Below are 141,361 nucleotides of genomic sequence, written 5' to 3'. Positions count from 1 at the left end.
CATCTTCAGCTGGTTTCAACAGCTGCTCTTGGCTTGCAGGGAGCTTCACAGACCTGTCCCTGGTATGGCTCACCCCAGCTGGGCAATGTTGTGCAAGAGCTGTGTGAGGAGGAGGCAGGCTCCTGCTTTCAAGGGATCTGTCAAGACATGGGCACTGCACAGCACACAGAGATCACACGCCTGGGAGGCCAACAGCTGTCATGTGCCACCTGTCACAGTGCTCCTTGAAAGAAAGGTCCTATGAGGTGAAGCTGAGGCCAGCAGCAGCACTGTGCAGCTGCCTGTGCCCTGCTCTGTGGCCCTGGCACCCAGCAGAGCTGGGCAGCAAGGTGACAGGCAGTGGTGCTGCAAACAGGCAAGCCAAAAGCCCCAGGAGGGATGACTGCTAACACTAAAGCTGCCCTTTGGAACTCAGCTGGGAGTTGTCTCTCACAACACAGCCCAGCAGGAGAAGGATGGCACAGAGGCAATGTTCTTGCAGCATGAGTAGGTCCTGATCCCACAGATGAGCTGTGGTGCCATGCACTAGCAACAGCCATAGCTCTACAGGCACAGGAAAGGGACTCAGAAAAGGACTCAAACCCCTGTGGTTTCTGGAATCACCACAGGGCAGCTGAAGCATGGCAACAGCTGGACACACCTCAGAAGGGAGGTTGGGTGCCTTAGAGCTTTGATCATCAGAGGTCTGGCAGCCCTGGCACGTGAGGAAAGGCTGAGAGCTGGGTTTGTGCAGCCTGGAGAAGAGAAGGCTGAGGGGAGGCCTTATGGCCATGGACCAGTACATAAAGGGTGGCTGCCAGGAGGATGGAGACTCCCTTTTGACAAGGAATCCCATGGAAAAGACAGGGGGTGATGGGGACAAGTTACTGCTGGGGAGATTCCCATTGGAATCCAGAAGAAAATATTTCCCCATGAGAGCAGTTAGAGATTGAAATCATCTCCCATGGGCAGCAGTGGATCCTCCTACATTGGAGAGTTTTAGGATTCATCTCAAGAGGGTGCTGGGCCAGCTCATTGCAGCTCCACTCTCACCTAGAAAGGTTGGAGCAGATGATCCTTGGGGTCCCTTCCAACCTGGCACTCTGTGACTCTGTGATTTTCCTCCAGCTTTCCCATTTTGTGGTGCCAGATACAATTCCATCTGCCAGACTAGAAAGGAGGTTTGAGGCATTGTATTGCCACTGTGAAGGACACAGCCTGCTTCTGAAACTTTTGTGTTTAGCTCACCTGGTACTCAGCTTCCCAGGAACAAGTGACCCAGAACCAGGAAAGTGCAGGTTTTACTACACTTAACTGCTAAGTGCAGTTACAACCCAACCATCAGGAGTGTAATTACCAAACCCAGGCTTCAACCAAAACTGCAGATGGACTCTTTTGCTGCCAAATCTCCTTAATAAATGCATTTGGAACAGCAAAGACAACTCTATGATGCTGTAGAAAACGACACCAGGCAGGCTACTGAGAGGCTGTAGCCAATGATCAGAACTAATGGATCACTGTTTAATAATAATACTGAGCACTTGAATAGGTTTGAAGCTTCAAAGAGCCTTGCAAATGGTAGATAATTAATCCACACAAAATCCCAGCCAGGTATTACTGGATTCTTCCCTTCCTTACACAAGGCTCAAGAGATTGCAGCTACTAATTGTCCCTAAAAACCCCAGTGGGGGAGTGGAGAGATTGCTAAGATAGGAGGAAGCTGGGACATGCTGATGCACATCCCACAATGCACAAAATGAGGAGTTTGGGCCCCTGGGAACACTGCTTGAGCTAATGATTCATCCCCTTCCAGTGATTCACAGCTTCAGAGTTTGCATTGGGTTGGAAGGGACCCTCAGAGGTCATCTTGTCCAACCCCCCTGCAGGCAGCAGGGACACCTCCAACTAGAGCAGGCTGTCCAAGGCTGCAGCAAGTCTGATCTTGAATGACTCCAGGGCTGGGACCTCAACCACATCCCTGGGCAACCTGTTCCAGTATTTCACCACTCTCATTGTGCAGGACTTCCTTCTGATGTCCAGCCTAAACCTCACCTGCTCCAGTTTCAAACCATTGCTCCTTGTCCTAACATTTGAAGCCCTTCTAAACAGTCCCTCCCCAACCTTCCTGTAGGTCCCCTTCAGATACAGAAATGTAGTTCTAAGGCCTCCCTGAGAGCTGAAATGGTTTGCTCTCTGTGCTGCAATCCAGACTAGCTGATGTGTCCTGCAATCCAGAGGATTGCAGACAGAAATGAAAATGCTTCTGTTGCACAGAGAAAATTCAGCTCTTCTATTTCTCTGGCTGCTCTTCAGGACCAGCTCAGCCCATTTCCATCTTCAATCACAAAATATCAGGGTCTGAAAGCTCTGAGTCTTCATGGATATCTCCAGATCCCTCACTATAGATCACAAAAAAAAAAAAAAAAAAAAAAAAAAAAGCAGCTTGCTTTTGCCTTTTTGCATGCAGTTTGTGACCATCCAGTTGGAGGTCACACCACACCTAACTAATCTTCAGGCTTAGAAGGCACTTTGCCACCAGCAACTCAGCACAGGGGAGGGGAACAAAACTATTTCTTTGTCACCAGTCCTCACACAGAGTGACTGAATGGGATCAATGAGAATGTGCTGCTACACTTCCTTAATGCTGTCTTAGAGGCACCAGGGTCCTGCTAAACAGCATAATAAAATATCAATAAGTAGCTTGTTTGCTGTAAAGGCTTCTTCGGCTTCTGCAATTGCTCCGCCACCAGCAGCACTTCTGCAGCTTGCTCTGCTCAGCACAGCCAGAGGGTGCTCAGGGTGTGGGGAGAGCTGGGGATAGACAGATGGATGGATGGATGGATGGATGGAGGGAGGGAGGGAGGGAGGGAGGGAGGGAGGGAGGGAGGGATGGAAGGAGGGAGGGAGGGATGGAGGGAGGGATGGAAGGACTGTTGGATGGATGGATGGAGGGAGGGATGGATGGAGGGAGGGAGGGATGGATGGAGGGAGGGAGGAATGGATGGATGGAGGGAGGGATGGAGGGAGGGATGGAGGGAGGGAGGGATGGATGGAGGGAGGGAGGGATGGATGGAAGGACTGTTGGATGGATGGATGGAGGGAGGGATGGATGGAGGGAGGGAAGGATGGATGGAGGGAGGGAGGGATGGATGGATGGAGGGAGGGAGGGATGGATAGATGGAGGGAGGGATGGATGGAGGGAGGGATGGAGGGATGGACTATTGGATGGATGAATGGATGGATGGATGGATGTACAGGTGGATGTACAGATGGAGGTACAGATGGGTGGATGGATGGATGGACAGATGGATGGATGTACAGATGGATGGATGGACGGATGGATGGACAGATGGATGTACAGATGGATGGATGGATGGATGGACAGAAGGATGTACAGATGGATGGATGGATGGACAGACGGACTGGTAGCAGGCAGAGGGGTGCTGTTTTTCAGAGACCGGTAACATAACAGAAAGCAGCAAGCACATCACCAGAGAAACGTTGGTGCCAGGTAAAATTGTTCTGCTTTCAGGTTCCTGCAAACAACAAAACCCAGAAGTGTTCATAAAAAAAGCAAGACTGATTCCCCTCACTGAATAACAGTCCCAGGGAAAAAGAAACACAAAATCATATTATAATAGAAAAACTGAACCATAGGATCATAGAAATACAGAATCATACAAACACAGAATCACAGAATGGCTCAGGATGGAAGGGATCTCAGAGATCATCTCCTCCAACCCCCCTGCCATGGACAGGGACACCTCTCAACTAGACTTGGTTGCCCAAGGCTTCAAGCAATGTTTTTCTTCCAGTTTCTAACCCAACATTTTGGGGACTGTTTGTATGCAGGGACATTTGATCAGAAAGTAGCCATACAGAAGTAGAAGGGGAAATATTAAAAGGCCCACATGAATCATTGATTAAACCCAGACAAAAATGGATGTTGATGGCTGATGAGACCTGCCAGGATTTTCATTTTAAGGGGGAAAAAAGGCTTTGACCTTCCCCCAGAGCAGGAAATCCTGTCCCTATGCTGCTCCTCTAACCTCCTCCATTTTTGATCTAATCTTTTCTTTAGTACCTCTGCCTAGAATATCTCTGCAAAGCTCCTCTGCTGAGAGACAGCTGGGGCTGTGATGCAGCCTGGTATAACACAGACCTCCTTTTTTTATTAATAGCAAGCAGTCTACACAAGCCTTTGGGTTAGCCAGGGCTCTGTGCAGCCTTACTCTGAATCTCAGCCAGTCTGCGCCTGAAAAATCTCTGCTGACCAAGGTCTGTCCTAAAGCTTCCCCCTGGGGGCTTTGGCAAAGTACCTGATAAAGATGTCTTCAGCCTGTCTGACATCAAGCCATCATGCTGTGTACAAGAGATCTGCCACAGACAAGTGCCTGCTGTACAGAAGCTGTTTCCTTCCCAGGCAGAGAGCAGAGGACCTCCTAAATTAGCTCCTGAGGATGGAGGTATTCCAACAGACCCAGACACAAACCAAGCCATGCTTCAAGGTGCAAGGAACTGCATCCTGCATTATGAGCCTGCCTTATGATGTGTAAACTCCTTCATTTCTGACCACTTCTTTGGTTTACTGAGCTTGCATTTTAGCCAGAAGTTCAGCTGGAGAGAGGAGCAAAATTGGGAGGGGAGGGACAGGAGATAATGAGGCTGAAAAAATGTCTGCTGGAAAGCCTTAGGAATCACCCCAAAGTGCACACCATCATTTAGAGGACTGTTCATAGGACACAAAGCAGCCAAGAGCCCTGCCTGCTCCTGACTGCTCCCTCTCCTGATGAGAGGCAATGGCTTTAAGCTTGAGGAGGGCAGATTTAGACTGGAGATTGGGAAGAAATTCTTGACAGTGAGAGTGGGGAGACACTGGAACAGGTTGCCCAGGGAGGTTGTGGATGTCCCCTCCCTGGAGGTGTTCAAGGCCAGGCTGGATGAGACCTTGAGCAACCTGGGTTGGTAGGGGGTGTCCCTGCCCATGGCAGGGGGTTTGGAACTGGATGATCTTGAAGGTCCTTTCCAACCCAACCCATTCTGTGATTCTTTGTGCTGCAGCCACTCCTGCTCTCAGACCTGCATGCCAAACCCAGCCTACAAGAGTGGCTGTATTGTCAGCCTGCAGATCCATGGGCAGAGCCCAGGACCTTTGGATGTCCAGGCTGCTCTTGAAGCCTTTCTCTGATACCTTCATTCCTGTCTGCAGCCAGGGAAACAGGTATCTTCCATGGACTAGAGCCTTCCATGGCCTCTTTTCCCCCTCTGTCACTGTCCTGAGGAGCACAAGTGTGTCTATGGAAGGGATGCCACATGAAGTGGTGCAGGGTTGGTTGCTCTGATCATAAATTCAGCCTCCTGTAAATCCAATTCCGTGATGCTGCGCCTGTGACGTCAGTAAATCACAGCCATAAAGAAAGGGAAGGCAACAGCAGCATGCAAAGGGAATGTAAATGCAGCCAGCAAAGCAGGGCCACCACTCACCCCAGCTCTGCTGCTAAGTTTAGCCAGGAGGTGCAGGTCTGGGAGCTGCAGAGGTGGAGATGCCCTCGAGAGTGGCAGCTCCCTGCATTGCCATCAGCTGCTGGCTTCAGCCAGCGAAGGCAGCACTCTGCAGGGGGGGAGAAGCATCTCCTTGGAAGCTGACTCAGCTGAAGGGACATTTAGGTTCAGTGGAGGATACCTTGCATCTCCAGCAGGATTTTAACAGCCAGCTCTCATCAGCTCTGCCTCTCTCCATAAAAGCTGAGATTCTTCTTGGTTTAGTGACCAGATTTCCCCCAGAGGAGCAGCATGTGCAGCATGTTTGCCAACTGCTGGACAGAGCTGGGTGTGTAGCTGTATGAAGTATGGGGGGGGTTGCTCCTGCTCCTAACGTGTGAGCCTCTGCCTCCAGCAGCACCCTGGCACTCCCACTGAAGGAGCTGCTGATTCTATATTGCAACACACAGCATCCCTTCAGATCCCACTAAATGGGAAGGGACTGCAGATTTTCTCAGAGGTGGAGAATGAAGCATTTGTGGCCTGACATCTCTGCAAGATCCCCAAAGACTTTGGGAGACACTGAGAGCTCTGCCTGCCCCTGTGCACTGAAAACATCCTGAGGTGTTGCCATGGCTGAGTTCCCCCTGCACAGCTCTGCCCAAACTTCATTTGCTTCCTCACATCCAGGTGACCTTCTTCAGGGACACTTCCCCCTCACCACCCTGCTGCCTGCCCATCACATGTGTGGCTCCTGGCATCAACATGATGCTGACCTGAGCTTCCCTCCCTCGTGGGCTGGTGCTGCACAGCACAGAGGCCAATCCAGCAGCAGCCTCTGGGTAATCCTGGTGGGTAATCATGGTGAGCAGGGAGAGCCTGCCATGCCCTCATCTAGACAGCACTGTGGCCTGCTCCACACACTTCCCAGTACCTGAGTCTTCTGCTCAACCAGCACAACCTATTTGAGATGTGCCCCCCCTCTGCCCTGCTGTGCTGCACCCTTGCAGGTTGGCTTTGTGAGCCCCTGAGCTGTCACAGGACAACTGTTGGCTGCCTCCACCCCACTGGAAGTGAAGCTAATGCTGGGTGACATCTCACTCCCAGCACATCACACATCAAAGACAAAACCAGCTGAGGCTCCTCCCTGCTTCCTGTCCTGGAAACTTCCAGCACCAGACACTAAGTCTCCCTGCTAAGAGCTTTTTCAAGGTGGTGGAGAGGGTTTCCAATGCATCTGAAATCAGTCTGTGGCTGCCTCCTTTTGCCCCAGAGCAGGGTCATTAACTCAGCAGCAGCAGACTGGCTCACAGGCTGATTCCTGCTCCCATCCAACCAAACCAGGAGAGGCAATGTTAGGGGAGACTCAGGACTGCCAGGAGCAGTCTCCACAGCTTCTCTCTACTAGAGGTTGGCTGCATCCCCCTTGGCTGTGCATGGCAAAAACCATCAATAAGGTCTGCAAGCAAGGAAGCTGGGTAAAGGTTTCTGTCCTCTCCTCCTGCTTCTGTAGAGAGAAAAAAAAAAATCATCTCAGCCCTGCAGGCTTCTTTTAGCTGCCTCTTTTCCTTCTGTGTGGAGAGAGGCACAGAGAGGCAGGCATCCCAGTGCCTGTGCCTCACCTACTTGCTGATAAAATGCCCCACATGACAAAACCAAAAAGAGCAGCATCTAAATGAGTCTACTCACCCTCTACCTCCAAACCATGCTTCACTTCTGATTGACAGCTTAGGGACGTTCCTAATTATGGCCCCTGGACACTTTGGAGGCGACCCACCCCTGAGCAGGATTTGATGGCTCAGCGAATGGCTGGCCTGGTTTGCACTGATTTATCCTACAGAGCCAGAGCCAGCCTCACCAGCCTGGCCTGACCTAGTTTTTTTTCTCTTGCATAGGTCAATAAAAACACAGCAAATAGAGCTAATCAGGCACTGAGCATGCACAGTTCATTTGAGCTGGTCCAAACTCACAGCAGCACTGCTAACTCTGCTGGGGTGAGGAAGGAGAGAAGAAATCCTTCCCTAAAAAGTCAAAGGGAATTGTACAAGGAACTTGCCATTCCCAGGACAGATAATGCATGAGGCTTTTTTGTTGTTGTTGTTATCTCCTTGCTTCCCTTTTGGTCTGTCTGCACCTGGTGGATGTTGCATGATTCTCCTCCCCTGAAAGCAGAGAGGATTTGATCTCTTTTCTCTGTGCTGCTGGGGTTATAAGCAATCATGCTGCTGGGGCATGAAGTCAGACACAGGAAAAATAAAAGAACCCACAAACAAATAAACAAAGAGAAAAAGATGTGTGCAGCTGGCTCTAGAGTGTCCAAATCCATGCTGGGTAAATGCCAGGCTGCCTTTAGTCACCAGCTCTAGCAGGCAAGGATGACCTCCTTTAAACTGCCTATGCAGTGAGAGGAGCAGTAGCCACATCAGAGTGCTGGCTGCAGCTTGGCATTGTGCCATGGCTGTGGGCACAGGGCCTGTGGGACCTGAGGCAGGGTTGGGCCACAAGAGAGCAGACACACAGGACCAGACCCAGCAGAAAGTGCTTTACAGACCAAACATGGTAGGCACATGCAGCAGGGTGAGCTACCTGAATCATGGAATCATAGAGCCACAGAATGGGAAGGGTTGGAAAGGACCTCTAGAGATGATCCACTCCAACCCCCATGCCAGAGCAGGGGCACACAGGGCAGGGCAGACAGGAACACATCCAGATGGGTCTTGAGAGTCTCCAGAGGAGACTCCACAACCTCTCTGGGCAGCCTGCTTCACAGTAAAGAAGCTTCTCCTCATGTTGAGGTGGAACTCCCTGGGTTCCAGTTTGTGTCCATTGCCCCTTGTCCTACCACAGGACACCACTGAAAAGAGCCTGGCCCCTTCTTCTTGACCCCCAGATATTCATAAACATTAACAAGATCCCCTCTCAGTCCCCTGAGCCCCAGGTCTCTCAGCCTTTCAGTCTCTCTCTCAGCCCTTTGCCCTCCAAGGGCTGCATGCCAGCCTGTGCTCTTGCCTCTCCTTTCTCCTGCCTCCCGTGGAGATTTTCCTGTCTCAGGTGAATAAGCCCAGGCCTGAGTGACAGCCTAACAAAGGCACCTCACACCCATCTTTGGTGAGCCCCACACACATGGAAGGGGAGCAGAGCCCACCAGAGTTCAGGGCTGGCTTGGTCTGGGGCTGAGGTCAGGAAGATTCATTTCCCTAGGAAAATTACTGGCTCCTTTCTCCCAGAACAGACAAGGTGAAAGCCCTCCCTGCAAAGAGGGCAGGAGCTGGTGCCTTTCCCAGGCAATGCTCCCTCACAGGCAGCTGCAGGAGAGGCTGTTCCCTGTTTGTAGCCACTGCTGCCATCTCCACTCAGAGACTGCAGCTTCAGTGCTGCAGGCACTTGGAAGCAGCCTCATAAGGGCAGGCAAAGGGGCCAAGGTCACCCTTACTCAACGCTTGCACTCAAGTGAGAGCAGTCAGCACAGTGCTCCCATGAGAATAAAAGCTGGCACCACCATGCCAGTAGTGATGAGGTCTCCACTTCTGGACAGAGCTGCAAAGCTCCAAGTGGCCTCAAACCACCCTGGTAAAAAAACCCAACCAAACACAGCAATCCCTGCAGGCACTGAGCAGCTGCATCTCAAAAAAAGAAGTAGCAGAGCTGTCTGCATGGGGGGGAAAGCAGGGACAAAAGCAGGGCACAAAGCAGGGCTAGTGTGGAGTGGGCTGAAGCAGCCCACCTAGAACCACAGGGCATTGTGGCTGCCTCCTCTGTTGAGTCACAGAGGACCATAGGGCAGAGCAGAGAGGGCAGGAAGGGCTCCCAGCCCACTGCAGGGTGTGCAAAGCCCACCTGCCCCCTCCCCTGGGACTGGACGGGTCGGTACCAGGCTCCATTCACCACCGTGGGGAACCATGAGAATTGCACCAAATACATTCACTGGAGAGAGGAGGAGAAGCAGCAGGCTCCAGTTCTGTTTGCCCACGTGCTGAGTGCTCTCTCAAGAGATGCTTCCACGTTTGCAGTGAGGGAGAAACGGCAGCTGACAGGAACTATTCCGAGGCAATTAGCCCCAAGAGGCCAGGGAGGGCTGTGATTGCTGTGCTACCTTGCATCCATGTCTGACTGTGCTGTTGCCAGGGCAGGGGGAAGGAGCAGAAGCTGAATGCACAGAAATATGCCTGTGCAGGAGCTCCCACCCTCTCATGACAATGTGAGGTTGTTTCCACATAGAGATCCAGGCCTTCTCCTGCTGCACAGGGAAATGGCAGCCATAAGATCCGGCCCTTGGCTCCAGCTTTCCACTTCTTGGCCCACTCATTGCAGCAACTTGGACAAGCTAGGTGCTTTCAGGGACTCATTCTTCAGGGAGGGAGTTGTGCAATTCCAGATGCTTGCAGTGACACAGCCTGGCTTTCTCTAAAGGACTGTTTATTCAAGAGATGACATCATGCAAAGATCACAGTACTGGTGAGGGAAGGTCAATCAGCAAGGTTAAGCTCCTAGGCCAAAGTCTTTGCAGTGATGCAGAGAAAAACACAGAGCAGTGCTTAAGGACATTGGAGATGTCTGGATTTAGTTCCCTCTGTTTTACTGCCACACATCATAGAATCAGATTCATAAAATGGTTTGGGTTGGAAGGGACCTTCAGGATCATCCAGTTCCAACATGCCTGCCATGGGCAGGGACACCTCCCACCAGCCCAGGTTGCTCAGGGCCTCATCTAACCATGCCTTGAACACCTCCAGGGAAGGGGCATCCATAACCTTCCCTGGGAAACCTGCTCCAGTGCCTCTCCACCCTCACTCTGAAGAATTTCTTCCTCATCTCCAGTCTAAACCTGCCCTCCTCAAGCTTCAACCCATTCCCTCTCATCCTATCACGACATCCTAGCTCTCCCTTGGAAAGCAGAGCAGGGCCAGGCTCAGGAGTGCCAGAGCCAAGTGACACCCCTAGCTGATGCCAGCCCCCAAGAGAGGCTTGCCCTCCCCTCCTGCCTGCAGGAACACCCTGTTTCAGTGTGCCACGTTGCCAGGACTCCAGCAAAGCATCACTATTTGCAGAGCAAACTCATCCTCCTGCCTATCAGCCCTCGCCACCTCCCACCCCAGCGCTCGGTCCCTGTGTCTCTGGCTCAGGAGCATCAGTGTAATGTGCTGTGACACCTTCCTCCACACCGTGTTATAAATATCATGTTTCACTGTAACTCTGTCTGACACCCCCTTGGAGGCATTTTCTCATACTCCAAGCTAAGATGTGGGCACATGCAGTCCCCCCCTCCCCCCCAGCACGCACTGCCTCTGATGGCAGGGGGCTGCCCTCCATACCCTCTCTTTCCTCCACCAACAGCAGCAAAGATATCAGTGGCACTGGGACAGGGTTGTGTGGGGTGAGCCATCTGCAGTGATTCCTTTGCATTCAGTTTGACTCTCCCAAGAAATAACACTGCTGGATCACAGAGCTCTCCTTTTCTTCTCCCATAAGATGGATGCCACTGCAAGGAATGGGAGCTTCTATTTCCATGTAACCAGAGTCTGCTATTAATTTGTAAAAGAGAAGCATCTCCTTGCCACCACGTCCCACCACTTGCCCGGGCACCCCCTTCTTAGCCATCCGTGCCTGTAGTTAGTGTAAAATGCCACTAGATGTCTGTCAGGGTCCTGCACATTGTCTGCTAGGGACAGCCCTGGTAAACAAGGGAGACAAGGCTGGGGTGCAAGCTGTGCAGAAAGCTCTGTCTGTTTCTCACTTCATTATTCCACTTAGGAGCTGTGGTAAAATCTTGATTTTTCCAATTTATGTCCTTCTACGAAATGTAGGGGAGCTGAGGATTATCTCTGTGTGCCATAAACTCTTCTCCAGTTTCACTGCAGCTGGTTTTAGACATGTTTTGAAATGTTCCCCCTTCAGGACATGACCTCTAGGTAGGGAACCCTCATTGGCACTGCTTAGAAAAGCCTTCACAGGCATTGGAGGACCTGGCCAGGGAGGATAGGTTGGACATTAGGAAAAATTTCTTTGCTGCAACTGTGGTCAGGGATTGGCACAGGCTGCCCAGGGAGGTGGTGGAGTCACCATCCCTGGAGGCATTCAAGAAACCTGTGGCCATGGCACTTGGGTACAGGGTTTAATGGCCATGGTGGGGTTGGATTGATGGTTGGACTCAATGACCTTAGAGGTCTTTTTCAAGCCAGACAATGCTATGACTCTATACCTTACCATTTGGATAGGGACAACAAAAGGTGCTGTTGCAGTATCAGCCAAGAGCAAAATCAGCTGTGTGACCATGGAACACAATCTTCCTTGTATCAAACCCAGACGGATCCTACAAGGACAAGATATTTACACTACTGAAGTTCTTTGAAGAGCTGAGGGTGTCTTGCAAAGGCTCCATCACTTTTGGGAGACCCAACAGGCTCAGGGAGGTGACAATCTTTCTGGAAAGAGGAGACAGCCACTTCCATGCAAGCACACATCCTCTTTATTTCCCAGTCTGGTTCTCTTTCCTGGGTCAGCCTGGGAGCAGGAGCTGCAAGGTGCAGCAGACCTGGCTGGGTTGGAGCAGCGACTGCAGCTACCTCTGCTCCTGGAGTCACTTGTGGTGCTGGGATCAGAGGTCAAATCATGGCCCAAGAGCCATCAGTGAGGCTTCTGCCAGCAAAAGGGCAGCTGCAGCTTTATGGTTTCACCTCTTGGGTAAGTGCAGCAGATGCAGTGCAATTACCATCACTGATGTAAGCACAATTACTGCTCGAGCTGCTTGAGAAATACCAGTCCTTTTCAGAGGGAATCTGGGAAGGAAATCATCTCTTTTTGTGTTTTGAGGAATTTGAAATTTCCACTAGCTTCTTTTGCTCTCAAAAGAGAAGCCTGAGAAACAGGCTTTGCCTTAATAGTGTTGATGTAAAAACATCATATTAAGGAAACACACACCAAAAGAAAAAAAAAAAAAAAAGGAGGAATTTGTAAGAGGGAAACTATTTTTGAGTACAAAGGAGAACATGTTGCATATTTTATTGGGTTTTCTTCTTTAATTGGTAATGAAAAATCTTTTATTTTGCTATTCCAAGAGTATTTCTATTTCTATGTAATAAACATAGATGGAGAAAAATATTAACCAGCTTTATGGCCAGGTCTCTACATCTGTACCAGATCTATACCTGCAGAGATCAGGATAACACATGAGCCCCTGCATTCAGAGCTGTCCCTCCCCCTGGCTGCATGCTCAGCTCCAGGCCAAGGAGATTGTGACAGTCATGGAGAAGAAAAGCAAATTTCCTTCCCCTTTGCTTCACAGTTGACAGCCCAGTATGAAACCAAAGGGAGACCTTGTTAAAGCCACCCAGAAAGGCAGCTGTCTGACACTGACTGGGGGATGAAGGCAAAAGGCAGTTAAAAAATTAATGGAGAGGACAGAAGAGAGAGGCAGAGATAGGTACTTGGCTCCCAAGATGTGGGGAGGTAACGAGCACAAAGCATTTGGAAAGGCTCAGAAGTTGTGTCTGAAAAGCTCCCCTGGCTGATGTGTCAAGGAGCTTCCAATCGCCTTTCAGAAGCTTCCCTCCTCGGTGCGGCTGCTTGCTCCCTTTGTAATGGGTGGCTGTTTCTAATTATCTGTAAATGTTAAATGTTCCCTAATTCAATCAGAACAACTTGTTCACAGATGGCAAAGCCTTCATCTGCTCAGCTTTCAGCAGAGCCTCTGACTCAAGAGCCATTGATCCCTTCCTTCCCAGAGAGGATAGCTGGAGCCATGCAATGAGTGTGGAGACAAACGGAGACCGCAGCGTACAGGAACATTTCCAGGTCTTCCCATTCTCCCCTGATAGCTCTGGCTCCATCCTCTGCTCCTAACTCAGTGCTCTCTCCTGGGCAGGACGCTGCAATCATGCCAGTGGCAGATGCATAGCTTGGGTTCAGTCTTTCTTCCTCTCCCCGCTGAGCTATCAGCTGCTCCTTGTCTCACCTGAGCCAGCAGTCCTGCTCTGTGCCACCTCATCCCACCTTGCAAGAGGTATCCTGGATCCGCACGCAGTTGTGCCATGGGCCTGTGCTTTATCTCACCTCGCATCCCAGCTCCTGTCACCACTATACTGCCTCACGTCAAGCTCATGCCCAGCTGATGATCCTTGAGGTGCCTTCCAACCCTAACAATTCCATGATGCTGATGCCATTGGACTCTCTATGTCTTACCCTGCTGGCTGCTGGTGAATGGCACACACTGGCCCCGTGTCTTCTCATTCCCTGGCCCCAGCACATGCACTCACCCATATCTATCCCCTCCGGATGTAGCACTTCATCCCCTGCTGCTCTCCAGACCTGTTGATTAGGGCAGAAAATTGCTGGCCAGCGCCCAAGAGTCGCTGTGAGAGATCCTATAGGAAGCGTCCCCATTCATGCCACTAACATTCGCGATCTACATTACACAAGCCACGGAGGGCTGGGGACAAAGGAGGGGAGTGGTGAGGCTTTGTCGCTAACCTCGGGGGCAAATTCTCTTTCCTGAGGATTCCTAATGATTTATTGAAGCATCTAGTCTTCCCCTCAGACCTAGAAAAGGGTCTTGCCTTTGATCAACCAGTGACTCACCATCTGCAGCCGAGGTGATTTACGACAAATGCAAGCTATTTCTGCGCATGGAAGGGGAGAAAAATAGGTCTCATCACCACTGAGAGGGTGGGAAGGATGAAAAACAAGCCGCCCACAGGGTAATGCTGGCTGGGCTGCTCCTTACAGCTTTGCTGCTCCCCCAGCACCTCAGCAGAGTTCCTGGCTCCCTACGGCACAAACACTGCTGCAAAGGGTTGCGTGGGGGAGACTCTTACATCTCAAACAAACGGCTTCACGCCAGGATCGGAAAAGAACAGCTTGAATGATGCTCCTCACACTGCACCGGGGAGGGGCTGGGCACCGCCATGCCAACAGAGAGGGGCTGCGAGCGCTGCCCACGGGCCGGGAGCGTCGACAGCCACTGCTGAGCATGCTCTCTGCTCATGCTTCCAGGTCTGAACCTGCTGGTTTCAATACCCATCCTTCTCTTTCTCGTGGCATAGCCCAAATCTAAGCAATTCCACTTCACGGATCAATGTTTCCTAGGAAATTATTTTAGTTTTGGTTGTTGTTTGTTTTTTTTTTTTTTTTGGTGGGGGGGTTGAAGGTTTGGGAGTTCTTTTTTGTGTGAGTGTTTTTGGCTTCATTTTTTGGTGTTTGGTTTGGGTTTTGGTGTGAAAAATCCCCATCTAAATTCTGGCATGAGAATGAAATCCTTAGAGACCCCTAAACTCTTCCTGCAACATGCCTAAATCCTTGAAGTATCACCTCCACCTCTACCATCCCCTTACCCTTCACTTTCTGACAGCAAAAATGCCTTTAGCTGAACAAGGGCCAATGGATACAAACTGGAACCCAGGAAGTTGCACTTCACCAAGAGGAAAAACTTCTTTACTGTAAGGGTACTGGAGCAGGCTGCCCAGAGAGGTTGTAGAGTCTCCTCTGGAGACTTTCAAGGCCCATGTGGATGCATTCCTGGTGACCTGCCCTGGGTGACCCTGCTCTGGCAGGGGGGTTGGACTCGATGATCTTCAGAGGTCCCTTCCAACCTCTACCATTCTGTGATTCTATTAAAGGCTGACCCCAGTTTAGAGAAGGAAAATGTTTCACTGTTCAGGACATGAGCAGCTTCACAGCTAACATCCAGCCACCCATGAGAGACTCTCAGCACAGGGAGCTTTGCAGAACCACTGCTCTGTATCCTGCAACAACTAAGGAGAAGCAAAATCATTAAAGTGTGCATTATACTCACTGGAAAAATCCTTGGGCAGAAGCTTCATGCAGAGCCCCACTGGGCAAAGTGCTCCACTGCTCAGGAGCAGTGATTAGGGAGAGTTTGTTAATGAAGCAGATTTTAGTGACTAAAGGCAAGTGGAGAGAGAAGAGAGAGAGAGCAGACTCTCATCAAATGGTATAATGTGGTCTCTCTCCAGCTGATCTTTACTGGACATAAATCACTTCAGTTCTCCCAGCTTTTATCAGCTGAGGACCTGACCCATGGGAAGTGTGAATCATTGGAGGGCAGTAGTACCAATCACATCATAATCAAATTGCTCATCTTTGGAAGCTGGCTGCTGCAGATCTCAAAGCATTTTGCAGATGTCCAGAGCTGCTTCAGAGCCATAAAGGTTTTGTTCATGATTCCAAACTTGCTTTTCTCATACACTCCCTGAAGGTTCAGCTGCTTTAAATCAGGGTGATCCCCCCCTCAAAGCAGAGGAGGAGGGTGTAAAGGGACCCAGAGTTACAGCACAGTCAGCCCTGCTGTGCTGATCTTGCTGGGCCATCCACCTCTGTAAGGAAAATCAGCATCAGCCTGTGGATACCAGCAGAACATGACCAATTCACTCTGTCTGAGGTTCCCAGCCCTGTGGTACGTGGTTTGCCCTGTGTGAGAGATGAAAGGGTGGATCAGTGCTCTTAAAAGACCCAACATGGCTCTACCAGTGCACAGATGGTGTGTACAGGACTAGACACACAGCATCCCCAAATGTAGATAAATATGCTTCCTGTTCCCTTCCTCCCTCTTGCAATTTGTCATCCTGCTCTCCACTCCCATACCTTTCTCTTCAAGCAGGAGCAGAGGCTCTCTACAGCCAGACAGATCATTCCCATTTTCTGCAGTAGATTGCCAAGCAGCCAGGTGTGATCTTCTGCCCTTTACATCTTTCCCTCGATGATGTAACTCTACAAGAGCAAGTACCCTTGAAACTGTGAGTCCCTGCTCATACACAAGTTCAGTTGTGTCCCTGTTGCAGTACAGACAGGCCAACAGGAAAGGAATGAGCTGGAGGTGAAGGGGGTTAGCAAAGGGCAGAGAAACAAGTGACCCAAAGCCTCTGGAAACGGACTGTAAGGTAGCTGTAAGGTAAGATCAGGGCAAGTCCTTCCCCAAAATAACTCCTGTTAGATGCAGGAAAGATGTTCCAAACAACTCCAGAGCACTTCCCAGAGGATCCAGGCACCTGGTGCATGGCTTTCCCATGGATTTCTGGTACCTTCTGTTATTGTCCATAGTGTGAGCACTTCCAGGGGCTCTAGTCTCCTGCCCCATGCTGGATCATTTGTGACGGGAGGAAATTTGCTTTGATGGGAACAAATTCAGGAGAGAGATGGAGACTGGAAAGGGAGGGAAAGAAGCCTCCTCCCGTGGTGCTAGGTGGTGTACAAGCACAGAAAAGAGAGGCAGAGAGATTGCAATCAGATCCTACACAGGCTTTCCACACCTCCTTCAGGCACAAGTACTTCAGTTTGGCAAGCCCTTCTAAATCTCAGCATTTAGCAGTAAAAACGAAGCACGTTCCCAGCCATCATCTGATCCTCTTCATCAGTCACTGCTCTGCACTGCCCACCCACCCATCCCTACTCATCCTGAGGATAAAACCCACTTAGCCAAGCCCTTTCCCATGCAGCCCTTTATCACTGGGGATCGATTTCCTATATTGACTGAGCAGGTCCCAGCCATTAACGACTTCATTTTCCATCACTTAGATGCAGATGGATTCCCTGAGGAGCCCCAGGGTCACCAAAGTTTCATTAACAGACACTGTAAAAGTATTTAAATACGTTTTTAAAAATCACTTGACAAATGGAGTGAGCCCATAGCCCTACTCCTCTCAGGTTATCTTAAAAGATAAAAGCAACCTTTGCTGCCCACAGAAGGACAGAAAGCCCTTAACAGCTCGTCCCTGCTATTATCCATCTCACAATACATCACCTCTAAAGAGGTCCAGCTTCCCATAATGCTCCAGAAGGAAGCCATCTATTCATTTATCCCAGCTTTGACTGAGCATGTTCCAACCACTGAAGGGCTTTTGACCTCCAGCTTTCCTGTTAGCTGTGACACTTTGTCTGGTGGTAAACTGAGGCATGAAATGATGCCCTAAAGGAGGCTGGAGAAAGGAGAGGGGCAGCCTCTTTTCCCTGGTGGCAAGGAAATGGATACAAGCTGTGCCAGGAAAGGTTCAGGCTGGATATTAGGAAATATTTCTCCACTGAAAGGGTTCTCAAACACTGGAATGGTCTGCCCAGGGCAGTGGTGGAGTCACCACCCCTGGAGGTGTTTAAACAATGTGTGAAGCTGGTGCTTAGGGACATGGTTTAGTGGTGACCTTGCAGTGCTGGGTTGGACTGAGTGATCCTGAAGGTCTCTTCCAACCCAAGATATTCTGTGATGCTGTGAATGCTCAGCCCCAGCCATGCATGCTCAGATACACTCACAGAAGAAGTATCACAGACAGGCATTGGTAGCTCTGCTGCAAAGTGAATTCTTTGTCCCAATTGTTTATACCAGGGGGGGAAAAAATATACAACCAAGCCCTATCTGGCCTTGGACACCACACAGAAGATTACATGGGAAAACATGTCAGAAAGAAATGCTAAACTCAGAAGTTTCCTTCTGCTGCTAAAAGATTTCTGTCTTCTTGCCACAGATCTCTAGAAGACACACTGCATTTTATTATCACAGAACTCCAGGTAGATGCTGGCTCAGCTGTCAGGCCATGAGTGGGGGAGTTTGGAACCCAGAAACATCACCAGATCTCCACCACAAACATGGCCATGGAAAATTCAGCCCTGCAGACAGTTTCCACTGTGAGCTCATTTATGTGGAGAGCTCAAGCTACGCATCTGAGAAATTTGCAAACAAAAATGTAATGTGACATTTTTCTCCCTGCTTGGAAAGAGATGACTCATTAAGTCAGTCTACAGCTCTTATTGGCTGCCCCAAATGGCAGGGGCTCACAGCACTTTGAAGCATCATTATCCCCAAACATTAGGAGGTAGGACAAATAAACCTGGCTCCCCCCCAAGTCCCAGGCCTCCATGACTCCTTTCTCCTCATAGGAAGGCTCTAAAGTACCATAGATGTACTGATTTTTTTTTCTTTTTTCCATCACAACAATCCCAACCAAAGAGCTAGCAGAGCCTGGTTCTTTGGTTTGTTGGGTGAGAGTTTGGGTAGGCTTGCCATGAGGACAAATTCTTGCCCTCAGTGCCAGGCCAGCAGCTCTCCCAGGGAGATGGGCAAAGCCTCCCTATCTGGTGTCTTTGGAAAGATCTCAGGATCTCCTAGGAGTTCAACATCATGAAGGTGACCTCCTTCCTCCAGCATCTGCAGAAGAAAGCAGAAGCTCATGGTGGAGGAAAATGATTGCCCCCACGATCAGACAGGAGGAGGGAACTGGTCCATGAGAAGAGGTTTGTCCTCTGAGAAAAAATAGGAATGTCACTCCACTGGCCCCTCTGCAGTTACTCCAGGCTGACAGAAACATTTCCCTTGGAGTCCCTCCAAAATCACATCTCTGACTCCTCACACTGCAGCAAAACTCCTCAGAATAGAAATCAACCAGGCCCAGCTGGCATTTACATGGCAGGCTGCAAGGAGGATTACTCAGGGTTCACAAAGGCACTGCCTGCCCCGGGACAGCAGCAGAGCCTGCACAGGAGACCTCCACTGCCTGCACACAGCCTGGCAAGGGTCTGCCCTGCTCACCAAGGGGAGATTCATTAATGTTGGCAAGGCAAACTCAGCCTGTATCATCCATATCTGTATTTATCAAGTATTTACGCTGACAACCCAGAGGGTGATAAATCAGCATCACAGGGATGTGTTGATTCCCGTGGCCGACGCCGGTGCTGACAAGGCTGACACCTGCCTCGCCTGGTGCAGGGGGGCAGAGAAACAGCTCGTTTGTGACAGCTGGAAATTAACAGCCTGGCTGGAAGCAGGTGAGAGAAAGAGAGGACAGTCCTTGCTGGATGTGCCTCAGAAGTGTAGACTCATAGAATGGTTTGGGTTGGAAGAGACCTTGAAGATCATCCAGTTCCAGCCTCCCTGCCATGACTCATTAAGTCAGCCTGCAGCTCTTATTGGCTGCCCCAAATGGGCAGGGACACCTCCCACCAGCCCAGGCTGCTCAAGGCCTCATCCAGCCTGGCCTGGAATACCTTAGGGAGGGGGCATCCACAAATTCCCTGGGTAGCCTGTTCCAGCGTCTTCCCACCCTCAGTGCAAGGATTTTTTTCCTAATCTCCAGTCAAAATTTGCCCTCCTCCAGCTTCCTTCTCATCCTATCACAAGTGCATGTCAAACTCCCTTCCCAGCTCTCCTATAGCCCCCCTCAGGTACTGGAAGGCTGCTCTAAGGTCTCCCCAGAGCCCCCTCTTCTCCAGACTGAGCAGCCCCAGCTCTCTCAGCCTGTCCCCATAGCAGAGGTATTCCAGCCCTCTGATCATCTTCAAGGCCTCCTCTGGACCAGCTCCAGCAGTTTTATGTCCTTCTTATGCAGGGAGCACCAGAACTGGACCGTGTCTGGTCTGGATTTGCTGCAGATTCTCTGCAGTTAATACATTGGTGTTGCTCCAGAGGTACACCTCGACAGGAGGAAGCTGACCTAGTTCACTTCCTGGGACTGGAGTGGGGTGACAGTGAAGTTACCCTGCAGATGACAATGTGCCCATCCAGACTCATTGTGGTCACTGCAGGGGCATTGCTCCTCTTCCACAGCAGCACTTCTACTGCCTTAGCATCAAATTTACACTCTTGAGCTATTGACTTGACAGCCTGCAAACGAGACAGGCCTGCAAACCTCTTGACTTCTCACCCCACGATCCAGAGAGCAGGTCCCAGCAGAGCTTATGCAAGAAAAGAATCCTATTTTTCTAACTACTAAAAGCAAAGGGCTTATTTCCACTTGTGAATTTACAGCAAGTCCTGATCCTGATTCAAATCCAAAGCAGAGCGTGTCAGTGAATTTCCAGTTCAGAAGAAATCCTCTCTGTGGCTTTTCCCTCATGGATGACTGCACAGCTGCTTATAAACCCCTCAGTCAGAAGCCTATTCTGGGTATTGGTTTGGGACTCTGTGTCCTGCCTTCCCTGCCACGCATGGGCAGTGCCAAGGCGCTGAGGAAGGCAGGGTGACAGTGCTGCTCAATAATGCATGCTACAGGCTAATACAATAACCACTGAGGCTTGTGCATGCTCTGAATGAGCTGTGCCAGGGCTGGGGAGTGTTCACATCTTCATAGAGCCATAGAATGCTGGAGCTTAGAGCTAAGTGTTGAAGAGAAAGAGAGAATTACCCTTGCTGGACCTCATTAAGAGAGGGGCTGTTTGGAAGGGCTTAGATAGGACATGGAGCAATGGTTTGAAATCAGAGCAGGGGAGGTATCAGTTGGACATCAAGAGGAAGTTCTGCACAATGAGAGTGCTGAAATACTGGAACAGGTTGCCCAAGGATGTGGTTGAGGCCCCATCACTTGAGACATTCAAGATCAGCCTTGCTGTGGCCCTGGGCAGCCTGATTAATTTGGAGGTGACCCTGCTGCCTGCAGGGGGGTTGGACAAGATGCCCTTTGAGGGTCCCTTCCAACCCAATGCAATCAGTGAAGCTGTGAATTAGCAATGCCAGGAACACATGCCTTGTGAAATATTTCTGCTGGTTTCATTTTCTAGTTCTCTTCTCTATTTTCTTTCTTTTCCTATGGGCAGGGACACCTCCCACCAGCCCAGGTTGCTCAAGGCCTCATCCATCCTGGCCTTGAACACCTCCAGGGAGGGGTTATCCACGACCTCCCTGGGTAACCTGTCCCAGTGTCTCCCACCCCCCCCCCTCACTGTTTCATTGCTTCTTAGATGTCAGCTCTATCAAAAAATATGATAGCTCCTTCTGTCAAGCATCAGTCTCTTCTCCTTAGTAACAGATGACAGGACGAGAGGAAATGGCCTCAAGTTGCACCAGAGGAAGTTTAGGTTGGACATTAGAAGAAACCTCTTCACTGTAAGGGTTCTCAAACACTGCAACAGGCTCCTCAGGGAGGTGGTTGAATCCCTATCCATGGAGGTGTTAAAAAAAATGCAGAGAGGTGGTGCTGCGGGACTTAGTTTAGCACCAGAGTTGGTAGAGTTAGAGCTTGGTTGGACTCAGTGATCTTAAAAGCCTTTTCCAACCAAGCCAACTCAAGCAGCTGTGCTGCAGCAGACACGGAACAGGGTGACCCACTCCCGGACCCCACGGAGAAGCAGACACCCGAGGTACAGGGCCTGCCTGTGCCAGGAGAGGCTGCAGCGCTGGGTTGCTGCATGGGGCTGGATCCGCGGTGGCTGTGGGCAGATGGAGGGCAGCTGGACCCCTCCGTGCCCATTCCCCCGGCCTCGTATGCCCGGCGGGGCTGCTCCCCGGGGCAGGGCGGCGGACACTAGATGGTGCTCGGCGGTTGTGCTTGGTGCCTGGGGCCAGCTCCTGGGCTCTCGGGGGGCACCGACCGGCTTCGCCTGCCCTTTTCCTTGCCAGATGTCTGCTCCACCAGAAACGCATCTCCTGTTGTGCCATCTGCGCCGGTGCTCTAGCCCCGGGAAGGGTGGGATCGGCCGCACGCCCTCCTGCCCCACCACGGGAAAGGGGATCCCTGACCCCGCAGCTGGAAGCCAGGAGACATCTCAGGAGCACTCGGAGGGTTTGTTGCCCCTTTCCTAACCTATAAACTGCTGGACCCTCTATTCCTGTCTCTGCAAATTAAACGCCATTGTTGCTGAGTGGAGTGGAAGGTGTGTGTTGGCACAGAAAGCCAGGAAGAAGAGTGGACTAAAGAGCTGCACGGTGCAGTTGAGTTAGACAAGGATGCTGCTTGCAGCAGTCTTACCAATGCAAGAGCATTCCAGCCCAAATTCACCCCCAGAGTGTGACTGCTTGCCTTGAAAAGCACTCAGCCATGGTTGGGCATTTCCAAAATGTAGATCCTCCCAGGGCCACCGCCAGCCTGGTACTCCCTGCCTGAAAACCCCTAGCAGAACTCAGACTGCTTTCTTCAAGGCTGAGATTCCTAATCTCCCTGGGTTTCTTTTCTCCATCTATAATGAAGATTATGGTTTAATTCCTGCCTCACAAGGGGGTGCTGTGGGGATTGAGAGGGTTAAGGCACTCAGATAGCATTGCTGCAAGGCTATTACAAACCCTTCAACAAAGGAGGACAGAAAAACCTCACTGCTGTTTGCAGACTGCTTACAACTTGCATCAGCTTCCATCAACTGGGAGGCAATTTTCTCACCAGTTCAGATTTAATTTCTTCTCTGCCTGCCTGCCCTATACAGAGAGCAGCAGGGCAGGATTGACTATCAGCACTGAACTCCCTTTTTAAAGGATGGTGCTTTCAGATCTGGAGGAGTGCCTGCTGTCTGCACACTGAATACATGTATGCATGTGTGTCAATGTAAGCATGTAGGGAGCTGCATCAGGAGAGCTCAGAAGTGAAGCCAAGCAGAGAATCTGCTCAGGAAGCCCTTTCCACCTCTGATCCTTCATTGTTGACTGTGCTGCAGACACATTATGTGTGTTTACAGATGAAAAAGCAAAAATAAAACTGATGCTGGCTTTAAAATTCCCTTCAGCACAGCCTTCTGCACTGATTCAGAATGTTTATAAACATTGAAGTTAATGTAATCAGCACTGCAGCAAATACACACCAGGTACACAATGGAGACAGGAGTGTCAAATGCACTCCCAGCTCAGAATGACAGGTCTCTGCTGTGGGCTCTTCATCATACAAAAGCAGCTGAAAAAACCCCACTGAGGACTGTTTTAAAGAGCAATTCTTTCTCCCTCCTTTCTCCCTCCTTTCAACCCCCTCTGGTAACCATAATTGCTAAAAAAAAAAATTAAATAAATAAATAATATAAGCTGTCCATTCCCACTGAGCCTTTCAAGTGCAGGGGCTTGCCAGACCGCGGTGTGTGTGTGCAGGAAAACAGCCACTGCTCCGGAAGGGAAGGGGAGCACAGTCCCAGACATCAGCGTGGGGGAATTCCTGGGGAATTATTCCTGGGGAATTATTCCTGGGGAATTCCTTCTCGGTGGCAGGCAGCAGCCTAGAGGATGGAAAGGCAGTGGTCCCTGGAGGGCTATCCATCAGCTCAGCCCCATTGTCCCAGAGCAGATAGGAGCTGTGTTTACAAAGACTTGGATGAGCCACTTTGCCCATACTCAGCCCAGCAACCTTTCAGCCCCAGGGAAGGATGTGTGTCAGCTTGCCAGGAAAGCCCCCATCCGTGGGGTCATGGCAGAACCCTTACCAAACCCATCCTGTGACCACGATAGCAAGGGGAAGGATTTGGGGAGGTGCATGTGAAATGTCCTATCACAGCAGGTTGCTGCAGAGACGTTACCTCACATGTCAGGATCAGCAGAAAACTCTTGTGCTGGCTGAACAGCCAAAATGCTGGGAGGACAAAACAGTGCTTGACTACAATCAAGCCTTTTTTTTTGTTTTGTTTTGTTTTGTTTTTAGCCAGCCAAATGTTGTTTCATGCTTTAATTGCAATTTTCAAGAACTAGATTAGCATGACAACTTATGTAAGTGTCGGCCAACTTACTACACCACTTCGAGTTATCTGTGCCTAAAACAGATTTCACAGGGGTGTAGAGGAAGCGGTTTGTATAACTTTTGGCTCTCTCTTCTGGTGGCTAAAATGAGACTTCTACCAACCCTAAAAAACAAGAGGTAGTAAATATCACTGTTGTTCAGTTAAAGGGATGCCTTTCCTTGGAGAAGGGAAGATTCCTCACTGCCCAGACCTTCTGACTATCAGAAGCACCAGGTGGATTGTTGGGGTTTTCTTCTCTCTTTGTTTTTAGTGGAATATGTTTAAAGATTCATGAAAGGGATTTCTGAGCCTTAGAGTGGTTCAGATGTCCCCTACCAGGAGTGGAAAGGATGGGAGAAACCTTTGAAACCTCTGATCTATTACTGCAGGCACCATGGTATATAAAGTATTTAGGGGCTCTCCTCCATATCTTAGGCTGGGATGTGCTTTAGAACCCCACTGCTGTGAGGGTTAGAATGGAAGAAAGAGACAATTGGATAAACCAGCTGATACAGCAAAGCAGAAGGCAGACTCCAGTCCCATCAGTCCCTCAGGAGGATGCACAGTGACCTCCTTCCCCACCCCCTAGAAAAACCCAACATAAGTATGATGCAATTAAATATGTTACATATGATGACCTTCCTCCCCTGGAAACAACAAAAACTGCCAAACCAAAGTGTTCCACTCCTGCCTTTCCTGCTCATGCAGAAGTCCCTTTGGGCTTCACAGAAATTTTGGACTCACAAAAAGCTGCAGAACTGGGGCCCCATGGCACCGTGTAATAAATCTTAGAAGTTAACAGCCAGAACTGTGCCAAATGTGATGGGGCTTGCTTTGTGCAGGATCAGGAAAATAATACATTCTGGCTCAATAAATTAGGCCTGATACACCAGGGCTAATGGTCTGCTGCTGCTGCTGCTGCAGCTGCTAATGGATTTACATTTTTGTCTCACATGTTTGAGGCCTGTGATTTGGGAGGCTAAGGTCCAAGACTCCATCAAATCTCCCCATATTCTTGAAGAGAAATCTTAATTGTACCCCAGATGGAGCCCTGAAATGTCACTTTACTTAGCTCAAGCTATGACAAATCCCAAGTTTTTCATTCTGCGGTTAATTTCAGATTTGAATCTGCAACAAACTCGGGGGTTGGGGGATTTTTGTGTCTTTGCCATGTGTGTTCTGTGCCACCTGCAAGTTCTCAGGAGCAGCATTCCCCTTCCTAGCCCTCACAGTGAAGGACTTTGGCAATTTCAGTGTTTGCTAAACCATCACTGCTCCCCGTGGCCAAGCAGGTGCACCAAAGAGTTGCCAAGGGTGAGAACAGACCTGTCTGGTGTAATCCCAGCTTTGGTTATTCTCTTTCCCAGAGGAAAACCTTTAGCTGCTTCAGCTTTAACATGTGAAGCACCCCACGATGTCTTTGCCTGGGTCTGCAGAAAGTTTCAATCGGCAGAGCTGAGGTCTGGCCTGAGCCACACATCTCAGCAGCTCAGCAGAGGCAAGTTCAGGTGCCTGTGGCAGTGCATTAAAAGGGAGATGAGAGAGAAGAACTCTGGGTAAAAGATAAAAATAAAAAGTGGAAACATTGTGTAATGTGGGGGGGCTTGATGGCAACTTAAAGAGACCTGCCCTGGGGAGAAATGTCTCATCAGAAGTATTTCTTGAATGGAGTTGGGGGGGGTGGGGGTGTGGAAATTAATGAATTAATGTATTAATGGTGAAAGTAGCCAGATAAACACTGCAAGGACAGGAAACCCAGCCACTGAAACAACTGTTGCAAGGATGGTGGAGCTCTCTACACCTTGCTCATCCACAAGGACAGGGGGTTGTTCTCCTAAGCTGTGGACTGCAGCTTTTACAGAGGAGGCAGGAGGCTGAAATCATTGGGGCAGGTTCACCAGCCCCCAAGATGAGGAAGTCCAGAGGAATTCCAATGGCCTTACAGCTTGTGAATCTGTTCACTAAACCTCGTTACTATGTAATAACTTTTGTTATTTTGGAACAAACCTTGTCTCAGGCTAATCCGCTTTGTTACAGAGCTGCCCATCCTTCCCTCCAGCAGGAATTAAGTTCTAAAGGAATTAAAAGGAGGAGGAGATTGCTGAAGGGGTCCTTAAAGGTATCTTTTTATAGCTGCTGGTTGCTCCCCCCCTTTCTTTTCCACTATGTGCGGTATCCTTCCCCACTGATTCTGTCCTTTTCTGCTTGCCAGGCATTGATTTGTTCCTGTGTTGTTCTAATGGAGCTTGAAATCAACATGACTTTGTTGTTGGTTGTTGTCATTGTTGTTCACATCTTTGTTTGGGGTTCAGCATCCTTGTGGAGGCCAGGGCAGCTCAGGAGCTGGCGTTGAGTGGCTAAATACCTCCTTAGCAAAGGATCCACAAAGGCTGTGTCTGTGTCCAGCATAATAAAGGCTGCCACACAGCACAGCAAACCAGTGCCTCCCTCCTCCAGAGCAGCAGCCCTTGTGCTGGTTCTGAATCCCCCCCCACTTATTGCACACAGAACGTGGCCAGATAAAGCTCCTTCTTTCAGCAGGCCCCATAAAAACGCTGGGTATCACTCAGGATCCACACCCAAAACGTTCACGAGTGTCTGTCTCTATTCCACAGGAGATCTCTGCCCATTTCACAGGCAGTTTATCTGAGACATTTTTATCTGCCGTACCAACGGCCAGACAGGTAGGGACAGACTGGCAGGGGCAGCAGCCACGGCACGGGCGTTCCACCATCACGGGTCCCAAAGGGAGCCTCCAGCCTACACCACGCGGGTGCTGAAGCACCGCCGAAGGGCACCTCCGGAGCCCCACCGAGAGGCTCTCCGGGATCCGCGATCCCCCCCTGCACGCACACCGGACTCTCGCCGAACAAAAGCCAGCTGCCAACAGCAGCCCGCCGGGGGGAGGGAGAAAACGGCGAGGGGCGAGGTCGGGCCGCCCCGACCCCCACCCCTCCGCTTCCCGCAAGCGGACAGAGCCCGGGGCTAGGCGCAGCTCCGGCGGAGCGGCATTGCCCGCGGCGGCGGAGGGAGCCGTGCCGAGCCGTGCCGTGCCGGGCTTCGGGGCAGGCAAAGAGTTAACGCCGCTCCGCTCCTCCGCCCAGCGCTGACATCACGCAGGAGAGGCCGAGCGCCGCCGCCGCCGCCCCGCCCGGGACTGTCTGCGTGTGCGTGTGGAGCGGCCGTGCCTTGCAGCCCCCCGCCCCGCGGCCGGCCCGGCCCCGCGCCCCCCGCCCGGCCATGGACCGCCGCAGCCGGACCGCCGCCGCCCCCGCCGCCGCCTGAGCGCCGCCGGCGCCCCGCGCCCCGGGAAGCGGAGGGCACAAGGCAGCGGGCGGGGGCTGCCGGAGCCCCGCCGCCGGAGCCACGGGACCGCCGCGCTGTGAGCGGCCGCTGCAGCCCGCGGAGGGCTCTCCCTCGCTTCTCTTCATTTGTTTTGCCTCCTCCCTTCTATTATTTTTTTGGCCCTTTTTTCTCCCCTTGTTTTTGTGACTGTATTCCCCCCACACACTTCCCCTTCTCCCTCGCCCGGCTCCGCGGACGTGCCCGCTCCCGGAGGAAGGCACCGGCGCTGCCCCGTGCCCACGGAGTGGGGCCCCGCCAAGCCCCCGGGCCCCCGAGCGGAGCTCTCCTGCGGCCGCCCGTCCTCCCTGCTGGGAGCACCGCCTCTTTGTCCTCCCGCACCGACTTTTTTTATTCTTATTTTTTTCATTTTTAAGCAGACCTGAACATCACCGGGGGCGGGGAGGGTGGGGGGCCCAGCGAGACGCTGCCAGACCGACCCCTGCCCATCTCTCCTAAGGAACTCTCATGGCTTCACAGCTGCAGACAAGTTGCCGTGCATCTTGCTGGACTATCGGAGTTTGCATCCTGGCGGCCGCGCTCCTCCCAGGTGAGCCGGTGTCCCCCGGGGAGCTGCAGGGGTCGGGTGAGCCCCGGAGAAGGGCTGAGGGCTGCCGGTGGCGGGGAAAGGGGTGCGGGAAGCGCTGCGGAGCGGCTTTTTGGGGGTGCGCGCCCGGCTGTGGAAGCATCTGCGTGAGGGGTGGGAAAGAGTTGGGGCCGATTTCATCTCCAGCTTGGAGAGGAACAACACGATCGTTTGTTTTGGAAGCAGCTAAAGGCGGTGGGCACCGGAGTCCTGCGAGCTGAGGCGGTTTGTTTGCTTTTTGGATCGAGCAATGTCTAGCGAGGCATAGCAGCCAGGCTTCCCGGGAAAGGGAGCCACGAGGCTGGGTAATGAGCGCAGATGTTTGGGAAGGAGAGGTGGAAGGTTTCAGCTGTTCGGCATCCCCGAAAGCCCCACTCAACACCCACGCTTCCCCCGGGCTCTTTTGCCGAGGGACTGGACCGTTCCCAGGTTTCAGACCTTCCCTTCGCTGCTTTTGCTCTTGGGTGCCTGATGGCATCTGATCCGTCCCTGGAAAGGAGAAGATGGGCAAAGGTTTGGATTGAATTCTCCCCAGCTCGTTCGACCGCTGCTGGCGGTTGCAGAACAGCCAATGTGTCCACACCCCAGGGTTTGGTCCTGCCCCGGGCTCTAGCACAGGTCTTAGAAGCTAGAGAGTGACCCACTTTGTGAAGTGCCCTGGAGGGGACTGTTTTATTCTGCTCCAGTGCAGAGCGGGTTAATGCCATCCTGGAAGGCTTTCTGGAGTCGACAGTGTAGACATGGAAAGGGGACCAGCAGCTGGGTTTACATCACTTGCGAATGAACCGGGAAATACAAGTAGAACCGATGTTTGCCTTTTCGAGGCTAGGTTCCTGGCAGCTGGGTCTGGAGTGCGTGACAGTGGGCACATGTGCCACCCCCAGATTGATATCCAGCTTTCTGCAGGGGTAAGAGGCAGCCTGTGCCTGCAGAAGTGGGGGTTCTGCATCTGGAAGGGAGAACTTCCAGGGTAGAATTGCCTCCACTTCTCCTCTCGTTGGGCTGAGGCAGCATCCTAGGAGAGCAGCCAGGCTGGATGGGCTGTGACAGAGACCACTTAGCAAGGTTTGGGCCAAAAGGCTGGCCATGGAGCAGAGCCCAGCGTTCCACAGTGCCAGCAAAGACAGAAATGATAATATCCAGGGCATGGGAGATCAACAAGAGCCCAGTGACTTGGTGGTCCAGTTAAAATGTGTGAGGACAGAGATGAAATGGGAGGAGATGGTGGTCAAGAAACCAGGAGCCTGTGAGGAAAAAAAAGGTTAATGGAGTGATAAGAAACCAGGTCTGGGCATACCTGTGTATTCCCAGGACAAAGGGATCTGCTGTGCATTGCAAAAAGAGGTGATGGAAGGGACAGCCTCGGGCTCCCTGCACTCCTCTATGCTTCCAGGCAGGTGCCTGGCTGAGCTCTGGCTCCTCTCAGGGAGGCTCAGAACTTTCCATACCATTGTTTCCTCCGTCTCACCCATTCACCAAGTACCCCCATGCAGGAAACCCTCCTTGCAACCCCTGGGAAAAGCACTGGAAGTGGAGTAATGCTGTGGTGACTGTGCTGGGCACATCAAAGGGGTTTCTGCTTCTTTAGTCTCCCCAGATATTGCTTTCACCAAGGAGACACACAGTAACCCTGGGGAAGCCTAGCATCTCACCTTGTCCTGCCAAGAGGGACTTTTTTTCTCTTCGTTATCCTATTTTTGGCTGTTCTCAAGGCTTTGCTGCCAGCAGCCAGGCATTCTTGTCTCCTGCCACTCTGCAGCAGCCTGCTAGTTTGTCTTGCACTGTCCCGCTGTCAGCTCTGGCAGGATAAGTCAGTGGTGCATCTAGTGGTGCCTTGCCAAGGAAAGGGTACAGCCAGCTCTGCAATGCTCCAGGAGATTAATCCATCCTGACCCCTGTCCACGATCACTGAGTCCCCTGCAGCCTGTGTGGGTGAGACTCTCGGCTGGACCGGTTTGGTGGTGGATGCAGCACGTTTGCAGCAGTGACTGATCCTGCAGTACCTATTTATTCATTAATTCCTTTCATTCAGTTGTGCATTTCTGTCGTGGTTTGAGGGGAAAAAAAAAAAAAAAAAGAAAGAAAGAATAGCTCTATCCCAGCCAAAACCAAGACAGCTTATTTGTGCTGTGGATGCATCCCAGAGCTGCAGGGAAGGACCAGCACAATACTGTGCTAGGTGCTGCACAAAGCCAGAGCAGACTGACAGTCCTTATTAAAACACAGGTCTGAGGCAGGCAAGTTCCAGAAGTTCACAATGAATTGTGGCAAAATCAGCTGAGGGTACATCTAGAACAAGCCATATGGAAGCTTCCAATGCAGACAGCTTGCTTACCCAGGAGAAGGGGAGAGGGGAATTTAGGATCCTCTGTTGGAAAATGTGGTTTGGTGCCTACCCCCCAAGAAAGATGAGAGGGAGGCAGGTGACACTACCTGCTTTCTGGACAGCCTTTCCTGCTCATCTGATCAATGCCATTTCATTTTGTCCCCATCCACGTATACTACCTCCCCCTTCTGACAATGTTAGCTTTTCCTCTGATAAGGAAATAAAAGTTCCCTGCTGTAAAAGCTGTAAGGAGTCCCTTAAAGCTTGCTTTACAGATTGTCTTTAATGTGATCGGCTCAATCGTCCAGAACTGATTCAATTCAGGGTTCCTGCAGCCTTCCTTCCATGCAAATTTATCTGCCAGTCCATTTGGAACCAACAGCCAGGTATCAACTCAGCCTACAGTGTCAGGGCTTCAAGATGCTGATATGGATAGGGCTCATTGAAAAGCTGTGGAGCACTGGGGAGGAGAGATCCTCAGCACTGATCTTGAGAGGTTAGGAACACTTGCAAGTTAAATTTACGCTTTACAAGTCCTGACAATCTGTCTGTTTGTCCCCACCACGGAACTCGGTGCAGCTGGAGAGGCAGAGCAGAGGCATTCATCTTGAGCCTGGTCATGCATCTGCAGATCTGGGCTTCTATTTTCAAATGCTCCCCTCTGTCTGGGGACAGATTCTTGTCTGCTATCCCTGGGCTCCCTCAGGCTCTGAGGGGGGCTTGTGAGTCCTTCTTTGCAAAGGGCAAAGAGAGCTGGAGAGATGTCTGAAGCTTTGACCCAGGGTTTTTCCATCACCATGCTTGAAAGCGGCACTGACTGAGCTGTAGTAACCTGGAGGCCTTGGGTCAAATTTGGCTGCAGCTGAAGGAAGGGGGAGGTTCCTTTTTGGGGAGGTACAACAGTGCTGGGAACAGCCAAATCGTGTCACTGCAGGGTCTGGTCCATCTTGTACTCGGCAGAGCTGCTTTAGTATCCCAAAGCAGCTTCCAAAAGACAAAAAGCTACCAGAGTTTTAGTCAGCCTTTGATTTGAATTCTTAGTTGCTTTTTCCTCTCCCTTTCCTATCTCCTCCCACAACTCAGACACCAGGCTATTTCAGGCAGCCAAAGTGTGTCTTTTGCTGATATTTTCTCCTTGAGCCTGGCTTGTTGCGGTGGAACCAACTCCTCTAGTTCTAACCCAGCCCCGAACTGATGAGCTCATGTGTGTGTCAGTGTGGGTGAGGCGACAGGCTGCTCTGAGAGCCAGCTCAGCCCACAGGCAGGAGGGTGTCTGCCCCATGGCTGGGGCCAGGGGAGGACTGTGGAGACTCATAGAATTGTCAGGGTTGGAAGGGACCTCAAGGCTCATACAGTTCCAACCCCCCTGCCATGGGCAGGGACACCTCACACCACAGCAGGTTGCTCACAGCCACATCCAGCCTGGCTGCAAAAACCTCCAGGGATGAGGCTTCCACCACCTCCCTGGGCAACCTGTGCCAGTCTCTCACCACCCTCCTGGGGAAGAATTCCTTCCTAACATCCAATCTGAATCTATCCATCTCTCGTTTTGTTCCATTTCCCCCAGTCCTATCACGACCTGACACCCTAGAAAGTACCTCTCCAGCTTTCTTGTAGCTTCCTTCAGATACTGGAAGGCCACAATAAGGTCTCTGTGGAGCCTTCTCTTCTCCAGACTGTACAGCCCCAACTCTCCCAGTCTGTCCTCATAGGAGAGGAGCTCCAGCCCTCTGCTCATCCTCTGGGCACCTTCCAGCACCTCCAGATCCTTCCTGTAACAGAGGCTCCAGAACTGGACACAGTGCCTCCAGGTGGGGTCTCACCAGAGCAGAGTAGAGGGGGAGAATCACCTCCCTAGACCTGCTGGCTGTGCTTCTTTTGATGCAGCCCAGGATGGGATTGGCTTTCTGGGCTGCAAGTGCACACTTTGCTCTCTGGACCAGTAGTGTTAATCAAGCAGGAGCTCCCATGGATCTGCTTGCAAAGAGTCAGCTGGAGCAGGGGCATTGCCACATCCACAACACATCCAGCATGAGGCAAATGCTCCCAGCTAACTGGTGGCTGACAAGATGCTGATGCTGGCAGAGCCTGGCACATCTCTCCTCACATTGCTCCTCCCCTGGGCTGTAACTGTACCAGCCACCAAGCTAAGTTTACAGGGAGGCACCAGAAGGATCCTTTGGGCAGAGCTCACACCTCAGCTGAATCATGAAGGGAACCAGAAGAGCTGGTTGCTGTGACCTGCTTCCCAGGCCTGCATTTGCACTGGCACCCCTTGCCCTCTGCTAGTGCTGCTGAGGCTGGGGACAGCAGGGAGAGAAAAAAATAACTTAGAGTTCAAATCAAAGGCTGAATGAAACTCTGGCAACTTTTTGTCTTTTGGAAGCTGCTTTGGGATATTAAAGCAGCTCTATTGAGTACAAGATGGGCCAGCCCCTGCAGCAGCACATTCTGAGTATTCCCATTATAAGGCAGACAGAGAACAGTGAGTGGCCACCACTGGCCAGGAGAAGGACCTTTCCCACCTCCAGTGTCCTGAGTAGTGGCACAACACTGCCAGCAGGCAGGCAGATGGGGACGGTGGTAGGGCAGCACCAGGGGAAGAAGATTTTTTTGAAGATCAGAAGCCAGGCTGCCACTGAATGTGCAGGGGTGATATGGGTGTCCTCAGATGTATGACCAAAATCCTCAGGGCCTCTGAGAAAAGGTTTGCATCTTGCAATATCATTGCTGGAGGTTGTGCTGGCTCAACCTCTCTCTGAAGAGAGTTGAAACTATTCAGTCTGGAGAAGAGAAGGCTCCACGGAGACCTTCTTGTGGCCTTCCAGTATCTGAAGGAAGCTACAAGAAAGCTGGAGAGGTACTTTCTAGGGTGTCAGGTCGTGATAGGACTGGGGGAAATGGAACAAAACGAGAGATGGATAGATTCAGATTGGATGTTAGGAAGGAATTCTTCTCCAGGAGGGTGGTGAGAGACTGGCAGAGGTTGCCCAGGGAGGTGGTGGAAGCCTCATCCCTGGAGGTTTTTGCAGCCAGGCTGGATGTGGCTGTGAGCAACCTGCTGTGGTGTGAGGTGTCCCTGCCCATGGCAGGGGGGTTGGAACTGTATGATCCTTGAGGTCCCTTCCAACCCTAACAATTCTATGCTTCTTGCCATCCTGGCCTCCTTTTCTCAAGCCACCAAGGCATATTGATGCACCAAACAAACAAATAAAAAAAAAGTCAGAAACAAAGGAGAGAAAGAGAAAGGTACTCCAAACTGAGCAACCCCTGGAGATCTTCCTGCTTTTTCAAATGCCTCAGATGAAACCAGGGTGAGTTGGTGCTGCAGGGTGAGTTGGTGCTGCAGGGTGAGTTGGTGCTGCCAGCCACTGGAGCTGGGACCCACTTTGCATTGGAGACACCATTGTGTTAATTACCAGAGCCCAGCAGAGAGAATTCAGAGCTGTGCAGTGGAGGTTCCCTAACCTACATTATTGTTTCAGGTGAAAATTTGTTTAACTAAAGAATGAAACCTCTCATGATGTGTCCCCTTGCTTTCCTCCTGGCTGCTGCTGAGCCACAGACATGCTCCTGGCCTTACAGTTCCCTTGGCCTCTCCCAGGGGAGGTTGAGTCCAGGCTGGTCTGATGCATGTACCCTCCCAGCACACACACAGTTCCCCTCCCAGCTTCCAAGGGGAACCCCTCAGCTCCATGGCAGAAGAGAAACTCCTGCCCAAGCTGCTCAGATGTGGAAGTATCATCCGTGGGAGGAAGTACAGCTTCCCCTCAGCCTGCAAGGGAGAGCCTGTGGCAGCCAGAGAGGCACCTCCTTGTCCTTCCCCTGTGCCAGGTTTGAAGTCCTGTGTTCACATTCTTGTCTCTGTCACGCACAGAAATGGGAAGCAAAATTTGCAGGCTCAAGGGCTTACCCTCCCCAGCACTGTGTTAATGTATATAACCTGTGCTGCCATTTCTGTGTGGCCCTGCCTCCATGGGGACCCAGGGAAGCATGGGGAGTGTAATGCCTTGCTGTCCATCCCCTGTTTCTCCCTGTCTCTGGGGTTGGTGCAGCCCGTCATGCAGGCTGGCATCGTAAAAGCTGCAGCAGCTCTGGGCTCTGCAGCAGTGCCAAGGCAGATGAACAGCAGCTAGTGGGCATGAGAAGGGGAGAGGGAGCTTCAGTTCCTTGCTGTTTGCCTAGCCCAGGAGGACAAGGGGGCTCAGATTTGTGGGGGGGATCTTGCATGGCACAGGTCTGCATGGGTCGTTGCCAGGGGATGTCTGGCCAGCAGTCTCTTGTCTCTTTGGCATCTCTGTGGGGTGCTGGGGATGGATAGGAGGAACTGACCCAACCTGATGAACCATCTCTTCTCCATTCCTCCACGATAAAGCTGTCCCTGCAGGAGGTTTATAATCCTCCTTTGACATTATTTGGTGTGGTACAGGAGGAAAGCCTTTCTAAGCACTATCCACCCAACTCTGCCTCTCACCTTCACTCTGCTCCAGGCCTGTCTTCCCTGGCTCTGAGCCAGGCCACTTGGAGACTTTTGTACAGCTCTGCTTTCCATCTGCATTCAGCCTACAGGTGAGAGGCAGCATCGGTCTAAGACTCCTCCCTGAGTGAGAAAGCACAGGGATGGGGTTTTCTGTTCCCATCCCAGCCTATTTGCCTTTCAAACTGCAGGAAATAGCAAAGTGCTCCCATCTGCTCCCCACCATGGAGGGATGCTACAGGAGGACCTGCAAATCACAGCACTGCCTTGAAGCTGCGGCAGGTACCAGATGGACCACCTAGCTACATGACAGCAGGTGCTCCCAAGCCTGGTTAGGCAGGAGGACTCTGCCTACATCTCTCTTCTCAGCACTTCTCTTTCTACCTGGCAAAACCCTGAATCAGGCTGATTCTGAGTCTGTTTTTCCTTTCCCTCCCCTATGCTGGAGCATCCAGAGGCAAGACCAGGAGTGAGAGAGGGTCCCTGCAGCTCACAGCCAGGGGCTAACATCCAGATTTTCTGCTCTGGGTGTTCCCAGCACAAAGGTCTGTCTGTGCAGGAGGTGGCAGGGCTGGAGCTCAGTGTCATGTGGCCACCTGAAAGCAAAACCAGCCTTGCTCATGGTGTGAGGCTACAGACATGGGAGCAGAACAGAGCATGGCAGTGAAGGGGGACTCTGGATTTCAGCTGCTCTTAAAGACCAGTGTGAGAACCCCACACTTGGCAAAATCAAGTTCCAATTCTTACCCTCTGGCAAGATACTCTCTGGACTGAGAGGGGTACTGCTTGAGAAACTTTTCACTGACCACTTCTGCTGTCCCTAGGAGAGACAGCCCAAGGGGGCAGAGTTCTGGCTGTGGATTCAGAGTCTAATGCTAAGGGGTAGAAGAGGCTGCTGGGACTCAAGAGTTCAAGCAGAGGCTTGTAATTAGAGGCTGTTGTGCTGAGTGTCCTGGCAAAGCCAGGGGTTACAAACAGTCTGACAGGCAGAAGTCATAGACCTAGGGGAGAGTGTAGTGTGATGAACAGGGTTTACTCAGAGGCACATACAGAGAGCAGGAGAAAGGTCAGGGTTTCCATCACCTTCTCCAGGTGTCTGTGTAGAGTAGCTTGACACACCATGGTTATGCTGGCCTGTGCAAGGCACTGAGGAACTCAGGGCAGAGGAGAATAGCAAGGGAGAAAGGAACCCTGCCTTGTCCTTGAAGAGCCTAATCAAATGAGCTGAGCTCAGTGTTCAGGGCTGGGTGAGATACCAGCACCCTGCAGAGTCATAACTCACCCTGAACCCAAACACGTGGTCATGACAGAGGTTCTCCTTGCCTTGAAACATCTTGCCCTGCCTCTGAGCCAGGAGCAGAAATAGGGATTCTGACCTGGTGTCTCAGTGTGTCACAGTCCCAGCTTTGCTAACTACCTGCTGGAGCTGCAGCCACTGCACCAGACTGCTGCATGCTGTGTGCCCAGCACAGGGAGTGCTAGGGTGGGCAGGAGAAAGGATGCTGCCAGCGCATGAAACGTCCATGCAGGCTGCAGGACACTGGTTTCACTGGAGAATTGAGTTGGTCTGAGCTAGGGCTGCTTTTTTTCTTGGTGAGAGGCACCTCAGTGGGCTTTGCTCTTTGACTTTCATTGGGCTAGATAATCAGCCCTGAGACAGACCCCTTGTAGTCAAGCCTAGAGCTACATCCCCAGCAGAGCAGTTGTGCTGATGGCCTGAGAGTGCCAAAGGGAGAGGAAATGTTAAGGGCTAATAATCCAAGTCAATTCAGGGGCTGTAAGTGCACACACAAGGAAAAGATCACCTCTGGTTCAGAGGCTGCAGCTTACAGCATGTCCTTGCTGCTCTTACTGAGCAGCCAAGGCCTGTGCTGTTCGAGGGGCAATGTTGTTTTAAGGGCTGGAACAGAAAGCAGCAGCTACTGATTTGGTGGGGTGCAGCAGGGACAACTTGCACAAGCTGCCCATTGCTGGGCCTGTTTATGCTCTTCTCCTTGCCAGCTGCACCAGCACAGTGGCTAGGGACGGAGTGGCAGGAAGGGCATCATCTGGGGGCAGGGGAGAGCCAAGGCTGTGCCCATTTATGGTCGTTGAAGATCAGGGCTGTGTTGTATAGCAGCATCCTTGCCATGCTGTAATGTAGAGCAGCTGCCACAGTTTCCATTGGATACAGGACCCCTCCTGACTCAGTAGGCAGCACTGCTGGGTGCTGTCAGTCTGTGCATTGCACCCCACAGCTGGCCACGCTGGAGCTCTGTGTAGTATACACAGGGAGGATGAGTTCATTCTTGTGTACCATGGGGCTGAGACTTAGGTGGGAGATGCTGAAGGAAAGGGCACTCTCATACCAGCCCAGGATCCAGATCTGAAGACACCTATGGTCACAACTTCAGAGCCAAGTGCTGTGTGTCCTATCAGTAAAGCACAGGGTGCCTTAGGAAAGCCTTGACAAAAGGCTTCTTGCTTTTCTCTTCAGGGCCATGGTTATGAAGGCCCTTGCTGTGCAGCAGCACATGAATCACTCTGCATGCCCAGCAGTGCCACTGCTGTCCTGCTGTGTGCCCCTGTGCACACATGTCCACCTGCTGCCAGCACTCCCCTCTCCCCAGCTTGCAGTGGTTTTCTGCTGTCTCCCGTTGGGAAGCAGGGAGAGGGGAGGGGCAGAAGGGGAAGGGATCTGCTGTTATTGCTTGGGACATCTGTGGCAATCCCTTTTGCTGCCCAGCCTGGGTGGTGTGTCCCAGCTGCAGGCAGGGATGCAAGACCCAGACCTTCAGGGCAGCAGCAACGCCCTCCTTACAGCAGCCTGAACATCTGCATGGGAGCAGGGGGAGAGCAGGAGCTCTCTGTGTGCAAGTTTTATGAAGAGATCTTGCTGGTGATGAGGCTGAGCTTGCCAAATGTGTCTCATATGCTTGGGTTCAGCAAGAACCCAGAGAAAGTGGGAAGAGGGCTTATTGAGATCTCCTTGCAGAGGGAGTGATTACGGTGTGCTCTGATCTTCAGAGGCAGCTTGCTTGGGGATTTGTTTGATGCTCTGTTACCTAATGGGTGTGCTCTTGATAGAACCTTTGATAGAAGCTGAACAGGATCCTATGGGGAGGATGAGGGCAGTCATGGTAAGGGGTGGGAGGGATGGGGGAGAGAGAGGCTTGAGCAGCTTGTAAAAGGGGGAATGTTCTCAGTGCCTGAGGAGCTGGGAGGGAATTAGGAGCAGGACTGAGTCTGGCAGGAGGAAAGCTGTGGTGGTTGCAAAGACAGTGCTCTGGCAGCTTATCTTTGGGTCCTCTAGGACCCCCTTGAGAGCAAGGCTGAGAACTTTCACATCATTACACCTGTGGCAGACTGTTGCCATGCAGCATTGTCCAACCTGTGATCAGTCAAACCTGTGTGCAGTCAGCCTTTGACAAGAGTTCCTAGATGACCGTGATAGAAGGAGTCCACCTCACTCCCCACCCTCTGCAGGGAAGACAAAACTAACCAAGTGGAGTAGCAACAAAGCAGCCAACAGCAAAACTGACCTGGCAGTCCTGCACAAGCCAACAGCAAAACTGACCTGGTAGTCCTGCACAAACCAACAGCAAAACTGACCTGGCAGTCCTGCACAAACCAACAGCAAAACTGACCTGGTAGTCCTGCACAAACCAACAGCAAAACTGACCTGGCAGTCCTGCACAAACCAACAGCAAAACTGACCTGGTAGTCCTGCACAAACCAACAGCAAAACTGACCTGGCAGTGCTGCACAAACCAACAGCAAAACTGACCTGGTAGTCCTGCACAAGCCAACACATGGATTTCCCTGCCTCAGAGCTCAGGTGGCCTTGTCATGCAGAACACCTGGGACACACTGCTCCAGCAAGCATAGCACCACCTGAGGCTGTGTCCAGGCTCTTAACTCCAGGGACATGTCCTTTAGTTGACATCTGTGAGCAGGTCCTTCTGCCCTGGTGTCCCATCCCCTCTGCTTGGGCCCAGCCAACCAGGTTACTGTTCCCATGAGGGTGCCTCAGCTTTGTCATCTCATCTCCTGTGGGACATTATCCCAGACACCAAGAAAGCAGGGACAGTGCAGAATTCACCCCTCAGGAATCCAAGGAGCTGATTTTCATTTGCTACTGATTCAGCTGGGAACTGAACTAGCAATTTGCCACTGATAGAACCTTTACCCCCCACTCCCCCCATTCATTCCTTCTGGGAGTTTGATTTCTCAGCTTACTGCAGAGTGATGGTGGTAGGAATGAATTCTCTGGGGCTAATATTTCCAACTATCACACCGGAGAAGGACAATTCCTTCTTTCTTAGCATGGCAGGAGCAGACTTTCAAAAATGTACTCTGCTTTTTAAATACCCTTTTTGCCTGTGGTGTAAAGGCTAAAATGCCTTGGGTTTTTTTTGTCCCCTCTTCCCTCTCTCCCAGAGATTAAAAATATCACTAGCCTGGGGAGGTGCATCCTTCAGTGAGATTTATAATGGCTGCTCTCAAGTGATGTGGAAAATGAGCCTCCCTCTGCCCCATCCAGCCTGGCACCTTCCAAGAATTTATTTCCTTTATTTGCGTGAGCCTAAAAACACTTAGAGGCTGCATCTCCACCCAAGCACTCTAATTATTTAAGTTTTGTTTATGGCCAGTCTCTGGGGAGCTGAGTATGTCCAGGCTGCTGATCCTTCCCTCCTCTGGGTAATTCAGCCCTGCATTAGTGCTGCTTGATAATGATCAGCAAATCACAGCTGCTGTTATCTATTGCCCAATATCTATCACCCTGGCTCCATAAATTGGCCAAGCCTTCAGAGCTGGTGTGAGCAAGATGTGCTTGGCCTCTGCCTGCCAGGGCTGCTGCACAGAGCCAGGGAGCAGCCAGCAAGGTCTGGGCAGGGGGTTGTGAGTGGGGACCTTGCTGAGGCAGGGACTTTTGCATAGCACTTAGCACGGAAGGGATCCTGACCTAGCTGGAGCCTTTAGATGCTATCTCAGCTTTGCTTGTACCAGGGTTAAGCCTCCTCTGTGTGAGCACAAAGCTTTGACTCATTCCTGTGCAGCCACCCGAGTCACAGTCAGTGCCCTGTGCCAGGCCCATGCCAAGCTGCCACATTGTTTATAGCATCACAGAATTGTTTTGGTTAGAAAAGACCTCTGAGATCACTGAGTCCAAACCATTGACCTAACAGCACCATGGCCATTAAACCACGTCCCCAAGTGCCATGGTCACACATTTCTTGAACACCTCCAGGGATGGTGACTCCATCACCTCCCTGGGTAACCTATTCCTGGGATTCTCCTGCTCACTTCTGTCCCCGGCAGCTGCTGAGACTCCCTCACTGTGGGGGTGGCTGAGCACTGCTGGCAAGGCAGGAGCTGGGGATGGCAGGAGGCAGAGAGAAGGAGGCACCTTTCCCATGCTCCCCATGCTTGGTCAGCATAGGCTCCTTCCTTGGCATGGCCAAGGGCTCTGCTGCTGAGCAGTGCCCAGCTCCACAATCAGGCTGGGACTGCCTCTGGTCTTCGCAGTTCCTTCCCACAGCACCTGCTCCACCATCACCCCTCAGTCCCCATCTCTGCCTCCCTGCTGTGCCCCAGCTGGGCTGAGGCTGGCTGTCCCATTACCCTGCTTAGCCAAAGGCAGGCCAAGAGAGTTCTGGCAGTGAGGGACTCTTTTCCCACCCCTGTGGCCAAGCATCCCAGCCCCAGTGTGATCCAGAGGAATCTGCTCTCGGGAGGCCACGTGGTGAGCAGCGCCTGGGCTCCCGTCACGCTCCACGGGAAGGAGAGCAGAGGGATTTTGATTGCATTATGACAAACAGCAGAGAGATGGAGTGAAAGCTGCAGCCTGCCTGTTGTAATTCCAATTAGCAGGGGTAATGTGGGCAAAGCTTGACAGCTGTATTGATCCAAACTTTGTATGGGAAGGACCTATAATGGAGTTTTCAGAGGTCCCCCGGGGCCGAGCACAGGCACAGCTATGGGGCAGGAGGGGAGAAGAAAGGCAAAGGAATGGGCAACTGCATCTTGACATCTGAAATGCCAGAGCCAGCCTGGTAGCTAAGCTCCCTCTAGGGCTGGATTTGCCTCAAAATCTGTGCTGCAAAATCCACTTGAACCCCTTAGGACTTCTTTCTACCCACATGATGAAGCAGGTCTGCTCGGTGTGCATGTGGAATGAGTTCATCGAGGCTCTGCTTTTTCTCTAGACAGAATGGACCCAAGTAAAAGAAACCAGCAGCAATCTCCCTGCTGGGGAACAAAAGCCTAGGGCTGCATGGGAAGGGGGGAGGAGGGAGGAAGGGGGAGTTTCCCTCTTGTACTTCAAGGCAGCTCCTCAAGGTCAGATCTGAGGCAGGCTGGCAGAGATTGTGGGCAGGCTGTTCCTGCAGATGCTGCCTCAGCTGTACCCTTTCTGTGGCTGAGGGGAGGACTCCAATTTGCAGTTTTGCTGGTATTGATCTGAGACCTTTCAGTGGCTCTAAACTCACTTCAGAAGAGGCTAAACCCATTCTTTTTGGGTATATGTGGTTTTGGTTGTTTTATTACTCTTGACATCCCAATTGCTGCCATGCCTATGGAGTACCTTACAGAACCTCAGTGGAAATGGGAAGATCTGCTGCTTCACACTGACTTCTACCAGGCATGAATCAGCTTTTACTTAAAGGGAAAGAATGGCCTGGAGGTGATGGCAAAGGCAGGCTGAGCTCAGAAGGGCTGGCATCATTTCCTGGCTTTGCCACAAGCTCCCTGGAATACCCTTGGCTAGCTCACTTCACCTCTGTGTGCCTTTCCTTGTCAGAAGCTCCTAGTAGCAGCCCCTCTCTTCTTTGCCTGGTGTCTGCAGGGCCCCTTGCACAGCTGGCCTTGCCTTCATTACTCTGTAGAAGCAGGAGACCATTGGTGAAGCACAGGGAAAGGTGACTCCCCTTGATTTTGTCATTCTTCATAGCATCCAGGAGCTGACAGCTTCTTGCCTGTCGATTTTCAAAGACAAGAAATTGTTTTGCCTAGATCAATGTACAGATATTCTGTCAGGGCAAACACTGGACCCAGTTTCTTACTGCTGGGAGTGTGTGATGTGTGGGTTGAAACCATGGAAGTGGATGAGCATGGTCCATTGGCTGCCCTGCCTGCTGTCATTCCAAAGCCTCTTGATGTCTCACTCCACTAGTCTTGCATTTGGGTCACTTGTGGTTTCCAGTCACTTACCTGGGAGGGGTTGCAGGTAGGTGAGGTGTAGCCCTCCAGATCCCTGCTGCCCTGCCAGCCCAGGGCAGCTCCCACCCACACCATGGCTCTACTGGACAACACACTGGGCAGGACAGGTGATGGGGGTTCACATTCTGCCCCAGATGTGCTGAAGCAGGAAGGACAACTGCCTGCTGGGGACAGCAGTGTAACTCTTCAGGTACCTGCAACGTGCTTTGCTTTTGCCATTAATTTCCTAGGTGGCTGTGAGCAAGTTTCAGAACACCTGAGCTGTCCCACTGTAGGGTGCAAGTGACACAAGTTACCTACCTGTTGCATGAGCAAGCACTCCCAACAGCTCTGGTCCTTCCATGAGAGGGGGCAAGCAGCAATGGAAACCCAGGGCCTGTGAGCCATCCAGCTTTCACATGTGAGCCATCCAGCTTTCACATGTGAGCCATCTCCTGGTGCTGATTATAGTTGTCTGAGACAGCAGATGGATTTAAACAAGTGTCTTTGTGCCACAGAAGCTTTCTAGGCTGTATCCTGGGTAGATCAGGGCTTTAGCCACATGCAGGAGTCTGTGGTATCCCAAGGCTGAGGGAAACTTCCCTGGGAAGATGTGTACCACAACAAGCCATTGCTTTGTGTGGCCAAAGGAGCTGCAAGGTGCACTGAAGGATGGAAAGGAGGTGGCAACTTGGGAGCTGGAATACTGCAGCTCCACATAAAAGCAAGGAAGCAGCAGGGTCAGGAGCTGCCTCCTGCTTGCCCCAGAGTCTGTCTGCATGCACCTCCTTACCCCTCCTGCCTCAGTGTGCTCCAGAAAACCAGGCTGGGAGTGTTTCAGACTGGATGAATTATTACAGAACCCTGGTCAGGACAGAGAGAGAGAGAGATGGAGGGTTTAAAGTCTGATAATTGTTAATTATTGCCCAAGCTTCCCATGAGACTCCCTGGGAAAAAGACATGCTGCTCTTCTGCAAAGGTGTTTCGTGGAACATTAGTCTCTGTCCTGGCCACGCTCAGTCCTTTCCCTCTGCCTTCCTTCTGCCTCCAGTGGGATTAATAAAGACCTGCTGGAGAGCTTCTTATCTAGTAGCTGAATAATGTTTGTAATACAGGGAGGGGAGGCAGCTTTGATCTGGGAAAAAGAGCAGAGGAAGAAATAAAAAAAAAAAGAGAAGGACTTTTGGGGCAGGGGAAGAGTAGGGTGTGGGGAAGGGTAGGGTGTGGGCCAGGCTGGGCTGGGCTGTGCTGGTGCGTGGGAAGCAGGCATGGCTGCTCCTGCACCCAACCTGTTCTGCAGAGAACAGATGTGGGTTTCCAGGGCTTGTTGGGCTGGGGAAGAAAGGGCTGAACCCAGACACCACCACCAACCCCCCCCTAAACACCTGGGAACCCCCTCTGAAGGCAAGGAAGCACAGAAAAGAGGTGCTGTGGACAAAGCCCATCCGCACTAGGAGGTTTTTGCAGCCTCCCACGAGCTGCTGCCCTGGCACAGCTCTCCCTGGCAGGGTGTTGCTGCCCGGCAGCTCCTGCTCCCCTCTCTCAGCAGCCGAAGGTGTCGGCGTCCAAGCTGGCAGCGGCAGGAGCCTGGGGGCGAAAGGGCCACACCTGAGAGGCAGGCCAGGCTCTGGCTCTTCTCACGGGTGTGGGCTGGGAGCCGGTTGGGCCAGGCTGGGCCCCTGGGGCCAGCAGCTCTGTGAGCGTGCCAGGGCCACGGGAAAGGGAGCAGCGTGGTGCAGAACAGTTGGTGCAGGGCGAAGCGATTGCTGGAAGGCAGGAGGGGGGTTAGCTCCCTCCCTCCTGCAGTGCTCTACAGCCTCCCAGCACACTCCTCTCTCACCCTGGGACCACTTACTTTCTGTCCCCAGCCTCTTTCGGCCTTTGACCCCTGAAAAGCTGCTTCCCAGCTGGGACTCCATGGGCAGGAAAAGCAGCTGCCTGTCTCCCATGAATCTGGGGACAGGGCTGCAAAACTCAGCCAGGATCCACAGGGACCGAAGTTGTCTGGAGCTAAGGAAGTTGTGATGATGGTGGTAACAGCTCCAAAACTCTGGAGAGTGAGGGTTCCTTTGTGTTCTCCAGGAGGAAAATGGAGAGTGCTTGTGCTAGGAGCAAAGGTTCCTAAAGGAAAAACCACTTCTTTTGTTTCTTTCCTGCACCGACATTCCTTGGCCTCTTCAGCCTGTGTTTCCCCCTAGAGAGTTCTTCCCCTCTGCAGATCCTGACAGCTTTGCAGGCTTGAAAGTGCAGTTTCACACTTGCTGCTTTCCCCCCAAATGCAGCCAGTTTTGGGGCTGACCACATCAAGCTGTATCAGGTTTGCAGCTCACGCTGCAAATCCAGTGAGGAGAGAAGGGGTCTGTGCCCCTGAGAAAGACTCTGGCTGCTTTTCTCAAATACTCCAGAGGAGCTGTGGGTATCTCCAGCATGTCTTAGATGTTGTTTGCTCCAAAGCCCCACACCATGGCCCCACGTGGACAGGCTTGACAGTTAATCCACAGGGAGATTAGTGTCTGAGTTTTATCTTCACCCACCCCAGTTCTCATCCCCGGTCTGTCCAGATGAATCCATCTGGTAGGCTTGGCAGGGCTGTGCCAGCTGAGCCCTGTGCCCATTCATTTCACAGAGGAGAAGGTCTGGCCCCTGAGCTCACCTGCTGTGCAGTCCCCCACCTTGGGGGTGAGGTTTACTAAAGGCAGGCAGGGAGATGCTCGAGCAAATGGGGCTCTTCTCATAGCCAAGCAATGGGGTCCTGGGTCTCAGAGGGTTCATGCCCCCTGGGGGAGGAGCATGGATGTCCCTCCCTCCTGCAAGGCACTCCAAGGTGCCACCAAACCCATTTACGTCTTGCCATGGCCAGAGGACAAGGGAGAGGAGCGTGAGAGGGGTGACCCCCCTGTCCTCTCTGGTGTGTGGCTGGGGTCTGCTCCTGCCCTGCCCCACAACCCTGCATGCTCCCTCTCCAAGTGGGATTTGGCTCCCCAGGACCATCTGTTCCTCTCGGCCCGTTGCCATGGTGACAGGGTGGCTTGAGATCTGGTGGTTGCACCAGCGGCAGCCACGGTGCTGGGGAGGAGATCCAGGCTGTTCTGGGCAGACATGCAGGGGAGAGGCTGGCTGCAGCCCTTCCTTCTCCTCCAGGCTCACACACAGCTGTCCTGTCACCAGGCTCCTCCTGCTCCCCACCCTTCCTGTCCTGTCTGCCCCTTTCCCTCCAGTCTGAGCCTCCAGAGCCATGTTGGCAGCAGCAGTGAGTGCTTGGAGGTGTACTGCCTGGGCATGGCAGCTGGCACTGAGCCCACAGGATGCTGCCAGGAGTGGCCATGATTCCTGCTTCTCCCCCAGCCCTGGTGCTGCTCTCCCCATTGCCCATGTGCTGCTGGAGCTTGCTTCCTGACCAGGGGAGAAGCTGCTGTGGTCCCCACGAGCTGTGTCTCACGACTTGCCCACTGCCTGTCTGGGCTGGTGGCTGTCAGTCCATCGTAGCTCAGGCTGGGGGCACCTGTGCAGTGCTGAGCACAAGGACATTCAGGATGTCTGCTGAGCTCTGTGGCTTGGTTTGTGCTCGTGCTCAGCCCTAACAGTGGGAGCAAGACTTTGGGTTCCTGCTTGCTGGGCTGTGGCTGGGCCTCTCCTCTCCCCATGCAAAGGTTGTGGTTGCATGGGCACATGTTGGCTGGTGGGCAGGTTTGGACTGGCAAATGGGCTGAGATCTGCTGCTGGCAGTGCAGACACGACCTGCCCTCCTGCTCTGCCTCTGCACCAGCTGAGCCCAGGCCATGCAAGGAAGCTGGGCAGATGCCCTCCCCCTGCCAGGCTGTGCCAGTTGGGCTGTTAGTGTGAATGCAGAGAGCCACTCGCCAGACCAAGCTACTCCCAGTCCTCCTCACTCTGAATAAGCCTGGAAGAGAGAGTAAGCCTCTGATGCAAATGATGCCCTACTGTTTGTATACCTATGCCTGTTTCTCTCTGTGTGTTGGTAAATGGAAGTAGAAATGGCTTAAAAAAAAATACAAAACCAAAAGAACAAACAATAAATATCTGCTTGTAGACAGCAGGATCTAGGCTGGCGTGTGATGTGTGGCAATGAAATGAATGCAGAATGACAGAGTGGCAGAAACAGACAGGGGGGTTATGCTAGTTTTAGCATCCTGATAGAAGATAATTCAGGTTGCAAAGGACCTCAGGAGGTCATCTGCCTACCTGCTGAAGCGGATGGGTGTGCTAAGTGCTCTCTGCCAAGAGCTCCATGCCCCTTCACCTCGCTGCAGACTCACTAGAGGGCTGCTCCTGGTGGCAGGGCTTTGCAGGGCCATGGCAGCAGGAGCTGCAAGGCTGAGGCTGGGGTGGTTCCTGAGTGCTGATTGCAAAGTGATGGTAGTGGGGCTATGAGCAGCCAGGGGCAGTGTCAGCAGGCAGCAAGTAATGCAGTAGCAAGCTGGGGGAAGCCTAAGCAGAGATTCCCTTTTGGGTCCCATACTTGCTGGAAAGGCAGCCTGGGGTTTTCGATGATGAAGCTTTCTGTTTGTTTCCACTAAATCCAGGGGAAGAGGATCGATGAGGCCAGTTGTCATTGCATACCTTTGTGCTGGAGTCCTGCTGTGCTGTCTGCAGGCCCTGCTGGGAGATTTTCCAGTCCCTGGCTTTACCCCTGCACAGACCCTGTCTGTGTTCCCAGGGCAGGAAGGCAATAGAGGGCATTTGGGCTCAGTGCTGAGTCTGCTGCTAAGTCTTGGGTTTCCCAGGGCGAGCTGTGGGGAATGGAGTATCAGACCTGAGGCTTTGCTGACCTGCTCTGGGAGATGAGAGGAGGAACCAGGGCCTCATGTGGCCCTTTGAGTGCAGAGCTGACTTAAAGTCACCTTTCCCTTCCCTTTGTATCCCTGATCTGAGTGCAGCAGGACTGAATGTCACCTGTTCCCTCGTGACTAGCGATTTACAAGCACTCATCCTGCTTCTTGTTTGCAGAGCAAATGCCCTTTTCCTGTTGGCTCTGCCCTCCCTGCAGCAGGGACTCAGCATATTCTGGTCTTGAAGCTTCTCCCAGATTTATGAGCTTGCTCTTCACCTTGAGACTAAGGCTCCCTTGCCCTGGGAAAGCTTTGAAACCCCAAACATTAACTGCTGACTTAAGCAAACATCATTGATCTTCCAGCAAGGAAAATTTCTTTCGTTTTTCCTTTTTAGGATGTGGGTTTGTTGATATTTTGTTGTTGTCCTCTCTGTATTTCTCTGGAGACATGGAACCCAAATGGTTCTGAACAAAATGTGGCTTGAAAAGGAACTCATTGGTGATGCTTAGGGGGGAGTGGGGGGTGGGGGGCATGTTGCCTCCTTGCCAGAGACCAACAACCTCCCCCTATACACAAAACAAGTCCCTCAGTTTCCTCTCCACTTGAGAAGCAAGGCTCTTTAATTGGCTTTTCATCTGGGGAAGATGAGAGCTGTTTGCATTGAATTGGTAATAGGGGATAATATCTTACCCTGAGTGCTGGGTTATTTGATCTCTGTGCATCAGAAACCTAAGCATATGTCTGTGAATTAGGGGCAGGGGGGGAGGAAGAGAACACCAGGGCTGGCTCAGGGCCCAAAGAGGAGCACAGCTGCTTTTTTATTGTTATTATTATTATATTTCCAATAATAATAATAAATAAGAAGAGGAACAATCACATTTTGTCCTGTTCTTCCAGAGTGTCAAATGGTACCAGGAAGCTTGGGGCAAAGCCTTCAGAGTCATGCATGGGGCATACAAGGGCTGTGGCACTACCTAGCTACTGAGTGGGTCAAAGCTGAGCCAGTGCTGCCAGCTGCCCCACATCAGCCTGGCTTTAGCAAGACATCAGCTTCAAGCTGATGGAATCAGCCTTGCTGGGTTCAAAGCCAGGATTAAAGCCATTTCCCTGCTGGGGAAGGGCAAATGGGTGGACAGGAGTTTGCTGCAGTTGCATTGGTGTCATCCATAAAGGTTCAAAGATGGCATCAGGTTGGAAGGGACCCTCAAAGGGCATCTTGTCCAATCCCCCTGCAGTCAGCAGGGACACCCCCCAAACTAGGTCAGGCTGCCCAGGGCCACATAAAGGCTGATCTTGAGTGTCTGAAGGGATGGGGGCCCTCAACCACATCCTTGGGCAACCTGTTCCATTGTTTCACCACTCTCATTGTAAAGATCTTCCTCCCAATGTCCAACCTAAACCTGCCCTGCTCTAGTTTAAAGCCTAGCACTTGCTCAGCTCCTTCTCTTTCTCTAAATGTCACTGTCAGGTCTCTGCTCTGAAAAGGGACCAAAGCAGGGGGGGATCAGTCAGGCAGTCAGCACTTTACCCCTCCCAAAGCTCTGTTAGCTCTGCAGGCATCACAGAGGTTTTGCAGCAAGCTCCAAAGCAGAGCTCATTGACGTCAGTAGCCTATGGATTGGGCCTGCAGAGGGTTCACTCATGCAGTGCAGGGAGCAGCAGTAGGTGCTGGGAGGCATGTGGGGCTCAGACAGCAGTGCCCTGACAGTCCCTGAGCACTGAGCCCAGTGAAACGTACTCTGAAATGCCTCCTGGCTCCAAGCTGACTCAAGCACACAAGGGAAACTTGTTGATGTGGATGACACCGTTCATTCCTGGCTGGTTTTTGTTTGTTTTGTTTTGTTTCTTGATGAAGCTGCCTTTGGAGCAATAAATAGCTGTGGCTCTCGCTTGTGGTCTGTGCAGAGTGGTTAATATTTAATCAGAGGTCTGAAGCTGGATTTCTTTGGTTGGCAAAAGATAAAAATGGCCTTTTTTTTTCTTCCTTTTTTTTTTTTCTTTTTTTTTTGCTGTTTATAGAACAAGGCAGAGACAACCAGACTTTGGAAAAAAAAAAAAAAAAAGAGAGAGAGAAAGCTCAGGGTCAGCTTTTAATTAATGAATTATTTTAAGATTGGTCAGTGACTGATTTCCAAACAGCTCAGCTCCCAGCAAACCACCCTGGTAAATGCCAAAGCATCTGAAATGGCTGGCACCCAGCATAGCCCTGGTGTGAAAAAATATTTATAGAAAAAAAGTCCTGCTGACACATGCTAGCAAAGTGTTATCTGCATCCACTCCCCCTTCTCCTCTTCCTTCTTGGGGTTTTCCTCTAGGTCTGTTCACATAATTGGATTCTGCTCCCCAGGCTTACAGGTAGGAGGCAAGAGGGTTATCCTTCCTGCAACAGGATCAAGCTTTCTTAGGAGGTCTTCCCTCTAGCTTTGTTGGTATTAGTGATCCAGGCCCTTTACAACTGTTGGTGTGGAAACCCTGCTGCAGCCTCCTAAGGGAGAAAGGTTGAGCTTTGCTTCCCCCATTAGCAATTCTTGCTGGCTACAGAAATATTTCCAGCAGGTATCTACAGCTTGAGTCCATGGCCAGGCTGTCTGGAACACTGCTCCACTTCTCTTCTTCTGACACCTTCAGGCCAAGATCAGAGAACAGAAGAGACACACAGTGGCTTGGAGGGGGTCATTGCCAAGCTGAAAGGTGGCAGATGGAATATTTAGAGAGAAGCATCCATGAATGCTCCATGTCCCAAGCCCTGGACTGCTGGAGTACCAGAGGCAGGATATCACCAGCTGCTCTGCAGCATCCAGCCTCTCCTGGTCCCTGGGGAGTTCTTATTGCCCCTTTTGTCCTCTCTTTGGGGAAAGACAGTGGCACATCAGCCTCAGAAATGTAGTGTTCTCCTTCTTCACAGCAGAATCCACAATCTCTTTCCAGGGAGATCTGAGTGAACCCTGCCCATACCTGGGGACAGAGCTAACCTGTGTTAGCAGAGAGTTCAGTCACTGCTGGATGGATCCTGTCCCTCTGCAGAGCACAGCTCCTGAGCTGCATCACAACTGTTCAGTTTCCAACATTTCCACCTTGACTCTGGCTTGCTGCAGGAATTTGGCAGTCCATGGGGTTCTCCAGTCCATTCTGCAGTGACAGTTCTCTGGATCATTATCCCTTGAGACTAAGCAGTGGGCTGGCTAAGAGTAGCCAGCTGGTGTTTTCGTTGTGTAGGAGGGCAGGGTTCACTTGCCAGGACCAACCACCAGCGTGTCTGCACTGCTGCCTGGAGGTCAGAACATCATGTTTGAATGCTAAAACCCAGCCATTGTATCAGATCATGGAGTCCAGCAGTCCACCTCTGGGGCCAGTGCCTTGTCCAGCCTTGTTTTTGAGGGGGCAGGTTGTGTGTGCTGGCCTGGCACTGGACACCTATGCCAGGTAGAACCTTGGGAGTTTCATCTAAAGGAATTTCTTTACTTTGAGCGTGACAGAGCACTGAGGCTGCCCAGAGAGGTGGTGGAATCTCCATCTCTGGAGACTTTCAAGGCCCACTTGGGATGTGTTCCTGGTTTAGGTGACGCTGCTCTGGCAGGGAGGTGGACTCCATGCTCTTCAGAGGTCCCTTCCAACCCTTACCACTCTGTGAAAGGACAGAGTCCTTGGTTCTGACCCTGCTGATCCAAACACTCCAGGCTGGGCCAGCAGCACAGGACTGCCTGAAGCTGTAGCCACATTTGTGAGCTGCCTGTGGGACAGCTCTTTTCCAGCCCCACCTTGCACTGTCATGTTTGTCATGGGAGAGGTGATGCTCAGTACAGGACCCAGCCTGCAGCCCTCTCTGTAGCCAAGCACAAGGGGCTGCAGGGTGGGGTTAATGCTCTGCCAAGACATCTTTTGTTCTGGGCAGGCTGCTGAGGTTTGGAAATGGAGAGCTAAGAAGTGAGCACCAGAAAATCTCTACGCCTGCACTTTATGATGCTGATTTTCAGTTTCAGCAGCTGTGCCATTTGGAACGGGGGAACACGGACTCTGCCTTAGTAGGAGTCAATTAAAAATAAACCGAGGGAGAGGGATCGGGGTTGGACGTGAAAGTTGCATCCTTCCAAGCCTGGATTTTCACTCCAATTTGCCACAGGCAGCAGGAGCTAACTCGGAGCTCTCATTAGCATAGAAATGCACTTTGCTAGCTCTGAATTCCTGGCCCCATCGCTTTGTTCCTGCTCATGGCAGGAGCGGTGCTGATGAAGCCTCCTCCCCGCCGCTCCCGTCCCCTTCCCCCCAGAGCTCTTTGTGTGGGGGGCCGGATGCAGGGGCAGAGGATCAGATCGCGTCGCCTCCCGCGGGGTCACACTGCTGGCCGGGTGACACTGCTGGCCAGGACAGGGAGGAGGCTTTGGAGCCTGGCTACGCGGGAGGATTAGCCAGCAGACAGCAGACATCTGCAGGGAGGGGGCAGGGAAGGGCTGCTGTCTCTTATTGTTGCTTTTGTGGCCAGAACGTGGCCGTGGGTTGCGACCATCCTTCAGGTTTTTTTCCCTTCTGCTTGCCCAAGGTGATGAGGAAAGATTGGCTTAGCCTTACACCTGTGCTGGTGAACATCCTGCTGGCTTGGGTGCACTGGAGAGGAATGCTGTAGGCAGGAGAGTTTGATCATAGCATTGTTTTGGTTGGAAAAGACCTCTAAGATCATCCATTCCAACCAGCAACCCAACACCACCATGGCCACTAAACCCTGTCCCCAGGTGCCATGGCCACAGGTTCCTTGAACACCTCCAGGGATGGGGACTCTACCACCTCCCTGGGCAGCCTATTACAATCCCTGACCAGACAGAATTCCTGAAATATCCCTGCTCTTATTCCTGGCCCAACCATGTATTTTTTTGGCAACCCTTCCATCCTTCTGGCTGTGTTTTTGCCAGCAATGAATTGCAAGCAAGGTGGGGAAGTACAGGGTGGGATGCTGTGTGTGCATCCTGCTGGAAGAGACCTGCTGGCCCCCTATAGGATCTTGTTTCCTCCTTTTCCTACTGCTGATGAATTGGTGCTCACCTTCAGCACCTCATTCTGCTGAGATGGGAAACATCAACAAGTCCTTCAAGCATCAGACTGTCAGTGCCTCCTGCCCTGCAGCAAATACATCTGGGTTAGCACTGCCTGTGTCTGTGCAGGAGGGCAGGAGGGGGTGGGACAGAGGAAAAAGGCCAAACATCCTTGGGCCAAAATCAGCATCTTTAAGTGATGAGTGTGAAATCTGATCCACAGGCAGTGTCAATTTTCTTCTGCTTAGAAATTTGGTCAAGAACCAGTACTGCCAAGGAGGCTCTGGAGGAGGAGACAGGTTCAGGTGATGTTTGCCTTGTGGCTTGTGATTTGGGCTGCCTGGGTTAAGGCCTGTTAAGGAAGCCAGCACTTCTAAAGTAATTCCTGAAAGATCTCATGGTGTGGGGTTTCCACCTAGGCAGCCCCTTTAGAAAGCACAGGCCAAGGTCTCCTGAAGAAGTGTTTTGAGCAGTTGTTAAGTTGGCAGTGAGCAGAGCCTTCTCTCCAGGTCAGTGAGAAATTCTTGATTTCACAGGGGATAGGTTCCTGCAAGACTCTACTGTGCCATCACATGGAAATATGGAGCTAATCATCCAGGGCTCCTTCATGTCCAAGGAGATAAATAAGCAGTGCCCTGGGTGAATGATGCAGTAGAAATTCCTCTTCATTGGCTCCATGGTCAGTGCAGACAGGCAGCTAAGATGGAGATGTCTGCACTCTGCAGCATGAGGCTGCTGCTTCCACCATGGGGCTGCTGCTTGTGCAGGCAGAGTTTCAGCTCCTCTTACCTTTCTGCCACTGCAACATTAGGAGCCACTTCAGTAGCCTGGCAGCATGTCCTGGAGATGCTAAAACAGCTTTAGAGATTGGAAGATGCTCCCTGGTCTTGAAGCTTTCTTCCCCTTCCCTGTTTCTCTCCTTGTGCCTTCCAACATTTCTAGTAGGGTGTTTGTGTGACAAGAAGAGAAAATACAGGGATGGGAAGGGAAATCTGGAGAATAAATGAGAGATTTATTAATTTATTAATATGACAGAACTAATTACTGCCTCTCAAAGATTCATCTCCTTGCCTGGGTTCCAACATGCCAGTGACTTGGTCCCAGGAGTCACGTTATCACAACAATGAGGCTGAGAAGAGCTTCCTGAGGGGGAATGAAGAGCAAAACACACAGTCAGGGCAGACAGGGCACAATGGCATCCTGGCACAGTGCCATCCTGGCACTCAGGGTGTGCATGGAAGGCTGAGGATGAGATAGAGCAGGAATGACTGGATGGAAGCTAAGCCATCACCTCCCTTTCAGCTGCTTGTGCTTGCTGGGGTCATTCCCAGTACAGTGCTTCCTCTGGGACACAACCAGTGGTGTTGTAGGGGATAACCCAGGCCAAGTGGTGTGACTGCAAACTGGTGTCTGCACTGCAGGAGCTGCTCTCCATTCATTCAAAGGGGAGGTTGACTCTGGAAGCTGAAGTCTCCTGATTGTGTCTGGCAGGAGCTTATGTGGTACTGAGTGGCTGGGAGGCCTTGCACTCCTGCCCCTGTTAACATGTTGTTTAACACCAGTATGGGCAGAATTCTGCAGTCCTCTGGGATGCCAGGACATGCTGAGGAATCCCCTGGCTTCAGCCCCTGGCACTGTGAATGAAGAAAGCTGTTTGTCCTCAATGTGTGCACTGCACAATTCCTGGCTAATTCTGTTTCTTCATCACCTTCAGCCTGTCAAGGCTTGGGACTCTGTTTGCAATCTATCTGAACAAGGGTTCAAAGGTTTGACAATGTTTATCAAGGGCAGATGTTTCAAGGCAGGCTGGATAGGGAAGAGTTTCTGCAGTCAGATGGGGTCAAGTGAGCCTCCTCAGCTCTCCCCTGCACACACACCCAGCTCCCTGGGTGCTGTTGCTGAGCTTTGCTGCTCTGAATTTGTCAGGTTGCTCTTTGTGGCCCTGTTGTGTGCTGAGGTGCCAGAAGTGCAGAGCAAAAGACAGGGTAGAAGGTGGGAGGAAAGGAAAAGAGAGAGAGAAAGGATAAGCCAGGTGCATTTGTGTGCCTATTTGTGCACGTTTCAGAGCCTGCCACTCTGCTTCCCTGTCCCCTGGGGAAGGCAAAGCTGAGAGTCTGAGGGGGAGCTCCGCAGGCAGCTCGGTGCTGGCTGCCCTTGACACGCGAGAGGGAAATCTCCCTGCTGGCAGGGACCCCAAGGCAAGCAGCTCCAGCACAGCTTGCCTCCTCCACACACCACCCCCCAGGAGAAGGCATGCATGCTGCCAGCAGGCCCTGGCACCACAACCACACTGAGCATCTCCAGAGAGAGCCCCAAGCTCTCCTTGGTGTTCTGCAGCCCTGGTTGAGCAGGCACTGATGCTCAGGACCCTGCTGCTGGAGGCTCAACCTTGGCTCCCAGAAGGAGCTGGAGCTCTGCCTCTTGGAACGTGAGAGCTAAGCTGCAACACAATTTGAAGCTCACAGAATCACAAAATGCCAGATTGGAAGGGGCCCCAAGGATCATCTGGTCCAACCTTTAGTTAGCAAAGTTAGCAAACAGAAGAGCCCAGCACCTCCTCCTTTTGCATCAGATCTCCTGGCACTGTGGATGCTGACATTATTCAGCATCTCCTTCACTGCAGACATCCCTTTGCAGGAGGCAGTGGCCTGGTGACAACAGAACAATTTGAAAATGCCTCTGTGTGTGATCACAGCTATGGCTGTTAGTGGGAGCTGCTCACCAGGTCACTCTGCACAGCAGCAGTCTGCATCCCAACAGGATGGTGTGAGCTGTAGGAGCTTTTGGAAGTTGCTTCTTTATGGAGTATAAAAGACCCAAGCTGCTAGAAGGCAGTAGGGATTTGAGCCTCACTTCTGCAGGTGTTAGGTTTGGACCTAGGTCTTGCTTTTCAACCAAGAGGAAGTGGTTGATGTTAGTAGGCAAGAATGGACAGTATCATGCCTTGAAGAGACAGTTCTTTCCTGGCATGGCAGGCCATGATCAGCCCCTGCCCTGAAGCACAAGGGCTGAAGTGCTGTCCATAGTATCCTGAGCTGTTGCAAAAGGCCCCATGGGTGGCCTGCCTTGAGGGACAGAGAAGAGGCTCCTAGAAAGAGGCTGAAGCAAAGTGATGGCAGAATCCACTTTGAGCCTCACACCTCCCTCCTTCACCAGGCTGGGAAGGGCAGCTCTTGGTTTGTGGAGGTGCAAGGGACAGTTCCACCAGGCACCCCAGGGGTTTCCTACCAGGGCAGTTGGTGCAGGTGAAGGTTCCTGCCTCCTGCTGCACTCCAGCCCTGGGCAGCCCCTGCATAGCTGAGGTGTGGGCAGGAAGCACCACCCCTGCTTTCCTCCTGCTCTGCCCACCTGCTCCATGCTGAGCTGTGTCTCTAGAAAGGTTTCTCATTCTTGGGCTGGGTTTCTCTTTTGGCTGCTTTGTTTACAGGGCAATAAATGACACAATCAGGCAGCCTGATCTTATGTGTTGGGAGGGAGGAGAAGATTGATACAGATCTTCATTGCTGCTGCAATCAGCTTAGAAGTTCCCAGGATGAGGGTCTGCAGAGATCAGGCTTGGTAGGGAGACCAAGACCCTGCTGTGCCTACAGGGAGGGCAGTTTCTGTGGGAGCATGACTGGCCTTGGTGTCCTGCTGCTGCTACAGCCAGATGGCTTTGCCAGTCCCCCAGCCCTCTCCTTTCCCCCAGCTGCTTTTCAAGGCCCATCACTGTGGGCAGATCCAAGGGAGCCTGTCACTTCCTCTCTTGTTCACTGTGCATTTGTGCTGGCTTGCTCCTTGTCCCATGTTTCTGGGTGCTACCCTTTCCAGTGCAGCTCCTGACACTCTGCCTCTCCCCCTATCTCACATCTCTTTGCTCAGCTGTGCTGTGGTTGGAGGGATAAAGCAGAGGGCACAGGCACACCTGTGCCTGCCAGCCCCTGAACATCCATGGCTGACAAGCTGCTGTGGTAGCCTTGGCTGAACGTGGGGTGGAGAAGGTGGGTAGAGAGGGAGCGTGGGAGAAAAGGGCTTGTGTATGAAATATTCCAAGTAGGGAAAACTGGCATGTCTGCTAATGCTATAAAGAAAGAGGCAGCCTTTTCTCAAGCCCTGGGGCAGATAGGTAGGCAATAAAGGAGAAGAAACCACTAGAAATGAGATCAGCCAAGCTGACGGCCCAAGCAAGCTGGAACCTGCCTGGTGAGGAGGCTTGTTCCAGAGTGGGAAGGGGCAGGTTCCCAACCAGGACTGGCTCTGCTCTGTACAGTCCCTTTCTCATGGTAATGGAGCCCAAAGTCTCCAGGAAAAGCTAAGCTTTCACTGTCTGGAGGGGAACTCTGCCCCCAACCCTTACCCTTGACTTCAGGCTGCTTGAGGAAGCCTGTGAACTTCTTTGAAATGCAAGCCCAACCCAACAGTTTCTCTCTGCAAGTCCCAACTCACAGAGCTTATCTTGGTCCCATCTGAAGCCATGCTAGGGCTAAAAGCAGTACAAAAGCAGCATAATTCTAGCAGCATGCCAGGGCCTTTCACTTATGCTCCACTATGGAGAGCCAACCTGAATAGGAATGACAGAAGGAAACTTTTTTAGTGGACCTTGCTCTGACAGCTGAATTTTTCCTTCCCAGAGGACTCAGGCAGTCCTGGATGTCACCCCACAACCACCTCCAGTGGTCCTTCCCCTGGTTCCTATGCAATATTTGCAGCTCCCCTCAATTCTCACCCCAGAGCACCTGCATTTCACCTGCCCACCCTTGCTGCGGCTGGAAGAAGGGAGGGCAAAGTCTTTTCTGCACTGACATTCTGGTCAGTAGGGCTGGGAGGCAGAGCACATTCCTCACCAAGCCAGCACAGACACCCCTGCCAGCACTCACACCTCTGCTTGCCTTGCACATCCCCACTTAGGATGTTCTGGTAGGTGCCACAGCGGTGGGCACTGATTCTGTGTCCCTTCTGCTTTCCTGCTGATGTTTCTAAGTAAAGTTGCATTTCAGGGGCAAGTTGGAGCAGGCAGCCCAGTTTCTCGTTGGACAGGCTTTGTTTGTGCTCTGGGAGAAATGGAAAGGTTGGCTGCAGGCTTCACCTGGGATGGGAGTTGCACAGTTGTGGCCTGGGAGAGCAGGGACGTGCTGCAACTTGCTGCCCCTTGCTCCCCCTCTCCTTGGTTCCTGCACAGGGTTTTGAACTTTGGAAATGCCTTCTTGCTAAAAGGGGTGGGAAATGGTGCCAGAGGGAAGCAAAGAAGGAAAAGGGGGAGCAGCAGAGGCAGGTGGTTCTGTGTTATGGGAGTAAACTTGCTGGAGTTTGAGCACTGAGTGCCTGCTTGTTGAGGCTATGCAGTTTGGAGGTGCGGAGAAGAGCAGCCGTGCTCCATGCTCTGCAATGAATTGGCTTTTAGTCTTTTGTCCCCTTGGGGAATGCCACCCCAGGGCTGTGTGCACACAGGAGGGTCCTCTGACTTCCCAGGGCCCACACACAGAGCTGGATCTCTGCATTTGGGGTCTGCACTACAGTGGTGGAAGGCAGCCTGCTCCTCGCCGTGTTGCTGCACCTGCTGAGAGCTCTGTGCAGCTTCCTAGGTAGCTGAGCACCTGATGGGCAGCTTTCTAGAAGGGCAGGGGAGCATCATGGGGCACCTTAAACATGTGGCTGAGGGACTCCCAACATAAACCAGCCATGAGACAGGCCAGTCTCACATCTGATGAGAAGGAATAGCATTGGTTCCCCTTCTACACATCCCTCTCGTCAGCTCCTCCTTCATGTTAAATGTTGGGGGGTTGGCTCCCAACCCTGTCTCTTGCCATCTCTCTTCTCTCTCTCCTATCCTTTTGTCTTTCTCTGCTTTAAGCCCCTTCCTACACGTATGCTGAATGCCTCTGTCCAGACACAACAGATGCTGGAGGCTCCTCTTGGTGCAGTCTCCATTTTGCTCAAGGATCATTAATTACCTTGATGATTAAATACAATTAAAGATCCGTAAGACCTTCTTGCTATCAGAGCCTTTAGCACAGGCAGCTTTTAGAAACCTTCACCACCAGGAAAACAAAAGGAGGACATAGACCAGTAAATCAGGGAATCCCAATTAAAATCCATGCTGAGCTCATTAACCTAATTACACATTGTTTTGTGCCAGTCTCAGCTGCACTGAGGGGGAAGAGAGGCAGCGGTGGGGGCAGGCTGGCTGCCCATGTGCTAACCCTACTGGGTTGTTGGTGTTAGATCTCTATTGCCCTTTTGGCTGAGAAAATGGCCTTTGTGGGGTGATTTGTAGCTGGGCTGTGGAACTGAGGAACGTTTGTGCCAAGCCCTGAAAGGTGGGGTGTGTGTGTGCATGTACCAAGGGATGTATTTCCTCTTCCCTAAATGTTCCTTTCCACACACACCCTGCTCCGTGCCCTGCTTGCCAGATGGCACAGCCAGTGCTGGGCAGGAACCTTCCCACACCCAGTTCACCCTTACCCATGGAGAGCTGGTGGAAAGAGAGCAATTGAAGGGGATGATAAATGGAGATGAGGAGGAGACAGGGTCCCTGAGACAGGGGAAAGAGGCTGTGCTCAGCATGGAGAATCCTTCAGCTTCAGTCGAGGCTGAAGCATGCCAGACCTCCATGACCTGCAGCTGGCTCTGCAGGAAGCCATCTGCTCTGGTTATCTGCTGTGGCACCAGACATCTCTGTCTTTCTCTCCTTCCCCTGTCTCACAGCAGGGACACCATGTCGCACAAAGGCCTCCCCTTCGCCCATCCATGGTGTCTGGGTCCAAGATCCTGTTCCCAAAGCCCTGCACAGCCTAGCAAGCAGAAACCTGTCCCCCCTCTGAGCACCGTGTCAGTTACTGGGGAGGGAGGAGGGAGCCTTGGTGTCTTGTGAGGAACACTCACAGGCCCTGTGTGCTGAATCCAGGTGCCTTTGGATTTGTGGTTCCCGCAGATGAAAGTCTGAGGGCTGGCTGCTGCGGTGTGCAGCTGCGCCCAGCGCCCTCCGCTGCCTACGTGTCCGTGTTCAAAGGCACAGGGAGGAGGTGGCAGGCCCCAGCATGCCTGACCCATAACCAGCAGAATTGGGAAAAGCAAGTCAGAGCTGGAAGGGGTCAGGGTGCGGCTTCCCACATGGCAGAGCAAGGGAAGCAGTAGCACCCTGGAAGCCCTGAGTCCCATGGGACCAAGCGGTGACTTTGCAGTGCTTGTGAACATGGAGGGAGAAGGGAAGGAGGCAAGGAACCCAGAAGGAGGAATGCTCCTCTCAGCAGAGCAGCTTCCCCTGGGGTCAATGCAGCAGAGCCATTGCCAGCTGGGAGATGACAGGTTTACCCTGGGGAACATCACTGGATTCCCTGGGTTGACAGGGAAGACAGCAGGGTAGGAGGGGACCATTCCAGTAGGAGCAACCTGGTCCAGTGGGAGCTGTCCCTACCCTTGACAGGGGGGGCTGGAACTGGATGATCTTTAAGGTCCCTTCCAACCCAAACCGTTCTCTGACCATGGAGATCTACTGGGACTTGGGTAAGGTGATGTAAGTTGGGGACAGCTGGAGCCCAGTGGTGCAGGCGAGCTGCTGAGTGGGTGAGCCAGGATCATGACAGAGTGAGTTGCCTTGCAGGCTCCCATTCAGTCCTTGGCTGAGCCATGGTGAGAGTGTTTTGCCTGGCACCAGTTTACTTGAGGACAGTGTGGATGAGAACAGCTGTTCAAAAACTTCCACAGCAGGTGCCAGCCTGAATGGGGAGTGCAAAGGCAGCCAGGAGGTGTAAAGGTGATTAGAATCCTTTTAACTGTAAGGAGACAACAAATAGAAAGCAGGTGAGGAGGTTCAGGATGTGCCTTGGGTTTGTTTTATTTTTTTCTCCTCTTTTTGTGATGAATTTGTCCTTACTGTGGAGAGCAAAATACCCTACTCTCCCAGCCAGCTGTGTGTCAGCTCTGTGGGGTTACTGTGCTAAACCCTAAGCCCTGTGACCCAGTAGTGACTGGTCCTGGGAATGACACAACCCAGAAGACACACAGACCTCCTGCAGCTCTAGGACACTGAGCTCTGGGGCACTCTGCAATGATAGGAATGGAAAAACAACGACTTTAAACCCTGCTGAAGTCACTCTTCCTGGGCTTTTGCAGGGTGTGTTGTAACCCAGATGGGAGGTTTGCAGTTGTGCTGCTGTGGGATCACAGACATTACCCCAGCCCAAACAACAGGCTCTAGGGTGCAGGAACAAGTTATCCCCAGTGCCATAAAAGCTCTCACAGAAGAATTTAATCTAGCAGAAGATCAGCAAAGCAGCCTTCCTGAGACATCCCAGCCTCACTGAGGCAGCAGGGCTTGCTTTACACAATGGCCATTCTGTGGCTGGTGCTCTGCTTCCAGGTAATTAAAATGGCTTAACCCTGCAGCCCCAACAGCTGCCTGCAGATAACTTGGCTTGATGCCCAAGGGACCCTTACCTCATTGTGTACTCCAGAGAACCCCCTAACTGCAAGGCATGTTCAGAGGATAGGTTTTCATTACACAGTGAGTGAAGGCAAAAGCTCAAATACCTTTGTCTGGGATCAAGACAATGGAAAAAAGGTCTGAGAGAAGAGGGAAAAAAAACCCAAACCCAAACCAAAACAATGCAACAAACCAGATTCTAGGGATGTGAAAAGGCAGAGGGTTTGTAGATCTACAATGGGAGAGCTTGGAGTCTATTTCTCAGTTATGCCAAGTGTATCTGGAGTATTCCCAGGGCAAACAGTGCAATTACTTTAGGTTCACACTGTGCCAGTGAGGCCTGAGGTTCAGACTCCCAAAGGGTCCTGTGCAGACTTGCACAGAAGCTGTTACACTTTCCTAAGGGATGTGGGAGCTCTGAGAGGAAAGCCTGCATTCACTTTTCTGAGGATGACTGTAAACTTCCTCTTCCTCTTGGGCTTCCTGCTGCCTCCCTGTCTGAGTCCTTTGCTTGAGGATATCCACAGCAAAAAAAAAAAAAACAAACAAAAAAAGGAAAAGGAAAAAATCCCAGTCCTTTTCTTAGTGCTGGTTGAGCTTTTGTAGCCCCCAGCATTGAAAATAGCCTTGGGGAGAAGATTGGGCTGCCCTTGTAGGTCGCCTTGAGCCCTGCAAAGAGGCAGTTATTTTCCATTTCAGGGGTGTCATTTGCTTCTGATGAGATCTCTGCTCAGGAAGGTGTGTCTCCCCTAAATTAAGTCTCTTCATTACCCTTCAGGGCACATCATTCTTATCTTCTTGCACTGTTTCCTCCTTCTCACTGCCCATGTGTTTTGCTGGGTCTGGGCACAGGGTGACATCAGATGCAGAACTCATCTCCTGTGCATTCTGGCTGCATTGGTGATCTGCTGAGACTTCCAAACCCAAAGACCTATTCACTGTGACTGTCATAAATGTGGTGCTGTGCCAAGCATCAGAAACAGGAGATTCTCAAGCCTGCTGCCATTCCAGGACCAGGAAGAAACTTAGCTTTTGGGTTAATTGGCTCTCATTTGGCTTAAGTGACTCTTTCATTTGGTTTGAATGACTCTTTCATTTCATCCAACCTGTAGGTACACCTTGAATGACTCTTTCATTTCATCCAACCTGTAGGTACACTGGCAAGGCACCAGCCTGTGCCTCGTGGTGGTATTCCCCTTGCTTAGACCAATCAGGCTGCTTGGCACAAGTAGTCTTCTCCTAGAGTGGCTGTACCATTTTTCTAATGCCTGAGCTTACTACTAATGAAGAAGTTGATCAATTTCTGCATGGCACTGTGCAGTGCTGGGAGGACACATTCTGCTCTGCTCTGTGCCTTAAAACTGGTGTTTGTTTCTGCCCACCTTTGCCTCCTCTCAGAGTTTCTACAGATTAGCCTCTGTTGCCAGACACAGCCTCTGAGACCTCTACCCTTAACTGAAGGTTGACCCTTTGAACTCTCTAACCCCCACACTAATAGGAGTTAATGACATTTATCTACAGACTTATCTTTCTTTTCCACTGCCTGCTCTGTTCCTCCTCACACTGAAGTATCTGGGCACCGTACTGCCAGGAATGGTTCATGGCATCCAGGTGACATTAACTCTTTTTCTGTAGTGAGAGAATTACTGTTGAAACAAATTGAGAAGCTCCATTTAATCTCTTCTCCCTGGTTTCTTTTTTCTTTTTTTTTTTTCTTCATTTAATACCCCTGAGGTTATTTCTGGAAGTCTTTCTCCACTACTATTCTGGTCAGTTTTACAGAATTGGAGATGGGACTTTTTGTCCTCTTTCCTCTTGCTATTAGCTATTTATATCCTTCCATCCATCTTCTTGGGTAGTCAAGCATCCAGCTGTGCTGTATCTGTCACCCTGGTACCTAAGCCACAAGCAAGGATGTTTCCTAACAGCTGTTAGCTCACACAATGGCTGCTCTAGAGCAGGGTGGCAAACAAGTGACACTTGAGCTGCTGTGCAGCTTGTGAGCAATTCCAGCCCACTTGCTGTGCCCAGAGGTGCTGAAGCAGCAAGGGGAGCTCCATCCATGCTTGTCCCCTCCTTCTTTGGAGCATCAGGACCCCAGGGGAGGTGCTTTGTCTCCTAAAGATTCTCTCTGCACAGCTTCTCTTTCCTGTGCTCCCCCACTTGTGTGATGACCCTCAGCCATTCTGGGACCTGGCATAGCAGGCCAAGAAAGTCCATCACACCTCACCTCCAAATCTCCCTGCTTCTGTCTTGGCTCCCCGTGCCTGGGTGCTTCCCTGATGGAGGGCAGGGCTGTCTGTGTGGTGCTGTGGCATTGAGGAGCATAGGTCCTCTCAGGAGGTGGCAGACAAGGCTGCTGCTGGGTGAAGTGCTGAGGGGTGCTGTCAGAAGGAGGATGGGGAGCAGGGATGCAACCTGGCTTTGGGACACCCCTGTGCAGGAGCTCCTGCTTGGCAAGCCAGGGGTGCTCTGCAGTGTGGTGAGGAGCAGCTGCTGCCTGCTCTAGCCAAGCACTTGGCCCCCTGACTATGCAGTCAGGTGCTGAGAGATCTTGCCCAGTTGTTTCCAGCTTTCCAAGGGGAAAAAAAAAAAAGAAAAAAAAGAAAAAGAAAAGTTCTACTTTCTTCCTTTTTCTTCCTACCAGGGGAGCTGCTGGCATTTTTTTTTCTGTGTAGTTTGTCTTTAAAAATGTACAAAGTTCTGCAGGAACTGTGTCCACATTGCCATGTCTGCTGAAAAATGGAATATTCTGGTTTGTCTTAGCTCTCTTCTTCCCCCCCCCCCCGAGTCTGCCAAGCACATGAATTCTTTTAAATAGCCTCCCATGTAGTTGTTAGCGAGTGGGAAGACACAAACAGCAGACAGAGGAGGAGATGGGACTAAATCATAGAATCATAGAATTGTTAGGGTTGGAAGGGACCTCAAGGATCATCTAATTCCAACCCCCCTGCCATGGGCAGGGACCCCTCACACTCCATCTTATCACAGAACCATAGAATGGTTTGGGTTGGAAGGGACCTGAAGAGGCCATCTGGTCCAACTGCCTCTGCAGTCAGCAGGGACATCCCCAACTAGATCAGGTTGCTCAGAGTCCTGTTGAGCCTTGCTTTGAATATCTCCAGGGATGGGGCCTCAACCCCCTCCCTGGGCAACCTCTTCCAGTGTTTCACCACCCTCATGGTGCAGAACTTGTTCCTAACATCCAATCTAAATCTGTTCTCTAGTTTGAAGCCATTGTCCCTCCTCCTTGTTGAGAAGGAGGAAGGGACAGGGAGTCCCAAGGGAAGGGTGCTGGAGTGGTTCCATCCCAGGTCACTTTGCATGGCTGTGTGAGTCAGGCTGAGGCCCCAGAGAACTCCTAACCCAGGGACAAAGTGGGATGAGCCTCTTCCAGAATGGATCCAGGTGGGCTGGAGCTCAGAGGGGGCTGTGGAAATTGAAGGTGGGCAGATTCAGAGGAACTTGCTCTGGGGGTAAGAGCTGTTGGAAAGGTTAGCTTGTGGGGATGCCTGAAAAAAAGCAGAATTGGGCTTGCAAGAGGGGAAGTTGGGTGTTTCAGAATGAGTCTGTCCTCTGCTTTGAGGCAAACTGGCACTGAATATTGAAACAAAATTTCAAAAGGAAACTTTGGTCTGGCTTGATCCAAAACATCCCATTCTGGTTGCAGTCCTGCTCAGTGTTTTTTGCCATCTACCATTTAAAAGAATGAGAATCCAAAATGAGAAGTTGTTCTACAATAAATTTCAGAAGCCTTAAAGTAAGAAAAACTTCAATCAAAATGGGGAAAACTAAAACCACCAAAAAAAAAAAAAAAGTCATTTTCCAGGTTGGCACAGCCCATTTGAACCTTAGCTTTTTGAGAAGGTTGAAGTGGTCTCTGCTAACCTGAAAGTGAATTTTGATCCTCCCCTCTCCCCCCCCCCCCCTTTTTTTTTTTTCTTTTTGAGCTGAATTTTGTCAAAATCAGCATGTTCCAGTGGATAGTTTCTTGGCTTGGGCTAACTGACAGTTTCCATCAGAAAAACATTTTCCACTAGCTGTAGTATGGGTTTGGGATTGGTTTGTTTGGTGGTTTTTTTTTTTTTTTCCCCACATGTTTTCCATTTTTGTGGTAACTTCATCAGTGCCCAGTTTCAGCCAGAGACCAGAGAGAGTAGTTGACCTCCTGGTCTGTGAAGCCCAGAATGAGTCACTGGACCCTTCCTCAGAGGCACAGAGGAAAATAAATCTGCCCCAGTGAGCAGCATTGCTGCTCTCCCAGCCCTGCCTTTTGAACAGGGCTTGCTGCAGAAGAGGGAAACAGAGCAGAGTGCTGATGCAGTTTCAACAGAAGTCAATGAAATAACTATGAAAGTCAATGAAATATGTCAATTAAGGCCAAATGAGTTATTTAACCCCCAGTCTGGGCCTAGTTTCTCTGGCATGAGGCTGGAAATGGGATGTTGACTCTTGGCTTGCTCCCTTCTGTTGGCTGTTGGTAGATTTTCATGAGGGACTGATGGGTTTTTGGTTCTGGCTTGTCTTTCATGAAGCCAGGCTTCAGGATCAGTTAGGTTTAGAGCAAATATGTGATTCCAGCCTGCCTCAGGGATTCAGGACTTGCAGCTCCCCATAGCTCCTGTCACAGTTGTTAGTATTCCAGCCTGCCAGACTGGGGAAAAAAAGAGGAACATGCAGAGAGAGGCCCCCAAAACCCAAGCCCAAACAGCAGCCAAGCCAGTGTGGATGCTTGCTCATTGATCCATCAGGCTCTGGAGCTTGCTGGAATGCCTGCTGGGATGTGTGTGAAGGGACATCTTTGGCCTGATGAGTCACAGCAGGTCACTGCACCTCCTGAGAGACATTTGGCAGCCAGTTCCCCAGAGTGTTTTGTCACCACCTAGTTCCTCCCTGGGGCTACCTGGGAGCACAAAGCCACCTTGTTTGAGGAGAGGTTAATCAGTGATGGAGAAGCTCTTGGTTTTTCTTCCTGGAAGTTTGCTTGCCTGCCCCACTGCTCTAAATTACCAAGATACAGCTCAGAAGTCTGCAGCCCCAGTTCCTCCTGCTTGCTCCCACTGAGGGGTGTCCAAAGGAAAAGGTGATGTAAATTCCTCTCTGCAGGACAAATCATCTTCTTCCTGCAGAAGTCCCTTTGATCTCCTGCTCCTCCTGACTTACCCTCTGCCCTAAGCTTAATCTTACCTGTACTTTACAGTGCCTGTCCTTACCTTTCTGGGCAGGTAGGAGTGGGTATAACCATGTTGGTCTCCCCTACCATTCCCAACCCCCCTTGCATCCCAGAGCTGTGTACCAGGCACAGTGAGGCAGGGAGCATGACCCTGTGTGGGAGGCCTCCCCACTGGGTTCTGACCTTCACTCCTTGCCTTCCTCCCCCTGCTTCATATGTTCATGATTTGGGCCAGCAGAGGCTGCCTTTAATGGGTGGTCTTGTTGCTTGTTTACAGCCCTGAGTCTTACAAGCTCAGCAGGCTGCCCTAAGCCCCACCTGTACAGCTGATTTGAAGCTCAGCAATCATTCCTGAGACAGCCTGGATACAGGCTGTGACCTTACTAGATAGGAGTGCTGCATCTCCATCCAGCATGGAGCCCATCCCTCTGCCAGCTGCTCTCTGCTCAACCCCACCAGCTGCTGGGAGGTCTGGAGTCAAAGGGACCCCTCTGCACCTAAATCTGTCCTGTTTAGGTTTCTCCCCTTGCTGAGCTCCAGCAGGCCATGCCAGATCCAAACCCAGGCTAGGAGGATCCCAGCAGCCACTGATCTGCAAGCAAGAGAGAAGAGATAAACCTGGAGTGCTTGGCAGCTCCTCAGGGCACTGAGGACTGGAATTGTGGAGCTGGCTTTGCTCAGAGGTTGAATGGGACATTAACTGTCAGCCTCAACAGCTCTGGCATGTTCTTAACACAAAATGCCATAGGTTTGGTCCCAGCCAGTTTGCTCATTGTTGAGAGCAACCTGAGCCATGCTTTGGGAACCTTTAGATGTTGATGTGGATATGTTTTATGTTTCCTTCAAGGCTCTGTCAACAGACTGGGTTTTACCCTTCATCCCCCTGTGCCTCAGTTCCCTCAGCCATAAAAATGAGGGTGACCTTTTCTCTTTGCATGAGTGGCGGGTGGAGCTGTGAGGCCTTAGCATCCTTCATGCTGCTTCTTCAAGTGAGAATTGTCACCATGATCTGCAGATGCCCACACCTAAAACAAACCATCCAGGTGAGATTGTCAGTGACTGCCTGGGTGGCCTTGGGCACATCTCTATGTACCTCTCTTTCACATCTCTTTCAGCACCTCTGATCTCCCCATCCCTGAAAGCAGGTCTGATAATACTTCCTTGCCTCTCAGGAGTGTTGGAGGATTAATCAGTTGCTGTTTGAAAAGCATTTGATGCAAAACTGTCCATAAATATGCAGACTTATGCCTACAGATGGGGCCTCAGTAGGAATGGAGCCTGGTGTCAGTCACTGCACTGTGGGGGTCACAAATCCAGGATGAGCTGAATTTCATAAAGTGAGATCCCTGCGCCACAAGAAGAAAGCTGAGCAGCAGTAGGCTGGGAATCAGGCAGGGCACTTTTGGTTTCTATGTACACACTGGTTTCAGCCTGTTGCTCATGGGCAGGAATCCTTAAACAATCCAAACTGGGGAGGTCTGAGCCTCTTCCAATTTCCTGCAGGAATCTCTCTATGGCAGTATCAAACACACTGCTAGAGAAACCAAAGGCAGTCATCTGCAGGAGGGAGTCTGTCCATTGCCATCTGTTGGGTGCCATGTTTGCACTCATGGAGTTTGCAAAGATTTTTTTTCCTAGTTGTCAGTTCTGATGGGTCATGAGCAGCCAGAACATAAATCACTTTTTTTTTTTTTTTTACTAGTCCCAAAACAAACAAACAAAAAAGTAGTTTCTGTTTTGGAACACATTGCAGCAGAACAGGACATGGCATCCCCACTTGCAGTAGTAGAAAACATTTTAACTTAAGGAGAGAGAGAACTCTCAGCTATACTTTAGGTAATAAAAGGGTAAGGGGAGGGCCACAAAGATGGTCAGAGGGCTGGAGACCTCTTCTGTGAAGACAGGCTGAAAGAATTGGGGCTGTTCAGCCTGGAGAGGAGAAAGCTCCAGGGAGACCTTAGAGCTACATTTCAGTATGTGAAGGGAGCCAACAGGAAGGCTGGAGAGGGACTGTTCAGAAGGGCTTGGAGTGGTAGGACAAGGAGCAATGGTTTGAAACTGGAGCAGGGGAGATTTAGGTTGGACATCAGCAGGAAGTTCTGCACAATGAGAGTGGTGAAATACTGGAACAGGCTGCCCAGGGATGTGGTTGAGGCTCCATCCCTGGAGACATTCAAGATCAGCCTTGATGTGGCCCTGTGCAGCCTGCTGTAGTTGGAGGTGTCCCTGCTGCCTGCAGGGGAGTTGGACAAGATGACCTTTGAGGGTTCTTTCCAACCCATTGCCATCTTTGAATCTGTGAAAGACAAGAGGAAAGCAAGACCACAGAGAGCTGTGGCTGGTTAGCATGCCTTTAAACTAGAGGAAAGCAGGAGTTTTGATCTTCACAAAATTACAGGCCTGGCCAATACCAACATGGTTTGGCAGGGGTTGCCTTTTCCACCATATCTTGGCCAGCAGACCAGGGAGCTTCTATCCTTTAGTGATTTCCCATGACCTGGTGTCTACCCTGCTGATAAAAGTGGCTGGATTTGAATGAGGACAGAGAGATTCCAGGGGTGCTGAGGCTGCTGGGGGCAGTCAGCTTAGGGCTGGCAGCTATTAACCCTGGTGCTGAAGTCATGCCTGAGTCAGCAGAGTTTCGGCTTCGTCGCATTCACGTTGTGAGAGGCAAGTGAGTCACCACCCAGCCAAGCCCTGATTGCTCCCTGATTTCCTGCTCCAGCTCTGAGCTGCCAGCCCAGAGAACGAAGGAAGGATCTGACATTCTCTCTTTCTGTGCCATCAAGTTTATTTTTGTTTTGGTTTGGTTTTATTTTCACTGCATCTCTCCAATCTCAAGTTCCATCGTTTCGGAAATGAGACTCTCTCTGGGTTGCTATCTTGATCCCCTCTTTACAGCTCTTCATTAAATCCCTCCCTCCTTAGCACCTGGAGAGCTCTGCTCCTGGGAATATTTAGCTCTGGACCTTGAACAACATCCAAGGCAACATGGAAGTCCAAGCAAAAAGGCAGGGCAGAGAAAATGCTCATGGACACTTGGGGACTCTGCCCATCGAGATAAAGTCTCGGGACAGTCTGAGCTTAATTAGCTTCCCTCTGCTCAGTTCTTCAGCTCCTTCCCCCTCCTCCACACTTGATTTTCCAGCTGTACCATTCTTTTCTGCCCTGGTTTCCCCACCCAACCACCAAATAAGCATTGGCTCCAAATGTGGTTGCCCCTTTCTCGGTCTTCCTTCTTGTTCACAGGCCAGAGAAGCCCCTGGCTTTTTCCTTGCTGGCAGGCAGTTAGATGACTCTGGAGAGAAGAATCTTTGGGGTTTTTTTGTTGTTGTTGTTCTTTGTTCACCCTTGTCTTTGCCTGGCCAGCTGCATGCTTTTTGCAGTGCAGAATTAAGACCATGTCCATATTCACTGGTACCACTCCAGAGGAAGTAGTGGCTAGGTATGAGAAGAGGCAAGTGAGTGGCCTGGGGTTTGATGGTGATGTTGGGAAGGCACAGGAGAGGTGAGAAAATTTGTAAGGCTAGACAGGAGGGAGGGCAAGTCAGAGCAACAGGCACTGCAGACCTAGTTGAGAAGCTGTCTTCTGCTGGCTGAGGGAGAGGAAGTAGCAGGGCAGAAGGAAAACATGGCTTAGCTGTACCAAGTTGCACAAGGAGATGAGAGTTCAGGCATGGAACAGGTATGAGTAAGAATGCACAGTGGGAAAAGAGGAAGGATCTCTGGAGTAAAGTCCAGTCCAAAAGGCGTGGAGGGACAGCCTGCATGGACAGGAGAGAGGGCCAAGTTCTGAGCACTGGTACATGTCAGGTAGAGGCAAGGGGCAGTCTGGTTTGCTGCTCAGGTGTGTGGGAACTGGCAGCTCCTGGGCAGGATTAGCTGACATGCATGTGGGGCGGGGCGGGCAACAGGAGCTGGCTCCTCCACAGTGACTGAGGAGCCTTTGTGCTTTGTTGCTGAGCATGGGGTTTCATAGCTTTATTGCAGGAAAACCTTTCCCAGTGCTGTGTCAGCTCTTTTAGCTGGGAGCCCAGCTCTGCCAGCCTTCCTGCTTTTGCCATGGGGCATGTTCCACTCCCCTTGACTTGGGGGGTGAAGCAAAGCACCTGCGTGAAAGGCAGGAGGGTAGAGCAAAGAGTGAAAGCCAAGAGCAAAGGCAGGCATGGTGGTCCCTTTCCCACTCCTCTGGTCTGTAGCCCTTTTCTTAGAGAAACAGAAGGTTGGCTGCAACTGAGGCTGTTTACAAGGCTGATGCACAGACAGCAAGTGGTCTGCTCTGGTGTTCATCTCTGCTTCTCGTTGCCTGTTTGATCTGTGGCAGGTCTTACCCCGGCAGCTGCTTTTCTTTTATCCATTTCTGAGAAGAACACCTAGGAACACCTAGGACAAACATGGCCTTGGTCTTGTTTAGGGCCTTTGTGTGAATGTCAGTGGTGGCTGAATGAATAGACTTCATAGAGCTTAACAGAGAACAAGAGGAGCATCAATGGATCAGGCCCTTTGGGAAAGACCTTTCATTCAAGTGGATCCTGAGGCTTCTCTGTGCTCTATTTATCCAAAGAGGAAATACTGCAGAGGCAGGAGAAGGCAACCCTGCTATATTCCAAAGGCATCTCCACTGTCCTGTCCCAGGAAAGCCAATGAAGGGCTGGCTAGAGACCTCGCTCAATGCAAGCCAGTGAATGGTCCTCAGATAATAATATCTCCGCTGTTGCTGCTATGTGCTGGTTCTGGATATGAACCAGTGACCTAGAGTAAAGGGCCCTGTGTTTCCCATTTGCAAGCCAAAGCCAAGCCTGTGCTTTTTTTTTTTACTGAGAGGGACTTGGATGAGAGCCAGATGGGCCATTGTGCACCCTGCCATTTCCCGGCAGCTCCCATAAAGCTCCCAGCTCTCAGCTGGGGGAAAGGATGGTTGGGTTTGCAGTTTCTCTTGGGGTGCCCCCACCCATTCCCAAAGTTATCTCAGGCCTTTCATTTTCATGTGCAGCCACATCTCTTATGTCTCTCATCTTCTTTCCAAGCCCCCCTGCCCTGGTGTGGGAAATTCAGTTTTCCTCTTCTGACCCTCTGGTGTTCATAGCTCCACTGAGTCAGTGCATGGCAAGAGTCCTGCAGTGCAAGTTGCTGATGCAGGAAGGTGACACATTGGTGAATCACTGGAGACCACTCCTGCATTGCAGTGCAGCTATTGACCAAGTTAGGTGAGGCAGGCACTGTGCTCCTTTGGAAGAGCAGCAGAGCACTGATTTGAGTGCCTGGCAATCAATCCAAGGGCTCTCTGGCAAGAGGAAAGGTATTAACCTCAACACCTTGGTGAAGCTCCAGCTCACACCTTTGCTTCTTGTCACCTGAAATTCCCCTGCTGGGATTTAGGATTTCCTTTCCCATTTCCCACCCTGCCTAACACACCTGTGGAGTTCCTTTGAGTTGTTGGAGTCTGGTTGTGTCCTGCCCAACAAGGGTTGCAATTTTGACCTTGATTTCCACTTAAAAATGGAGGGGGCTTGAAGGATGAGTTCAGAAACATCAGTCGAAAAATGTGTAAGTGTACCAACTGGGAAGTTTTGAGCTCCTGTTCCATCCCATTGTTTTTTTCAGTCATGCAAAGTGCTTGGAGATGTGTTTGAAGTGGCTGTGAAGGGTACTGGACCTATACAGAAGTTAAGGTGCAGTGCAAGGAGCTGTCTCCAAACCAGCTCCTTTGTGTAGAGTCTTTTGTAGGCTGAAGTGTGGTGCATTGTTTTGTCCTTTTGTTAAGGTCCTACTGTGACCCTCAGTTAGGTTCTGAGCCATGCAAAGACTCTTAGGACTCTTTCCTCTGACACCTTCCTCAGCCCTGGTATTGCCACACCAAAGGGTGGCTCATCACACCTCTGCCAAGGGCTGTTTCAATGCCCTTGGGGTGAGATGAGTATCAGGGAACAAGAGGGAGAGAAAATGGTGAGAGGCTCAGCAGAGGCAAGGTTGTGCAAAGTGGTGTGGGGTTCACGTGGTTGTTAACAAAGAGGCATTGAGTGGTGGCTCCCTGTTGTGACAGAGCTCACTAGTGCCTGGAGATCATTTCCAGAGCTTTCTGTATGGGGGAGCAAGAACCAGATTTGCAAGTGTGGGAGCCTCAGTGTGGCAGCACCTCCTGGGCTTTCAGCAGGAAGGGTTTCCAGGTTCAAGAGCCACCAGCTGTCACTTACCCTGTTCCCTCCCCAGCACCACTCACACCCAGGGAGTCCAGACCTTCTTTCCCAGCCCACTGCCTGTGCCACAGGGCACCCTGAGTTCTGCACAGTGCCCCCAAGGCCTTGCATGGCCAAGTGAATATCTGAGCTTGGGATCGTGGGGAAAGGCATCCACACAAACCACTTCAGAGGCCAAGGTGGAGGAGCAGGATCTCAGAGGTCTCCACTAATGAGTCTTGGCACTGACATGCCTTTGGCACTCAGCTGGGGCTCTTTTACTGCTTTTGGTGCTAACAAAAAAATCACAACAACAACAAAAACCTAAGGAGTAAAACTGGGCAAGCTTCAGCGCTGCCTGGGAGGTGTCAGAGTGGATTGGTGGGCACTGGGAGAGCTGGCAAAGGAGCTGCAGAGGGCAGGATGCATCCCAAGCCTTTCCTCTGCCGTCTCGACCACACACATCACTCAGCCAGAAGAGGCAGGGCGAGCCCCAGCACTGCACATGCAGGCACACATCCTGTTTAATATGTTCAAGCCTCTCCAGAGGCTGATTAGTGATTTTATTTTCTCCTCCTCTCCCAGCCTTGCACGCTCACTGCCATCAATTATCTATGCATTTGCCCTGATGAATTATTGAGTGTGTAACGGGGTGAGGGGAGATCCACCACCCCAGCTCTGCCATCTTGCAAACAAATGCTCCCTGGAGCATGACAGCAGCTTGTTTGCCCTCAGCTTTCTGATTTAGGATGGGGAGCCTGTGAAGCTGATCCAGTCAGCTGCAAAACCCCTTTGTTCCGTCTGTTCTCACAACAAACATTGGTACAGAGAGGCACTGACAGGCTGTGAGAGTTGGGGCTGTTCAGCCTGGAGAGGAGAAGGCTGCAGGGAGACCTTAAAGCAACCTTCCAGTACCTGAAGTAGGGTAGAGGAAAGCCAGAAAGGGACTTTTTGCAAGGGCTTGTAGTGATAGGATGAGAGGGAATGGATTGAAGCTTGAGGAGGGCAAATTTAGACTGGAGATTAGGAAGAAATTGTTTAGAGTGAGGGTAGGAAGACACTGGAACAGGTTGCCTAGGGAGGCTGTGGATGTCCCCTTCCTGGAGGTCTTCAAAGTCAGGCTGGATGAGGCCTTGAGCTACCTGGGCTGGTGGGAGGTGTCCCTGCCCATGGCAGGGGGATTGGAACTGGATGCTCTTTAAGGTCCCTTCCAACCCAAACCATCCTAGAAATCTGTGATTCCTCATCCTTGCTGTCGAGGTGTGGATATTGCTGCTGTGGTACAGAGCAGAGCAATGGGTTCCTTATTTCCCTGATGAGAGGCTTGGAGGAGCAGAACATAAAGAGGCTTCCCCTGTCTTGCAAAAGATCCCTGAGTTCCTCAGCCACCTGGAAAGGAAGCCTGATTTCCTCTTGCTGTTTGGGGTTTTGGGGGGTAGTTTTTGTTTGTTTTGTTATTTCTGCTGCTGGTTGTTGGGTTTTGGGTTTTTGGGTGTTGTGTTTTTTTTTTTTTTTTTTTTTTTTTTTTTTTTTTTTTTTTTTTTTTTTTTTTGTCCCTTTCCCCCTGAAGCCTCTAGAAAGTTTGGAATGTGTTTTTGTTAAAAGTTGCTACATGTAAGGGCCTTAATGCCAGCCTTGGCAGCACTGTGCTGTTGGCAAGCAGTCCTCAGCTGGCACTAACTTCTTCCCTAGCCCAAAGTCTGACTCTCTACACCTGGGCAGAGGAGGCTTCTGCAGGACCATTTCTGGGGTCTGGTTCAGAGTCAGGTTCATCAGCATCAAAAACTGCTTTTTCTCCAGTTTTATGTCCATGTACCACCTGCACTGATGCATGGATCCCATGGCAGAGGTTGGGTAGAAGGGGGAGGGTGGGACTGGAAATGGGTAGCAAGTCCCTGGGTTTTTAACAGGGTCATTCATTCATTTGCAGGGAAATCCTGGTGTAAAGAGAGGGCACAGTGATGAAGAGAGGGACTGGACTGACCTCTCTCTTCTGATAACTATCACATTCTCTGCCAGCTGGGCTGACAGTGCCTTTAAGAGGCACATCTTGGGAGGCCATCCCTGGACAGTGGTGGCCTTCAGCCTGCTGTGGGCTCCTGCAAGCTGTGCTCCTCATCTGCAAGCCCCGCTAGGGAAGGGCTGGGCAGTCCCAGCCAATTCCAAGGAGAAGCCAGTGGCTTTTGCTCTTCTTCTCCCTGGGGTTCATCTCACCTCTCACTTTTCTGGCACTGTGAGGAGGTGTTGGGCCACGACTCCGCTGTCGTGAGCGGAGCCTCTTTTCTTGGGGTGTCGAAAGCTTGAGTCAAAGGGAAGTGCTGAGGCCTGGGGGTGGGTGTCAGGGAGCTTGTGTGGCACAGGAGCCAGCTGTGCCCTCACCCCAGCCCTGGGCACGCTCTGCCTGGGGGGCATGGGCCTTTCATGAAGGAGGTGGGGACCGGGTGCTGATGAATCCTCTCTCCTCCAGCCTTTGGGAGAGAGAGGGAGTGCTGAGCACACCTACAGCCAGGCAGCAGCAGGTTGTTCCCAGGGCCTTCACTACATGATTGCTTTTGCTCTCCAGCAAGCTCCCACATGCTTTGGGAGGCAATAAAGACTTCAGAGCCAGACTGCTTGGCAAATCTATTGCTCACCTCAGTGGGTGTGGGCAATTCTGCAAGAGGCCCTCTCACCTCCAGGGCAGAAGGAACAGCATATGCTGCAAAACATGTTGGAGACATCTCCCTGCTCCCCATTCACCCATTCTTTCCTCAAATCCCAGCATGGCATTATCTAAACCCAGCCCTGGTGCACCTGGTGCCCTCATTTCATCAGGAAGGTTGTTGTGGGCCACAGAGTCCCTCAGGGCATTGGCCAGACTGGTGTCAGAAATGTCTTTCACTGGTTTACTACCTGGTTCTCCAGTAGGCTAATGCCTGTGGTTAGCATGAAAAAACACAGTCCTTCTGTGACTTTATCAGAGCAGGAAGGTCCATTCCCTCTGGATTCTGGAGAGACATGCATGGAAAAAATGACCCTGGCTACACAATAAGGGTGGGGAGACACTGGAACAGGCTGCCCAGGGAGGTTGTGGATGTCCCCTCCCTGCAGGTGTTCAAGGCCAGGTTGGATGAGTCCTTGAGCAGCCTGGGCAGGGGGTTGGAGCTGGATGATCTTTGAGGTTCCTTCCAACCCAAACCATTTTGTGAATCTGTGAAAGTCCAACCCTGCCACCTCAGCCGACAGAACTCACTGGCTTCATGCATGCAGGCACATGAGGGCACCAGTGCTTTGCAGTGGCTGTAAGCAGTGCTGAAAAACATTCTTCAGCACCCAGCTGCAGTGCTGGGCTGTGGGGCAAACCAGCACTTGACTCAGGGTTGGGGGCAAGTCCACACAAAGCTCTGGAGACTGAAGCTTCAGTCTCAGCTGCTGATGTCTGTGGTCAGCTGCTGGCGTCTCATGGCTGGGCTGGATTGTTGAGGCTTGTCCCCAGGGTCACAGGCTTGGTGTAGAGAGATGGAGAAGGAGAGAAAGATAGATGTGGAGACCAAGATCAGGCTGAGCACAGTAAGCATGGAGAGAGGAGGTAACGTGGAGATGTGCTGAGAAAAGGATAGAGGCCATGTTGTGGCTGAGAAGACTTCTGCAGGCCTGCACTTGTGTGTGAGAAACTGCAGGCAGGAGACTCTTGCTCAGGTCCACATCTGGAAGCCACAGGGCACATCTGCCAGGGGCCTGTGGGGGCTGAGACTGAGGGGTTCATTGTAGCCTTGCACGGGGAGCCCACTCCTGCCCTGCAAGAACAGAGCAGGGGTGAGGTTTCAGAAACCCTCTGTCCCCACAGTCAGAAGATGCTGTCTCTTTCTCTCACTAGACAATTTTTCTTTCCCCAGCTCCTCTCTCTGGTTACCCTTTCATGTTCCTCAGTCTTTGTACATCTTTCTTTTTTTATTACCCCTTCCTCCCCTTTACTGTCAGTCTCCCAGAATACATCCAGTTTCAGATCCTGCCAGAAGCAGTGAGCCAAACCAGCTTTTCTTGCTCTTACCACCTCGCTTCTCTGTTGTATTTATCATATAAATGCTGCCTGTATAATTAGCAGGGCATTATCTCTGAACATACAGATTAGGCAAAGACACAATGGCAGCCAAAGATGAATTTCAGGGTCAGTCTGGTGGGAGACATTTCTCTCCAGCTGTCAGGAGGAATCAGCTGAGACAGAAGAGCAGCTCTGAACACCAGCCACCACCTCTCCCAAGCACCTTTCCACCTTTCATCTTCACTCTGCAGAATCAAGATGGAAGGTTCCTGAAGGCAGCCACTTCTGAGCCACAGAAACCAATCTAGATCATGCAGGTGGATGGTGCAAGTTGTACAGACACTGCCATAAAGCTGCTCTGCTGTGGGAACTCTTGCTGCTCTGAATGCAGGGCTGGGGCTATGCAGTTCAGTTAATTACTGTTGCATTTCCAGGAGGATTAAATGGCTGTCTGCATGTGTGCTAGCATATGTCAGGGTATGTTGTGCTGATGGCTATCAGCACTTTAATAGGCCTCCAGATAAGCATGCTCTATTGACAAGAACTGATGCAGTGTCATCCAAATTTCAAGACAGAAGGAAGGTCCCTTCCAACCCACTGCGATGTGTGAATCCATGAATTATTGATCCGACCTCGTGGCTTTGGGTGATCATGAGCCCCAGGCTGGCTGCTGAGCATTAGGGCTGACTGCAGTGAAGTGTGAGCACAGCAGTGGGAAGGAAGGTGTTCATGAACAGGAATGAAGCTGCAGGAGCTTCAGTGCCAGCCAAGATTATGGTTGATTCTGTGAGCTGCAGCTGGATGCAGGTAGCTGCAGAAGGTACTGAGTGCCTGTTGCCATAGACTGTTGTTGTGTCAGCCATACAAGAAGAAATAAATGGAATACATAAAGGAGTTCATGGGCCTGATCTCCAAGAACATCTCTCTTTCTCTGGGACTTTATGCAAGGGTTTGTAGTGATAGGATGAGAGGGAATGGATTGAAGCTTGAAGAGGGAATGGATTGAAGCTTGAGGAGGGGAGATTGAGACTGAAGATTAGGAAGAAATTCTGTACATAGAGGGTAGGGAGACACTGGAACAGGTTGCCCAGGGGGGTTGTGGATGCTCCCTCCCTGGTGGTGTTCAAGGCCAGGTTGGATGAGGCCTTGAGTCAGCCTGGGCTGGTGGGAGGTGTCCCTGCCCGTGGCAGGGGGTTGGAAGTGGATGATCTTTCAGGCCAGCCCATGCCATGGCTGTCTGCCCAGCTCACTGTCTCCCCATTGTATTGCAGGACTGCAAGCTCAGACTGTCTTAGTCAATGACACAGTCTCGGGGTTCATCGGGTCGGACGTGGTCCTGCACTGCAGCTTCACCAACCCTCTCCCCAACGTGAAGATCACGCAGGTGACGTGGCAGAAAGCCAGCAACGGCTCCAAGCAGAATGTGGCCATCTACAACCCTGCCATGGGGGTCTCCATCCTCTCTCCCTACAAAGAGAGGGTGACCTTCCGGAACCCTTCCTTCAAGGACGGCACCATCCAGCTGTCTCGGCTGGAGCTGGAGGATGAGGGGGTTTACATCTGTGAGTTTGCTACCTTCCCAACAGGCAACAGGGAGAGCCAGCTGAACCTCACTGTGCTGGGTAAGAGACTGCACAGCCTCTGTAGTGTGAACCTTTGACTCCAGCTAAACACATCCGGAGGAACCTGAGACTCATGGCCTGGGAGCTCAGAGCAAAGATGGATCTTGGGTGTCAGTTTTAGTGAGGATGATCTTTCAGGTTGGCTGTAGAGAGGCAAAGGACAGGGAAGGCAGGGTAGGTGGTTCACTGAGCTATCACAGGAACACCTTTTCCTCTTTCCAGGCCTCTTTTCCCCTGTTTCTTAACGTGACCTGATCCCTAATGGAGTGGTAAGTTTTAATGAGCTAGTGGCTGTCAAGTGAACAGGGAGAAAAGACAACAGAGAGATCCTAAGCACTTAGGTTTATGAGTGAATAGACCCCACCAAAGGTCCGCCTGATGAATTTGCTCTCTAGTTTTGGTTTCTCATTCTAACAAAGGGCTTGAAGCCTTTGGCAGGAAGGGATTGACTTTCTATTGTCTGTCTGTGCACCTAGAGCACTTTGGGCACTTCTACCATGCCTCCCCCAGAGTCATTTGCTAGCAGTTTGCAGCAGCACGAGGTCTGTCACAGGGGCAGCCATGCTAGATGTTTGTTGGCTTGGAGCAGGTAGGGTAGCATTGCTTTTCTAACCATCTCTTTGTATCCTTCCCATCTCCTCCTCCTCCTCCTTTGCAATTCCTTGCAGCCAAGCCCACAAACCGGATGGAGGGCACCAAGCGGCCACTTATCGCTAAGTCTGGCAGGACAGAAAAGATCTTGGTAGCTACCTGCACCTCCTCTAACGGGAAGCCTCCCAGCACTGTCACCTGGGACACCAAGCTCAAGGGAGAAGCAGAGTTCCAGGAGATCCGGAACAGCAATGGCACCATCACAGTGATCAGCAGGTACCGGCTGGTGCCCAGCCGGGAGGCACACCGGCAGCAGCTCATGTGTGTGGTCAACTACCAGCTGGATCGCTTCACAGACAGCATCACCCTCAACGTGCAGTGTGAGTGGGCATGGGCAGGGCTGGAGAGCGTGGGCAGCCCCTGGGCTGGCTGGTAAAGCCTGGCCAAAAGGGAGTTTTCTGAAGGGAAGATGTTGGTGTGGTGGAGGGTGGGCGAAGCAGGGGGCTGCTCTCTTCTTCTGGAGAGCAAAAGCTGAAGTGATCCCTTGGAATAATCATCTGCCTTCTCTTTTTCTCTGTCATGTCCCTGTGTTCCTCCTGTTCTCTCCTTCCTTCACTCTCCCTCACATTCCTTGTCCTTTCATCTTTCCCACCTTGCAATCTCTCTCCTCCCACCCCTGCCCCCTCAACTCTTCCTGTTTCATTTTCTCCCCCTTCCTTTTCCACCACTCTTTCCTGTTCCTTCCCTATCTTTCTCATCCCCCTGCAGATGAGCCAGAAGTCACTATTGAGGGCTTTGATGGCAACTGGTTCCTCAACCGGAAGGATGTGAAGCTGATATGCAAAGCAGATGCCAACCCCCCAGCTCACACCTACGAATGGAAGCTGTAAGTGCCTGCAGTGCTTCTGCTCTCATAGGAACATCTGAACAGGGCCACAGAGCCTCTGAGGAAACTCAGTCTCCCTCTGGTCAGTCAGGGCTCAGTCCCATCATTGTCAGTGGTGTCACTCCAAGGTAAAACCCTTGCGTGTGAGAGCAGAGTTGGACGCTGCTAGTTCCAGGAGCTTGGAGCTGATTCTGGCTCCCTGGCACAGCTCTGCCAGGTGGCCTTCAGTGCCAGGGAGCTCATTTCTTTGTTTGCAAACCAGGCAAGCTCTGCTATCTTCAGGCTTGGCCTTTCTGGCTCACCCCCTCCCGTGCTGGCCATCCTTCGAAGCTGAGTTTCTCAGATCCAAGCCAAGGCTTGCTGCCCTGCCAGCCCTGTCTAGAGGGCAGCCTGTGCTTTTCAGGCAGGTAGTGCACTGCTTGAGGTGTCTAGAGCAAGGGGCTTGTTTTGAGGCTTTATCCAGAAGTTTTGCATGGCCTGTGGCCCCAGCTGGCAGAGCTGGGACTGGAGTTGTAGTTGGGTCACACATAGCCACCTCACCTTTCTCTGCACAGAGTCTTTCCCCTGTCTCTCAGCTAGGTCCTCCTCCAGCACCTTCCAGTTCAGACTGAGGAGGGAAGGGCAGTAGGTAAGGATCATACACAGCTCCTCTCCACAGGGCTGGAGTGGAGCTTGCTACCAAAGCAGGGCAGCCTCAATACCCTGGATAGCTTCCTCTTCCCATTGCACTGGAATAACATTCTGCCCTGGTGATGGGAGGCAGCTGAGATATGACAAGGTGAATAATATGCCCTAAGTGCTTGCACTATAATTTGCTTGAGGAGCTGGAAGAGAACCCAGGATTTCCCTTCCATAAAGGGGCACAAATGCTACAGAATTGATCTGCTTGTGAAAAAAAACCTTTCCCTGGGATCAGCCCCTGCTGTAAGCAAGAGTTCCCATTTGGAGCTCTCATCTCCATGCCACTGACATTAAACAGAAGCAATTCCTTGTCCTCAAGGGTTCCAGCTTGTGGTTGAACCGACTAAAGGGACTGAAAAGTGAGCAAGGAGTGTCTGGAGAGTCAAATGGGGATTGATGCAACCTGATGTGGTTCTCTCCCCATCTCTTTCTTTTCTATAAGCACTCGTGGAGCCTTAAAAAAGAAAGATCAAATGGATCCTTTCTTCTTTTCAGCTGGCACTTGTCATCAGAAAAGAGGCTCTCAAAACGACTTTGCAAGGAGCTGGGCATATTCTCTCTCTCATTTTGCTTCCCAGATCAAACTGTTCACAGTCAAAGTCTGAAGAGGATTGTTTTTCTTGCCTTTTTTCTAGTTCATGTCCCCAGCTTGCTCCCTCTGTTGGTTCTGCCAGTCTGACTTAAACTCTGAGGGGGCTCTCTGGCTTCCTCACAACATTGCCAGCAAAGTGTTAGAGGCAAAGATGCCCCTTGTGGCACCCTAGGCAGAAGAGGTGCCAGTTTAGGCTCTCTGTGTGTAACAGGGCTGGCAAATTGAGCTGAAGTGAGCCTTGTGAGATGGATCTGGAGGCAGGAGGCAGATTTTCTCTCTGCTTTTGGGCAAGTCATTTCTTCCTTTTGTTCTACCATTGCTGGAGGCTGAGCGCTTGCTGAGCTCCTGGACATCAGACTGTCCATGGCTGGAGCTCTGTCACTGCCCAGACACAGCCAGCAGCACAAGCAGCCCCTGATCTCTGTTGGAGCAGTCTGCTCCTGCTGTGCTGGTGATGCTGAAGGCAGGCTGAGAGCTGCAGCACAGGGGAACCAGGTGCCAAACATCTCAGCCAGGTGATGTTTCTGTAGCCCAGGGCAGAAAAGAAGGTTAGATACCAACTAGGCTCAAAGAGAGCAAGGGATGCAGGTGTCAGGGCTGAGCATGGCACTGCATGACTGAGTGTGAGCAGAGCATCTCATTTGCACACCTGCTCACAAATGCAGCTCTGGCTGAAACACTTCTGGGGAACAGCACCTCTCTGAGGCAGCCATGGAGCTGATGCCTCTGTGCCTGTCTGATTGATGATGTTTGTTTGGTTTTAAGCACTGATAAGAGTTGTTTTCCCAAGGATTCTCTGTGAGCTCTGTGTGTGTGTGTCCATTTGTCTGTCTTTAGCCTGCAGAGGTTTCTTGACTTCCAGCTAGGAGCCTGGGAGCATCAATATTTTGCTTTGAGAAGGAATGGTGGGGAATAAAATGAAGAGAGAGGAGGACTGAATTAAAGAGTAGAGGTTCTTAGGACAAATAGCACTTCAGTCTGATTCCTCAGCCTCTCCCTTTGTGCACATTTGGTAGGTGAGTTAGGCCTGAGTATGAGATTATTGATCCGAGAGGGTGGAAAGGAAAAATGGAGTGCAGCTGAAGGTCAGCAGAATGAAGGCAGAAGAAGAGGAAAGTAGAGAATGAGAACAAGTGAGACTGGGAGAAACAGAGGTGGAAGAAGAGGAAGAAAAACCTGGGGCACAGATTGCCCCCCTGGATCTTTCAGCCCAGACTGCTGTTCTCCCATTCTTTGCCCCAGGCTGCCTGTTAAGTAGCACCCTGTGAGGAAGAGGCAGACCAAGCAGATGGGATGAAGGCCTGATAATTAACTGTGCTGCAGCCATCCACCTAGGGATGTGGCACATGTGTGTGTATAGGGAGGTAAGGAATGGGAACAACATCCATGACCATCCCCTTGCTTCCCACAGTGCCACTTCAGTGATATCAAACTGATTCAACATTTCTTTGCCTGGGGCTGACAGGGAAACAGCCACCAAGCATCTTGGGTTCATCCACGTGCTCAGATGTGCCTCTTCCCCTTCCTGAGGGTCAGGAAGCAATAACTGCTGCTGCTGTTTTGTTCCTGCATGGCATGGACGAGACAACCACACTTTGCTCTCCTCTCATCCAGATGAGAAACAGTCAGGGGAGCTGTTAGAGGAAGCAATATCCTTCTTCAGCATCCCACACCCCAGATTTTGGGATGTGCCTTTGCCTTTGGAGATTTAGTGCCTTACAGGTAGAGGACCTTCAGCTTCCATCATCTTTGGGATCATTGGCTTGGTGTAATGGGAAAGACAAAATCTGTTTGCTCTCCATGTGTGTGTGTGTGGACATGCAGAATGTGTGCACCAAGCCCTTCTTTCCAAACCTCATCAGACCCCCATTATTCCCTTTTGTCTCTTACAAACTGCACATTTTTTTTCCTGGGAGGGAAAGGATGTCCTGAGTAATTTGGAGTTGCCTAAGAGAAGTAATTACTTTGCTTCAGTAATTAAGAGCAAGCAAGGCCACGTGTGTCTTTTCCTAACACACAGGCTTTGGGCTTTTTGTTTTGAATCTGCCTTTGTTAATTTATTCTGTGGGTCTCTAGATTTAGTCTTGCAGCATTCCAGCTTCACACTTACCTGACCTGGTGGCAGGTGCTCTAAATCAGCACCACTTTACTCCAGCTTCAGTTGCCATTAACACTGGCTGATCAGATGTCCAAGAGAGTTACATGAGCAGGAAACTGGAGCAAAGCAGGGTGAGGTTGGTGTCCCATTCCTGTGTTTTCCATCAAATGGAAAATACAGGCATGGAGGAACACTCTGAAGATGAACCTGCTAGGTGTGAGCCACCCAAACCAGTGTGACCTGGACACCTTACCCTGAGCTTGGTACCTGCTTGGGGTTTGTGCTGGAAAATGAACTGCTTGAAAAGCTCTTCAGTGTGTTTTCTAGAAGGAAAGTTCTGCTTTGGGTTTGGTGTTAGCAAAATCCACAGGGCTGTAGGTGGCCCAAATATATCCAATCTGCCTTGAATCCACTGAGTAGGGAAACACCCCAAAAATCCATGGGAAGAACCTGGTTCCCATCATGCAGTGGATATACCCTGGAGACACTCTGCTGACTCTTTCCTGTGAATGCTGCTGCCTGAGGGCTTGGTTTCAAGGCTGACCACATTAAGGGCTATTTTCCAGCCAGCACCACCAAGTTCTGGACCTGCCCAAGGTCAAGAGCAAACCCAGCATGTCACTGTCACCCCTGGAGTATGGCTTGACCCTGCTGAGTGTCATCTTTGGGTTCAACCATGAGCTTTGTTTCCCCTAGGCCAAATGGGACCCTGCCAGGGAGTGTGGAAATCCAGAACAACACCATCTACTTCAAGGGACCTGTGTCCTACAGCGTGGCAGGGACCTACATCTGCGAGGCCTCCAACGCCATCGGCACACGGTCAGGCTTGGTGGAAGTCAATGTCACAGGTAGGAAACCACTTGGTGTGCTTTGAAAGACAGAAGAGGAGGAGGAGGAGGTGGGGAGACAACTACCAGTCAGTTACATCTCCTTCTAATGTCTGTCTTAATCACCAGTGTCTCCTTCTAGGCGTGGGGAGTTTCGTGATGCAAAGGGAGCAGTGAAGTTCTTTGCTTTGCACTGGTTTGGCTTTTGGGATTTTTTTCTCCTTTCCTCTTGTTGTCTTTTCCTTTCTTCCACCAAGATGTATTCAACTTGGTTCCACCCACCCCCCTCCCCCAGCCCCTTGTCTTCTGCTCTGGATTCAGAGAGATTGTTGGGCATGTTAGAAGTGAAGACATGTCAGGGAGGTGTTTGCTAGAAGGCAGAAGAAGGAGCAGGGTGAGGATGGAGACTGCCACTGAGGCAGTAAAGCGTGAGATGGATGAGTCATTAGTTCAGGATGATGTTTGGTGTTTCTGATGTCAGGCAGTTCTTATGGCTTTTCATTTGTGCTCCTTCCAATGCCATCCTGGTCTGTGCACTTGCTCACCTGGCTGGCAGGGGTTACTGAGAGGCTGTGAGCACTTGAACAGCTTTGTCTGGGCTCCAGAAAGGAGTAACACCACAGGATGCAAACCATGGGAAGTGATGCACTGTGATGTCGTGTGAGACAGAAGGAATTTGATGACTTGCAACTCCTCGTAGTCACAGGAGTGAGGAGAAGACATGGGGATGTGCTTAGGTAGTGGCAGGGAGAGAAAGTGATGTCAAGAAACAGGTTAAAGAGAAGAAATAGCATACAGCAGTAGCCTGCTTTCAGAGAGAGAAAGGGATACTGCATCAGCAAAGGGGAAGAAGTGGCTGTGGGTGCTTTGAGAGCAGGGAAGGGAAGTTTGCACCATTCCTTGGGGGGTAAAAGGAGTGATTGGTTTTATCAGTGGGTTAATGACAGGCAGTGACCAGCAGTCATGGATCTTGCAAGAGAAAGTACCTCTTGCAGTAGTGAGCTGGAGCATTGCCACACTGCAATGAGCTCCATGCTCCTGGGGGTCAGAGGAGGGAATGACTATCTGGTGAAGCAGCTCTGCCTGCCTGGGAGACATTCCTGACATCTGGAGCTACTCACCAAGGCTCCCTCTGGCCCTCCAGCTGGCCAGCAGTGCTGTGGGAGCTCAGTGGTGATCTCCTTTGGGTGCTGCCCTACACCCCAGCATGGGATCACTGCCAGGTGGGCAGGCAGCACAAACCATGACACATGGCCACTTTTCAAGCTGGGCTCACAGCAGGCACCGTGGGGTGTTGCAGGTCCAGACCTGCTCTCTCTGGGGAGGGGAGGGCAGCAGGACTGTGAGTGCAGCTGGGTGAGCTGGAGAGCAGCCAGCAGTCTGTGCATATCTGCCAGCTCCCTGTGCAAGTGCCATGGGCAGCAGAGTCCCTGTGAGATGGAGGAGCAGAGAGGGGCACTAGGGGCTCCCAAATCATGGGAGATACAGCACAGGTTCCTAGGGTTGTTAACCCTTCCTGCTGCCAAGCCCAAGGCAAATCAGGGTGCCTGCTGTTCTGAGAGCAAACCACCTGTCTGAGCCACCCCAGGCAGCTGCCTGACCTCTGGGTTGATGACTGCCTGCCTGTGATCTCAGTTTATTCCCAAAGGTCCAAACTGGCGGGGTTGAGGTCAAATGAGAGGGAAGGAAGGGCACAACCCAGAGCTGCCCCACAATGAGGGATTAGCAACCAAGCCATTAGGCCAGGCCTCCACCACATGGAAAAAAAAGAAAAAGCTTTAAATAATTCATGGGATCTGAATATGTTTATCCAGCTTTCCCTAAGGACCTATTAGGTCAGTTCTGGGGAGGGCTCAGCCAGCCTCACTCAGCTATTACAGGTACATTTGTTTGGGTCTTGCAGGCAATTTAGGGATTGTCAGTGGACCACGAAGCCTCTTTCAAGAGCTGCATGCAATAAATGGAGTTCAATTTAGTGAGCAGCCAGCCTTACCAGAAAAAAAGAACAGAGGGCTGGTGCAGAGAAAACCCTGCAGCTGTTTTTTCCCCTTCCTGTGTCCCTGGGTAAACAGATCTCCCCTCTGCTATCATCCAGCATCCTTCTTCCCACCCCCAGTGAGAAGGAATCGTACAACCATAGAACAGTTTGGGTTGGAAGGGACCTTAAAGATCATCCAGTTCCAACCCTCTGCCATGGGCAGGAACACATCCCCCTAGACCAAGTAGCTCAAAGCTCTATCCAGCCTGGCCTTGAACACTTCCAGGGAAGGGGCATCAAGAACTTAGAATCACAGGATTGCCCTGGCTGGGGAAGGTCTCCAAGCTCTCCAGGGGGGGCAGGGCTAATTGGGTCCTCATGGGGAGGATGATTTGTTCAGAGGGAGAAGGCTGAATGCTTCTATTCGAGTTATAGCACATTACAGAGATTGATATGTGCAAATACAGTATTTTATTCCAGCAATCTGTTCCTTTAATAGCTTCTCCTGCCTTGCAGGACCTTTGTCAGTGGCAGCCAAGCCATGTAGTGTGACGTGATTATTTATTCCAGGCAGCTGGGTGACATCATCCAAGGCTGTGGCCACAGACTGCATGCATGTCCCTGCCTGGCTGCACATGGATTTGGTGGTCATCAGCAGAGAGCTGCTCCTGTCCACACACCTGTGTGTGACCCTGAGCTGCGTCCTGGCATGCAGAAAGGGCCTCCCAAACCTGCATGCCCTGTTGCACAGTGCTGTGTGCATGCAGGATGTGTGAATCTGCATTCAGAAGATGTTCTTGGCTGGCTGGGCTTGTGTGCAGCACCCTGCCTGCATCCCCTGGGCACTCTGCATGTGTGTGCATGTGGGGGGACATCCTGTGCTGGCTTCAGCCAGAGGAAGCCCAAGGAGGAAGATGTTGATAAAATATCTCTTCTCTCCGTGGGCCTTTCAAGAACCAGGCAAACATTCCCTGTGGGGACAGGCTGGGAGAGTTGGAGCTGTTCAGCCTGGAGAAGAGAAGGCTCCAGGAAGACCTTAGAGCAGCCTTCCAGTACTTGAAGGGGACTGTAGGAGGGGAGGGACTTTTGACAAGGTCTGGGAGTGCCAGGATGAGAGGGAATGGATTGAACATTGAAGAGGACAGATTTAGACTGGAGATGAGGAAGAAATTTTTTCCAGTGAGGGTGGGGAGACACTGGAACAGATTGCCCAGGGAGGTTGTGGATGTCCCCTCCCTAGAGGTGTTCAAGGCCAGGCTGGATGAGGTCTTGAGCAACTTGGGTTGGTGGGAGGTGTCCCTGCCCATGGCAGGAGGATTGGAACTGGATGATCTTGAAGGTCCCTTCCAGGGCAAATCATTCTATGCATCTGTGAATCAAAAAGGAAGGAGAACCACAGAATCACCAAATGTTAGGGTTTGGAAGGGACCTCGGAAGATCCTCCAGTCCAACCCCCCTGCCAGAGCAGGACCACCTAGAGAAGGTTACAGAGGAACTCACCCCGGTGGGTTCTGAATGTCCCCAGGGGAGGAGACTCCACAACCTCACAGTGCTAGAGCTGAGGGAGCACAAAGAGCAGCTCTCCACTGCAGGGCTCCCAGCTGTTTCCTGAGGCCAGAAAGGGATCTTTTCCTCCAGGATACTGCAGCTTCCCCTGTTTGCTTGGCTTGCAGCAGGGAATTATTTACACACCACAGAGATCTCGCCCCAGCAAGGTCACTGCAAGCAGCCTGTGGGGCTTACTGGAGCCTGCTGCCATGTGGCAGCTTCTGCCAGGGCTCAGAGCACAAGAGAAAGCACTTTCTGGGAAGCTTTAAATCCTGAGCCCAGAGCAGGTGCACCCAAAGCTCAGCCTCTGGCCATGGTCACGCCACGCTGCACCAGCAGGCACTGGTGGCTGGGTTAGGAGGGAGGGTTGCAGGGCCAGGGGCTAAAGAGGAGCAAGCCTGAGGGGCCATCTGATGCTGCTGTTCTGGGTGGCAGGCAGCAGTGTCTGCTGCATCCTGTCTGCTGGCATCTGTGCCAACAGCCCCTGCGGGAGCAGTGCTTGACTGACAGGCAATAGGTGACCTGACAGAGAGATTAAAACCTAAGACAGGTTTGGCATCTGGCCCAAAAGCTGTCACACTCTGAAATGCCAGTGGCAGCTGCTAAACTTCTGGATTAGTTGCCAGTGGTTTTTTTTTTTTTTTTTCCCAGCCCCACTGCTTCCTCTGCACAAGGCCAGCAGGAATTCCTGGTGGGGAGAGGAAGATCAGGATCCCTTCAAGCCAGAGATGGGACTGCATAGGTGCAAGAGTTGGGAAGGAAAGAGGGCAGCTGGCTTCTCAAAGTGCACCCCTGTGTGGGCTGAGGCAGGTCCAGAGGTGTTTCCCTATCTGCACTCATCTATACATCTGCCAACACAGTGGGTCAAAGTCCTGGGGTAACTGGTGTGGGAAAGTCTGCCATCAGCAATCTGTCTCTTAAAAAACCCTCACGTGGCCACCACTGTGTTTGCTGAGGCCATCTGAGAACTGGGAAGCTCCAGGAACCCCCTGGGATGAAGGTTCTTGCTCCTGGAGCTGCTCACCCCTGCTTGCCATTGCAGTGGGTGTTTGATTTTGCAAGGCAGAAGGCAGTCCAGGGCCTTTCTCTGGAGGAGCTTCATGCAAGGAGCCCTCGGCCTGACACATGTCCAGAAGGTAATTTCTCATGGAACTTGACATTTTTCCTCAGTGCCCAAGGCTGCAGGGAGAATCTCAGCTGGTGCTGGGTTTTTCCTTGCCCCTTATGATTGAAGGGAAAAGGATGGAAAAGTGACTTGAAGGAAGAATGTGTCCACGGGAAGTGGTTACCTTTGAAAATATCTAAGCAGGGTGGTGAGCTGAAAGGCTTTTGGAAGCTGCTTTCCTGTGGATCTGCACATCAGAGAAGAATTACTAGGTGTCTAAAAATATGCTCTTTGTGATCTGGGCCCTTCCTACCCTTGGGAAAAGCTTCTTGTCCCAGTGGGTTCTCTGATGTCTAATGAGGTTTAGCTCCCACCTCTGCTAGGGATCCCACTCTGCTCTCTCTGAGAGCTTGCTGATAGGGATAATTTTGGCTCATTCCCCTGTCAGATAGCACTGAAATTGGCCAGCAGGTTGAAAAAAGCATTAGATAAGGGATTGATGGGCAGGCAGGATGATTTGCATAGGGCTCATTTTTATTGGAAACCAGCCAGTGGAAGAAAGATCTTCTTTTGAAAAAGTCTATTTTTGAAGGCACTCGTGGTGGGGAAGGGCCTGGTTTGACTCTGCAGTGGCAGCACTGCTCTGCCCTGGGTGCTGCAGGGAGAGGGCAGGAGCTGGGGCAGGGGAATGCCTGCAGCTCTCCACCTGGCATGGAGGGATCAAAGGGAACCTGTGGGCTCGGCTGGGTGCCAGAGCAAAGCCCAGGCTGACCCCCAGTCTCCCTGCACTCCCAGCTGCTGCTGCAGAGGTCTGGCTCCTGGCACAGGGACAGGAAGCAGGGCTGAATGCAACAGCTGGCAGAGCTGGGCAGTGGGCAGATAGTGTTGCTGCTTTAATTCCTATTCATACAGCACTCCCTTTTTTTTATGAGGGCTGGAGGGGGGGTAGCAGGAGGAGGAGGGGGGAGGCTTTTTATGCTGGCCTTAAAGCCTAACTTGTTCCCTCTCCTTCCACTCTCCTGTTTCTCCAGTCTGCTTTTCACAGCAGCTTTAATTCTCTCCAGACTCTTCCTAATGGATTTTTCACATGGGGCCCTCAGCACACTCAGGCATCACACCAGGTTCCAGAGATTTCACGCACCTCTCCAGCACAAAAAGAGGATCCTTTTCCCACACTCTGCTCTGCTTCTGCTCTCTCTTTTGCACCCCAGACCCAAAACTGGGTGGGCAGAGCTGTCAGTGCTCCTTTGTGGGGCTGACAACAGAGCGGGGGGGTGTGTGTGGTGACCCTACAGAGAGCCAGCCCTGCCCAGAGCTGTTCCTTACCCTGGCACGGTGGCAGGAGGCTGCAGGCATGCCAGGCTGTGCCCAGCAGCTGTGGGCATCCTGCCAGGGGCTGGCTCTGGGCAGGGCTGGGGGAGGCAGCCAGCTGCAGGGTGAGCCAGGGCTAGGGTGCAGGGTGGGACACTGGGGTGCAGGGTGGGACACTGGGGTGCAGGATGGGACACTGAGGTGCAGGATGGGACACTGAGGTGCAGGGTGGGACACTGCAGTGCAGGGTGGGACACTGGGGTGCAGGGTGGGACACTGGGGTGCAGGATGGGACACTGAGGTGCAGGGTGGGACACTGCAGTGCAGAGTGGGACACTGGGGTGCAGGATGGGACACTGAGGTGCAGGATGGGACACTGAGGTGCAGGGTGGGACACTGCAGTGCAGAGTGGGACACTGAGGTGCAGGGTGGGACACTGCAGTGCAGAATGGGACACTGGGGTGCAGGGTGGGACACTGGGGTGCAGGGTGGGACACTGGGGTGCAGGATGGGACACTGAGGTAAAGGGTGGGACACTGAGGTGCAGGATGGGACACTGGGGTGCAGGGTGGAACACTGCAGTGCAGAGTGGGACACTGGGGTGCAGGATGGGACACTGGGGTGCAGGGTGGGACACTGGAGTGCAGTGGGACACTGCTCACCACTCACCACCTGGCCGTGCCAAGGGCACCTTGGTGCAAGGCAGCAGGGGAGCCCAGCCTGGTGCCCCCCTCCCTGCCCAGCTCAGCCCGGACTGGCTGCTGGCTGCAGCCCCTTGGCCACAGTGAGGGCCCCAGGCAGTGCCAGCAGCAGGTCTGTGCCGGTCTGTGCCGCCATCCAGCGGCAGTGCCCGGTGGGTGCCCTCCCTGGTCCTGAGCAGCCTTCCCCCTCCTGCTCCAAGCTGGGGTACTCCTACCTCCGCCCTCCCGGGCCCCCACTGGTGTCCCCAGCACAGTGCAGAGCGTGGGCGAGCCGGGAGGGAGCTGTGCAGGTAAGGATGCTCTGGCTGGAGAGGGTCAGAGAATCCCTGCATGGTGAGGTTGGGAGCGACCTCTGGAGACCATCTGCTGCACACCCCCTGCTAAAGCAGGGCACCCAGAATCACAGTGTCCAGGTGGGTTTGGAAACTCTCCAGAGAAGGAGACTCCACCACCTCTCTGGGCAGCCTGCTCCAGGGCTCCAGCAACCTCACGGCAAATAAGTTTCTCCTCCTGCTCAGGTGGAACCTCCTGGGTTCCAGATTGTGCCCATTGCCCCTTGCCCTGTCGCTGGGCACCACTGAAAAGAGTCTGAGGGGTGGTGAGGGGAGGCTTTGGGCTGCTGGCTTGATGCCTTCCCATCTGTTCTTTCTTGGGGTTTGTGTTCTCTGGCATGGGAACTGGGCCACTGCAAGGAGGATGGGGGTGGGATCCGAGCAGGAAATAGTTCCAGCCCTGAGCAAAGTGTGAAATCCAACACAGTGCTGTGATAGTTTTCATGTCCATGGCGTTGGCAGTGGCAGGGGGGTGGCATGTGGGTGAGTGCTACCTCAGGGGTGGGCAGCACCGAGGGCAGGAAAAAGTATAAATATATATATTAGAAAGGTAGAAAAAGATTTCCCCTTCTCACTTCCTGCATCCAGCCTGGGCTGGTAATGAGGCTTTTAATCCAAAAGTGGTCCAGGCTCCTTTTTGCAGCTGTGCAGACTTCCCCTCCCAGATCTGTGTTTGCCAGAGTTGGGAGGCAGAGGGGATCAGCCTGGACTTGGGGATCAGCCTGTGTTAGGGACCCTGCACACACACCATGCCTTGCTCTGGTCAGGGTGGGGTCAGCCTTATTGTGGGGAAAAGTGAGCTAGGAAGAGGCTTCAGATTTGAGCTGTGTGTGGGGGGAAAGTAAGAGGTAGCCCCTGGGGACTAGGCCAGCTGGCTGGTCTTTCCCTGCACCCATGTCAGCTCCAGGCAGACCCTTGCTTGGTTTGAGGAATTGGGCCTCATGGGGTTGCAGAGACTGGTGGCAAGGAGCAGGGCTGGGGAGGTGGCATGAGGAGAGGTAGAAAAAGAGTTGTGTGGAGCATGCTGGTGTGGTTGGAGCTGAGCCCTCAGCAGCCAGGATCAGCAGGGGATGGGTGTGACTTTTCTTGCTGTCTCTGCAGAGAGGCTGTGCACGAAGCAGCTGCCTGGGACAAGCCTTCTGTTGATGCAAAGTGTGGTGCTGGCTTTCCAGAACCCAGCCCAAGCTCCCTGTGCTCAAGTACATGTCCTTGTTCCTGCTCTGAGGGCTGTCTTTGGAAAGAGATGCTGGCCCCTGCCTGCACAGCCTCTTGTTCCCCGTTCTGGCAGCAGCAGGGAACCTCTGCATCTGATCTGCCTGTCCCAACCAGCTCGTTCTGCCCTCCGTGCTGCTCTCTCTGTGGTTTCAAGCTCGTGAGGCTTTGCTCAAGGCAAGACAGCACTGCAGAAATCCAGACCCTGTTGTTGGGATGATCACTCAGGAAAGGCTGGAATGAAACAAAAAGTTTGTGCCTCAAGGACCAAGCCAGCAATTGCTCAAATTCTGTGCCCTTGTCCAAAATCTGCAGCTGTTTCAGGATCTGCCTCTACCCAGAGGAAGCTCTTTTCTCCCTTCTTTCTTAGCAGCAAGGCTAAGCTGTACTGCAGGGAAACTCATTCTCTGCCCAGCTCCTGCTCGTTCAAGGGTTCCTACCCTGATGCAGAAATGTGGCTGCTGGCAGCAGGCAGTCCCACAGGCACATGAAGGAGAGGTCAGGAAGCAGAGTTTGCTTCAGACTCCTTTTGAATTTGCTGCCTTTGATCCCTATAGCCCTGTCCTGGCTGCTCTTCTGGGAGGGCATGCTGAGATTGCTAGTCAGTCCATGCCTCTCCTTGCCTGCCAGGGTGGAAAGTGAGGGCCAGGAGGCTCCAGAGCAGCAGTGAAGGCTTGGAACTGTGAGCAGGGCTGGCAGACAGGCTTTGGGGGTGGAAAAAGCAGTGTGAGGGTCTAAGGATGGTGTGAGAGGGCAAGGCTGCCAGAGGGCATTAGCCAGCTGCCTGCTGTCTAAATTCAGAGGAGGGTGAAGGACTGAGACAGCCTTTCAGTGCTTGATGTTTCATGGATGCTCAACAAGCAGTGTGTGAAAGCTGAGCTTGGCCATGACCTGTGGCTGTGCCCAGGGAAAGTTAGGAAGGCTGATTAAAGTCCTGGATGAAACTTTCTCTGTGCCGAGGCGAAGGTGCTGAACTGCATGAAAGAGGAGAGCTGGAGAGCTTCTTTCTCCTTTTCACTTTTGAGTTTGTTTCTTTTTCTTTTTTTTTTTTTTTTTAAATAGGTCAGGGTAACTGTAGGACAGGATTAGCATGAGCAAGAGCACTGTGCTGGCCACTGCAGCAGCAGAAGGAAAAAAAAGAAAAGAAACAGTGGGAGGTTGTGTGTCCCTGTGGTGCAGAGCACAGCTGGGTCAGCAAGCAAGTTCAGGAGCCAGCTGTGACCCTCAGCAGCATCATGCAGCCACAGAGGAGTTGTGGGGTGGTTTGGTGGAGAAATCACAAGGTGCTGCAGCCTGGCTGAGGTCAGGCCACACTGGGATGCCAAGGAGGGGGGGTGCAGAGCCAGCAGGTCTAGTGTGGCACCTCCAGGAGCAGCGGTGGCAGCTTGGTGCTCGGTGGGTGAGGTTTGGGTCTTGCTCCCTGGCAGTATGCTCTGGTAAACTGGATCTGAAGTGTCACCCGGTAAAATGGAAAGCACCTGGACTCAAGACTCTAGGCTGGTGGGACCAGAGCACATCTGGAGAACCCAGGTGGGGTGGGGAGGGAAACACTGCTTGCAGCCTGCATGAGGCTTGGCCAGCTTGGCACGGCACACCGCGCTCCCCTTGCTGAAGCAGAGCTCCTGTGCGCTGCCCCTCCGAGGACGCAGCCCCTTCCCCTTTCCCTGGCTTTTCCCTTCCCTGTTCCTTACCCTCATCTTCCCACCCCTCACCCCTCGAAACCCGGCAACCAGAGCATGACGGGAGGGCGCGTTTCCGCATGGTTTGACACTGTTCCCCCTTCCATCTGTCTTTTCCTACCCAGAATTTCCCTACACCCCGTCTCCAATCGATGATCGCAAATCCATGGTGCAGCCGAACATCCCCACACCAGTGATTGGGGGCGTAGTGGGAGGCGTCTCGCTGGTCCTGCTGGTGGCCGTGGTGCTCTTTGTGGTACTCCGGCGCCGCCGTCACACCTTCAAGGGTGACTACAGCACAAAGAAGCACGTGTATGGCAACGGCTACAGCAAGGCTGGCATCCCCCAGCACCACCCCCCCATGGCCCAGAACCTCCAGTACCCCGACGACTCGGACGACGAGAAGAAGCCAGGCCCCCTGGGAGGCAGCACCTACGAGGACGAGGATGAGGATGTGGGCGGCGAGCGCAAGCTGGGCGGCCCCAACAAGTACGAGGAGGATGCCAAGAGGCCTTACTTCACGGTAGACGAGGGGGAGGCTCACCCTGAACCTTACGACGAGAGGACACTTGGCTTCCAGTACGACCCCGAGCAGCTCGACATAGCAGAGAACATGGTGTCACAGAACGACGGATCTTTCATTTCCAAAAAGGAGTGGTACGTGTAGCTGGGCACCCCGTGGCTGCACAGCCTCCCCACACACACCCCCTCACACCCCACACACCCCCCCACACCCACCCCCACCCCACGAGCGATGCCCTCCCGCTCACCCTGCATCCCCCACCCAAGCCCAGCGGAGCCCAGCGGAGCCCACACCGGCCCCGGGCACTCAGCAGCGACTCTGGACGCTCCCAGCCTTGGCAAGGAAAAAAAAAGGAGGGCAGGCTGGGGTGAGCAGGGAGGGGAGGGCAGCTTTGCTTACAAATCATTTTGGGAGGGGTTGGGGTGGGGGGGTGGGAGGTTGGGTAATTATTTTCTCGGGGTTTTTTTGTTTTGTTTTGTTTTGCTTTTTAATTTCTCTTGGATGACTTTCGTCCCCTTCTGTGGTGTTTGTGTTGGTCGGTGGCTTAGGTGTTACTATTTGCTTTAACGACCGTTGCCCAGCCTGTATATTACACTCTGTTTGTGTCTTCATGTCTCAGAGTGTCCTTCAGCCCCACTTCCCTCCCCAGGGGTCCCTTCCTCCAACTTTCTGCACCCGTGGAAAAAAAAAAAAAAACAACAAACACTGGAATTTGTTTGTATGTTGTCTTCTTTGTTGGTTTTGTATTATTGTTTTTTTTTTTTTAACTTTGGGAGGGGGTTAAGTGAGTAGGACAGAGGCCAGGAAAGCTTATGGCAGTGGAAATGTAGGTGTCATGATCAGGGGAACTGGTTTGGGTTTGTGTTTTGGTTGGTTTTTGGTTTGTTTTCTTCCCCAATCACTTTCTTTTCCGTGGGGTCTGGGTACTACTCTCCTTGCCCACTGCACACCTGCAGGGATCCGCTCCCAGTTTGTAATGACTCAAGAAAAGGAAGTTCAGAAGAAAGGGGAACAAACTGCAGGTGCATTGGCTGATAGCAGGGCAGGAAAACAGCTGCCATTTGCCTCCTAGGATTTATTATTTCCTGGCTTTTCATTTTCTGTCTTTGTCTGAGTGTTCTTGTAAGAGAAAGAGAAGGAGTATTTATTGCTGACATCGCCTCCCCTGCCATGGCTCAGAGCAGTGCTGGCTCTTTTTGTTCTTGTTGCTGTTGTTGTTGCTAGCACCAGCCACAGAGCAGTTAACTCTGGCACAAGGGTGGTTGTGCACACACCTTGCTGCCATTGCCTGGGGAAGGGGACCAGCTGATACCACTTTGCTTCTCCCACAGCCTCACTGCCTTCAGCTCTGGGCTGCAGACCCCGGCAGGGCTCCCGTCCAGTGTCTTTTGAGGGCTGCAGTATAGGATCAGGCCCCAAAGTTTTGTTATACCACGAAGACTTAATTGTCATGTGTTTACATGTCGGTGTTTTTTCAGGTCAGAGCACAGAGGTGCTTCTCTAACTTTCCTAGCAACAGCCTCAGCCCTTGGGTTTAGAGCTTAGCCTGCATTGATTGCCACTCTTTCAACATCATATCCCCCTCCCAAGCAAAGGCTTGGTGGCCAGGGCCAGAGTGAGTGAGCCTGGGGTGCTGAACTTGTCCTCCTTCCCTTGAGCCACTGCACTGTGATGAGGAGGCTTGGATTGCTGCTATTCTCTGCTCTGAGGATACACAGGACTCTAGAGTTCAGGGCCCTCTGTCTGACACTGACCATGGCCAAGTTAGGTTCACTGGGTTGGGGATTATTTTTCTTCTCCTGGGTTGTTTTGTTGTTTTGTTTTGGGGCTTTTTATTTTTCTTTTTACATTTTTTTTATTTGATATATAAATAAATCTTTTGTTTGAAAAGAAATCCCCACTTTTTCTGAGCTGTATTATCATGCAGGGCTAAAAATAGCAGGACTGATTCTCCTCCTGCCTTATCCACTGGGTTTTGTTCCATAGCACCCAGCAGGTTAGCCTGCTGCAAGAGGGAGGGTGGAGAATCAGACCCAGGCAGATGAGTCAAGGTCAGATCTCTGATCCAAGCTGCTTCCAGTGCTCTCCTTTAGCATGTGGTGCTTGGCCCAGCCAAGGTGAAGCTCAGCATGAGCCATCCACACTTTGTTGCTTGCTCTTGCTCTGTTAGTGGTGCAGGAGAGGGGGAAATCCAGTTGTTATGCTGTAATCTTTCTGCTGTTCCTGCCAGCCCTCCAGGCTCACTGGCTTCTGGCAGAACAGAAAAATGCTACAGGAAGGCTGGTTTATGTCCATTTAAAGCAGGGTAGGCAGAGATTCCCTTGGGATCTCTTGGGTTGGACCTTAAAAGACATGGCTAAGCCTTCTCATGTCCATCCACTGCCACCAGGAGCATCCCCCAGTTAAGGAAGTGGCATCTCTTACAGCTCTCCATAGCTCTGATTGGTAGTAGAGGCAGATGATTAGGGACAGTTGTTACCTGCATCCAGTGCCTTGGGATAACAGCATCCACAGGGCTTTAACTCCTCCAGGTGTGAGCCCTGCCACCCGCATCAGGACAGAGCAGCATTGCTGAGCCCTTGTAGCTCAGCCTCTCCTTCCTTTAATGGAACAGAGGGAGTGCTGCAGAGCCTGCACAGTTCCTCAGTCAGAGATAATTCTCAGCATCTCTCAAGTGGAAATTCTGCCCTTTAGATCTGAATTTCACAAGTAGACTCTGAAAAGGGTTGTGACAACGGCTTCAGCATCAAACTCTGGGTGGTCCATGGCCAAGCACAGAGGTGGAAATTGGTGGCACAGACCCTCCTTGGCAGAGTCCCCCCCAGCACAGATACCTACTGCAAGGAAATGGATTTGGAAGAAAACAACCTTTTAGAAAATCTGCAGGGTCCAGCAGTGATTCTTTCATGTTCTGCATTAGTCACAGGCAGGGGCCTCTGATCTGATCTGGCAAATTCACATTGCTCTCACTCCACAGCACTGCAGGGCCCTAGCCCACTGTGAAGCTGCATCCTAAAGACCAAAGGTACAAAGCCTTGCAGACAGAGCAGACAGGCCTGGGAGAGGACAGGACACTGTGACTGTTCCTAAGTTTACCTATGGCTTGCAGGCCACAGGAACAAGTCCTGAGAAATATGCTTTGGTAGTTCCTAGCCTCACACTTAGAGATGTCTGGGTTTGAGAGGTAGCCTCCTCTGCTCTTTCATTGCCCATTCACACATTGTGCAAGTAGTTAGCTGAGGAGGGGCTCAGAGAAACCGGTGGGACTCAGAGAATGAAAAGGAGCTGGTGCAGCAATGTGGTATTTCCAAGCTAGAGCTATTTAAAGTTCCCCTTCTGCTACATCACTTTTATTTTGCTCCCCAGTACTACATCAGCACAAGCCTGGGAAAGGGCTCAGCCACTTCTCTTGTAAGTGTGGTTCAGAGGAGAGGTCAGATCCTTGTTTTTCATCTAGAACCTGGGCAAGCCCAGAGTGCAAGATCCTTAGACAATATTGCCTGGCACAGCAGTGAGGCACCTTGCAAGGTCAGGGTTCACCAGTGTGTGCCTCTTCTCTGTGGGCCCTTCAGCACTCATCCATTGATGCAGTCATCCCCAAAACCACAGAGAAATTGCCACCTCTGTGCAGTGATTTGCTTCTTGCTGTGTCTTGCAAGGTCAGCTAATTGGCCAAGAGACTCTAGGGGTGGTAATTAGCTGAGTGATTAGCCATTAATCCATAACAAGGTAAAAGAAACAAAAGTGTGTGTGGGGGGAAGTCAGATTGATGTTTCATCTGAGGGCTGTTTAGATCCAGTAATAGCATCACTCCCTTCTCTGGGGCCCTTGAAGGTAATTAGATCAGGTTTGCCACCAGCATCAGGAAGCAACTGGGACCTGTCTCTGCCCCAATGCCAGACTGAGCTCAGTGGAGATGCCAAATTGAAGTCCATGTGCATCCTGCTTCCTGGGAGGTTCTGCAGAGCAGTGAAGGTGCTGGAGAGCAGGCAGTGCTCACTGTACAGGGACAGTCTGCCTGCTGGCCCCAGGGGCACCCTGGTGGCTGGGCTGCAAGGGGAGGCAGATGTGCAAGCTGTTCTTTCCTCAGGGGATGGTGTCACTTTTCCCTTTGTGCCTCAACTTCTTGAAATGGGCCAGGTCCTGTCAGGCTGGAGTCAAGCTGCTGATTTGAAGTGGTGACATGCTTTTGACAGCTGTGCACATGAACTCACAGGCTGGGCCACCTCTCCAAGGGACCCTCTGGGCTGCCTCAAGTGAAAAACCCCCTCCTTCTCTGCCCCCCCTTTCACCAAAGGTGCTAAGGAGGTGTAGCCCCATTGGGACCCAGCAAAGAGCAAGTGGAAGCTTCTAGTTGGGAGGTGAAAGCTGTTTGTAGTGGCATCTCTGCTTCCCAGCCAGCAGCACAGGATGAGGTGGGGTCCAGATCCCTTTGCTGGGTGCTTGCCAGTGAAGAGCCATAACCAGCATGGTGCTTATCCCTTCCCAACCCCTGATCCTGGGTTGAAGCACAACTTGTGGTGCCTCAAGATTAAGAGGGGCAGATGAGAGGGAAGGCAATGTGAGCCCTGTGGTACAACACTCTGGGTCTCACCACCATCTCAGCAAAGGAAATGAAGGTGAAATAGGGCTGAGCCCCCAGCTCCTTCCCTGGGTGTGCTCAGGGAGACTTTTGGAGCAGAGGCATCTGTGTCACAGCCCAGAATGAGCCTGAAGTTGCTGCACAAAGCCACCCCAGCTGTTTTCCTGCTGGGGCTTATCTCTAGGATTATTCCTTGCATTTCACCCCAGTGATGTTATTTTTCCATTACTTAATTACCAGGTGTTTTGGGTTTTTGGTTTTGTTTTTTTTTTTTTCCTTCTTTCCTTGTTGTTAAATCATTTTTATTGAGCCAGGGAAAAAAAAAAAGAAATTACAAAAAAAAAATTAAAACTCTGAAGATTTCTTAAGGAAAAAAAAAATAAATTGATTGCAAAGATGTAAGGGAGAAAGGCATTTTCCTGATGTTGAGTCAAGGAAGGAACACAGTTGAGCAGAAATCACTGAGGGTTAGAGAGAGAAAGGCAAAAGATTGATCTTCAAGCAACTAGAGAAGGAAATGCAATTAGGATGGGAGCTGCTGCCTTCCTTTGCTGGATGCTGTTCCCATGCACAAGCTTGCCTACACACACAGAGACTTTTGGAGTTTCAGGCACTGGTCATGATGCTAAAAGAGTGGAGGGGCAACCCCCACTGCCCAGCTTGGTGAATGTGTGGTGCTGTGCAGGCTGCACTAAGCCCAGAGGGGTTTTTTTTTGCACACTGTGGAAATGGAGGGAATATCCCAGGCCTGTTTTGTTGTAAGAGGAGGAGCAGTGAGGAAGGTCAGAGCCTTTTGCCAGCAGGTTCGAATTTCCTGTAATGTTCCCACAGTCACTGCCACTCCTCTCGTAGCACTGCTGGCTTTGGGTCTGTTTGAACTACTGGTCTGTGGGCAGTGGGCTCTGGTGGGGAGAGGAGAGCTGCCAGCACCCATTGTGTGCACTGATGCCTGCTCTTTATTCCTGCAAGGCTTATGATAGCACTTTACCCTCCCCTAGCCTGCAATTTCACTCCCCTCTTTCCCTCCCCTCTGCATTAGATGCAATTTGCTGTCAATTTGAGCAACTCCCTGAGAGAGGCAGAGGAGACCCTGGGGCAGGGGAGGGTGCAAGGTCCCAGCACTGCCTCACCATCCTTCCTCAAACCCTGCTGGGGGCTGCTGGTCTGCAGCACAGGGTGGAGAGGTCCAAGGGCTGGAGCTGGCAGAGGGACCAGGGCAGAGCTGGGTGCCAGAGCAGGGAGTGCTGCCTTCTGCAAGGGGTGAAGGGGAGGGTTCAGCCCACCAGCAGGGGAAGGAAAGCCAAGCCTTAGGTGGGGAGAGAGTTTGTTCTCTGGCCCTGTGTGATTTCCCATATGCAGTTTACCTGGAGGTGAATGTAACAAGCATATGGAGTCAGATCCTCTGCTAGCATCAACTGGTACTGGTGGAGGTACCCTTGCTGAGGATCTGCTTTTTCATTTCTTTTGCCTTTTTGTTTGTTTGTTTTTAAAACATTCCTTATCTCCAAGTGATTTTTACCTTTCCCTTCTTCTTGCTGTAATTATCATTGTGGACTAAAGACTGCAGACAGACAAACAACCCCCAACCCCACTTTATTTTTATTTTATTTTGGTAATCTGTGTTGTAAGTGCTTTTGTATAAAATAAAAAATAAAAAGAATAATAATAATGTAATGGACTTTTATGATTTTTTTTTTTGGTTGGTTGATTGGTTCATTTTTGGTTTGTTTTTGGTTTTGTTTTTTTTCCATCTTTTTGTAATTTGTTTGTTTGTTTGTTTGGGGTCCAGGGAGGATGAAGGGGGGGGAAAGCATTTTCATGGTTATAATTTGTGTGGACAGGGTGTTGCATCACCCTTCCTTTTACTTGTATAAAAGAAAAGAAAAAAAAAAAACAATAGTGGCTCAGCTGTGGAAAAAAAAATGTACTTTTTTATAAATAAAGAATTTTAAAAAAAGGAAAGATACCTTCTCTTTTTTTTGAGTTTTTTGGTGCTTCTGGGACTGCGTCGTGCTGCAAGCTGGCACTGGGAGCTGCAGGCAGGATCTCAGTAGTGGACTTGGCAGCTGCTTCCCAACCACCTGGGTCTGTTCTCATGGTATGCAAGGATTTGGGATGGGAGTTGCTTGCAGATGAAGGCTGAAGGCTAAGGGTTAAGTGGAGGCTAAGGGTTAAGTGGAGGCTAAGGGTTAAGTGATCTCCCAGCCAGCAAGTGGCCTAGTAAGGTGGACAGAGAATGATGGGGGTTGGCCCCTGGCATAGGTGGTGGTGTGTGAGCAGACAAAATAGACAAAAGAGATTGGAGATGAGGAAGAAATTCTTGACAGTGAGGGTGGGGAGACACAGGTTGCCCAGGGAGATTGTGGATGCTCCTTCCCTGGAGGTGTTCAAGGCCAGGCTGGATGAGGCTCTGAGCAACCTGTGCTGGTGGGAGGTGCCCCTGCCCATGGCAGGGGGTTGGAACTGGATGAGCTTTAAGGTCCCTTCCAACCCAAACCACTCCATGGATCTATGGATCTACAAAAAGTTGGTGGCCAACTTTTGATTTGCCGCTGGAGGATGTTCCTTCAGTGCAGCTCTTGGCTGCCATGATGATTGTACATCAGAGGCATCTACGTGGGGATGCTAAGGGTCTGTTGGGAGGCAAGATCAGTCCAACTGCATCTCTGTCACTGATCTCTGTGTTGGGAAGAACACTTTGCCTTGTCCCTTTCCTCCTGCTTCCTGACTCTGAATGTGTGCTACAAAGAAAGCCTTGTTCACAAAGATCAAGGCAGACAACTCTGCAAGACCCAGACTTTTGCAAGGGAGGGAGAGACAAAGCAAGCAAGAGATCAGAGGAAGTGTGCATGTTCTTCCTTGCACTGCTATCCACAGGCACTTGGCTCTGCCTCTGGTTGAGGAGGTGGAATTCTGAAAGGATTTTTGCACCTGGCTCTGGCACGTGGATGATCTGCTGAAGATTCGAACTAGAACCCAGCACTCCCCATCACAGAGACAGGGGGAGAGGGATTCTAAACTTCAGCTTTGTGAAGAGATGAGCTGGATGGAGAGGGAAGTGGCGAGGATTAGCCTGGGAAGGAATGGTTCAGGACAGACTGTTCCCTGTCAGCAGCAAAGCAGCCGTGGAGCATGCGCCGGCACAGCAGGAGGCTCTTTGATACCAGGCTCAGTGATCACTGCATTGTGTGCTGCTTGGCAGACAGGCTCCCTCCTAACCCCATGCCACTAGCAGAGCCACTTCTCAACATCCTTCTGAAAAAAAGGGGGGTGGGGGGGGGGGTGCACCTCGCCTTGGAAGGGGTTAAAGACAGCCTTGGGGAGGCTTTCCTCAGCTGCAGAGGGAGGAAAAGCCAACACCGCTTGGTGTTAGCAGGCTGCAACGTGGCCAGGGGAGTGGTGACCACTATCTGGGCTGTATCTAGCTGTCCACATATTTTACTCCTCTTTTCCCCCTATCTGTCAGCTCCTTTTAGCAATGATAGATGTTGGAAGTGTTGCTTTGCTTCAGCTGCAGCCCTTCAGGTCAGTAGCCCCAGGAGTGACCGTGACAGCGATGCAAAGGGACAGCAGCCTACAGCACTGGATCCCCAGCAGCTGGCTCAGACACATCAGCCAAGTTTGGAGGGGTGGGGAGAAAGAAAAGAAGCACTAGGGAGCTGGGAGGGGGGTCTAAGATGGAAAGAAGGCCAGGAGGGGCTATCTTTGCCCATGGACCTGCTGGGATGAGCCCCTGGGAAATGCTGCACTGATTTCCCAGGCCATGTCTTACAGTTAAGCGATGATGGATAAAACCCATTGCATGGGGCCTCTTCTCAGCAGCTCTGGTTGCAGAGAGCTGAGGACAGTGGGAATGAGACTGCCAGGCAGTGCCTTTAAGGATTGTGTTTCCCTGGAACAAACCAGGGACACGTTTGGGGCAGGAATGCCAGCAATGCATGTAGCCCATGGAAAAATGGGAGCGTGGCTTGGATCTCTTCTCAAAGCCACATCTCTGCAGGCAAGCACTGCTGGCCTCAAAAGCAACTTCAGAGCCCTGACAATCAGCAGAGAGTCAGGGGAGCAGCTGGATCAGGGCAGGAGGAGATGAACAAGAGGCTCATGTGTGCTCTCAGGCTCTATAGCCACTGCTGAGCCTGATCCAGCAGCAGAAAGCCAGTCTAGAGCAGAGCAAACACCATGAGATTTACCTCCCTGCAAATGGCTGATGTAGTCAGAGCTGAGGGTTGACACATCCATGATGAAGTCACAGAGCCATGTTCCTGGTTGGTGCAAGAACACCCAACTCTTCTGGTTGCACTGGAGTTATGCACATAAATGTGGCCTAAGCAGGGTTTGTAGTGAGGGAGAGTGAGATAGAGCCCAGTGCAACCTGCTCAGTATCCCTGGGCACAGGGAAGGAGAGGTCCCTCCCATGCTGATGGGATCCAAAGCAGATGGATCTCCCAGGGAGCCACATTCATGGCAGACTCAGGACTGGAAATGCAAAAGCTATAGGGCTCTAACAGACAGAGGACAAGGCAGAGCAAGTGGGAGAGGTGAGACCAGGCTGGCTGTGAGGAGCTGGCAGTTTGAGGGGCACCAGCGACAGACCACGGAGCATCAGGCCAAAAATATTTAACCTTCAGTCCAAAATTCGTTGAGGTTAGAGGCAATCCATCCTCGAGGAGCACTCAAGGTCATACATGCCATTGTCACCTAAAGCTAGTGCTGGAGAAAAGGGAGCTGAGAGAAGCCTGCCAGTCGAGAACAGCAGGAGGGGAATTAGTAATGGCAGATTTGTAGTGACAAATATTTTTAGTTGGCTTTTATTCGTGGTTTGAAGATTAGTTGCAATCTTGAGTTTGATTTGGACCAAAGTATTGTTAGAGGAAATTGCTTTATGTAAATGTCTTCCAGTTGGGGGGAACGTGTGACACTGAGAAGTGCTGTTGAGCCTCAGCCACCCTCAGTGGTGCCTGGGAGAAGGTGAGGGGGGGGCTGGTTCACTCCTCCCCCTCCTCCTAGCAAGGCATTTCACAGCCTTCCCAGCCGTGTTCAGATGCAGGCTGTCTCTTAGAGAGTGTTTGCAAAACAAAGAGCAGCCTGCAAATAGGAAAACAAAACTGGATGTGTGTTGCATTTCTAAAATGTCACAGAGTGGCTGGCAGGAACCGTGGCCATGCAGGCAGAGCAAGAGAAATGTGTGCATGGTGAAGAGAGAGGTTGAAAATGTGGTCTCACCCCCTCAGGGTTGAGGTCTTGAAAGGTAATCATTTATGGATAGCACCCAATGGAGCTGCTCCCTTTGCCTCAGCAGCTGAGGTAAATGTTGTTGTGGCTCACCTGACTAAGCCCAGGGCCAGCTGAGTTAGGGACAGTCCCTCCTCCATAGATTCCAGAATTGCTGAACCAAACCCAGGTCCTTGCAGGAAGCAGGTAGAGCTTTTTGCCTGAACGTACAGAATCTGGGGGAGAAAATGGTTTGCATGGCAAGAGGATGGAATGCTCCTTCTGCCTGTTTGCAGACAGCCCTGGCCTGTGGTTTGCTGGTGACCTCAGGAGGGACAAGCCAGTGCTGGATAAATCCCAGGAGATAAATATGGATCCAATCTTGAGAGATCAAAGGGAGGACCCTTTGAGGAGCTGTGAGAGGAAGGGGCTTCTCATTTTCATCAGTGCCTGGCTGGAAAGCCTTTGTCTGGCCTCAGCCCTGAGTCCCTGCTGTATCTGGGGCTCTGCAAAGTGAACAACTTCCTCCATCCCTCTGCCTGTGAGTCACAAGCAGCCCCATGGACAGAGGGTACCTGACTGTGGCCATTTCTCCCTTATCTCACTGTTCCTCTCAAACTCCTGCCAGCCTGTTTATCTCCCAGTTTCAGAAAGAAAATTGCCAGCTTCACACCTGTCAGGTTTAACTGATTGCCTGTCTCTTGGAGAGAGGGAATCCATCTGTATGGCCCTGGCTGCACAAGCTCTGCTTGCCAGGAGAAATATCTCCATCCCTTGAGGAACAAAACATTTCATTTCCCAACTCCTGGCCTCATCTCATTGTCTTGCTGTAGCCCCCAGCCCTTTCAATTACCACCTTGCAGTAATAATGACCAGTAGCTTTCTGCTGGCACACAGCTCTGTCCCCCCAAGGAGCTGATCCCATCATGAATCACTTAGCCCCTGAGGTCCATAACTTCCCAGCTGTGCAGTGAGTGTCCTTTTCAGGGTGGGGGGTGATACAGAGAAGTGAGATGGCTTCAGCAAAGGTGTGAAGGGAACCAGGGAGAAGGCTCAGAGGTGGGCTCAGGAGATCTAAATCCTTGTCTTGCTCTTCAGAGCACTCCTCTGCCTGGGGGCAGGACATGTGCTCACTGTCATAGAATCAGTCAGGGTTGGAAGGGACCACAAGGATCATCCAGTTCCAACCCCCCTGCCATGGGCAGGGACACCTCACACTACAGCAGGCTGGCCACAGCCTCATCCAGCCTGGCTGCAAACACCTCCAGGGATGGGGCCTCAACCACCTCCCTGGACAACCCATTCCAGGCTCTCACCACTCTCATGGGGAAGAACTTCTTCCTCACGTCCAGTCTGAACCTCCCCACTTCCAGCTTTATTCCATTCCCCCTAGTCCTATCACTACCTGATAGCCTAAAAAGTCCCTCCCCAGCTTTCTTGTAGCCCCCTTCAGATATTGAAAGGCCACAATAAGGTCACCTCGGAGCCTTCTCTTCTCCAGACTGAACAGCCCCAACTCTTTCAGTCTGTCCTCATAGAAGAGGTGCTCCAGCCCTCTGCTCATCCTGGTGGCCCTTCTCTGGACACCTTCCAGCATGTCCATAGTCCTGTTGTAATAGGGACTCCAGAACTGGACACAGTACTCCAGGTGGGGTCTCACCAGAGCTGAGTAGAGAGGGAGAATCACCTCCCTTGCCCTGCTGGCCACACTTCTCTTGCTGCAGCCCAGGCTCTGGTTGGCTTTCTGGGCTGCTGTCACCATCCCCAGCAGGTGCCTTTCCACAGCTCTGCTGCATACCCCTTCCTCTACCCCCCACCCTGAATTAGCTGAATCTGAAGAAGCCTTACTTCAGGCTGTGCTCTGCCTAGTAGCTTAACCACCAAGGAGGAGGTAGGAGAAGGAACAACAAGGAGGAGGGGGCACCCAGTCCAGCTGCTGCCAGCTGTGCGAGGTCCACGGCTGTTGATGTGAATGCTGCAGCTGTCTGGGGTTATGAATGGGTAGCAGAGTGGGAGTGCCAAGTCTGAATGGCTCTGAGTAAACACTGCAGAACAGCCCAGAAATAATGGCATGGGGGCTTTGTAATAGGAAGGAAGCCTAATTAAATAGAAATTAGTTACTTAGCTGGTCACTTCCTGGGGTTCCGTTGATGTCCGATTAACTTCACTCTAATTTGCATAAGCAATAAATGTTTAATTATGTTATTAATACATTGGAGTTGAGGAGCTTGTGGAGTTTTATAATTGGCATTTAACTAGATAGTTCCAGCATATTAGCTGATGTTTTATAGCTCCAGTCGAGGTTTCCCAATTATAACTGACCTAAAAACCTGCTGCAGGGACCTGCCTTGGAAGTGTTACCTGAGCAACAGAATGAAAGGAGCTGATGTGTGGAGCTCAGAGGAACATTTGCCCTGCTGAGACCATATCTGGAGGGTTGTGGTCAGTGCTGGGCTCCCCAGATAAAGAGGGACAGGGGTAGATTAGAGAGTGTCCAGTGGAGGCTGTGAGGATGATGAAGGGATATCTGCCTGAGGAGGAAAGGCTGAGCCCTGGGGTTGTTCAGTCTGGAGAACAGAAGGCTGAGAGGGAATCTTATTGATGTTTATATATCTAAAGGGTGGGTGTCAAGGAGAAGGGGCCAGGCTCTTCCCAGTGGTATCCTGTAGCCTGTTCATGGGCTGCTTTACAAACCCACCAACCTCTGTCTCACCCAGGGGCTGCTGGGGCAGGTGCTCACTGTTTCCACACACCCTATGGAAGCACTGAGCAGCCCCAGGCACACCACCCCTCCTTGTGCTCTCCATCCCTACTCACAGTAGTTCCCTCTTGACAACTCCATCTGAGAGCTGTCACTTAGCCATCCTATTGCCTGTCCCATCTCTGCACTCACTCTGATGGGATGAGTGGTTTGGTAGGCAAAAGATGACTCAGTGTTGGACTACAGCACCCATTTCCCCCCAGCCCTGCAGACTGGCATGGATTGGATTCCTGTCTTTTTGATTCTTTATTAACTGGAACCTGTGGTAGTTTTCCCTTTGGTGCCAGCAAATCACTCTATGGTATTGAAGTCATCCTCTGTGTCCTCTTCCAGTCTGCTTGGATTTAACCTTCCAGAACTGAACTATTTGGATTTAACCTTCCAGAACTGAACTATTTTAACAAAGAGTTAAAAGCTAACAGCAATGGGGGCTCCTCTAGATGGTCTCTCAGGATATAGCTTAGGGGTCGTGGGAGTTGGACTTTTCCAGCCTTCATGATTCCATGATTCCCTGATAGGAACCTAGCTGTTTGTTTATAACAAGAGGAGTATCCAAGGAGATGGTGTCCAGCCAGCTCCTCAGTCTTGTCATCCTCAGACCTGTAGAAATTGTTTTGTCATCTCAGAAGCCACAAACAAATGTCTGTTGTTCTCCAGAGACAGATCATGAATAGTTATTCAAATCTCCTGCCTTTGCTGAATCTTTGCTGCCCTCCTGACCACATCCATCTCCTGAAGTGGCTGCAGAGCACTGCAGAGATTGTGTTTATTCCTCTTGTACTCCCCAGGGTAACTCTGGCTTTTGTATCAATTGCTGGTCCTCCACAGCTTCTCTTTCATACTGACTGATCACTCTCTTTCCTTCTTTTCCTCTCTGCTGGAGATGAGGGAACCTCCCCATGTGCAGGCTAGCAAATGCCCAGTTCCAGGGCTAAATATTGGCCCTTGGGCAGAGCTTGCCATGCATTTGAGAAGCTGGGAGGGGAGGTGTGTTAGGAGCCTTTCATTGGCAAAAACAGGAGGAAGAAATGAGGAAAAGGGTCAGGAACACAAAGTCTGAGTCGTTTTCTGCATCCTTGTCCTGCAGCAGCATTGAATGGGAGCAGCTGGGGCCATGCTACAGTTGCTGTTGCCCAGTCAGTGTGGGCACAGTGACCACTCTGCCTTGGGAGAAGGGATCTGATCCTCAGCACTGCTGGTCAGGAAGATGTCTGTGAGGAGCAGGAGAGGAGGCAGTGGCATTAAACTCCAGGTCAGAGCCCCATGGGTGTCCAACAGCTTCATTCTAACACATCACTGCAGAATGGTTGGCAGCTCCCTCCCTGCTCCAGGAGGCTGAAGAGGCTTTCCTTTGTCTGGGCTGCAGCAGGTCTCAGGAGTATTGGGGAAGCTGTGGGAGAGGAGAGAAGGGAAGGGGGTGTGAGAAGAGGAACACCAGCCTTGAGCTCTCCTTTCTGCTGCAGCTAATAGGGGAGACAAGAGAGCTGCAGCCCTGCCCACCTGTCCCTTTGCCCAACTGTTCATGCACTTCTGGCTAGATGACAGAGAAGCAGAGTAGCTCCTCCTTACCCTGCCACCCATAGCCTGTGTCTGCAGTCTCTCTGTCTGGATGCAAACAGGGAGTTGATCTCATCCTTTGGGCACATCCAAGAGACATCTGCCCCTCATTCCTGTAAGCACCCCAGAGGCAAGAGGAGGCAAATCCAGTCCACAGCACATGGCCAAGCAGAGTGAGACATTCCCAGGAGTGCTGCTGAGGATTGTTGAGCAAATTAACTCTATTAAGGTAGAAGATAAGACTGAGCTGCAACCCCTGCAACCTTCTCTCTGACAGAACTCATCTGGTGGCTGCTTGTAATAGCATGACCTTAAGGGACTCATCAAAGGAGCAAGGCTGTATCTCTGGCTAAACATGGATTTGGGACCATGCTGTGCTCTGGATAGCTATAGCAGGCTGCTAAGATCAAGACAGACCCAGTCTGGTGTAATGAGGTTCAGGATCTAGCCCCTTCATCCCTCCAGGAGAGGCAATTTCAAATGTCATCACCTCCTCGAAACTACAGCAGAAGAAATAAATTACTAAAGGGATTTGATTGTTCATTACTCTGCTGAGCTGCAAAGAAATGAAGCAGAACTAAAATTAAGGGCTAGGAGGCAGAGGAAACATCAGGAAAATTTGCCATCTTCTGCAAGGTTCATCTTCTCTCCCCCATCAGGCTGGGGCACTCTCCACAGTGCTGCCCCAAGCTGTGAAGTCAAGCAAGTTTGGAGTTGACCAAGCAGGATGGAGAGAGGGCAGAGGGAGGTTTCTGCTGGATTTGGAGAGAGGAATCATGTCTGGCCCCTCTGTTAGAGCCACTGAGTGGCAGAGGGACAGGGACATCCCAGAATCCAGAGGTGATGCAGATATTCCTTGGCTAAATGGAAGGTGTGGGGAGCAGGCTGTGTGTGCACATGCAGAGGAGCTCAGGTTCTGTGGGTGGACACTGCTGCAGGTTCCTGCCTGCCTGTTGCACCCTCTGAGCAACCAGCTCTTTCCTGCACAGAGCCTCTGCTAGGCTCTGTCCTTCCACACAGAGGAAAGCCACACTCCAGGGGTGGGATTAAACCCAGCCCAGTAAGATGTGCCTGCAGAGGAGCTCCCACTACAACAGCTACTCTGCAGAGGTCTGTCCTGCTGTCTGCTGGATCCCATGGGGTTAACACAATCCTCCTACTGCTGCTGTCCAAACCCCATCCTTGTTAGTGGCCACTGGGAAGGTCACCAGGGGTTAAAGCCACATTCCAGACATGCTTTTGCTGCCAGCAGCTACTTAACCAGATGCTACTTAACCAAGGATGACTCTGCTGCTTCCTCTGCAGGAGACCTGAAGGAGAAAGCTGCTCAGCACTGGGGAGAGCTGAGATGCCTCCACCCTTGGTGAGTGGCAAAGCAATGGCCTGTGCTGGAATGTGTGTGAAATAATATCTGCTAACATCAAGCCCATCCATGTGTCCCCGCACAGCTGGGCATGATCTTCAAAGCAAAGCACCCCAGGGAGGGCTGGATCTGGCCAGCACACTGCCAAGCACTCCCAAAACCTCATCAGAGGCAGGCAAGTGGTTTGCAAACTCTTGAAGTGCCAGCTGGGCTAGTGAAAAATTACAGAGGAAAGCAAAGTGGGCAAGGATCTGAAAAGGATGTTGTGATGAGTACCCAGGCAGTGGGATAGCCATGAGCCAAAGAGACCCAGGGGATTCCCAGCCTTCTGGTCTGCAGCAGAGAGGAAGTGGAGAGAGGCTGTAGTAGGTTGCTTGTAGATGGGCTTGGCAGTTGTAGGAGATTCCCACTTGTGGGAGGGAGAGGAAGGACAGCACAGAAAGCAGTCAGCAGCATTTGGTCTTTTCACCACCCTTGGCCATACTTGAGTGGCTTTTGGCCCCACTCAAAACACACAAAAGAGCTAAACCCCTCCCCCCCCCCTCCCCCCAGCAACCACTGGCTGGGAGCAGATGCAGGGAGGTGCAGAGCAGCCCCCTGGGGAAGTGAGCTGCCAGCCTGGGCAGAGAGGCAGCTCCAGGGGAAGGAGGCTGAAGCCCTGTGAGGCAGCAGTGCCAGGACTGCAGCCATGGCCTGGAATGTTCCTGTGCTGGTGTAAATGACAGCTACAGCAACAAACACCCTGCTGGGAGGCTTTCAAATTCCTTCTGTCTTATATCAGAGCACAGAGGCAGAGGAGCAGCTCTGCCTTCACTTTGGTGTTTAACTCTTGCCTGCCTGCACCTCCTGCCCCTGAGGTGACACAAACCCAGAAGCATCTCTTGCTAGCAAGAGGGCTCCTGAGCTGAAGGAGTCTCTGGGAGACAGGGCTGGGGGAGGGCTGTTGGATCTGCTCTGTTCTTGCTGTGCTTTTGTAACCAAGGTAAGCTCAGACACTCCTCCTGCTCAGCAAACCCTGCCAGCCACCTCTGCTAACCAAATTGCTCCTCCTCTCCATGCTGAGGTCTGACTCCCCCTCTTTCTCTCACCATTTGTCTCCAGACAAGCAGCAGAGCTGGCTCTGGACACTGCAGGGGTTAAACAGTGCTGCAAAGAGCAAACTGCCCACGGACCTTTGCTTTGTGTTTGCACAGGGACAGATTCTCCTGGCTCTGAAGGGCTCTCACAAGTATTTCTTGCAGCCTGGTCACCTCCACCTGCAGCTGGGCAAGGATCTGAGCTGGAGCAGGGTCTGTCTGAGCAGGGCTTAGGTATGAAGAGACCGAGGTGGTGTGTTCTCCTTTTCCTCTCTGCTTCAGGCCAGGACAAGAGGAAGGGGCCTGGGCTTTGGACCTGGCTCTGTTAGGTGAAGGATGTGCTGCTGCTGAAGGGACAGGATGGCCTCACACACTGATGGCCTAGTGCTACCAGATCACTTTTCCAAGCATTATCTTTCCCTTCTTAATCCCTTTTCTCCTCTGGATGTGTAGCTGTCCCTGCAAGGGATTCACTTCTTGTACACAGTGAAGGGAACAGCCCCCAGAGAAGCCTACCCCAGCCTCCTCCCCCAGCCTGAAGATCCCTTTCAAATCCCCAGTGCCTCTCAAGCCCTGCTGTTTATCCTGCCCTTTGGCCCAGCAGCTCTTCCAGCTCACATCTCTGCCTCTCCTGGGAACAGCATTTCATTAACCCTTTGCAAACAGAAGGCACCGTGGGGCTCTGAACTAACACTGGTGCCTGGGGGCATGAATGCAATGGGAGTGTGGCTCAGATGAGCCAGTCCTGCTCTTGCCTTCAAAACCACACTGGAGGTGTGTTTGTTCTGCCAAGCTTTTCCACTCAGTTTAATTTAGCTCTGTGAACTTGTGGTGTCTCAGGCTCCCTGGAATGTGTCAGGTGGGGTGTGTTAGGAATATGCATCATCTGATCTCATTGTCTTGCTCCGAGGTTCAGCAAGGCAGAGAGAGTCCAGTTAAGTGCTCACTCCTTTCACTGGGCCAGGGGGACAGTTCAGGGCACAGACAAGGCTCCCTTTGAGCTGGGACAGGCTGCTTTAGATATGCAAGCAGTGAGCAGGGCTGCAGTTGAGCACCGAGGTAACACTAACTCCAGCTAGGCTGGCAGCTAGGAGAGCTACCAAGCTGCAAGAACAAAGAAAGGAGAAGAACTAGGAATCCTTCCCATGGATTTGCAATGTGTCCTGAGCAAGGCAGCACGTTGCTGAGTGCTTTGGCTAGCCAGCCATGAAATGGAAGGGGATTTGTTTTGTGTGGGGAGGTGATAAATGGAAAGGGAACCCTGATTTGCAGGTGCAGGCAGATCTCTGAGCAAATGGCTTAGCAGAGGTGGTGTGTGGTGGTGTGCTGCTCTCCTGTGAAGCACTGAGGGGTCAGGTTGAACTTAGAAGGAGGCACAGACAAGAGTGTGCAGCTCTCTGAGCAAACTACCTTGACTCAGGGCTGCAGTAAACCAGGCCCAGAGACTTCTGTGTTTGAGCTGGGACTCACACTCACCTTGGGACAGCTGAATGCATGGCAGTCAGGCAGGAAAGAAAGAAGACAGCCCCAGGCCTGCCAGCACCTCTGTCCCAGCCTACAGCTGACCATGCAACTCATGCAGGACTCCATTGCACAGATCTGCTCCTGCCCACCTGCTCAGGCTGGATGTCACCATGCATGCAGTGCAGCAAGTGCAGTGCAAGTGCAGTGCAGCAAGTGCAGTGCAGCTGGGCTGAACCCAGCTTTACATAAACACTCAGTCCCAGCCAGGTCCAGCCCCTTGGTGGGCAGATACTTACCCTCTTGATTCCAAGTGTGGTCAGGCTGCTTCCCAAGTGTGGTCAGGCTGCTTTGATGCTGTAAACAGCCCAGCCACACAGGTAGCTTTAAGGGAAAAGACCTTCCAGATCTCCTCTTTCCTTTGCTTTTTCAAAGGCCTCCACATCACTCCCTGCATACCAAGAGCACGTGAGTCCTTTCCCCTGCTCTGGCATACCCTTCTCTGGAAGCTTTCCACTTTATCCATCTTTGCTTCACTTCAGGTTCCCTTTGGGCACATGTCTCTTGCTCTCCTGCATGCTGGTTCTCCAAAGCTTTCATTGTCCCTCTGTTGCTGTTTGCTGTTGTGCTCTGCAGCTGCAGGGCTTCACTCCTTGGGCACAGCTCTGTCCCTTTGTCTGGGCTCTGAAACAGACTCTGGCTGTTTGCAGGGAATTTGAGCCATGGCTCTGCCTGTGCAGACCAAAGCATCAGCCCTGGGGCTGTTTGGACAAGGGTTTTTTCACAGCCAGTGCCATGAAACCATGCAGCAGTTCTGTGCTGTGAGTCTGTCTGATGCACCTCTCCAGCATGCACGTTTTTGTCTAGTGGCCATTCCTCATTTGTCTGGGAGGTGTGAACATCTGGGTGTGATTTACCAAGCACTGGGGCTGCTGGATTCCAGGATCAGCACCTCACCAAATGTTTTAATTGATCTAAAGGGTAGAAAGGTCTTCATCTGTTACTAGTTACCCTGGGAAAGGCTGTCAGCCACACCATCAGGTGACTGGGAGGATGCTTTCTGGGTGGATAAACACTTCCCTTCCTTTCCTGTGTCTGCTTCCACCTCCAGAAGAGCCACAGGAGAATAAAGTAATGAATGAAACTGCTCTGAAAGAGACTGGGGGTAGGGTGTCCTTCTTTTCTCCTTAATTGTAACACCATGAATTAATTCACTTTCCAGCAGGAACAAGGAGTTCCCAGCAGCCCTCAGACATCCTGATAAAGCTGAGCTGTTTGTTCAGCCCCTTTGGGTTCTCTGCTACCTGCCTCACTGCCAGCTGCTTCACACAAACTTTTGGGAGAGTTTTAAATTATTTGAGCATGACACAGAGCAAAGGCTCTTGCATTCTTAATTGGCAAAGCCTTTTCCCACTCCAGTTTGGGGGCCCCTGAGCTGTCCTGCCAATTTGTTCTGAGCCTGATTCAGAAGCCTTGAAAAACATCTGCCCAGGGCTACCCAAAGGCCCTGCCAGTGTAACTGGATCCTCATCTGTCAGTTCTTATCATCTTCTCCTGAGGCTTTCCTGGTGCCCTCCTGTTTGACTTTCCAGCATCCCTTCTTGCAGCCACCCTGCTCTCCACAGACACCTTGTTGGTGCCTCTGACTGGCTTGGTAAAGAGAAAATGCACCCAGAGGAGGGAAAGAAGTAGGCTGGGCTGCAGGTGAGACCTCAAAAACTGTATAGACACAGCAGTTCCACAAGAAGGGGAGATGGAGCAAGGGAGGAGCTGGGGGTGCAGGGAAAAGCTTTAAAAAGAGGAGGGGGGAAATAAAGGAAAAAAGAAAGAGGGAAGAGCCAGCAGAAAGGAAGATCTCTCTCTACCTCTTCCCATTTTCTTCTCCTCTGCTCTTTCTTGCTCTCTCAGGACATTCAGCTCTCATTTATATTCCTCATCTCCTGGTGTTTCCTCTTATTGTCAGCAATTATCCCTGTTGCCTCTCACAGCTTCCTAGCAAGGCTCCTGCAAAGATGTGGCCAACACCCATTGCAGGATGTCTCAGCCTGTCCTCAGGAAAGAGATCTGCACGTGCAGGGGCAGGGCTTTGTTGTCCTAGGGTTCTGTCACTCTTTGGTGTTTGCTGTTCTCTGTTAGCACTGCACTGCCACACAGCTCTGTGGTAGGCAGCTGGGATGGGTACAGCCACCAGCATGTTCACACCACACTCCTGACAGCTTGGCAAGGAGGGAGTATTCTGATATGCACTCCAAAACCTCTGCATTCCTCTGTGTGCTCCTCTCTTCTTCACCTCTCCTCATCCCCTTACTGTCTTGACCCTGTGGCCTGTATTTCCCACTCTCTCTTCTGCAAACTGCTGGTTCCATTTTCCTCTCTTTACATTTCCCTGGCCCCTTGCAGCTATTGCACAGCCCTGCTCATGTTGCTGGAGATTCATTCCAGCTTTGTTTATTTATTTCCTTTCCCTTTTTTTCTCCTTCCATCCCTTTCCCCAGCTACACATAGACATACCTCCTGATTTACAGCAGGAGCAGGAGCCTGCTCACCACCTGCCATCCAGAGAGCCATTAGAGGCCAATTCATCATGGCAATGCCCCAGCCAAAGTGTCTGGGAGATTCTTTACAGTCACTCTTCCTGCCACAGTCTCCACTGCTGTCCAGGGGGCTGGATTGTAAGGTGTCAGCTTTCTGCCTGAGCATAGCTGCAAGTGAGCTGTCTCAGGGCAGAAATATTATTTACAGGATAATGTGGCTTATAGAGAAGGGAAGAGAAAGCAAAGTGACTGCCACTGAGGAGGACAGTGGGGAGCAGAGATTCCTGTTCTGATGACTACAGCATCCTGCCACTGGAAGACACACAGCTCTGAGCTCTTGTTAAGGAACAGGGGAAATCAGGGTGTGGGATGCTGGCTGTGGGAGGCTCTAGGGTGTCCTTGCAAGGCAAGAGCAAAGCAGGTTAGGAAGGAAAGGGATGGGGGATCAGTGTCAAAACAATTCCCAAGGCAAATTCCTCCTTGGTAGCAAGGTCTCAGCAGGATGCTGGGAGTTCAAGTGGTTTGTACTGGTACAATAAACATGCCAGAGCTCTGCTGTGCAGTTTGTTGGTATTGACCAGAGGGAGGATTTCCCTGGGAAATGTTTATACACCTCAGTTCACTCCTGGATGACAGCAGCAAATCTGAGAGGTGAAGAAGGCTGACTGCGAGGTGAGAGCTGGGAACAGGCTGTTGGCAGCAGTTCAGGGCAGGCAGTTCTGACTGGTGCTGAATCCATGGCTGGAAGGTGGAGAATTTACACCCTGCAAAGTGCCATAGAAGCTGTCCTGTGTGGTTTGGGGGTGAGTGCAGGCATCTTGCAGCCATGCACACAAGTAAAGTGGGCATCAACTGGAGGCCTTGGGGAGGGGCAGTTTAGTGGAGACCCCAACCACCACTACAATACCCAAAGCCATCATTTCTGTGCAGAGCAGTACCCAGCCACCAAGGGCAGCCAGCAGCCAGTGCATGTGGAAAACCACAGAGATTAGGTGAGACAGGCAAGCCCTACAAAGCACCCTGGTCCCTCATCCCTGTCTCCTTCCCCTCCTGTGAATTTCTTTTCCTTCTCCTCCTCCTCCTCCTTCTTCCTCTATTCCAATTATCTCCTTCTTTCATCACTGCTGGAGCTGTAAGTACAAAGTACCAATTAGCTAGTTTTCAAGTTTAATTAGGTTGGAAGGTAGAGTAAATTAAATCCTTTTATCATACATTTCAAAGCACTTTCCCATCAGGCCCATGGGATAGGTTTCCTTTGAATGAGGTCCATGTTAGTCACCCAGGAGCTGGCCCAAGTCACAGAGCCCTCCAGCCGTGGGGCAAACGAGATGAAATGCAAGATGTGAGGTTTCTCCCCCTCACCCCTGAAGTGTGCAGTCAGGACATCTTTTTTGCTAAGGTTTAAGGTGTACATACCTCTGCCTGGCCTCAATAAATTGAGCACTGGTCCTTAGCTCTTTCAAGGTCTACAGTGAAAGCAAAGCTCTCCTTCCTTCCAACAGCAGCAGGAGTTCAGCAGGGACACTGTGATAAAGCCCTGCAGAAGGCTTTCAAGATAGATAAATGATATCAAGCAGCAGGTCCACAAGAGTTCCTCTCCTCTACATGGGGTGGCTGCTTGGAAGCACCTTGATTTCCTAACCCCTTCTTGCTCTGAGGGCAGAAGGAAGGCAGCAAACGTGGATCCAGGAAGAGCCACCTGATTTAAGGAGAAACTGCAGGACAGAACAAGGAAGCAATTGCTCCTTGAAGACACAGTGGGCTGCAATTGTAGCCACAGATTTCTGTCCCTCTGGAGCTCTGACTGCCACATTTCAGTGTGACCTGTCTCCCTCCATGAAGCTGCCCACACTTGGGCAGTTCCAGAGGGCTCTGGCATCTTTGCTTTTGGATTCCCTGCCTCTCCTGTGCTCTTGGTGCCTTTAGCAGTTGCGTTGTCTGATGGCTCTAACCCTCTCTCCCCTGCCTCCCTGTGTGTTTGCAGATAAGCCACTACCTCAGGGTGCCCCAGGAGGCATTATTGGCATCGTGGGAGGAGCCATTGCAGCAGCTCTCATCATCGGGGTGCTTGTCACTGTCATTGTCGTCTACAGGAGGCAGCAGAAGAACCGCAGTGAGACCGACAGTGACCTGTGAGTAACCCTGAGCTTGCAGAGCCTAGGGGTGCAGGGGAAGGCAGCAGGCAGGCAGCACTGATGGCTCTTCCACTGCCTGCAAGCTCGACAGCAAACTTTCCCCTGCCATTTCTTCCTGCCTGCCACCCTCCTCTGCCTCTCTTCCCCCCTTGGCACCCCTAGTGCCTTCCATCCTGCTGCCTCCTATTTTTGTAGCTCTTATCCCAAGCCTGAAGTGGAAACTGAAGCACAAGGATGCTCACCCAGGTGCTGCTCCTGCTGCAGCACATCCTTGGACATGGTGCAGCAGCTCACTGCCACTCCTCTCCTCCAGCATGGGAGAAGACCCTAGTCATTTTCAGAGAAATGGCTTCAGGATCCTGAAAAGAAAAATGAAAGTGAGGGGAGACTGAGACTGGAGATTAGGAAGAAATTCTGTACAGTGAGGGTGGGGAGATGCTAGAACAGGTTGCCCAGGGAGGTTGTGGATGCCTCCTCCTTGAGGTGTTCAAGGCCAGGTTGGATGAGGCCCTGAGCAACCTGGGCTGGTGGGAGGTGTCCCTGCCCATGGCAGGGGGTTGGAAGTGGATGATCATAGAACCCTTCTGTGGTTCTGTGAATCTATGAATTTAACTGAATCAAATTGTGTCATGAGAGGGGGGGTCTCTGGAAGACCCTAAGCACCTCTGAATGTATCCCAAAGGCAAAAAAAAAGAAAGGATTAACATCCACTCAGCATTCCACTTGTGCAGCTATGGAGGCAGCCTGCAGACAGAAGTTCTGGCACTCCAAGAGCAGGGAGAGGAGATGCCCCAGGGGCTCCTCTTTGACAGGTGCTTGTGTGGCTGTGCCCAACACTGTGCAGCACAAATCCCTGGCAGGGAATTTCACGGTGTGGAGTTCAGCCTATAAAGCATGAACAGAGCCCTCTTGAGAGATGTTTGCCCTGGCCTCTTCCCCAGAAGCTCTCTCTTGTCACTGCCTTTCCACAAGAGCACTCTCCCCACCCCTGCTTCCTTCCCACCTCATAGGGGAGGCATGGAAAACCCAAAGGCTAGAAGTTGCTTTTATCTTCCACAACCCTTCCACCTCATTGTTGTTGCATCTTGGCCACATTTTGTGCTCCATTTAATCCCATTTGAGAGAGGGCATGGGAGGATAGCAGGAGAGGGAGGGAAGAGGCCAGGGGAAAGCAGGAGGAGAGACAGAAAGGCACACACAGAGACACACAAAAAATAGCACCACAAGGTGAAATTGCATCAACAGCATCAGGCTTGTGCTAGAGGTGCATTCAGACAATCCACTCCCCACAGTGGCTCTCCATGCAGGCCCAGGGAAGAGCCACTTCAGCTGAACACAAAAACACAAAGGTGCCCTGCTCTGCAGAGCTGCTGCCTCTCTCTGCAGTCTGCTCCAAAGCCTCAGGAAGTTAATAGCCTTTCTTTTCTTTACAGCCATAAAGCCAACGTTGTGCAGAGCCTCAGGCACCCTTTTTACTCTTCCCCTCCCCCATACACTCTGGTGCCATGCTGGGATCCATCGGGCTGCCCAGGAAAGTCACCCATCTCTATCAGAAGGGCTGGTGGGGTGTGCAGAGAGAGGAGGCAGGGCCAGGCAGCTCATTAGTGGATCAGAGTTTTAATAAGTTTTGTAAAAGGATTAGCCACATCTCTGCATATGAGCAGAATGTGCAGAGACAGTCTCCAGGCTGGGATTATCATGGCTGCCAAGCCTTGTGCTCTGGGGCCAAGGCTGATCCCCTGAGCAGGGCTCAGGGATAAATGTGCCTGTGGACATTCACAGAGGAAGATTCTAACTCCTCCTGGGGAGCCTGTGGCAGGGGCTACTCTTCCTGATAAACTCCTGAGCTGGGGCTGGAATTGCCTGGTTGATTTGCAGGGACCACTTGCTAGGAGCCTAGAGCCCTGCAATAAGCCATCTCCCATGGCATGATCTGAAGTCATTCCAAAAGAGTCCCTGGAGACTGAAATTCCAGCTGCACCCTCAGGATCTCCTACCTGACACAGGGATTTGCTTGGAATTAGGAACAAAATGCTAGAAGGGAGTTTATTTCTATTAACAATTCTAATTGGGGTGAGAAAGAGGGCATGGAGGGGGTGGTTCCTGAGAATTATCTATAAGATTATATTGGCAGGAGGGGGACAAACACAATCAAACCTTTGGTGCATGCAGGCTCCAGCTTGTTCTGTTCTCTCAAAGCAAGAAGCCCCTTTTCTCTTGCTCTCTAATCAGCAGCCACTTCTTTATCTGCAGAATTGACTTGCCTCCATCCCACAAACCTGCCCCTCCACCAAAGAGGAAACAGGAGATGAAAAGCCACCTGACTGCAGAAGACATCCAGGTACAACTCCCCAGCACAGCTGCAAGTTCCTTCCTCTGGCAAGGAAAGCTGATTCCAAGCAGTGTCTGGAGTGCCTACATTTTGGACAACCAAGTTGCTGAGAGCAAAGCAGTTCCCAGCCTAGGTTTGAGGGGCAGAAAGTAAAAACTTGTCTGTCCAGAAGTCTGATTCTAAAAGACTGAGACTAAGGGGGGTTGGAACTAGATGATCCTTGAGGTCCCTTCCACTGTGAATGGAAAGCTGTAATTTGGGTCCTGCCTTTTGTGGGGATTGAATCCTAAAGGAGGTGGTGTTCAGATGGGCTCTTAGGTGTGAGGGCTTTGGAGCATCCCTACCATTTTGATTGTTGTGAGTGGTGGTGAGGGCAGTGAGGATGAAAGAAAGAGAGCAGGAGGCAAAGAATATATATAAAGAATATAAGGGAGAAGGTAGGATGCACTGCCCTTCATGGGGGTGTCTTGTGGTGGTGTCTCCCGTGAGCTGGTGGTGTCCAAGCTGTGACAGAAGGTTCTTCTCCCCTCTTCTCAACCCTCCTCTCCCTCCTCTGTTACAGGTTGTTCACTTAGACAACATGAAGCATGAGGAGGAAATCCAGAAGCTTGCTTTGCAGACTCCATACTATGACATGGCAGCCAGTGAGCCCTCTGCCTACACTGACAAAATGGTAAGGAGGGAAGGGTGCTGATGGTGCTGCCTGACCTCACCCTCCCCCCCAGCCTGACTGCCTTGCACCCAGGTTCTCTCAGCCCACCTCACCATCCACAGGGGTGAACAAGCAGCCTTCTCACTCCAGGAGCTTTTCCTCTCCTGGAGGAAGGCAACATCTGCACTTTGATCTCAGCCCATCTCCTGAACACCAGACTGGTTCAGAGGCCCTTGTGCTGTGCTCTCCTGGGTCATCCCTCAGGAGAACTCCCTGCTTCTTCCAAATCTTCATCAGGGGACTGTCACAAACCCTGGCAGTCTCATCTCAACCTACATTTGACAGCTAAGCCTACAAGGCAACAATCTTAACCCTGGTGACTCTTCACCTCCTGCAACTGAGCCCCTGTTAGAGCCTGCAGCTGAAGCTGCAGTGAGAGCTTCACAATGCAATTATCTGCAGGGCAGAGTGTGCCAGGGTTTGACTCTTAATTGACTACAAATTCTGTAACCCCCCTTTTTCTGTGTGTGTGTTGGGGGGGAGGGATTTGTTCAGCCTCAGATAGAGAGATGCTCATGGGAGGCAGCAGCAGCAGTGAGATTAAGGGTCGGGGAGGGATGTTAAGAGCCAGGAGGGAAAGGCTGCTTTGCAAGGACTGAGGCTGAAGGAGGAAATGTTAGATTCAAAGGGCAAAGGCAGAGGTAGGATTAGAGTCCTCTCCTGAGGAGAAAACAGAAAACCTTCCTCCTCCCAAGCCTCCTTCCCCTGCTCACCCCATCTTCCATGGGAGACACAAGGATTCCCATGTAAATGCTGCAGGCTCTCCAAGCCTCCCTCCTTGAGGGGTGGTTCAGAATGCCCCACACCAAGCCTGGTGCTCCTAGATCTGTTGGAGAAGGCAGCATAAATATCAGCCTGTACTGGAGCAGCATATTATGACCATAACTAATTATAACTCTCCCTCCAGTTCGTCCTGGTATGACCCTTTAATGCATATTCCTGTGCAGATAATGGGAGGACAGGGCCCAGTGACCTTTAGCTAGCAGAAGCCTACAGCAAGACAGCTGCTGAGGGCATTGGAAGTCAAAATGCAGAGCTCTGTGTGAGCTGTGGGGATGTGATCCTGTTTGCTCCATCCCAGCTGGACATGGCTAAAGATGTCCCTGAAGAAAAACTTCCTTTTGGAGCCCTCCCTCAGACCTGGGGCTTGTCTGCAGCTCTGTCTAATCCTTGCTGAGTGGTAGGTGAGTTTTAAGTGAAGGACAGGATGCTAGAGCCAGACAGACTGCTCTGTGGAGAGCATCTGAGAGCTGAATTTCAGGCAAGCAGGAGGAGAGAGGAGCTGGTTTGGGGAAATAACGAGCAGTTGGTTAATTAAGTGGCAGAGCCAGTGATGTGAGATAGGGCCTGATGTGGAGCTGCTCAGTAACCATGGGAACTGAGTTTGCTGCTCTCAATCCTGGTCTGAGAAGATGCATTTCAGTGCCCCACGTTTGGCACTCACTACTCCTTCCCCCTGGCTGTGGCCAAGAGGAGATGTGCTGTGGAGCCCTCATTTCATCTGGCCCAGGAAGAAACTCCCTCTGCAGTCAGGATGTGATCCCTGGGTGACCCACTCCTGGCACAAGCCTAGCACAGCTGTGGGTTGGACTGTCCCCTGGTGCCCTTGGCTGGCAGTGTTTGTGGGTGGTGTCAGGCTCCCCCCCACACCCCCCACGCCTTTTCTTTTCTCCCCTGGAACGAGATGAGGCTTGCTCCCATTCCTTGCTAAACCTCTCATCTCCTTTGGGCAGGCAGCAGGCTATTCAAGTTTGTGACTGGCAAGGGGAAGGAGGGTGTCACTTGGCTGCCAAGGGGTGCTGGTTTTGCTGGATTCTTCCCAGACAAGCCAGGCAGCACACACTACACAGCCAGGCCCTGCTGTGCATCACGTTGCCAGCCATGCTCTACAAAGGAACCAGCTCTTGCCCTCCTCCTTGCAAGGACCACTCACTGACAGCCATTTTTTCACCCCTAAACATTGCAGAGGCCTCCTGCTCGTGTTGCACACATGCCCTGCCCTGCTCGGGGGTGCTGAGGGGTGTCTGGCTGGGAGAGCTCCCATGTGGAGAGCTGCAGCAGGGGTAGTGGTGGTTACCAAACCCAGCAGGCTCAGCTCAGACCCAGCAACCATGCTCCAGCAGCAGGCTAAGGGACTGACCAAGGCAAGCTAGACCTGCACAGCTCTTAGCCTGAGAGAAAGGTCAGTTTGAGGAGGGGAAGGAGGGAAGAACATTCCCTTCAGCCTCACTGGGTCTCTGCCACCTCACTTTGAGCTGTGCTCAGATGCAGATGGAGGCAGCTGCTCTGTTGTATGTGTGGCTCTAGGCCCTAGTAGAGGGCAAGGAAAAAACAAAGCAGGATATTCTTGTTCTTCATCTGGAGCTTGTCCTTGGGAGGGGAGTGAAGAAGATGAGAGTTGAAGGGAATGAAGTCTGCAGCAACATGGGATGGGTGCACTCAGCTTCAAATGAATGGTGCAAAACCTCCTAATTTTGGAGGAGTTAAATTCATCTCAAGGCAGCATGAAAGCCACTGCCTGGGGTTGACAATTTCACAGCACTAGAATGGGAGTCAGAAAGTGAATAGAGATGGCAAAGAGCAAGGGAGAGGGAAATGGGAAAGGTGCCAGGAGAAAAATAAAAGAGGCAGGTGGAGGAGGAATCCACAAATTGGGTGTGCAGGTTTGTGTCTGTGCTGGCAGGGGAGCAGGTGAAGGGAGAGGCTGGGGCATGTCTGCAAGGACAGGATACCTGCAGAAGGGAACAGGGCTGGGGCCTGTGTCAGGGACTGCAGAGGAAATTCTCTGTTGCTGTGTGGGAATGAGAACATGAATCTGACAGCACAGAAACATGCAAGGACAGGGTAGTGGACAATCAAGGGTCCAGGAGCTGGTGAAGGGTCTAGAGAACAGCTCTTATGAGGAGCAGCAGAAAGCACTGGGGCTGCTTAGTCTGGAGAAGAGGAGGCTGAGGGGAGACCTCATTGCTCCCTACAGCTCCCTGCAAGGTTGCAGTGGGGTGGGGGTTGGACTCCTCTTCCTAATATCAGGTGATAGAAGGAGAAGAAATGGCCTGAAGTTGTGCCAGGGGAGGGTGAGGTTGGAGGTCAGGAACAATTTCTTTCCTGCAAGAGTGGTAAGGTTGGAACAGGCTGTCCAGGGAGGTGGTGGAGTTGCTGTCTCTGGAGGGGTCCAAGAAACTTGTGGCCATGGCACTTGGGGCCATGGTTTAGTGGCCATGGTGGTGTTGGGTTGGAGTGGATGACCTTAGAGGCCTTTCCCAGTGAAACAATTCTATCAACCCGTGGTAAGCAGGCACAGGGGTTCTGAGGTTGCCTGCAGCTGTTGTTTTTGAGCTCTTGTTGGGTAAAATCTTTGGTTTCTATGAGGCTGTCTAATGAAGAGTGAATGGGCTGGAAAGCTGAGTGTGTTTCAGGTGACACAAACACTGTGCATGGTACTGGCATCCACCTGTGCCTGTGTGCAGAGGGATGTGTGTGAGAAAAAGCAAAGGTGTGCCCTGGGCACACATGGCAGTGCCTGTGTGCAGAGGGATGTGTGGCTTTGTGTGTGAGAGGGGGCAGGAGCCAGCTGCAGGTACAGTGCATGTAGGAGCAGAGCTATGATTGGTGTTTATGTCAGCTTACAACCATTTGCACAGGTAGAAGGGAAAGCCTTATTGCTGCAGACAGCAAAATAATTCCTTTCAGTTTACAGGGCAATTACTGGGGTGCCAGTGGTGATGATTTACACAGCGTGCTTGCATGTGGCACTGCTATAGCCCTTGTACACAAGTCACATTATTGATACTGCAATAAATTTTGCACCAAACAAGCAACAGGGAGCAGGAGTAAGCCCAAGAGTGTCAGAAAGCAGGGAAAAGTCCATGAAGGAATCACCTCCAGTGAAAAGGAAGCACTGCTGGAGCTACCTTTCCAGCATTCAGTTTCCCTGTGGTGCCCAAGAAAGCTGGAAGCTGGGAGACCAGAAGGCTTGAGGTCACCTTCTCTCCTGCCTTTAGGGAGGTGACCAAGTGGCAGTGCCAAGTTGTTGGCATGAAAGTTGTGTGTTCTGTGGCCTCTCTGCTTCATGTCTGGCCCCAGACTGAGTGTCTATGGCCATTTAAGAAAATTAGTAATGCCAGCTCCAGTCTCAGGCTTAAACCTGTGCTCTGCAGAACTCTTTCCTTCTGAACTTTGTATCTTAATACCTCCTCTAGTGCCAGAGAAAGGCAGACTAAGTCTTTACCTCCTCATTCCTATCCTGTCTGCTTCACCTCACTGAACTACCACAGGCTAAAGAGGATGCTGATCCCAGAGGAGCTGATGGGAAGATGAAAGCAGCGAGATGCTGCTGGGAGCAGCCCCACTAAGAGGGGCAGCTGGGGCAGCTGCTGGGAGTGCTGCCAGCCTGGGCTGAGTCACTCAGCTCAGTGGGGGATCTGGGGAGCAGTGCCTCGGGGACCTTTGCTTTGATTGGGGATTTTACCTGACTACTTGTTCATTATCTCCCTACCTCCTTCTTTTTAACTGTTTTTTCTTCCTCCCCCTCTCACCCTTCTCTCCCCTCTCCCTCCTCATGCTCCCTCTCCTGTCTCATTCACTCACTCTCTCCCCGCACGGTTCCTGCCTTCTCACTCCCCCTCCACCTCCCTCCGTCGACTCCGATTCCTTCCTCTCGTGTCCCCTCCGCCTTGCTGCTCTCTTCTCTCCAGAACTCTGGCAACAAGGACTCTGATGTCCACTATGCAGAGCTGGACACTTCAGCTCTGGCCTCGTCACCCAGCCCTCGGACCTCCATCCATGCTGGCGGAGACCTAGTCGAGTATGCAACCATCCAGCCCAGCTTACGCTAGCGCATGTCACTCTAGGCCCTTTCCCCTCAGATTCTGGCCTCAAGGTACTCAAATGCACTCTGCCTTCCTCACTGCACCCTTCTGAAGTCAGTGCTCCCACCCCCACCCCTTGCATCTCCTCCCTCTCCTCTGGAGTGGTCCCTGTGCATCCAGTCCCTGTGCTGCCCGCTCCCTCCATCCCCCGCATGCTGCCCGCAGCCGCTGCCCTCTCTGCTGCCCTGATTTCTGGGGGTGCTGACAGGAATGCCTCTGCCTTGTCTTGCCCTCTGTGCATGCTCTTTGCAGTGCTTTCCTTTGCTTTCTACAGCGAGGTGAGGCATGTGGGAAGGGGGAAGGGGTTAATGGCTTTGTTTCAGAACAGGGGGCTGCTCCCCCCTGCAGTCAGTGTGTCTGGAGACACAGGGAGAAACGAGGTGGGTTTGAAGAGTGCATCTCTTGGTGAGGGATTTGCTTAGGGGAATTTTTGCAGGGCTTAGCAGCATAAAGCAGCATAGAGCATCAATCCTGGGATGTGCAGGAGCTGAAGCCAACAGCCTCATGAAGATGTTAAGAGGGCCTCTCCAACCTAGTCAGTATGAGAAGAGGAGAGAAAGAAAATGGGACTGATGGGGGGGAATAACTAAGAGTTTGTGTGCATGGAAGCAACTCTGGCTAAGATGGAGCATATGTGCATGTGTGGAAGAACAAGGTGGGAGAGTATGTGAGAGAATATGGGAGCACATAAAGGTTCCTGCTTCTGAAAGAGTCAGTGAACAAGAGAGAGTTGGAGTATGCAAAAGAAAATAAAAGAGGTTGTGTTGCAGGAGGTTGGTGCAGGCAGCACGTTTGGATGCTTGAGAAAGATTCTTTTCTTTGGTGCTCTCCTCAAAACTAGAGACCAGAGCTGTCTGTTGCCCTGATCTTACACTTTTCTGGTCACTTCTTTTAAGTGTCACCAAGATCCTTCAAGTTCAGGTCCTGCAGCGGGGACTGATTAGAATTCAGTTTGTGTTTAAACCTCCAAGTGGTTGTTTTGGACCATCTCTAGCTACCAGCGACCCTTTGAGGTGGAATGGTGTTTGCAGTGGAGAGAGGCACCTTCAGCTCTTCTTACATGCCCTTACCTTCCAGTCATATTCTTTTCTCAGGTATTAAAGCCATCAGACCCCTAACTGAATGGGAGGGAACTCTCCTTTCCTGCATCCTGTGGGAGATTTGCTGGGTGATGCCAGGGAGATGCCATTAGCAGTCCCCTGCTTGGCTATGACTCTCCCTCTCTCCTGTCTGGTCCCCAAGCTGTAGTGACTGCAGCTTCTGCCTTGGTCCTTCCCTTCTATTTGCTGCCTTTTAAATGGAAGGAAGAGGCTAAGGATTTGCTGGGCTACAGCCCCACAGGGGTAGTCAATGAAGAGGTGTAGAGGAGGCAAGGAAGGAGAAAAAGGGAGAAATGGAATGTGCTGCAGCTCAGTGGATCACCCAGTGCAGATCAAAGGAGGCAAACAGAGAAGAGTAGCCTGGGGATGGAGAGGGAATAGTTTGGAGAAGAAGATAAAGGGTGAGGGAATCAGATCCTGGGGAAGGACAGGGACAGCTCTGTGCAGGATAAGCAGGAGGAAAATGGTGCTTTTAAAGAAGTCCCACTGGACAGGGCTGTTGGTTAGTGCCTCCTTGCAGAGCAGGAGCACCTAGGTGGGTGAAGCTGGAGCAGAAACCTGTGTGGAAGGTGTGCAGTGGGTTAGTTCAGTCTGCTGTTATCCCTGTGGTCCCTGGTTTTCCTGTGTTGAAGCAGCCCTGTAGTTCCCTTGCTGTAGCAAAAAGCCTTCCTAGGTAGGTAAGTGCCAGCAGCAGGCCTGGCCTGGACCTCAGCAGTAACCTCTCTCTCTTGTGGTGTCTCATCCACCCCTGCTCCCAGAATGAGGATCAAGGTCTTCGTAGACGTAACAAGTGAGAGTGGACAGTAAGTTCTGGCTCAGTTTGGTTTTGTTTTTCTCCATTCTGTTGTGGGGTCCCTTTGGCAGCTCCCAGGAACCTGCCTGCCTGTCACCAAGGGGCAGCAGCCCTGCTCACCTCTGGCACACAGAGAGGATGGAGATGGCAGCCCAGAGGAGGATGGGGTCGAAAGCTGCCACTCTCCTTAGGCCTTCTCCTCCAATTCCCAGCAGTTCCTTGGGCTGCCCTGAAGGATCATTCCCACTGCTAAAAAACAAGGCAAGCACTCCCTAAGCCAACCTGGGAGGTCTCCCTTCGTCCTCCCTGGGCTGGGGGATTTTATTGTCAGCAGAAGGACAGTAATCCTGCAAATCCAAATTTGGAAATCCTGCCAGTTTCTCTGAAGTCAAAAGTAAAGCCAGTCACAAGGTGCTTTGAAGGGGTAATCTCCCTGCTAAGACACCACAGAGCAGGGCAAGTCTACTCTCTCTTTAATGCTTCTTTAATTATTTCTTCGCCTCCCCATGCTCCTGCTCTCTGTTTTCTTTGGGAATTTCCTGTCCCTCTTACCACAAGAATAGCTCAAAACTGTGGCAATTCCACCCAAATCCCAAGAAGTTAGTGGCCAGGGTTTGGATTCCCAGAACCTGCTTTCTGGATGTCTCCACAAAAGTGTTAAAGCTGCACCAGTGAGAGGTTTGGTGCAGACTGGGCTGGGGATGCTGGGGAGGACCATCAAATGTGGCAGTCTTGGCTCAGTTCCCAGTTGCCACCTCTCCTTCCTATCAACACCAAGGTTGCCTGAATAATTCCCCCAGGCCCTCCATTTCCAATTTCCAGGAGAAATAAAGCAAAGAGCTAAGGTGGCTCCTTTTTCAGTTTATCCATGAGGAGAAGAGCCCTGCCCTGACTCCAAAAGGGTAGAGACTTGGGAGAGAAAGGGCAAGGAAGGAATGTTAAAGGTTATTGATGGTCTGAGATGCTGTAGGAACACAGAACAGGTATGTACTATGGACAACAAGAGTTAAAAGCATGCTGCAAGAAGGAATGCAACTTGGTGAGCAAGTTTGCTGCATCCGTAACACTTGCATGTGTCTGTGGCTGCATTCCCTCATCACAGGCCTTGCCCTTCAGGAATTTCAGCCTTTGGCTTCTCTGAACCCAGGAGGGACCCCCTTTGTCCCACTTGTCCTCAGTTTTGTCCTCACAAAAGTCCACCCCTCCTAAGAGCAAGCTCAAGGCCACTGGCTCCTGCTCATTTCAGATACCTTGATGTTTGTTCTGTGCTCAGGACAGTGATTATCCCTCCTAGATAAGGTGTCAAACAGAGAGCAGGAGCATGCTGCGAGATGCTTAAAGTTGCAGCAACACCTGGCAGATGAAAAGCAGCTTGAAAATGCCAAGTAGGAGTCCCATGGAAAGAAAAAAGGGTGATGGGGACAAGTTACTGCTAGGGAGATCCCTATTGGACTGTAGAAGACAATTTTCAGCCATGAGAACAGTTAGAGATTGGAATCATCTCCCAAGGGAAGCAGTGGATTCCCCTACATTGGACAGTTTGAAGCCTCAGCTTGGCAGGGTGCTGAGCCAACTCCTCTAGAACCTACTATCACCCAGAAAGGTTGGACCAGGTGATCCTTGAGGTCCCTTCCAACCTGGCATTCTGTCACCCTGTCAAACAGGGACTTTAGAAACAGGAAGGAGAGGGTGTGAGGCTCTCAACATGAAATGCTGCTTCTTTTTGGTCCCCATCCTATTTTCTGCCTTCCAACACTTACCTCCTCTCCACTGACTGATCCACAACAGTCTCCTGCTGCTATCACTCACAAAATTGCTTCTTCCTGTCTGCCAGCTTGTGCTGCACCCCAAAACTCCAAACCAACTGATGGAGAGGATCAGGGTGGTGGCAGCCTAAGGTGTGAATAGTTTTGATCAGCAGGGCCCTGTCCCAGGCAGGGAGCATGCTGACACCTCCAACAAGTGCATGAGCATCCACTGTGTTTGCCTGGAGTGTGGCCAAGTAGAGCAAAGCAGCCTACCTCTGACTCTGAACCATGCTGCAAGACTAAAGACAAATTCAAACTGCATGAGAGGTTGTGAACTGGCTTCTGGGCTTTGGAGCAGTAGCAGAGGACACAGTTCTCTGTAGCAGTGTCATCTGCCCAGCTCACACAGGCTTTGGAGCAGTAGCAGAGGACACAGTTCTCTGTAGCAGTGTCATCTGTCCAGCTCACACAGGTAGCAGTCTTCAGATTTTTCCAGAGACTAGAGCAGAGAAATCCTCAGGACTCTGAGTTTTTCCTTTTAGACCAAGAAGATGATTTAAAGCACAGGATGTGGTCAGATCAAAGAGCAAGCTGCCTGCAGCACAGCCAAGACATGATCTGCAAACAAACAAACAAAAAAAAGGTGGAGACAGGCGTAAAGGGGATGGAGAGTAAGCCATGACAGAAATGAAATCTCTCTCATTCAATCAAATAAAGACTGTTTAAAGGTAACCTGCCAGGCTGTCTGGGATGGTTAGATTGCTGACATCCCCTTTAACCAAGCTCTTGAAAACAAAACTGAGAGGGGAGGCTGTAACCCAGGTAATGAGGAATTGTATGGAGTCAGGCTGGAAACAAAAGCAAGTGGGGGAAGTCAGGTGGGGGAAAGTGGTAGAATTTTGTGCCAGTTCAACTTAATTAGTTCATTATCCCTAATTTAATTGCAAACTTTCTTAAAGATAAATTAGATTTGGGAAAAGTCACAGTGGGACTGGGGAAGGAAGTCAAAGGGCACCAGCTGCTAAATATGTTAATAAACATCAGACTGCTTTTGTTCCCTTCCTTTTTTTGCTGCTTAGAAATGAGATCAGGGAACAAAGCTGGAGAAATGTGACTCCTGGTGATGAAGTGGTGATGAAGAAAGGTGAAAGGAGATAGGGAAGTCTCCTCCTTCAAACCTGATGCTGGCATTCTCCAGCTGCTCCACTCCTGCCTGTGTAAAGTGAGCAGAAAACCCTGGCCAGAAAGCAAAGAACTCGTTGATACTCACCTGGCCAAACAGAAGTGCTGGGGAAAAAAAATCCACTTATTTAGCCTTATTCATGGGTGCTTGTTCCAGCCTACATTAACTAACAGGAAAGCAGAAAGAAACTTGCTTTGCTGACCATAAACCCCCTCCTGCTTCTTCCAGTGTCAGATGCTAACACCCAGCTCAGTTTATGCAGGATGTCTTTTTATGTTAACTGAAATCTTCATTCCTATCAGACCTTCCTGTCTAGCAGACCTTTGGAGTGCTCATCTTAGTGTGAAGTCCTATACATGCTCAAAGCACAGCCAGACCTTCCCACCAGTTTAGCTGCTAGCAGGCTGCCAGCCTTGCTCAGAGCCCCTCCTGCCTTCTATATCTTACTAAACTTCAACCACTGAGACAACTTCCCTGTCAGGTCAGCTCCACAGCACCTCTCTACCTTTTCACTTGGCAATTAGAAGCCAGAAGTGAACAAAAAAAAAAAAAAAAAACAAAAAACAACCCTCCTGAGGTATCTGTGGGAATGACCCAGCTGGTACTGAGACAGTAAGGCAGGAAGGGGTCTACAGCTAATTGTTATTTGCTGTCTGGCCAGGTCAAGATCTCTGCCTTCCAACACTGGGATACAGAGTTTTGCCAAGGAAAGGAAAATCAGCCTGACCTTAGCATTGCTCTGCTTTCCTGCTGCTCAGACAAACTTTCCATCCTCTAGCAGCCTTCACTGCTCTAAGTGAGGCTGTTCCTGAGCTGTTCCTGCTCTCAGAGTGTGCAGACCTCCAGCTGGCTCACTGCCTCTTCCAGCAGCCTGAGCCATCAATAAATTATGGTCGACACTTTGTTTCCTAGATGATTTTTTTAAGAGTCCTGGTGAAATATTTATCTAGGAACTGGCAGCAGATGGGCAGAATAGTTTGTTCTGTTCCTTCAGGCATTTTCTCCTGAGGGATGGATCTTTGTCCTTTCCACTAAACCAACTGTTTCTGGAATATTGAAAGAGAGCAAGGAAGGACTCAAGGGCAAGTTGCTTGCCTCTCTCAGCCCCAGTTCAAACCACAGGCATGAAAGGTGATTTCCAGGGCATTTGCTCTCTCTTAGACTTTAGAGAGGAGTATAGGAAGAAATTCTTTCCAGTGAGGGTGGGGAGACAGAGGAACAGGTTGCCCAGGGAGGTTGTGGATGCTCCCTGCCTGGAGGTGTTCAAGGCCAGGCTGGATGAGACCTTGAGCAGCCTGGGCTGCCCCCACAGGGCATGGCAGGGAGTTTAGAACCAGATGATCTTTAAGGTCCCTTCCAACTCAAACCATTCTATGAATAGATGAATCTCAGAGAAGAGATTAGCCCTTGGTGAGAGCCCATGAACATGGGATGGTTTTGAAGACCAAAAGCACTCCCTCACTAGCTGTGCCTCCTTCTTGGGTCACCTTGCAGGAGCTTCAAGCCAGAGGTAGGGTCTGTGAAGAGAGAAGAATCCTTTCCCATCTGCTGCCACCCTCTGGGAGCCAGAGTCCTTGGCTGTGGGAAAGCTTCACACTGCTCTGAGCTTAGCCCTGCTGGCTCAGCAGGAGAGCAGAGGGTTTGTGTTTCCTTTTGCTGCTCTTTGCATGGCCCTTTGTGGGAGAAAGAAGGGACTCTGCTATTTTCACACTCAGACAAGCAGTGTTTCTTCAGTATTGCTTGCCATGGGTCTGCAAAAATTATCTCCACAAGAATCACTTTGGACTCTGAGCTGGTTCAATTTCACTTGAGACTTCAAGAGGAAGAATCTGATTGTACAAAGCATCCATAAGGGTAGAGGGAAGATCATGGAAGCACACAGCAGTCTTCTGAGTGCTTTATGTTCTCTGTAGTTGATTTGAGTTACAAAAGTGACCCCAAGGCACTCAGTGGAACTGCTGGCATAAAAAGCTTAGCACATGTACTCCTATCTGCTAGGTAAACAGCAGGCACAAAACTCTATTTTGCCTCCGAAGTCCCTGGTCAGGCTTTAAATCAAAGAGCATGAGCCTGGGTTACATTAATGAAGCAAACTCAGGTGTGGAAGGGCTTAGAAAGTCTGAAATCAGCCTGTCCTGTCTTCACTGACTGAGAGCCAGAGCACTTACAGACAAGGGGTAAACCACCCAAAATCCCTGCAAACTCAGCAGGAAATGGCTATTTTGGGAAATGAGAGCAAAATCTGGAAATGTGGGTGAGGAAGTCCCTGCTCACTGCAGGGGGGTTGGACCCAGATGACCTTTAGAGGTCCCTTCCAACCTGGGTGACTCTATGACTCATTTCTCACCTGGGTTTCTGTTTTTCTGCAGAACTGTTTGGTTTTCCATCCTCCCTGTTAGATGTGTGCCTCAGCAAGGAACTGAGGAAGAGTCAGGTGGTTTGTGGCCATTGCTCCCAGAGTTTTCACCCATTGACTTTTGTCTCTACTTGCAGAACTTTGGAAAGTATCACTCAGAGATATCGAATGCGAGTGATTACCTGACCCGCTGTTACTCACATGAAGATCGATATCTGGAGAAGATCCCTCATGTCTGTGCCCCTTTGTCAGATCTCCCACAAGATCTCTATCCTCACCACTCTGACATCTCCTTCTGCTGCCCACCTCCTGGGTCCCGGGCTCCTTACATCTGTCCTAAGGAACAGTATGTTTAAAGTGTCGACACAGCAAAATGAAGAAGCTAAATGTTTCTTGGGTTTTGTTCTTTCACTTCTCTTCACCTTGGCACTCAACAACCAAAGCCTTTCAGATCCATCCCCCTTCCCCCCACCACCCACCTTTGCCATTGTTTATTTTATTGATTGGTTTTCAGCTTTGGGTGCAATTGTAATTGACGTGGTTTGGTTAAGTACCTGCCTGGCTTGCTAACGCTCAAGGGAACACTCTGCCTTTGCTCACATCTCATTCAGCACCTGTGATTGCTTTTCTCATCCCAGCCCCCCTGTATCGAGCTGGCTATGTGTGTGCATGTGTCTGTGGGTGACAACTGCCCTGTGTTGGATGGGATGTGCCCAACCTGATTAAATGTCCCTAGGATCCCTCGTGTCTAATCTCTCAGCTGTTCGCAGCAGAGCAGCCAGGTGTGGACCCTTCACAGGTCTTCTTCCAGCTTAGGTGAAGTTTCACAGCACTGACAGTGCTCAAATCTGGGGCTGTAGTGTGTATGGGGGAGGGGAGGGGATAAATCCCTTGGAGAAATTTATTTCCCCCTTGGCAGTGGGGAGAGGAAATCCCTGTGGTGCAGAGTTAAACAACTGAGATTGCTGAACCAAATAATAAGATGCTTAGAATGAAAGATGCTCCAAACCAACCCAAGAGTAAAGGCCTTGGGTGTGGGGGCTTATTTCTGTCCTTTTTTCCCTCCTGCTCCCACTCCCAGTCTCTTGGAATGACTCTCTTAACCCCAGACAACATGGGGACATACTTGGAAGCCAACTCATCTGGAGAAAGCATCCTTCAAACAGCTGCCTCCTAACCTGAAACTCAGAGGGGAGAAAATGAGAGAGGAAAACATTCTCTCTAATTTTCCTTTTCAAAGCTTAACACTACCCCCCACTAGCATTTCCCCCTCTCTTCCTTGCCTCTGTTGATTGGAATTTTTAAAAGGAACTCAGGCAGAACATAAAGAATAAATAATGATTTCAGGTAATCTTCTTGCTCTTAATGAAGGATCAAAGCCAATAAGGAATTTGGCCTCTTAACTTTTTAAGGAGCATCTTAGTTTTGGGGACTACACATATTTTATATATATTTATATATATATATATATATATGAATGTGTGTGGGTGTGTAAATCCAAATGTGTGGATTCCTGTGTTTTAGAGAAGGGTATTTATCTCCACATCACATTTGTGTTCACTTGTATTAGAGGGAAAATAACTAAATGAATAAATATAGATATCCACTTTGATGTACATAAATGTAAAGAAGAGGAAGGGGCAGGGGGGGAAAGGAATGGACCTCCTGTCTAAGGGCTTGGTTTGGTGGATAACTTTCATCCTTGGCTTGATGGATAAATTTCATCCTTGGCTTGGTGGATAACTTTCATCCTTGGCTTGGTGGATAACTTTCATCCTTGATTTGGTGGATAACTTTCATCTGTTTCACCCAGGTATGGAACAGAAGAGATGATGGCTGGGAGAGTTGTGAACAAGGGGCTGTGCCTTCTGGGTGAATGGGGATTTGCTTTCTTTTGGCTTGGGTTGGGTGTTTAGCATCCTGCAGACTTAACATCACTCTGGAAACCCTGAGGATGTTTGAGCAAAGTGCATGTGGGGAGGGAGAGATGAGGGCCACACCATTACCCTGCTGCCCAGCTGTGACTTGTACAAATGAGAAGTGAAAGAAGCATCGAGATGAAAGCCTCCCTGTAAGAGGAGGGATGGATTCCATGTTGTGTGCTCCCAGCCCAGCTCCTGCCCTGCCACAGACTGAGCCACTGCTTTATTTTTGTGTATCCAAATCTCAGCAGCTGTAGTTGTTCCATGCACTGTGTTCTCATCACCCAGAGCAGCCTCCACGCTCAGTCTGCTTGTCCCTCTTCCTCCCCACAGAGAAGCATATCTCTGGTCACACGACCTGGTGGATTCCCTGCAGGCTAATAATCAGATGAGAAAGAAGTTGTACTTCAGTCAGTTAGGCAATAGAGCACCCTGTGAGGGTGATGCCACACACATGGATCCCCCTGGGCCCTCACACAGTGCACCCTTAGAGAGCTAACTCTTCCCTTTCCTCTTTCCCTTCTTCCCTGGTGCACATTGCCACTTTGTGCTGTGTGGAGACAGCCTGGCAGCTGGTCACAAGGACAAGATTTCATCTCTGTGCTGAGAACTGATGGAACCCTTTTTGGAGCCATTTGGATTCACCTTTCCTCTACCAGTCTCCAAAGAATTCAGCCACTTTTTTCCCTCTACACCACTGAACTCAAGTGCCATGTGTCTTGATTCAGATCATGTATCTCTCTCTCTTATTTTCTTCTCAGTATACCTTGGGGTACTTTCTGGCTACCACAGAGCTGGAGATTGGGTGTGCTCTGAACTGAAGCCACAACCAACACATTCATCTCAGCAAAGGAACCATGATTTGGAGTCTGCCAAATCTGCCTTTGGTCACTCTGTTTGGAAAGGTGATCAGGTGCTGGAAAACCCAAGGGTCTTTGACATCGTGGAATCAAGCCAGCACTGCTTCCCATGGAGAAAAAGCAAGCAAAAAACCCATTACCTGCTTCCCTATTTGCATGCCTGTAATAGCAGGATGCTGCCTGCACAGTGGCAATTAAAATAGATTTGATTTGGAGCCCTCACCTGATGCACTTCCAGACAGATCTAAGAATTTAAATGCAAAGTAGAAGGTAGTCAGATCTTCCCATAGACCAGGAAACAAGCCAGACAAAATGGTTGTTTGACAGAGGAGAACATGTTGCAGGTGGTTTTTATTTCTGCTGCCCATGGCTGGAAGGATGAAGCTTTGATGAGGAAGGAGAGGTACAGATTGTGGCATTACAAAGGAACTCTGGTTGCCTTGTGCAGCTTTGCATTTGAGCTGTCCCCAGAAGAGCAGCACAAAAGGTTTTACTGTGCTTTGCAGCCAAGCAAAAGGACTTCAATCCTCCTTAGGAAGAAAAAAGTCAAGAAAAACCTAAATTCAAAGCAGCAGTTTGACTTCTGCCAGCACATACATTAAGTTTGTGCATGTCTTGGCTCTTTTTGCCTCTTAACATTCTCCTTTCTTCTTAACAACTGGGTTGGTCTCCAAAAAAAAAAAAAAATAGGTGAAGGAATCTCCACACACTACCAAATTCCTTTGTACCCTAGGAAAAGGGGGAAACCCCTACAGAAAAAAAAAAATAAAGAAAGAGAGAGTGAGGTTCAAGTCCACTGTTTCAGTTTTACAAAGCTGCATTTAGAAAAGCTTCAGCTTCAGGGCTCTTCATTCCTCCCTCTCTTTCCACACAGCTGCACGATGTTTGCCTGATGGCTGTTCCCAAACTTCACTGCACCTCTTTGCCATGGGCTTCACACCAGCTCTGCTCCATGATAAGGCCACTCCTGTCTGCAGGGACCTTGCAGGCACAGAAATCCTGCTCCAGCAGTGCTAATGAGAGCTGTTCCCCTCCTGCCATGGTGAGAAATGGTTTCAAAAGATCCTTTCTCTGAGAAGAGAGCCATCCTGTAACGGTGTGGGGAGCAGGCTGCTGCACGAGGCAGCAGGCAGCTGCTGGAGTGGGGTTATGCATCCAGAGGGCTGGCAGCACAGGGGAGGAGCTGGTGGTTTATTTCTGGGTCCTCCTGGTGTGAGACTTGAAGCTGGGGTGAAATGTCATGATTTCTGTTCCATGTGTTGGTGGCACTGACATGAGCCATTGGGAAAGGCTGATCACAGAACTTCAATAAAAGTGAACTGAAGAGTTACACCAACTTCTCTCACACCTCACGGTGTGAGCTGCTTCATCTTTTCCTTTCTCCCAGTGCTGACTTCTTCCCGAGCTGTTCACTACATCCCCAACATGTACACACATGCATTCACACTCCTGCCTTCTACTCTGCTCTGGTAAGACCTCACCTGGAGTCCAGCTCTGGAGCCCTCCACACAAGAAGGACATGGACCTGATGGAGCACGTCCAGAGGAGGCCAAGAGGATGATCAGAGGGCTGGAGCACCTTTGATATGAGGGAGCTGGAGTTATTCAGCCTGGAGAAGAGAAGGTTCCAGAGACCTTAGAGCTGCCTTCCAGTACCTGAAGGGGCTACAAGAAAGCTGGGGAGGGACTTTTGACAAGGGCTGGGAGTGCCAGGATGAGAGGGAATGGATTGAAGCTTGAGGAGGGCAGATTTAGACTGGAGATTAGGAGGAAATTCTTTCCAGTGAGGGTGGGGAGACACTGGCACAGGTTGCCCAGGGAGGTTGTGGATGTCCCCTCCCTGGAGGTGTTCAAGGCCAGGCTGGATGAGGCCTTGAGCAAGCTGGGCTGGTGGGAGGTGTCCCTGCCCGTGACAGGGGGGTGGCACTGGATGAGCTTTAAGGTCTCAACCCAAACCATTCTATCAGTCTATGAACCCCTGCTTCATCACACACTCCACTAACCCCCAGGAGGTGGACAAGTGTTGGTGTCCTGGATGTTTCCTCAGCAGAAGCAGCTCTGTCAGAGCTGCCCTGCAGCAGCTGGTGGGGACTGCTCCCTGGCTAACCTGGGATTGCCAATAGCTGCATTCATATGAGACAGAGGCAACAGAGTAAAGCCAGCTACAGGCAGGCAGAGCCCCTGGGTGTGAGCACACACACCCTGCTGGGGAAGGAGTCCAGGCCAGCTGAACATGAAGCTTGTGCTTCCTTGGGAGGTGCTCTGTCAGACCCATTTGATCAATACACCATTAGAGAATTTTTAGCACAAGCCACTGACTCTGAGAACGAAAAATCCCCAGGATCTTTTTTTAATAAAAAAGCTCCACTGCACGAGGCTGAGGCCTCTGCATCTGGATAAAGACCTTTTGGGACAATTAAGCCACAGATCTGGGCTAGCAAATGGCAGAGGGCTGAGCAGGGGGGTGTGAAGGGAGGGTGAGAGGGTGTCTGGTTTGCAGGCAGTAGGCTGAGCAGAGTCTGCCTGAGCAGCAGCCACAGCTGGTTGTTGCTGGGCAGGTGTTCATTGGATTGCAGGAGATGAACTGTCAAGACCACAGGACATTTTGCTGAGAACTTCAGCTTTGCTCTTGATGGTTTCTCAGGATGGTTCAAGGAGAGTCAGAGCTTGTCCTCAGGGGCAGCATGGCACAGGGCAGTGTGCAGATCCCAGCACTGGCACGGGGTAGCCAGAGCAAACTGCTGGCAGTGCTACCCTTGCTTTGCACAGACAGAAAAGTTTAGCCTGCATTTAGTTCCCCCCAGGCCTGTATTTGCTTTTCAGAGCAGGGAAAAAAAGACTATGGCTTTACCTCCTGTGTGGCAGTTTATATATAACACGAGTGCCATTTGCTCAGAGGCTCCTGCCAGAGCCCAGGTAGAGCTTTGCTCATCCAAGTTGAAAAGGCACACAAATACCCAGGCTGCTAAAGGCACACAAACTCCCAGGCTGCTAAAGGCACACAAACACCCAGGCTGCTAAAGGCACACAAACTCCCAGGCTGCTATCAGAGAGATTTTGCACAGGAAAGGTGAAAAAAAAAAATGTGCTGTGAAACACATCCATTCCTGCTTGCTTTATTTCCCCACTGCTATCAGGTCTACAAGCAGGGTCAGCATTTATGATGGGTTTTGAGGTGTCCTTCTCCAGTGCTGTGAGCAGTGCCTGGCTCAGAGTAGCTCCTGCTGGGTTACTTTATACCTGTACAGAAATTTATGTATCAATCCTTATGTATAAAACTAAAATATCAATATCACTGCCTCTTGGACTGCACTAAATACATAAAGCATATCAAAAGCACCTCTCTAGGTAAAGAGCTGTTGTGCTGTTGTTTTATTCTTAGAGTCTGGCACCTTTTAAAAGAGCTCTTCATACAGCAGCATAAAATAGGTACTGTGAAGGGCACTGCAAGTGTGGAGTGGAATGAGGGAGCTGCAAGTTAAAGGACAGCCCAGGAAAGAGATGCATTAAAGATTATCCATCTCTGCTGCAGCCTGGCATGGCTGATCTCTTTTTTCCTCCACTGTCATGCTCTATTTTCATTCCCTTTATGGTGGCTTGGGAGGTGAGGTATTAAAGCCTGCCAAGAATGCATCTGGCCCTGTTCCTCTGGGGAACAGCACCACAGACAGAATGAACTTCCTTCAAGCTTCCTCCCACTCCAGACCTTCCCCTCCTCCTTGTAATCCAGGCTCAAGTACCATCATTTTCATATCAGTACTAATTACATTAATTATTCTCCTCAGTATAAAACTCATTAAGCTGGAATTTGTGCTTCATTAACTCAGAGCCAGAGTTCTTCCTTGGTGTGGTGGTGTGGGGCAAGGATTATTTCTGTCCTGGGTGGGGACAGGCTCTGATCCATGTCCCTTGGCCACAGCAGTGTGAAGCAAGCTCTGTGTGCTCATACAGGGGCATCACCACAGCAGCAGGGAAGGTGTTTCTGAACCACAGGAGGAGTGGAGATGTCAACAGCCCTGCTGCAGGCCTGGTGTGAAATGTGCTTTGTTACAGGTCAGAGAAGATCAGGTGTGACCAGCAGAGTGAGAGCAGCCCAGGGAATACTTGCAAGTGGGCTGTGTGCCAGGGTGGCTCTGCAAAGGACATGTTTGGTGGTGTGGGAAAAGCTTTGCACCAGTGCTCCAAGCCTGGTACAGAGCTGCTGTGAGCCTGAAGGATTTGTGCTGGCTGACCTGAGACAAACTGGTCAGGTGGCTGGGCAGAGTCAGGAGTGAGATAGTTCTCCAGAAAGGTACAAGACCTGCTTCAAGGGCAGGCTCTAATCCCTCCCTTGCCATGCCATGGACTGGAAGGGCCATCCTGGCTTCAGCATTTGGGATTAGAGTGATGGCACAGCAGTGCTCTCTCCTTCATGGCAGTTCTCCACATGGCTTTTCCTGAGGTGGAGGCTAAGCCAGCTGTAGAATCCCTCCTAGACTCTCTGTGGCTCAGTGGTGAAGCTATGAGGAGCACTTCCACACTCCTGAGGGGTGATGGTAGGAGAGGAGCCCTTCCAGTCACCATCCCTCCCAGGCACAGCTCTTTAACTAACCAGCACTGCTCTTGGTTTCTTCTAAAGGGTAGCCAGGAGAGGTCTTCCACTGAGCCTGGTCTTGGAGTGTAAAAGGAGTCCTGGGAATGGGAGGAAAGGAAGAATGATGAGAAGATGCACATCCCCTGCCTAGGGCACAGAGTCCAGCCCAACATGTTTGGGATAGGCCTCCCAAGCTTCCAGACTTGAGTGTGGGCTGCCACTGGTGCTGGCAGTGCCAGGCAGGGTGACCTCCTTGTGGACCCAGCTGACAGAGCACAGATTTCCTGAGTGCAGTGCCTCCTTCACACTGGGCAGGTTTCTACTGTGCTCCCTAATTACTGTAATTAAGCAGTCATGCTGAGTGATGTTAGACAGAGGGTTCAGAGTCATTACAGGACTGCAGAAGATTAAACCCAGCTCCAGCTCTCTGTGTCTGAGCTCTTCTTGCTGATGATGAAGATTAGAGTAGGAGACAGAGCTTTATGACATGAGGTCATGGAATTTGTCATGATTCCCAGGTCTGCCCTTGTCAAACATGGCCAGCAGAGGAGAGGACACAGCACTCATCCCTTCTATTCCCAGGGGCTGCTGCATCCTGCTGTCTCCCATGGGTGGACAACTATCACAGCTTCACAGGTTGCAGTGGGTTGGAAGGCAGCCTCAAAGGTCATCCTGTCCAACCTCCCTGCAGGCAGCAGGGAACCTCCAACTACAGCAGGCTGCACAGGGACTCAGCAAGGCTGATCTTGGATGTCTCCAGAGATGGATCCTCAACCACATCCCTGGGCAGCCTGTCCCAGTGCCTCACCACTCTCACTGTGCAGAACTTCTTCCTGATGTCCAACTTAAATCTCCCCTGCCCCAGTTTCATACCATTGCCCCTCATCTTATCACCACAAGCTCTTCTAAAGAGTCCCTCCCCAGCCTTCCTGTAGGTCCCCTTCAACTACTGGAAGGCTGTTCTAAGCTCTCCCTGGAGCCTTCTTCTCTCCAGGCTGAACAGCCCCAATTCTTTCATCCTGTCCTCATAGGGGAGGTTCTCCAGCCCTCTGATATCTCTGTGGCCATCCTCTGGACCCACTCCAGCATGTCTGTGTCTCTCTTGTGTTGGGGGTCCAATATCCTGAAGGCATTTGTGGCTCTGGAAGGGAAAGGCTGTTGTGGCTGGCACAAAGATGAGAGCTCTGCTCGATGCTGACAGATTTATTTTCTTATTTGTCAAGTGTGAGAATAAATATCCAGTTGGATTTGTGCAAGTTGAGAGTCCTGTGGAGCAGGAGGGAGTCAGGTTCCTCATTCTTCACTTGATAGCCACCATTTCCTCTCCCTCCCAAGGTTATTCTCTATCTCAGCACCACAGTAATCATGGAATTCAAAGCCATTTCCCTATGGTTTTAGGCAGCAGCCTGATTAGCTGGGAAATGGCCCTCCCTTAGCAGAGGACTCAACTGGAGACAGCCTTCTTTATCCCATAGCTGTACTCCCTCCCTCCTCAACCAGTTTTTTTTTCCTCCCTGGAGGGCACTCAGTGTTCTGCAGCTCCTCCTCTATTCCCACAGTTAGTGTCCAAGAGACAAGGGCTCAGTACATATACAATTGACATCTAATTCATTGCTTGGTGAATGTGGAAATCAATAGAGTTTACAGAGCCCACAAAGGCTCTCCAATTGCTCAGTGTCCTTCTTAAGTTCATTTCTGGCTGCCAAAAGATCCTTTCAGGAGGTGATTCTAGGAGTTGAAGAGGGAAAAGTAATGATCCCCATTTCTCTAATGAACCCTGAGAAGTCTTTAGGCTTCTCACTCTGCTCCCACTAGATGGAAAGTGTTTCTTGGTAATCAGCTTTATGGCATGGAGTGGATTTTCTTGGAATTTCACCTGGCTAGGCAAATTCTGGGGGTTGATTGTGCTCCACTTAAGGTCAGAATGCCTTCTTCCACATGCAAGAACACATAGCTCTCCAGCAGATGCTAAATCATTTCAGCTCTACTTGTGCTTGCAGATTTTGGGGGCATAACAATAAAAGCCAAGTTTGGTCTGTCCCAGAGCTCTACAAATTTAGTTTGGTTTTTGTTTTGTTTTGTTTTGTTTCAGTTTCCTACGCCTCCAATTTTACCTGGTAAATCCAGAATTCAAATGAATTCTTGTAATTTTTTTTCTGTTTGTAGCTTATTCCTTCCTTTTTTTTTTTTCTTTGCTATCAGTAGAGCCACAGAACCCCCCAGAATTTTCAGAGTGATTTTATTAGCAGTAGCGTCGTCGTTATGATTGGAGCACTGGATTCTTCTGTTCCCATCCGCTCTGCTAATTACCCTTTTAACATGCTTTTGCTCTATTTTCACAGATCCCCTGGTTTATTTATACCTTACCTATCTGCACTGATTCCAGAGCCATTACTCACAGCAGCAGCAGCAGGAAACCTTCCCTCTCCCAATTTACAATTGCAATGAGGATATCCGTCAGGAGCGCACGCAGCTGCCTTTCATTTTAAGCAATATTTTGATCATCATGATTGGAGGAAGAACTGATGGCATTGCACACATTAGAGGAATTAATCTCATTTCCTAGCTGCCTTAAAAGGCATTCAAAGTAGTAGATGATGGGTAAGAGGTTTAAGGGGTGGGGGGGTGATTAACCCTTTTGGTTGCTTTTAAGCAGGCTTCCCTAACGCCAGCAGCCTTCACGATGCTGAGAGTTAACTCCACTGTGGAATTGAAGAAATGAATTCTTTGCCCTTCAGCTTTTCCTCTCCTGCTTTTCCCCCCTTCCTGAAATTGCTGGTTATTAAAGTATTTGTGTGCAAACAAGAGCATTTTGGCTGTCACTGCTCATTTCAGCTTGCATGTTTGAATGTGTGGGGACAGATGAGATGCAGTTGGTGATATTATAATCCTTCTACAATTGCATATTACAAACTCCATGACAAACTGTGACAGATCCTGGGTTGTTCTGTGTCTGTGTGTGTCTGTGTGTGTCTCACTGTGCTTAACCAGAAAGAATATGTGCAGCAAGCTTGGGTTAATGGCACAGAAGCATCTTTGAGGGAAGCAAAGATTCAGATGAAGAAGCATAGAGCATTTACTCCATGAAAGTGGGGGCTCATTCAATTCATTTTTATGTGCTCTCAGTCATGAAAGGTGAAAGTTTGACTCCTTTTAGCAGGAGATGACTTTTCTTGTTGTATTATTTGCTTGCTC

General features: G+C 51.2%; 1 protein-coding gene across 1 annotated transcript; it reads left to right on the top strand.

The window, feature by feature from the left end:
• Positions 1–27,666: 27,666 nt before the first annotated feature.
• Positions 27,667–131,168, top strand: NECTIN1 (nectin cell adhesion molecule 1). Its single transcript, XM_054395706.1, is given in 10 exon segments — positions 27,667–27,748; positions 76,626–76,976; positions 77,645–77,947; positions 78,336–78,453; positions 82,521–82,672; positions 115,570–115,717; positions 117,974–118,061; positions 118,615–118,725; positions 125,491–125,535; positions 130,950–131,168. Coding segments are annotated over 10 exon segments (1,617 nt in total).
• The last annotated feature ends 10,193 nt before the right edge of the window (positions 131,169–141,361 follow it).

This window comes from Indicator indicator, chromosome 34 (assembly GCF_027791375.1).
Source record: "Indicator indicator isolate 239-I01 chromosome 34, UM_Iind_1.1, whole genome shotgun sequence".
NCBI lineage: Eukaryota > Metazoa > Chordata > Aves > Piciformes > Indicatoridae > Indicator > Indicator indicator.
This window is presented reverse-complemented; position numbering and strand designations above follow the sequence as displayed.